Genomic DNA, 143573 nt, shown 5'->3' with positions numbered 1-143573 from the left:
CCCATGTTGTGCTGTCAATATATTGTGAGAGGGTGTGCATACATGTACACAGTGCTACGTGCACATGCATGTGTGTTGTGGCTGGGCATCTGTGTTGTGTGTACATGTGTTATATGTGCTTGTGTGTTGTGTGTACATGTGTATTTTGTGTGCATATATATGGTGATATGTGTTCTGTGTGTGCAGCTGTGCCATGAGGGGACCTGTGTGTTGCATATGATGTGGAAGCAGCGAACCAGAACTGTTCAAGGCAGAACTGAGACTGATTTCCCCTCGCTTAATCCTCCACTCTTCAAAGTTTTTTTTGTTTTGTTTTGGTTTGGGGGCCACATGCAGGGATGACTGGGGCTTACACCTGGCTCTGTGCTCAGGGATCATGCCCGGCAGGCTTTGGGGGATCATATGCAGTGCCAGGGATCAAATCTAGGTCAGCTGTGTACAAGGTAAATGCTCTACCTGCTGTACTATTACTCTGGCCTCCCAAAGGTTTTTTTGCTTGTTTGTTTTAATAGTTGTAGATTGCTACTAAAAGAGGCTGCAAAACTTCCAGAATAATCACATCCTCTCCATGTCAGAGCATAGAAAACTGAGAAGGGTGTGTCTGAGTCTTTAAAGAAAATGCAACTTCACTCCAAAAACTGGACATTTCAATGCAAAATTAGGAGCAAAGGCCACTGCCAAGTGGAAAATGTGACCAGTGCTTTGAGAAACAGAATTTTTCATTTCATTTTTGTATAATCTGAAGTCCAGAAAAGTGAACAATAGTTTCTGCTAAATACTATTATTCTCATTACATATGTTTAACATTAATTAAATCTATCTGATTTTGCCTGTTTCTTTTGCCTTTAAAAAATTCTCCCTTTCTGGGACCCTCCTTCACTACTGGTGGGAATGCCGACTGGTTCAGCCCTTTTGGAAAACAGTATGGACGATTCTCAAAAAATTAGAAATTAAGCTCCCATTAGACCCTGCAATACACTCCTAGGAATATATTCCAGAGAAGCAAAAAAGTATAGTCAAAGTGACATCTGCACTTGTTTGTTCATTGCAGCACTCTTTACAATAGCCAGAATCTGGAAAAAACCTGAGTGCCCGAGAACAGATGACTGATTAAAGAAACTTTGGTACATCTACACAATGGAGTACTATGTAGCCGTTAGAAAAGATGAAGTCATGAAATTTACATACAAGTGGTATTACATGGAAAGTATCATGTTAAACGAAATGAGTCAGAAAGAGAGGGATAGACATAGAAAGATTGCATTCATCTGGGGAACATAAAGTAACAAAATAGGAGACTAACACCCAAGAATGGCCAAGATTAGTACCAGAAATTTTACTCCATGGCTTGGAGGCCAGCCACACATGCTGGGGGAAAAGGCAGCTCAGATAGAGAAGGGAGCACCAAATAAAGGGTGTTGGGAGGATCCTCCCAGGATGGGAGAAGCATGCTGAAAGTAGACTATAGACCAAACATGATTGCCACTCAATGCCTTTTTTGCAAACCACAACACCCAAAAGGAGAAAGAGAACAAAGGTGGGATGGGGGGGATGGGGGGTGGGAGGGATACTGGGATCTGTGGTGGTGGGAAATGGGCACTGGTGGAGGGATGGGTATTTTATCATTGGATAATTAAAACCCAAGCACAAAATTTGTAAGTCTACAACTGTACCTCATGGTGTCTCACTAATAAAAATTAAAAAACAAAACAAAAAAAATGCTCCCTCAAGGACAGACAAAGAATGATGGCACTCATTTGTGGAATATGAAGTAACATAATATGAGATTAACACCCTAAGGACAGTAGAGATAAGGACCAGGAGGATCCCTCCACGGTTTGGAAGCCAGCCTCACATGCTGAGGGTAAAGGCAGTTGAGATGGAGAAGGGACCACTAAATAAATGATGGTTGGAGGGATCACTCAGGATGGAAGATGTGTACTGAAAGTAAACTAAGGACCAACCTCTCAGTATCTGCATTGCAAACCATAAGGCCCAAAATTACAGAGAAAAAAGGAAGGTACCTGCTGCAGAGGCAAGGGGTGGGATGGGGTGGGGGTGGAGGGAGGGATACTGGGAACATTGGTGGTAGAAGTGCACTGGTGGAGGGATGGACGCTCAATCATTGTGTGACTGATAATTAATCATGAAAGTTTGTAACTGTATCTCATGGTGATTCAATAAAAAAGAAAATGCTCCCTTGAGTTATCCAGCCCACACTTCCCTTCCCTTTGAGCTTGTTCCTTTAGACATTCATCTTTTGTCAGTTGATTTTTTTTCTTTCTTTTTGGGTCACACCGGCGATGCACAGGGGATACTCTTGGTTCATGCACTCAGGAATTACTCCTGGCTGTGCTTGGGGGACCATTTAGGATGCAGGGAATGAAATCTGGGTCGGCCGCGTGCAAGGCAAAGGCCCTACCCGCTGTGCTATGGCTCCAGCCCCTTGTCAATTACGTTTTTGACAAGAATTTTTTTCTAGCTTGGGGCTTGTCTGTTTGCCTTTTGTGGAATCTTGATTAGCAAAACATTTTTTTAAGCTTTATGACTTTTAGGTAATAAAAATTTCTTCAAGAAAATCCCCCAAATCACAAATTTCCAAGAAAATATTGATAACATTGACATTATTGGAATGCTATCATATGGCCAGGGAGATGCTTCAGAGGTGGGGTGAAACACAATCTTTGCTCTGCCAAGCATGGTCTTCAGGAAAAGTCTTGGCTATTCTTGGTTTTTAGTGGGGGGTTTTATGTATAAAATTTAAAAGCTGTCAAATTTATTCAAAAAAGAAAACCAGGGTAGTGATAAAAATGTCATTGAAATGACAAATCACCTTGGAGAGAGTTGACATCTTTCTAATTCTGTCTCCCCCCCTCCCCATAATATCTCCTCTGGAGATATTATGTCCCTCTGTTTACTTAGATATATTTATGTCTTTTTTCACATTTTTCCTATTTTCCTACTTAGTCTTGATCTATTTTGCTTGTTCTAGTTGCTTTGCTCCTTTTTGTTGTTGCTGCCTCAGATGTTATGATTTTCTTGCACTGTTGAGATGGAGATGTACAATAAACAGGAATATATTGGATTTCTTTTTTATCTCTTGTATTAAATGCTTGGGTTGCATTTAATTCAAGAACAAGCTGCCAGAAGAACATTCCACAAACTGGTGACTTCAGCAAGAACAGTGATTTGGGGTGGGGATGGGGGTGGAGGTTTGGGTCATACCCAGAAGTGCTCAGCGCTTACTCATGGTTCTACATTCAGGAATCACTCCTGGCAGGGACCAGATGGGATATTGGAGATCAAAAGTGGGTAGGCCATGTGCAACACAAAATCCCTGCCAGCTGTACTATAGCTCTGCCCTTGAACTTGGGATTTTAGAATTGTAAAAATAAATAAACAAGCAAGTAAATCACTTCTCTGAGCCCCTAGTAATACAATGGGTAGGGAGGACGTTTGCCTTGTGCGTGGCCAATCCAGGTTTATTCCCCAGCATCCCATAAGGTTCCCGAGCACCACCAGGAATAATTCCTGAGTGCAGAGCCAGGAGTAACCCCTGTGCATCACCAGGTGTGGCAAAACATACAAAACAAAACAAACTAACAAATCACTCCTCTGTGGCCAAAGAGATAGTATAGTTGGTAGGATGATTGCCTTGCACACAGCCAACTCAGGCTTGATCCCAACCATCCCACATGGTCCCCGGAGCCCTTCTAGGAGTGATCCCTGAGCACCACCGGGTGTGACTCCAAAACCCAAAAAACAATAAACAAAAATGCAAGCTGTGCTTACAGCCTGTCCCTTTTCCTTCAAGGACACCAACCCCATGAGATTATTACTCCACTCTTTCGCCCTCCTTTCCCCTTAATCGCCTCTTAAAGTACTTATTTCCAAATGCCTCTCCCTAGGGACTGGGGCTTTAGTAAAATCGCGCTCAATCTTTGACATCTAGCAAATGTGCTCAACTCCCTAATTCTGAAAGTCCTATTTCCTTCCTTCCTCCTTCCTTTGCAATATTTATAGCCTTTTTTTGTTCTTTTCTGACTTTCTGCATTGACAAAGGCTTCCGGTAAAATGTCAAATAGAAGCAATAAAGCAGATATTTGTCTTCTTCCTGATTTTTAATTTGTTTTGTTTATTAATTTTTTTTTGCATGGAAGTAGGGAACACAGCCAGTTGACCTTGGAGATAATCATATAGTCTGTCTGTTTAGCTGTTTAACCTGGTGAATTGTCCTAATATAGGGTAATTTTGCTTCAGTCTGGAACATATTTAATTTTATCAGCGTACATCTTTCTTAATTTTTCTTTCATACATTTCTGGATGTTGCTTGCTAATATTCTGTTTAGGATATTTACATTTCTATGATGTTGACCTAGCATTGGGAAAGACAAGTTAGGAGAGGCTGCTAAAAATCTCAGGGCTGGGACAAATGGAGACATTACTGGCACCTGCTTGAGTAAATTGGGATGACAGCGATACAGTGACGGTGATATTGACCTATAACTTTCCCAAACTTTAAACTGCTTAAAATAACATGTGGGGCAGGGACATTGGTACAAGTGTGGAGGAGACCTTGGGCCCATCTTTTGTGCCACCTGGCGACGTCTGTGTCTGAGAGTGTCCTCTGACTTGGCACTTTGCCCTGGGCCACCCCCTCCCTGCAGGACAGCCTCCCACTCCTCCCAAGACACAGTGCTGGGTCTTCCAGATGGCAGAGAAGGAGGCTCTGGGGTCATAACGTCCTGGGGAGGAAAGCCGGCCCTGGTCTAGAGGACAAAGAAGCTATCAGACATCAAGGGAAACTGAGTCTGGGCAGCCCCACAGCCTGCGTCTGACCTTCCCTCTTTTCCTGGCTTCGGTGGTGTGAGCAGGCGGGAATGGGGGTGCAGGCGGGCACTGTCTCCCCTCCTTTGTGGCCAAGGCGAGCTGCATGGAGGCATCTTGGGGAACCGAAGGATCCCAGTTTGGAGCCCTAAACCCTGGCGACCCCAGGCTGTGGAAGAGCCGCGGAGGGAGCCTGTGAGAGAGGGCTGATGCAATCAGCATGCTTGGGAACATTCTTGGAACCTCTGTGCCCCACGGAGTCCTCAATTACGGCCACAGGCCTGCTCTGAAGTGGTTCCGGGCATGACTGCCGAGCAATTGCCCCGTTCTATCTTGGGATGCCAATCTGGGGGCCGAGCGCCCAGCCACAAGAGGTTGCAACCAAAGCGATGCTTTTTTTCCGTTAGCACAAAGCCAGTCTGAAATGCACACATTTGGCCTCGGACAGTGAGCGCGGCCAAGAATGTAGTGAGTTCCTAGTTGGAAACCTGCCTCGTGAGCTGGGGGAGAAGGCAGCTGGCATAGAGAAGGGATCACCAAGTCAACGATGGTTGGAGGGATCGTTCGGGATGGGAGATGTGTGCTGGAAGTAGATAAAGGACCAAGCATGATAGCCTCTCAGTATCTGCATTGCAAACCATAATGCCCAAAAGGAGAGAGAGAGAGAGAGAGAGAGAGAGAGAGAGAGAGAGAGAGAGAGAGAGAGAGAGAGAGAGAATGGGAGAAATTGTCTGCCATAGAGGCAGGGGGGGGTTGTGATAGAAGGCGGAAACTGGGGACGTTGGTAGTGGAAAATGAACCATTCTTACCATTGGTGGAGGGATGGGGTTTGATCATTGTATGACTGAAACTCAAACATGAAAGCTTTGTAACTATCTCACGGTGATTCAATAATAATAATAATAATAATAATAATAATAATGTAGTACTGTAGTACTGTCCTCCCATTGTTCATCAATTTACTTGAGCGGGCCCAGTAATGTCTCCATTGTGAGACTTGTTCCTACTGTTTTTGGCATATCAAATTCACCACAGGTAACTTGCCAGGCTCTGCCATGGAGGTGAGAGACTCTAGCTTGCCAGGCTCTCTGAGAGGGGTGGAGGAATTGAACCTGGCCGCCCAGGTCGGCCGCGTGCAAGGCAAAACCCTACCCGCTGTGCTATTGCTCCAGCCCTAAAATATACCACAAGCACATGGAATTTATTTATTTATATTATTTATTTATATAATAATAATGATGTTGGGGAAAAAAGAATTCAGTGAGTCCAAGAGGTCTGGTCATTCAGTGATGCTGGACTCTCGCCCTGCAACCACACACACTGAGGGACAGTGAGTGTCAGAGGCTACAGCCATCCCTCCCCACTTCCCAACCTGCCACCACCATACCCCAGAGGATACCAAGAGCAGATTGATCCTATTTCATCTGCTTCGAGTCCCCACCTGACTATTTTCCTTCCTGCTCTATGTCTTCCAAAGTTTCTGAAGTGGGTGAATCTGAAATCTAGGCGGCATCTCTCCCAGCCTTCCCTGATCCTAGCTCTGAATACAAATTTTTCCCTAGTGGATTTTGGGGCTGGAGCTATAGCACAGTGGTTAGGCGTTTGCCTTGTGTGAGGCCAGCCGGCCGGCCAAGCCAGGTTCGATTCCTCCTTGATTCTTCCACTCCTCTCGGAGAGCCCGGCAAGCAACCAAGAGTATCTCTCCCACAAGGCAAAGCCTGGCAAGCTACCCGTGAAGTATTCGATATGCCAAACACAGTAAAAACGAGTCTCACAATGGAGACATTACTGGGCCCGCTCGAGCAATCAATGAACAACAGGACAGTGGACAGTAGACAGTGGATTTTGATAGAAAACCGAATGAAGGCCTCTGCTAAAGGCTGCCTTTCCCCTTGCAATGGGACTCTTTTACTGAAACCATACATGGGCTCTTCAAACTGCCCGACCTCAGTTTCTCAGGGAGAGAAGAATGGAATCCTTTTCCTGTGGGCTTTGGGACAGGTACCATGGGTGATGAGCCTTCTGCACTCCCCAGATTCACCCTCAGAGATGCACATGATATCCTTGGGACCTGAACAAGGGTGTCTCAAGCTATCAGTCAAAATCCCATGGTGGTGGAAAATGGGCACTGGTGAAGGGGTGGGTACTTGATCATTGTATAACTGAAACCCAAGCACAAAAATTTGTAAGTCTACAACTACCTCATGGTGTTTCACTAATAAAAATTTAAAAAATATATCCCTCACTCCCCCTGAAAATGGGCCATAGTCTGGGGCTCCATCAAGCTCTCTGGACAACACCTCAAGCAACCTTTGACTTCCTTCTTTTCTCCCCACCCAAGCCTGCAGCAAACTCCTGGAAATATTGCTCTGAAGAACCCAACTACAGGGGAGTGTGGCAATACAGCAGGATGGCACTTGTCTTGCATGCAGCAGACCCCAGGTTTGAGCCCTGGCACCACACAGGATCCCCTGAGTTCCAGGAGTGATCTCTGAATTCAGAGCCAGGAGTAACCCCTGAGTACTGTTGAGTGTAGCTTCAGCCAAAAGGCAAAATAAATAATTAAATAAGGGCCCTACTTCCTATAACTTCCTCCTCTGCTTACACCAAGGTCCCCAACTTAGCTCTGTCTCACATTTTTACACCGTCAAGAAAAAATTCTCGGGGGCCAGAGCGGTCGTACAGCAGGTAAGGCATTTGCCTTGCACGTGGCCGACCCAGGGTCAATCCCAGGCATCCCACATGGTCCTCTAAGGAGTAATTCCTGCGTGCAGAGCCAGGAGTAACCCCTGAGCATTGCTGGGTGTGCCCTAAAAAAAAAGAAAAGAAAAAGGAAAAATTCCCAAACTCTCTATCCAATGAAAGTGGACAATCTCATGCATTTCAGCATATCAGTGTTCAGACAACACCATCATCAAACTTCAGGAAGTTTACACACATTGCCAGGGCAGTGGCCCTGCCAGGTTGATTTCTATTTTGGATCTGCCCATCTGGACATTTCTGCTCAACAGGAAGAAGACTGAAGTCCTGGTTACTCGCACAGTCTTTACAAGGGCCACTCCTATGGTCATATTACTCTTCATACCTTGTATTTCACTGCCTGCATACGCGTCTACTGATTCATCCACCAGGAGGTACACAAGTGCTTGCTCCTGCTCTTTCATTTTTATTTTCTTATTTTTGAACCACACCCAGAGGAGCTCAGGGCTTCTACCTGGCTCTGTACTCAGGGGTTCCTATGAGGTGTTGGCATGAACCAGAGTCAGCCGCATGCAAGGGGAACACCTTAATCCCTGAGCCATCTCTGCGGACCCTCGTTAGGAATGGCACCATTGGGAGCATTCACTGACAACCTCAGCCAACACAGACAGAGACAGAAACAAGGAAAAGTGATGGAAATAGGAGAAATTTATTGGGGTGCGCTCCCAGACGGAACACTATGGACTCGGGTGAGGCTGGGGTAGACCCACGCCCTGGGAGAGACTAATGGGACTTTTAAGTTGTCTTGGGTGGGAAAAGGAGACAAGGAAACAGAGATCTGTGGAACCAGTGTTCTTGGTCTGGCCTGTTATCTGGGGGATGGGTGTGAGGAAACTTGGGATGCAGCCTGGTGGCTTCCTGTTGCCAGGTGGGCCATAAGTCCTGTCTTCCACACTGAGGACAGGGTGATCTTTGATTCTGGGAATGTCACTATTTCATCCACCCGCCACCATTTGGTCCCAAGCAAACCTTACAGGGTTGGCAGTTTGATGGAAACAGTGAGTAAGGCGTCAGCTCTGCTCATCATTTGAGAAATCTTTTCCCAAGGCAGTTTTAGCATCTTACAACTCCTGCCCTGACATTGTGGGTGGGGGCTGATTTGTTCCAGTGGGTCTGAGCAATATCTTTTCTTTGTTGATGTACTTTGGGGGGCCACTGCAGAGGAGCTGAGGGACCATGTGTTACCTGGGACCAAACTGGGGCTTCCGCAGGTAATACCGGTGTTCTGGATTTCTGAGCTCTCTCCCAGGACTGGAAGCAACACTTTGCTTGTGGTTTGGATTTGCATGAAGACTGATAGCTACTGAGGATCTTTTCACATGCAGATGACCATTTCTGCATCTTCTTTGAAAGATGTCTCCTGTGACCCTTGGCCCATTTAAAATTGGCTTTTACTTATTTGTTGGTTTTTAACCAGGACTGAGGTGGGCAGGTCTTTTACACAGTCCATATCCATCTGTAAGATATACAGTTTGCAAATACTGTCTCCCATACTGGGTTTGTCTTTTGGTTTTCTTTTTGATGTCCTTGGAAGTACATGTTTTGAAAATTTAACAAAGTTTGATTTTATGTTTTATCCTAGATCACTTGTGCGTTTTTTATCTGCTTGGTTTGGGGCCACACCCAGCAGTGCTCAGGACTTACTCCTGGCTCTGAGTTCAGGGATCCCTCCTGATGGTGCTTTAGGGGACCATCTGGGGTGCCGAGGATTGAACCCTGGTTGACTACATGCAAGGCAAACATCCCACCACTATCCTGTTGCTCAGACCCTCACTTATGTTTTTTATATCATGTTTTTTATAGTGCATATTAATAGCTTCCTGTATTTTCTTCTAGAGTTTTAGTTCTGCTGCTTAGTATTGAGACATTTTGATTTTCTGTGTGTAGAGTGAAGTGTTCTGCCTGTAATTCTATATTCACAATAGGTAGAAAATTAGTCTAGCCCTCTTTTTAAAAATATTATTCTTTCTTACATTACTTTATTTATTTATTTATTTTTGCTTTTTGAGTCACACCCGGTGATGCACAGGAGTTACTCCTGGTTCATGCACTCAGGAATTACTCCTGGCGGTGCTCGGGGGACCACATGGGATGCTGGGAATCGAACCTAGGTTGGCTGTATGCAAGGCAAACGCCCTACCTGCTGTGCTATTGCTCCAGCCCCGCATTACTTTATGTTTTACCAGGGGGATTACTCCATGGCTTTGAGGCCAGCTGCACACGCTAGGGGAAAAGGCAGCTCAGATAGAGAAGGGAGCACCAAATAAAGGATGTTGGGAGGTTCCTCTCAGGATGGGAGATGCGTGATGAGAGTAGACTATAGACCGAACAAGATTGCCACTCAATGTCTCTTTTGCAAACCACAGCACTCAAAAGGAGAGAGATAACAAAAAGGAATTCCCTGCCACAGAGGTAGAGTGAGATGGGGGGATGAGGGGTGGGAGGGATACTGGGACTGGTGGTGGTGGAGAATGGGCACTGGTGGAGTGATGGGTATTCGATCATTGTATAACTGAAACCCAAGCACAAAAATTTGTAAGTCTACAACTGTACCTCATGGTGTTTCACTAATAAAAATTTAAGGAAAAAAAATATATATACTTTTCAGTCCTCCTAACCCCTGTTGAGGGAACCTGGGGACACTGGTGCTGGGAAATGTACACTGATGGTGGGATGGATGTTGGAATACTGTATAACTAAAATCCAATCATGACAGCTTTGTAATGATCTATCATAATGATTCAATTAAGAAGTTAAAATATATATTTTTCTTAAAACACCATGATTTATAAGTTGTTCATAATATAGTTGCTTCAGGCATGTAATATTCCAACACTACCAGTGTGGCCTTCCCTCCACCCATGTCCTCAGTTTCCCTCCCAACCCCAGCCTTCCCCTAAGGCACATAACAAATTTATTTTATATTGCTTATTTAAGCAAACCTTAAAGAAATGGCAAGTAGAATGCTTGGGAAATAAATCAGTAAAAGCAAATTTTAAAAAGCTATGCTATTTTCTGAACTGCGTGGGGACTGCCCTGGTTCCCAGGTAACCTCTGATTCCAGAAGTCACGCCCACAACCCGCCCCCAGCGCCATCTTACAGCACACAGCAGTGAAGAAAATCGACTGATGGGCTCCACAACTCCCAGAGAATTCTCCGGGCCCAGTACTGAGCCGATATCACCGGGAGGTCCCAGATGGGGTAGGTGCTGTCTCCTCGCCTTCTCCCGATGGAATCCTGGTGACCATGAGCTTCGACCAGCATGGCTCTGGTATGCGGGCACCAGGACTATGAACCACGCAGCTGCACAACATTTCCTGATTTGCAAAGTGATCAATGGAAAGTAAATGATCTAGTGTTTGTCCCTGAAAAACAGACTTGAATGGTGGTGGGAAAATCTGAGCAAAATATAATGCCCAACCAAAATGCATCTGGACTGTGCATTTAACTATAGTACGATTCCGCCCTGGGAGGGGAAGGATGTCTGTCCATCCGCCAGTCCCCCCTTGTGGCGGCCACACGGTAGCCTCCATCTTTTGGAGCCTAATGAACAGCCAGGTATGAGACTGCATTGTCTGGGTTGCCACTCTCAAAAGCCTCCTCCAGCTTCTGAACGACCATGATCTCAGAGGCACACAAACCAATCTTGGAACCCAGGGACTTTTGGCAATAATCCCTCTAGGCTTATTACTAAAATATTAGAAATCCAAATCCGCATGGCTGCTATTGTGGCCACACAACATCATATGCTCTTCATAATCAGCAATAGAAAACAAAATATCTAATGTCTTTTTAACAGGTCTGAATGTTGGGAAAAGTTCCAAATAATAATGTTGGGTCTTTTGTTGTAATATTTAATGTGATCAACGTAGACTCAGAGACTATAAAACCCAGCTCCCGGAAGAGAACAGCGCAGAGTCTCCTGCCCCTGTGCCTGGCTGTCCTTACCGGGCCCCCTTGAAGGGGAGCGGGTTGAGTTTCTCTCCCTGCCCCGACCAGGGCTCGGGCAGCTGAAGACCTCCAGAACCAGCCACCACCATGCTGAGACCACTCTCCACACGCATGAAGGTACCAGCAGAGGAACAAAGGCATGCGGGTCCCGGGGCTTAGATCTCCAAGCCTGCTCGGATCGGGACTGAGCATCCTCCACCCAGATCCTCCAAATTCCAGTAGGCAGGGGTCACACCCACCAACTGGCCCCCTGGCACCATGTAGTCCCATCAACGGCCAAGACTCAGAGACTATAAAACCCAGCTTCCGGAAGTGACATCTTATTATCTCATTCCTACTTTGGACAAACTGGCAGGCTACCGAATGTAACCTGCCCACACGGCAGAGTCTGGCAAACTCCCCGTGGCGTACCCAATATGCCAAATACCAGTAACAATGATGGGTCTCATTCTCCTAACCCTGAAAGAGCCTTGAATATGGTACTTTAAAAAAAAAAAAATCTCAGGGCTAGGACGAAGGAGACGTTACTGGGGCCTGCTTGAGGCAATTGACAAACAACAAGATGGTCATGATCATGATCGTGATCGTGATCAACGTAGAGATAGAGAATAAAGTGGAAATCTGCCACACAGGCGGGAGGTGGGGTGGGAGGGGGGTATACTGGGGTTCTTGGTGGTGGAAAATGTGCACTGGTGAAGGGACGGGTGTTTGATCATTGTTTGACCGACCGAGACTTGAACTGAAAGACTTTGTGACTGTTCTTATGGTGATTCAATAAATAAATTTTTTTAAAAAAGAAAGAAAGAGAGAGAAAGAAAGAAAGAAAGAAAGAAAGAAAGAGAAAGAAAGAAAGAAAGAAAGAAAGAAAGAAAGAAAGAAAGAAAGAAAGAAAGAAAGAAAGAAAAAAGCTATGCTATTATATTTTGGAGTTTACATGAAGTAGGTCAGGCCTACATATGTAAAATATTTCCCCCACGCTTTATTTAAACACTATGGTTTATAAAGCTGCTCATGATGACTTGTTACAGGCATTTAATATTCCAACCCCAATCCCACCACCACTGTCACCTTCCCTCCACCACTGTCTCCATTTTCCCAACTACCCCTCAAACCTACCCCTGTTGCAGGCCCACAATATTTTATATTGCTTGCCACCAATAAATTGCCAACAGGATGATCAAAAAATACTTCCTTAGAAGAAAATTAGTGAAAACAGTTGTTTCTCACCATGGAGAAGTTAAGTTCTTGCTGAGGATTTACTAAGATGTTACAAGTTAAGCCATAAATTAGTTGGCTTCTGTGTTAAATTCCATCCAATCTGGTGTTCTACTACAGGATTTTAGAGTTTGGAGATGTCACCTGGCTGCAGAATTTTCAACTGGGAAGTCCAGCTGTTAAATTTTGGGTTGAATTTTTGGATGTGGGTGCAACTGCCAGATCTTCCAAAAGAACAGGGAGGTGGGCATGGTAGTCCATCCTGACTCCGAGAAGGCCTGAAGTTTTCAGTCACAGTTTTAAGCCGTGACTGTGCGGCTTACTCCCGAGACAATGGAGTCCAGCTCGGGGCATGGCAGCAACTCTGGATTGTGGGAGCAAGCAGTTCCCAAGCCTTTATTTGATTGGGAGTTGGCCTGCTCTCCTCTGAGATGGACCAGGATGTCTCAAGCCAAAACGGATGTCCAAGACATTTTTGTGGCTAGTTGATCTCTTTCAAGATTTATTTATGAGGGTCTGGAGAAAGGCTGATAGATGAGCTTACATGGTGGTGGAGGTGTGTCGTGGCTGTTGGTTTATTTTGAAATCTCAATTCACTCCTTTCATTTATAACTTACCCTATGCCAATCCCTCACTATTTTGATTGCTTTATCTTCAGGGTAAGTTTTGACATCGGAATGAGTGTGCCTTAGAACCCTTGATAGGAATGTGGAATTTATACTTTATTTGGCAGGGATAGGGGGACATTGGCCTACACCTAGTGGTGTTCAGGGCACTCTTAGCTCTGCCCTCAGCGATCACTCCTCATGGAGCTTGAGAGACAATATGTGATGCCAAGGAATCAGGGTTGGCCATGGGCAAGGCAAGCGCCTTAACCTTTGTACTATTTCTCTGGTCCTGAATGTATGTTCTAAACCTATGCAGCATTGTTGAGAAATTAAGGAAGAATAAATATAGATAAGAAGGAATATCTGTTCATGGGTCAGTAGACCAAACACTATTAATATGGTAATATTACATAAATTGGTCTACAAATTCCTTGCAATTCCTGTAAAAATCCCAGTTGATATTTTTGTAAGAAATTGGCAAAATATATTATAAAATTCTACTGGACATTCAAGGAACCAGAAAGAGCCAAAATCAGATTGAAATGGAAGTCCAAAGTAAAAGACTCTTGCATCTAATTTTACTAGATGAAGAAGCCATATAGATTTTTGGCCTTTGTTCTGTTGTTGCATTGTCCTTCCTTAATCAGTTTTGAACATTGAACCAAATGTCCACTGAAACAGAGCCAGGAGTAATCATTAAACCAGTTTTGCATTTCTGGAATAAATTCCAGGTGCTTGTGATATATTTTTGGTTTTGTTATTACTTTATTACTAGCTTTTCTTATTTATTATTTTGTTGAAAATAAAAACAAAGTATTCATATTCACGATCACGATCACAATCATCCCGTTGTTCGTCAAGTGCCTCGAGTGGGCACCAGTAACGCCTCCTTCGTCCTAGCCCTGAGATTATAAAGTGCCATATTCAAGGCTCTTTCAGGGTTAGGAGAATGTCCATATTGACAAGAGATATTAGTAGTTTGTAATATCTTGGTTTTGATCATCAGGATGAACTTAAGAGGATGAATTGGGAAGTGTTCCACCTCTTTTTTGGGGGAAAACTTTACCAAGAATTTGGTATGAGTCCTTGAAATGTTTAGTCGAATTCACCATCTGGGTGTGAGGTTCCTCTTGAGGTTGTTTTAACAATAATTTGAATTATTGTTAATTCCATCCGTTTGCTATAGAAACATTAGCTGCATTTTTTATTTCTCTACTTGACTTTGTGTATTTTGTGTTCCTAGAAATGTGTTCCATCGTGTTAACTACTTTGCAGGAGAAATGATTAAATGATTCCCTAGTAATTCTATTTATCTCTGTAAGGTCTGTTGTGATGTTTCCTTTCATTCCTGATTTTAGTAACTTGAGTCTGCACTTTTGTTCTTGGCCAGCCTAGTGAAAGATTTGTCAGTTTTGTTTATCTTTCCAAAGACTGAACTTTTGGGGCTGGAGAACTAATACACCAATTAGGATGTGTGCTTTGGAGGCTGACAACTTCAACTCAATGCCTTGCACTCCATATTGTTCCCCTTGAGTCCTGTCAGGAGTGATCCCTGAGCACAGAACCAGGAGTAATCCTTGAGCACTGCCAGATGTGGCCCCTAAACAAAATAAAACCCAAGTCAAAGACTGAACTTTTGATTGTCTGCTTGCTTTCCTCCCTCTCTCCCTTCCTCCCTCCCTCCTTCCTCCTTCCTTCCTTCCCTCTCTCTTTTTCTCTCTCCTTCCTTCCTCCCTCCCTTCCTTCCTTCCTTCCTTTCTCTCTCCTTCCTTCCTTCCTTCCTTCCTTCCTCTCTCTTTTTCCTTCCTCCCTCCCTTCCTTCCTTCCTTCCTTCCTTCCTTCCTTTCTTTCTCTCTCCCCTTCCTTCCTTCCTTCCTTCCTTCCTTCCTTCCTTCCTCTCTCTCCCCTTCCTTCCTTCCTTCCTTCCTTCCTTCCTTCCTTCCCTCCTTTCTTCCTTTGTCCTTCCTTCCTTTCTTGGTCCTTCCTGCCTATTTGAGGGTCTCCTAAGTGATGCCAAGGACACCACCAGTGGTCCTCATGATGCAGAGTATCCCAAGCCATCCTAGAGATGCTAGGGGGCTTCCCAGGTTGCACCCAGCCATGCTCTGGGGACCTGTATTATATGCTATTCCATCTCCTGACCCTTGCATTGATTCTTTTGTACTGTCAGTGTATTCTCTATTTTGCTATTTTCTTGCCAATATTTATTTTCTTCTTTCTTATTGCTTGAGGTTTTGTTTGCTTTTCTTGTTTCAGTGTCTTAAGTTAGAAGGATAGGCTATTGACTTGAGACTTTTATTCTTCTATAAACATACATTTATGCCTATAAATTTCCATCTAAGCACGGCTTTGACTGTGTCATGAGTCTGGTATCTCTGTTTGCATTGGTCTCCAGGTAGTCCTAATTTCCCTTGTGATCTGTTCTTTGACTCATTGGTTACTTAGGAATATGTTGTTTAATTCCCACATACTTATGGATTTCCCTAATGTCCTTCTGTTATTGATTTCTAATGACATTCCACTGTGGTTGGGGAACATTCTTTGTATTATTCCAACCGCTTTTAAACTCACTGATGCTTGTTTTAATGGCTTAGCATTTGATTTATTCTAGAGAGAACGTTCCACAGACTCAGGAAAGAATGTGTATTCTGCTGTTGTTGGGTGGAGCGTCTTGTGGGTGTATGTTCAATTGAAGTGATTTATAGTGCTGTTTAAGCTTCATTTTTTTAAATTGCACATTCTATCTACTGGAACGTCTACCTTTTGAGTGAGCTGACACTCAGGGATCCCAGTCATCTTGACCTCCTTCAGCTGGGGCCCCGAGTTACACTGGGGGTGAGTTAGCTCTGGGGCTGGGTGGCGGGCTCAGTGCTCTCAGCCTTCCCCTTTCTCCCCACCCCCACCCCTGGCCTGGAGTCAGCCCCTGGAGCCCTGGAGGATCAGCAGCATGGATGGCTCCAAGCTCTTGGATGTGCCGAGCATGCTCTGGGAACTGAGGTCGAGAGAGCTGAGCTCCTGACTACCCTTGCCCAGAGCAGCATTCCTGCCCAGCTGCAGTGGGGAAGGGCAGGCTGGCACCACTGACCTAATAGATTTTCTTGAACACACACCGCTTCATTGGCTCTGTGATCTTAGAAAACGTCCCGGGTTTCCCACAGTGGGTTGATCTGCATGTGACCATGTTCCGGTGTTTGCATGGAATAGGATTCACAAATGCCTCCCAGAACCCTCCCAGAAGCCACCTCCTCGCCCTTGTCCCCTCCTCCCTCTCTTCGCCATTTTTAGCAACTGCCTGCTACTCCTTGTTCCCCCACACCCATGCCTTCCCCCATCTCCAGAATGACTCTCCAAAACCGTAAGGCCCATGTAGTCTCTCCCCCCACATAACTTCCCAGTGCCCCCCCCCCCCCCCGGCAGCTTCAGAGGCAACATTAGTGCCTTCCCGACTCCTAAGGGTCCTGGTCCCAGGACTTTAATTTTTTTTTTAATGTTTTTAGGTTTGGGGGCCTAGCACAGTGGGTAGGGCGTTTGCCTTACACACGGCCGACCTGGGTTCGATTCCTTTGCCCCTCTCGGAGAATCCGGCAAGCTACTGAGAGTATCCTGCCCACACAGCAAAGCCTGGCAAGCTAGCTGTGACATATTCGATATGCCCAAAACAGTAACAACAAGCCTCACAATGGAGATGTTACTGGTGTCTGATCGAGCAAAACAATAAACAACGGGAGGACAGTGCTACAGTGCTACAGTTTGGGGGCCACTTGCAGCAGTGCTCAGTGCTTACTCCTGGCTCTGTGCTCAGGGATCACTCCTGGCGGGGTTCAGAGGACCACATGGGCTGTGGGCGATGAAACCCAGGTCAGCTATATGCAAGGCAAGCGCCCTCCCGGCTGTGCTACGGCTCTCGCCTAGGACTTTAGATACATCACATGGATGATGGTACATGTGTGCAACCAAGCCCAGCTCAGTTCCAACACTGCATAGTCTTCCAAGCACACACACATACACACACACACACACACACACACACACACACACCCATGGTCGCTGGCCATGTCACAGGCTCCTACAGGCTATGCAGATCTCGTGAGAGAAGGGCCGTTCTCTGTATCCTGGCTGCCTGTCCAGCATCTTGCCCTACTTCCCGTCGCCCTTGCTCATCCACCCCTAGCCTGACCTGGCTCTCGGGTCTGTGCCCTGACATGTGCCAGCAGGGTCAAGCAGCTCATCAGTCCACTGTCCCCTTGTTCCAAAACTTGGCATGTCATTGAGCATATGAAGGGCAGGACAGCCAGGATGACGCCACAGTGGATTCTACATGCCTTGTCCCACTATTGGATACATACAGTGGCTAATTTATCTATCAATTACTACTGATAATATATCACTGTGACTGGTTCCCAGTTTTTTAAACATTAACCCTGATATCGCTGGAACAGTACTTTTAGGGTGACACTAATAGTTAAGCGGTAGATGATGAGTAAAGGAGATTAATATGCCTGCCCCTTGTTATTTCTCAGGTATTATTTAATCAGTTGAAGGCCTAGGAAGCAAAGAGATTTATTTGATTTTATTTGGGGCTGGAGCGATAGCACAGTGGTAGGGCGTTTGCCTTGCACACAACCAACATGGCTGACCTGAGTTTGATTCCTCCACCCCTCTCAGAGAGCCCGGCAAGCTACCGAGAGTGTCTCGCCAACATGGCAGAGCCTGGCAAGCTACCCGTGATGTATTCAATATGCCAAATACAGTAACAACAAAGTCTCCAGTGGAGACGTTACTGGGCCCGCTCAAGCAAATCGATGAACAACCAATTTCCACAGATTTTCACAGATTTGGGGCTTGGGGCCACACCTGGCTGTGCTCAGGGGTTACTCTTGGCTCTGCACTCAGGGGATCACTCCTGGCAGGCTGGGGATTGAGGCCGAGTCAGCCTCATGCAAGACAAACCCCTTAACCGCTGGATTATCATTCCGGCCTCAAGACTGATGCTTCTTCATGAGGAAGGAACTCTTCTAGACTTGCCTTAGACACAAGTCTGTGTTCTTGTCTCCTTCTGGAATTCCCAGCTTGCTGCCCTGTCCTGTGGATTTGGAGATTCCAAGCCCCCATAGCCACATGAACTTAAAATACATCTCTTAAAATAAATAAATAAATCATTTCTTACAAGTCTCACAATGGAGATGTTACTGGTGCCCGCTCGAGCAAATCGATGAACAACGGACGACAGTGCTACAGACATTGCTACTAGGGACATAGAGAGACAGCTAGGTGGCAGATGATAAATGACAGAAGATGGTGGCAGAGGGGGGAGATAACAGATAAGCACTAATGGAAAGTCTATGAGAGAGACAGACACACACACACATGTACACCTAGTTACACACATGCATATTATCAGCTCTTCTCTCTGCAGACCCCAGTACCTAAAGCCAGGCTTGCTGCATGGGGTGTAGGGGGTCCTTGAAGGCTGGATCACGGTGTACACAACTCCATCCACTTTTCTGTGTCCCTCCCCAAGCCCCAAACCTAGAATAAGGGTCACCCAGGAGGCCTTGGCTCACCCCTCCACAAGCCCCTCCCAGTCCCCTCACTTGACCTCTCTCGGCTGCTCGAGAAAGGCAGGGGGTGGGGTGGGGTGGGGTGGGGAGACCCAAGCCTGGCTGCACCCCGGGTTTCCACTCTGGTTCCTTTAAAACCAAGCGAGTCTGCATTGTATGGGAGCCTCCGACAGAGAGCCGGCTGGATCCCACGAAAACCGAGTCTGTAAATGTAAAACATTAAAACAAATAACGAATTGGTATTTGATATTCCTATATTTCAATATCCCTTTGATATTCCAAGATGAAACCAAAGCTGCTGGGGTTTTATGCATTCTTCGTCTTCCCTTTGATTTGGCGCAGCGCGCTGCTTTGAATATGTTTGCTTTAATCACTGGACCATGGAGCAGGAGGGACAGGCATCGTGTTTGGGAAGGGGCTGGGGGCGCAGCCATCTGGACCCGGAAAATGACTGCCTTGTGTAAAGGCTGTTTCTCCCTGCTGGGACGGGCTGGGGAGGGGGGCTGCCAGGCCCGCGGGGAGGGGTGGGCTCCCCTGGCCTTGCTCCGAGGGGGACACTTGAGCCTCTACCTTAGAGTTCAAAGGCGGAAGAGCAGAAGGAACAGCTGCGGCAGCCCCCTGGCAGGTGCCAGGAGCGGGACAGGTTGCCGGGACATCTGAGTGGCCGCTGATTTGGAACAGGAAGCATCTACCCCCGGGGATTCTGTGCAGGGGAGTGGGACAGAGGGGAATGGGGGTGAAGTCACCCCTGCATCAGTTAGGCAGCCCGGTGGGCAGGACCTGGCACGTGTGAGGCCGTGGGTCTGTATCCACCGTGGCTGAAACAGAGCACAGACAGGGCTGACATCCAGCTGTGACACGGTTTCTGACATACTTTTCCATCACAGATGGTGCCGGTGTGCAAAGCCCAACCTCAAGATCTATTTACTTGTTTATTTATTGGCTTTTGGGGTCATACCTGGCAATGCTCAGGGGTGACTCCTGGCTCTGCACTCAGGAATCACTCCTGGTGGTGTCAGGGGGCCGTTGAGGATGCCAGAGATCGAACCTGGGTCGGCTGCGTGCAATACCTACCCCGCTGTCCTATCGCTTCAGTCCCTCCAGCCCCATGTATGAGGCATTTTCTCCCATCACAAACGGTGCTAATGCGCCATGCCCAACCTTGACACCCGTTTATGATGCACTTTCCCACACTGGAGATAGCCCTGAGCACCCCCAACTCTCCCCGCAAAGCAGAGGGTCACAGCATTTGTATTTGCGTCCCCCAAGAGCATTCCTGAGGCCGGGACCTGGGGAGACAGAGCTTATCTGTGGGGTGTCCCAGGAAGAGGAGGAAAGGGCTGAGGAGTTTGACCCTCCCTGGCTGGGGCCCTCTTGGAGCATCCCATTGGGGAGAGGGAGCTGATGCAGTTCCTCTACCCTTCTGGGGGCAGGTTTTGGGGGCACTCTCTCCTATGTACCTCGCCCTGAGGGGTGCATGGTCCAGTACACAGTCAGGGTCCTGGGGAAGGACTGACCCCTGCTGGACGCTGCCCTGTAGGGAGGGGAGGTGGCTGGGGCCGAGTGGTGGTGGGTCTCTTGATAGACCCGGTGCCCCCCGACGCAGCAGGCTTGTATTACACAGGCCAGGTGGGCCCCAGGCCCAGGCTAGGCCACTTCAGGGAAGAAGCCTGTCCTCCCTGCCAGCACTTGCCTGTCCTCAGGGCGCATGCGCCACTTACCACCTGTTCTCTCGCTAAAAGCCCCCAGTTACAGACACTCACTTTTGCCCCCTCTAAGACTACCTGCTTCATCCCAGGACAAAGGAATTCTGCATCTTGGGAAGGAATATGGTCCAGGGTGTAGGAAGAGTTTCTGAACCTCCCATTCCCCCGAGTTAGGAACAAGGGGTGGGCCCAGTAGGGAAGCCGAGTTCCCAGGGAGTGTCCAAGCTCTTGTGTCCGGGGGGGAGGGAGGAGTTGTGTATAGTTCTGGGAGGATTGTATTGTGGACTGTGTGTGATGATGATGAGAGAATTGCGTGTGCCTGTTTATGTATGATAATGGTTGTGTGTATAACTGTGTAGGTTATGTATAAAATTGTGTGTGGTTGTGTGGCACCATTTATGTATAACTATGGGAGGGAGTTTGTGGAGATTCTGTGTATGCTATGGTGTGTGGTTAGGGGGACTCTGTATGGTTGTATAAGTTTGTGGAGAGGGCGTATGTGTACATGCGTGTGCTAGTGGGTGAAATTTTGTGTGTGATTTGGGTGGGGTACAGGATTTTGCTTGTGTGTTATATGTTTGCTATGTGTGTATGAGTGTGTGTGTGTGTGTGTGTATCTGTGATTGGAGTGATAGAGTATGCATGAAAGATTGAATATGTAGGACTATACCCGTGTGTTGTGTTTGTCATGTTCACATAAGCATGACTGTGTGTGTGTGTATGTGTGTATTGGTTTGAGGGGGTTGTGTGAGTATACACACCATGTATGACTATGTGTGGCTGTACATGTGTTCATGTGCACGCATGGCTGTGTGTGTGAGGGTTGGGGTGTGAGTTGGGTTGTGGAAGTGTGGAAGGAGGGGTCCTGGGGGATGGTCTCTGCCCTCACCTCTGAGTCCACCCTGACCTGCTCCTCAGCACCCTGGATCCCATCTGAGGGTGGCCAAGGCCATGAGACCCGGGGTCCCTCACTTCAGACAGTGGGGCCGGGGAGCAGACAGGCAGACAGCCATGGACAGACGGGCTAGGCTCTGCCTGTAGATGGCAGGTGGGCCGGCACCTTCCAGAACCACCTTCCTCAGAAGCTGTTTCTCCCCATGTGGAAGGCAGATGGACGCCAGGCTCCGGGGCCCCCTGGAGCCCAGCCCCTCCCTCTGTCCCCCACCCACAGCTGCCGCGCTGTCCTCAGCCCCCAGACTCCGCAGCTTTCTCCACGCCTGGGGCTCTCATGGGGGGCTCTCAGCAAGTCCTGTGGGGTAGCGGAACCCCCACATGTGCCTGAGGCTGAAGCCAAGGAGAAATGGCCCCTCAGCCCCCCAAGACCTGCTGCCGGTTGCCAAACTGTCCCCCAACAACAGAGACACGGCTTTTTTGGCCGCATCCATTCCCCGGGCCCCCCCGCCCTCCCACACCAAGGGCCAGCGGTCACCCCTGGGGTCCTCACCAGCCTCTGGAGGTCTGTCCCACCAGGGTATCAGAGACAGCCAGCAGGCCTGGGGGTTCCTGTCCCCCGGAGACCAGAACCATCCGCCTGCCTTCACCCCACCTCCCCTGCACCCTCATCCTGGGAACCGGGTGTCAGTGGCGATGGTGCTTGGTCAGCCTCCTCCGACCTGCCCTGTGCTAGACTCCTCAGGCGCGTTGGAAGTGGGACTGGTGGAGGGGTGGGCTCCCCTCTGCAGCAGCCCCGTCCCACCATCGCACCCGCCCCAAGGACCCTCTTCTCCTTCAGCGCTTTGTGTTGTCAGAGGGCAACTGTGATGCGGAGCAAATGCCTCTGCGCCCGGCGGTAACGGCCCCCCGGAGAGCCCGCTGAGGAAGTTGTATGCTACCAAATAATAAAGCATCGCCCTCTCCGCGCCAAAGCTGCCGACAGCAGCAGGGGCCGCTGGGGGACCCCTGACGCTTCAGACAGGATCCGTCTGGCCCGTCCGGCCTGATTCACCGGGACTTAATCCATCACCGGGAATGAAGGCAAGGCCAGGAAGCCAGGTCGGGCCAGATTTCCTCCACGTCAAGCACCATCCATGGAGCCTCAGCGACAAATCTTGGGGGAGGGAGGCTTAAGCCCACGCCGCTGAGTCTGAACAGAGGCCAGAGGCCCACGCCTCACAAATGCTGGACATGCGGAAGAGAAAGGGTGATGGCCACTTTGCTTCAAAGGCAGGAAACGAAAAGGAAGCATGCCCTCACCCCCGCAGTGAGGGGGTGGTGCCATTCACCTTCCCCTGGGCCAGTCTTCAAAAGCCTCAGCGGGACTCACATGAGGGAGGACGAATCACCCTAAAACCCAGACAGTGAGAGTCGAGAAACAGTATTTTGTGAAGTGCTTTGCAGGTAGATGGCCCAGGTTCCCTCCTGAGACCCATCTGGTCCTCCGAACACTGCCCAGAATGATCCCTGAGCACCAAGCCAGGAGGAAGGCCTGAGCACAGGCAGGTAGTGTGGTTTGAAAACCAAAAACTAAAATAAGAACCTCCAAAGGAGCTGGAGCGATAGCACAGTGGGTAGGGCGTTTGCCTTGCACATGGCCAACCTGGTTTCGACTCCCAGCATCCCATAGGGTCTCCTGAGCACCGCCAGGAGTAATTCCTGAGCCAGGAGTAACCTGAGCATCACTGGGTGTGACCCAAAAAGCAAAAAATAAAAGGGGAGGGGACTTACAAAGGCTCCTAGCCATCCCTTGAGCCTTTGTACACTGCCCCTGCAGTCTCAGTGCTCCCGAACCTCAGTGGCTCTCCAGGAAATTCCAGCCAAGGCAAGATATGAAGCACCTCATGGGCCACATCCCCCTTGGTGCTTCTGGAGGCTGGTGAGCGCCCAGGGCCTGGAGACAGGGACGTTGGTGACGTGCCGTGTCTCTGCTGCACTGAGTCGCGTGCTGGGAAGGGTACACACACTGCCCCGCCTTGGTGTCTGCCACAGCCCCACTGGGTGACGATGATCCCCATGTACAGAGGAGGGAGCAGGCCATGAGGTCACAAGCAGGCAGCCAATCAAGGGGGAGCCCAAGTCTGAAGACAGCCTCCCCCTCCCCCCTGGAGCCCCGGCCCCATACATGGAAGCCATCACAGCCTGGGGCCTGTCACGGGTCACCTCCTTCACACCCAGGCCCAGCAGACAGCCGCCTCCCTCCACCTCCCCACTTCTCTTCATTTTTCCAGTGGAGGTCCAGGCCGAGCCAAGCTGCTGGTCAGGCATATCCACAGCTGCCAAGGGTCCTCGCAAGTCCCTTCTCACCATCATGATCCCACAGCAACACAGTAGTCCAATAAGTCACAAAACGCCACTCCCTCTCTCTAGGAGCTCAAGTGTGGGGGCCACATCTGGCAGTGCTTGGGGTCACCGCAGCTCTGTGCTTAGAGATCACCTCTGGCAGTGCTCAGGGGATCAGGAAGTACTGGGAATGGAACTAGGTGTGTCACTTGCGAGACTAGTGTCTTAGCTTCTGTGCTATCTCTCCAGTTCTTAGTGTGCAAAAGGCTTCCTTAGGCCTAGAGATAAAAATGCTCCCTCTGAAGAGCACCAAATAAAGGGTGTTGGGAGGATCCTCCCAGGATGGGAGATGCATGCTGAAAGTAGACTATAGACCAAACATGATCGCCACTCATTGCCTCTTTTGCAAATCATAACACACAAAAGGAGAGAGAGAGAACAAAAGGGAATGCCCTGCCACAGAGGCAGGGTGGGATGGGGGGAATAGGGGTGGGAGGGATACTGGGATCATTGGTGGTGGAGAATGGGCACTGGTGGAGGGATGGGTACTCAATCATTATATAACTGAAATCCAAGCACAAAAATTTGTAAGTCTACAACTGTACCTCATGGTGTTTCACTAATAAAAATTAAAATAAAAAATGCCCCCTCTGCAGAGGCCCACCCTGCAAGGACCTTGGTCCCCATGTCTGCCTGTGTCCACCTTCCAACCACACATCCTTCCAGCATCAGAGCAACCCCGTGGGCTGGTCCCTGTCCAGGAATGTTATTCCCGTTCATGAAGTAACCATTCTTCATCTTCCTCCTTGAAACTGGCACAGCCCCAAGGCCCTGTGCCCCCAGTCCGCTGTTCCTTCCCTCACAGCCCTCACTCACCTCCTGGGCTGTGTCTCTCCCACTGAACATCTGGCCCGCAGCATGGGAACTAGCCAGCAGGATACCCACAGAGACACCACCTCGGGGTGTCAGGGTCTCGCCTGGCCCCTGCCACCATTTACCAGCCAAGGGGACAACTTTGATGCATTTCAGGTCAAACAAAATTCAGCCCAGGACTACCCCTTGGCATTGAAAAGGAGCAAGTTAGAAAACAACACGTGGGTGTCACCAGCCTGATTGGAAAGAGCCTGAGGTGGCATCTAGTGTGGTTCCTGATAAACTGTATGAAACATGAAAGAGAAAGTGCAGCGATGGGCATTTGGCTTGCAAGCAACCGACCCAGGTTTGATCCCCAGCACCCCATATGGTACCCCAACACTGCCAGGAGTGATCCCAGAGCCAGGAGTCAGGCCTGAGCACCGCTGGGTGTGGCCCCCAAACCAAAAACATTAAGTGGATTAAACAAAATAGAAAAGATGCCTGGTGCCATCCCGGTGAAGGAAAAACCCACAGCCAGAAGGCTGCTGAGAGTCAGACCCAGGCATGGCCAGATGCATCAGAAGCGGATAAATGAGACTTGGCAGTGGAGAGCAAATCTGACCAATCACCACGGAAGAGTTCTCAACCAATCAGAAGCTCACAGGCTCATTTACATAAAAGGGCCAGAAGTGGACATGAGCCCTGCCTCTTTTGCCTATAGAAACACATGCCACCACCCCTCCCCCCACCCCCCAGAACTCTACCTGGGCCCCTGCAACTTCAGCTCCAGGTCACTCCTGTCCCCGGCTCACAGGCTGCAGTTCAGAAGCCCCAGATAAATGTGGGCTGTGACATACATGAGCATTTATGAGCTGCAACACACAATCTCTAACACGAATGAACGATAACACTTCAGAGGTAATGTATGATCTTTCACGCATGATCCGTGTTAGAACACACGTGAGCTGCAATGAGTTGAGCTATGATGTGAGCAATCTAAAACACGTGAGCTGTGTGTCTTACCCCAGCTGGGACACACATGAGCCATACATGTTTGCAGGAAGACCCCAGAAATGTAAGTTTGTGGAAACTTCTCTGAGCGTGTGTTACTTGCCTGATGTGATTAAACTAAAGAGACCAAGAGATGGGGTCTGGAGAGGGCAGGACACTTACATATGTCTGACCTGGGTTCAATCCCCAGCATCCCATATGGTCCCCCCCCCCCAACCCCTGCGTCACGAGTGATTTCTGAGGGTAGAGCCAGGAGTATGTCCTGAGCACTGATAGGTGTGGCCAAAACAAAACAAAACAAAACAAGAGACCTAGAGAAGGTCAGTGGAAGCCAGAGAAGGGCCTGAGGGAGTGTCCAGAGAGCCAAGAAGCATCTTGGATGAGCTGACTGTACTCTGAGGTTGGTTGCCATAACACAATCGATGTGGAATAGAATGTCTCACACAAAAATAAAACTGCAGTGGCATATGAGAAGCAAGAGACCCGGAGTCTGGTTCCCAGTGGCTGTGCGGAGCACCTGTAAGGAGCGACAGTCCTTACAGAGTATGGCCTTGGAGGGGGGAGGGGCACTGCAGGAAGGTGCACACAACTTCCTGGTGCTTTTGTGCTCCTTCTATAATTATTTTGAAATAGGACCAGAGCAATAGGACAGTGGGTAGGCCATTTGCCTTGCAGGCACCCTACCTGTGTTCCATCCGCTCCATCCCTGAGCACTGCCAGGAGTAATCCCAGAGTGCAGAGCCAGGAGTAAGCCCTGAGCATTGTTGGGTGTCACCCAAAAGCCCCAAGTGGGGGACAAAGATTCTTCCATTGAGTCATTTGTCCCAGACACCAAATCTTTTTTTTTTTTTTTGAGCTGGGCTCAAGGCCATGGGCAGCCAAGCTGCTGCTTTTTGTTAAGGGATGGGGGAGATGTTGGCAGCCCCTCCCACATCCGTCCCTGAGATCCAGGCACCACGGGGCCTGCAGGGCTTTGAGGCTCAGGACGAGATGGCAGTTCTGGCCAGAGTTCAGCCCAGATCCCCCCCCCAGGGGAAAGTGACAAAAAGAAAGTTCCCATCTTGTGGCCACACAACAAGCAGGGCCAAGAGCTACCAAAACCCAACTAGGCACCAGGGACATCTTAAGCCTCGGCTAGATCTGAGCTCCAACTGACCCCACAGGAGAACTGGGGATGCCCAGGTGATGCGGGTAACTGGACTGGCCTGGGGAAGGGGAGTTAGACCCAGAAGAGCAGGAGATGGTGGGACACTTGGCTCTGTCCTTTGCAACCCTCAGGAAGACCTCCCCTGCCTGGGCCTCAGTTTCCCCAAAGTACCTGGATCCCTGAGACCCTACTCATCTGGCAGCCTGGCCCATGGGGAAGCACTAAACATCTCCACTGCACCCAGATGGGGAGAGAGTTTGGGGGTCACCCCGGCGGTGCTCTGTGCTCGGGGATCATGTGGTGGCTAACACACAGGCAAGTGTGTTCACCGCTGTCCTGCCCCTCTGGTTCCTCAGCTCCATCTGCCTCAACCTGGGGCAGCAGGTCGTGTTGCAGGGACTGAAACGGGGTACAGGGAAGTGTTTGCAGCATCTGTGGCCTCTGACCCTGAAAACCTGGGGCAGCCTCTCCTCACCCAGCACATGATCATCAAATACGCCTGTGGACATGGCCAGGTCAAAGTTCCGGGGGAGGCCCCTTGCTGCCTTAGACCCAGGAGTGAGAGGCTAAGCCCCACTCACCCCTGCACTCCCACCTCTGCTCCCTGTCCGCTAGGGCAGGAAAAGGCCCTTCCCCCAGCTGCAGTGCTCAGGGCCCTTTGGAAGCAATCAACACTCGGTGTTTCCCCGTAGGCCAAGTGTGAGCTATCTGTAGAGAATCCTAACTCCCCTACTCTTCTCTAAGTCTGCCTGTTTGGGGGTGTGGGTGGGGGCAGGTGCGTCACAGTGGGAAGACGGAAGTGGAGGAGAAGCAGGTGACCCTCTGGGTCTCGAGGGCAAGTCCCCCCTTGCACTGCTCCAGAATTTGAACCAGAAATGCAATGATTATGGGAGAGACATCTGTGAGTGTCTGGCCAAGCAGAGCCCCAAGACTTTCCCTGGTGCCACGTACCCACTCCCATCTTCTGCATGGGCCCAGGTGAGGCCCCAGAAATGATTTATTTAAAAAAAAACAGGAAATAGTAAAGAGAAATAGTGGGGTGACGGTGCTTATCTTGCATGCAACTGACAAAGGTTCAATCCTGGAACCCCATGTGGTTCACTGAACCCCACCAGGAGAGATCCCTGGGAGGAAGCCCTGAACACCACTGGTGTGGCCCCAATCAAGACAAAAGGGTGTAAGTCTTTAGGGGTTCCCTTGGGCTTTTGCTACCCCTGAAGTCTCTGATCTTGCCCAGATCTGGACTCTTCCTCCCCTGCCAGTGTCCAGGAAGTGCTGAGCATGGCAGGAAGGACCCTCATCAGAGGGATCCTCCAAGCCTCACTCCTCTCTCGGATGCTTACTACAGGGCTGTAGCCCACCTTCATGTCTGACTCCTCATTTAGTCACTGCCTCCTTCAGCTTCCCCCAGGAACTCCACGGGCAACCCAAGATAGATGCAGAAACACAAACATGTCTTCCCTAAGAGAAGTGACCTCACAAGGGAAAGTGACCTCACAGGGGGAAGTAACTTCACATGAGGAAGTGGCCTCACATGGGGAAGTGACCTCACTGAGGGAAGTAGCTTCACTGGGGGGAAGCAGCCTCACTAAAGGAAGTTACCAGATTGGTAGAAATGTCCTCACCACAGGAAGAGGCCTCACACAAGGAAGTGGCTTCATATGGGAAAGTGGCCTTACTAAAGGAAGTGGCCTCACTGGGGGAAATGGCCTCACTACAGGAATTGGCCTCACTGGGGGAAGTGACTTTACCACAGAAAGTGGCCTCACTGCGGGAAGTGACCTCACTGGAAGATGTGACTTTACCACAGAAAGTGGTCTCACTGGAGGAAATGGTCTCACTGAGGGAAGTGGCCTCACTGGGGGAAGAGACTTCACTGAAAGATGTGACTTTACCACAGAAAGTGGCCTCACTGGGGGAAGTGACTTTACCACAGAAAGTAGTCTCACTGGAGGAAATGGTCTCACTGAGGGAAGTGGCCTCACTGGGGGAAGAGACTTCACTGGAAGACGTGACTTTACCACAGAAAGTGGCCTCACTGGGGGAAGTGACTTTACCACAGAAAGTGGTCTCACTGGAGGAAATGGACTCATTGAGGGAAGTGGCCTCACTGGAAGAAATGGCCTCACTGGGGGAAGTGACCTCACTGGAAAATGTGACTTTACCACAGAAAGTGGCCTCACTGGGGGGAGCGGCCTCACTGGGGGAAGTGACCTCACTGGAAGATGTGACTTTACCACAGAAAGTGGCCTCACTGGGGGAAGTGACTTTACCACAGAAAATGGTCTTACTAGGGAAAGTGGCCTCACTGGGGGAAGTGGCTTCACCACAGAAAGTGGCTTCACTGGGTGAAATGTCCTCACTAGGGGAAGTGGCTTCACTGGGGGAAGTGACTTCACTGGAAGATGTGACTTTAACACAGAAAGTGGCCTCACTGGAGGATATGGCCTCACTTGGGGAAGTGACTTTACCACAGAAAATGGTCTCACTGGGGGAAATGACTTTACCACAGAAAGTTTCCTCACTGGAGGAAATGGCCTCACTGGGAAAAGTGGTCTCACTGGGGGAAGTGACTTTACCACAGAAAATGGTCTTTCTGGGGAAAGTGGCCTCACTGGGGGAAGTGATTTCACTGGAAGATGTGACTTTACCACAGAAAGTGGCATCCCTGAGGGAAGTGGCCTCACTTGGGGAAGTGACTTTACCACAGAAAATGGCCTCACTGGGGGAAGTGACTTTACCACAGAAAGTTTCCTCACTGGAAACTTTTACTGGGGAAATTGGCCTCACTAGGGGAAGTGACTTTGCCACAGAAAATGACCTTACTGGGGAAAGTGGCCTCACTGGGAGAAGTGGCTTCACCACAGAAAGTATCTTCACTAGGAGAAATGGCCTCACTGAGGAAGGGGCCTCACTGGAGGAAGTGACTTTACCAGAGAAAATGGTTCACAGTGGGAAGTGGCTTCATTGCAGGAAAAGGCCCATAGAACATGGCAAAGTGAAGACAGAACTAGAAAGACTGACCAACCCAGATAACAGATGTGCAAGGCCTGAGCAAATACCACAGACATCTCCATGCTCCGTCCAGGCTCCCCGAGAAAATTAGTGTTCACTAATTTTCTCGGGGGCAGAAAATTAGTGAACACTAGCATGGCCGTACCCTGGAGACTCATCTGCCACCTCAATCTAGATGTAATCCATCTGTGGGCTCTTATGGGGACAGACATTATATAACCACTGGCGTTAGACATGTTTGTGTCGACTGCGTTATTTGCATGTGTGCAGATCAGACCAATGATGTTGAGGGTAGCAGAAACAGGTGCCAGGATGCCAGGCAGATGTCACCTCAGGTGAGTCTTAGACAGGGCTGTGCTTGCCAGCACCTAGTCCTATCCAAGCGACGCGGGTGCAGACACTTGCTACCCCAGTTGGTGCAGGCTCCTCTCATGAGCCACCCAGACCTGGGCTCAGACAACACACATACCTCTCACTCTCCCCAGGGGCCCAGACTCAGGTCACGGTGCAGTGGGCCAGGCTCCTGCTAAGGGCTCTCTTTCCACTCAGGTATGGCAGCTCATGTCTGAGAGCCTTTCTATGTCTGTGCGTGCATGTGTTTGTGCGTATGTGCATACATACATGTTTGAATCTGTGTTCCTGTGTGTCTCTGTGCACATATGTGTTGGTGTAAGCACATATATCTCAATGTATGCACATGTGCCTATATGGGTCTCTTAGTGTCTGTGTGTGCAGGTGTGTGTATCTATGTGTTTCTGTGTGTGTGTGTGTCTCTGTGCAAGTGTATCTATGTGTGTATCTCTGTATGTACTTTTGTATGTGTCTGTCTCTGTTTGCATGTGTGTGCACATGTGTGTCTGTTTGTGCATGTACACGTGCATGTCTCTGCGTGTGTGAGTGTACACACATCCCATGTCCATGTAGAAAAACTCAAGGGGTCTCTTCTCCTCCGGGGATACTGACCCCTCCGGCAGCATCGCCTGTGCAGCCCCATCCAATCCCCTCACAAACCCTCCTTCTGCCATCTTGGGGGCCATGATGATGGGGTGAGAGTTTCAGACAGGAGTTGAGGGGGCACACACACACACAGTGGCTCATACTGGCAGCAACTATCCATCTGGGGCACCTGGTGCCCAGCAGGTGGCCGCAATGTCACACACCCTTCCTGCTTGCAGCCCCAGGGTCCTGCTGTGTCTTTGGCCATACCATGAGCCTCTTCCTCCCACTCTGTCCATGTGGGGATTCCAGCTGCTGGGCTCTGGGGCACGAGGAGCACGGCTGCAGGGAGCTGACACCTCGGCCTTGAGCTAGCATGGCCCCAGGCTGAGGATGCCGGGCCAGGCCCTGCACCGTGTCGCTGCCCGTCCAAGCTGTCGCCTCCCATCAGCACAGCCCTTCTGACGTACACAAGCCAGGCCCGCGCGGGGCTGCTCTCCGGTTTCTCGGCGCAGTAAACCCGTGTTTTTATTCCTCCATCTGTAAACATCTCTCCGTCTAATACGGTAACTGCTGTTTATACAGAGCTATAAAAACAGAGGTCAGAGCACAATAAGATTATAGTCTTACTTCAATGCATCCAATCCATAATAAAATAAAATCTTACAAACGAGCCAGAGGACCCGCTGAGGGTTTCTCTAAGAATTAATGTCTGTCGTATGTACGGATCCTATTCGAGCATAATATTTTCCACAGCTGTCAGGTCCGATTTTAAAGGCAAAATCCCTGCGCTGGCATTTGTGTTAGGTTCTGTCTACACCACAGGCAGGCTTGCTCCCTCTGTGACATCTGACTCAGGGGTGTTTGATTACTCCAAGGCCACGGCCATGGGGACCGTGATGCCTGATGTGGTGTGAGGTTGGGGCGCGGGGCTGCGTGGCCCAGATCCCTTCTTGATGAGGTGTGCTTGTGGAGAATGGGCCCCAGCAGTAGGGAAACTGGGACTTCCTGCTCCCTCGGGGACATGGGCTGGGCCAGCCAGGTTGGGGCCCTGTAGTGTGCAGTGAACAGTCCCTGGGCTGTCTTGGAGACTCAGTTTTCCAATTAATAAGAAAGGAGTCTCAGGGCTGGAGTGACATACAGCAGGTAGGGCACTTGCCTTGCACATGACTGACCCAGATTCAATCCCCGGTATCCTGTATTGTCCCCTGAGCACTGCCAGGTATGATTCCTGAGTAAAGAGACAGGAATAACCCCTGAGCTTCATTGAATGTGACCCCTAAAAATAAAAGAAAAGGATGGAGCTTTAAAAGGTATAATGAACACCCAATAAGAGAGAGAGAGAACAAAAGGGAATGCTCTGGGGCTGGAGCAATAGCACAGCAGGTAGGGTGTTTGCCTTGCACGCAGCCGACCCAGGTTCGATTCCCAGCATCCCATATGGTCCCCTGAGCGCTGCCAGGAGTAATTCCTGAGTGCAGAGCCAGGAATAACCCCTGTGCATTGCCGGGTGTGACCCAAAAGGCAAAAAAAAAAAAAAAAGGAAATGCCCTGCCACAGAGGTAGGGTGGGATGGGGGGGATGGGGGGTGGGGGGGATACTGGGATCCGTGGTGGTGGGAAATGGGCACTGGTGGAGGGATGGGTATTTGATCATTGTATAATTGAAATCCAAGCACAAAAATTTGTAAGTCTACAACTGTACCTCATGATGTCTCACTAATAAAAATTTTAAAAAATAATAAAATAAAAAATAAAAAAATAAAAGGTATGATGAGTTGAATTGTGACGTGCCCCAAATTTATATGTTAAGGTCCTTCTGCCCATTATCTTCATCCCCATCAGGACGGGATCATGTTTGGGGGCCTGTAAGAAGTGATGAAGGTAAAATGTGGTCCCCAGGGTGGGTCCTAGTCAGTATGACTTGTGTCACTATAATAAAAGGCTTATGCAGATACACACAGGGTGAAGACTCAATGGAAGGATGCTGGCAACAAATGAAGAAAAAGGCCACAGGAAAAAGTCTCTAGAAGCTTAACAGTGACTTGAGTGGAGAGCCCATGACCTCATGCCCGAGGCCCTGAGTTTGGTCCCCAGCATGATCGCATGCTCTGCTCCCCAGCCCATCACCACTGGGGGTAGTCATGGGGGCCTCCAGTACTATCAGACTCTGGTACCCTTAAAATCCAAACTATAATTTAAAGAATAAATTAAAAAGATAGCATCGAATCTTCCCAGGTAGATTGGTCTGGGCTGAGAACTCCAGGGCCTTCTTGAAATGGAGACAGGCAGATTCCCCTTTCTGCCTGCAGATACAGCAGCCCACAGCCACACCTGGCACCCTCCAACTTAGAAACAACCCTGCGCCACAATGAAACCTTAGCAAGCTGCCAAGCCACCAAATTGTCCCATGCCTATAGCCCCTGAACCAACACCTCCAAATTTTACAGCACTGTCAACCCAGTAGGATCACAGCAAATCTGATGGGAAAGTCTCATAGAAGACCTCCAAAACTCAATGAGTAAAAACACCAGCCAGCACAGCAGATCCTCAGACAATGACTTTGGTAACATCACTGCAGGATATAACAGTTATCACAAATTAACTCTCAATGGTCTTAGTTTTGATAATTCCATTTGCCTTTGTGTTGTAACAGACAATATGAAGTAAGTTTGTTTGTGCCTGCAAAGGGGGTAGCTGAGTGGTGGGTGGGAATCTGGGAACATCGGTAGAGGGAAGGTACCACCGGTGATGGGTTTGGGGTTGCAACCTGAAAACCTGAAATAACTGTATTATAAACAACTTGGTAAATTTATGATAATTTAAATTAAATTTACCAAGTTAAGTTATATATTTAAATGATAATTTAAATATCACTTAAAATATCTTTTGTTTTTGTTTTTGTTTTTGTTTTTTGGGTCACACCCAACAATGTACGGGGTTATTCCTGGCTCTGCACTCAAGAATTACTCCTGGTGGTGCTCAGGGGACCATATGGGATGCTGGGAATCAAACCCGGGTCGGCCGCATGCAAGGCAAACGCCCAACCCGCTGTGCTATCACTCCAACCCCTTAAAATATCATTTAAATAACATTTAAATTATAATTTTAAAACATTAATTAAAAATTTAAAACTATTAATCTGCTTTTCTAGTATTATCTGCAGTCCCAGATCCGCCCAGATGCAGATTAAAAACAATTCTTTACTCTCGGACAGTTCTGGAGCTCACTGTCCAAAGTGAGGCTGAGAATCAGGAACAATGAGGGGGCACACCTGGAGGATCCAGGGTGACCTCCGGCGTTGCCTGTTTCTGCGTGATGCAGCTGGCTTGTGTGGAGGACCCCCTCCTGGCATGGCCTCCCCCTCAGGCTGCCTCCCTTTCCTCTGGTTCAGCTCCTTTCTCAACAGTCTCTCTGCATTAACAGTCCTGGGGAATCCTTTCAATGTGCGTATCACAACCGGTGCCTCCATACTCAGGGTCTGATGCAACAGATCAATTCCCACAGGCCCTGCATTTCTGCCCCAGCCCCTTCCGGTCTCTCTCTGCCTTCACCCCTCCTGACTGTGATCACATTGGCCTTTTTTTTCTGGACTATTCCAAGCATGTTCCAGCTCAGTGATTTTGTTCTCTCTGGGATCTCCACACCTTCCACCCCACCCTGACCATACCAGCTGATGTGATCCATCCCTCTGCTCTCTCCTTTCCACTAAATCTCCCTGCCCTTCCCTGGATGGTGCTTCAGCATGAGGACCAACAGTGGCTGGAACACAGCTGTTTGCTTATCATCTGTCTTCCCATAGGTGAAAGAGCACTGGAGCTAGGATATGGTGTGACTGCATTCCCAGTACCTGTGAGCTTGCTGGTCCAATAATCATTGAGTAATGAGTAATTGAGTAATCTGTGGTTGTGGCTGAAACCTGGGAAAAGTCTCTTAAAGTGGCTTTGAAGCCCATAATGTCTGAGTTGGAAGGCCCTTCTGGATCCCCCTGTCCCTTATTGCCTATGCAGGGGTCCCCTGGGCCCAGAAGATAGTTCTCTTGCCCTCCGGTTTCCTATAGTCAGCTACAGGCTTCCTGTAATGCTTTTCTGTAGTCTTCCTGTGGCAACAATTTCATATTCCTCTTTGAATTCTAGGATTCCAGCAAAGATTGATTAGTGTCTTGGTACATGTTTGGGGGATAGTTGGATAGTTGAGTAGGTGGCAGAATGAATAGATAGAATAATACATGTCTAGGCAAAGGAGTGAACAGAAGGATGCTTAGATGAGAATAGATTCGTGCATGACGGATGGTCATAGGAGGAATGGATGAATGGACAGAAGGAGACATGAATGGGTTGGTGGGAGAATGTTACAGAGAAATGGTGCTTAGATGACTGAGTGATTGTATGTATGGGTAGTTGTGTAGGGGGACAGTAAGGGGGGGGATAGTAAGGGAGGAAGGGATGGTTGGATAGATGAATAGGTGGGTGAGTGGATAAATAGATGGTGAATAGATGGTGGGTTACCTGGATGAATGGATACAAGTATTTATAGATGGTGGATGGGTAGTGGTAGGAGGGACCAGGGAAGTAATCTGGGTGAGTAAATGAAAATATGGGTGCTTACCTTGATGAATGACTTCAGGCATGGACAAGTGGGTGGGTGGTGGAAGGATGCATGAAAGGAAATGACATGGAGCATATCCCTCCAAAAGGGCTGTTTTCATTACAGAGAACTGATCTCAAAGTCTTCTTTGAGTAATAATGGAGTTCTGGGATCACAATCTCTATTTTCCCAGCACACTCTTCTCATTTCCCATCTATTTGAAACAGAAGGAGAGATAATGTTTGTTCTTCCTCTTGCACTCCTTACTGATACTCTGACAAGGCACCATGTGCTGGGTGGTAGCCCATGGGAATGTTTCTCTCCACAACACTGCGGTTCCCAGCAAGTGCCACAAACTTGGGGATACTGGTCTGTGGTCAAGAAGGAGAGCAAGATCCCAACACACAGGACGGCTCCCCATCTGCTCGGTAGGGTCAGTGATCCTGGGTAACTCATTTCCAAAAGAGACTTCCTAGGAAGGATTGTGGAGCAATGGAGCTTGTGAACCCTTCAGATGAAAGGCAAGATCATATGCATTGTGTCTGCCCCATTCAGCAAGAATCACTCAGTATATTCTCAAAAAATAGTGCATTCGAAGGCCTCAGCACCCACACAATGGTCCAGGTTCACAGCTTTACCACTAATCTCAGAAGCGATGCAAGCCAATTCAAGTACTGAAACTCATTGGCCCAGTTTTATAGCTCCCAGAGCAGCTGGAGTGCATGGCCACATACCTCCAAATTCCATGATACTGACATCTCAGTAGCAACACACCAAATTGGATGGAAAAGTGCACAGAAGCGAACTAAACTCAATAAAAACAATAACACAGAAGGCTCAACTAGCAACAAACAGCTTAATAAGCCCTCATACAATAACTATAAAAACCCATTGTGAGATATAAACACTTTTCACAAAATTTCTTTTACTGAAGTATTTTTTCAATAACTCTGTTAGCCATTTTGTTATAACAAGCAGTATAAACTATTTTGTGCCTGTTAAGGAGACAGGCTTGGGGAACACATACTAACCTGGGGAAAGTGATGGAGGGACGTTTACACTGGTGGTGGGATTGGTGCTGGAGCAATGAATGCCTGAAACAATTGTCTCATGAAAAGCTTTGTCACTTAATTACTTGACATCCCATTACTCATTGATTTGCTCAAGCGGGCACCAGTAACGTCTCCATTCATCCTGTCATATGCTAGTGTAGCCCAATGGCATCTGCTCTTTCTAGAAGCATGAACAGCCTCAAACATCAGGGTCTTGATGAAGAAGTCTGACCATCTCATAGGTGGGTGGCCACATGATCTTTTGACGTCCTGTGGAATCCAGTTGGTAATGGCTCTAGTCCAGCGATCGTCTCCAAATCTCATTACGTGACCAGCCATCTGATTTTCAATGCCTTGGCAAATGAGACAGCGTCCCTGATTCTTGACCGTTGACAGAGGTCGGAACTCCAGATTCTTTCTCTCATTTGAATGAAACGTGATACTCCAAACATAGCTCTTTCGAGTCCTCTTTGGGAGATCCAAATAGCGTTCTCATCCTGTTTGCGTAGGGCCCAGGTCTCTGAGATGTATGTTAATGCAGGAAGAACAGTGGAATCTAAGAGATGTGCCTGGAGTTGGAGGTTCTTCTTCCTCTAGCTATTTCTTCAACACTCTTGAAGGCATTCCAAGCTGCTCTCTTCATCCTACACAACTCAGGTGCCAGGTCATTCGTCATGTTGACTTCTTGACCTAGATACACATAACTGTTGCATTCAGGATATTTGTTCCATTGAGAGTGAATGGAACATAAGCAACAAGACTGTTTCTCATAAACATTGTCTTCATGAGATTCAGCTGTAGTCCGATTTTTCCACACTCACAGTTGAAGTCGGCCAGCATTTGTGCCGCTTGGCTGATGTTTGGTGTTATTAGAACGATGTCATCAGCAAAACGGAGGTGGTGTAGTTGCCAACCATCTATCTTTACTCCCATTCCTTCCCATTCCAGCCATCACATGATGTTCTCAAGGGTGGCACTGAAGAGTTTTGGTGAAATGGTATTACCCTGCCAAACGCTTCTCTTGACATAAATGATCACCTCCCTGTAGAATGGTGAGACCCTAGTAGTGAATCTGCAATACAGCTCACGGAGGATCCTGATGTATTGAGTTTGAATGCCCTTTTTGGCTAGGGCCTCGATGACCGCTTCAGTCTCAACAGAATCAAAGGCCTTCTTTAAATCAATGAACATTAGACAGAGCGACATCTGGAACTCCCGAGAAACCTCAATAAGCTTGGTTATCGTGTGTATATGGTCGACTGTGCTGAATCCTTTTCAGAAACCGGCTTGCTCACATGGTTGTCCTTCATCTAATGTTCTGCCAATCCTATTCAAGATGACTCCAGTGAACAGCTTGTAGACGACAAAAAATAGGCAGATCGGGTGATAGCTGCCAATGTCATGGATGTCTCCCTTCTTGTACAGTAGTACAGTCCTGCTGGCTTTCCACTGGGATGGAACCTTACATTCAGACACATAGCATGTGAAGAGCCGAGCCAGTATATTGATAAGTACTGATGGAAGGTTCTTCAGGTGTTCGGGTCTGACCTTGTCTGGGCTGGGTGCTGTTCACTTCTTTACCGACAAAATGACGTGTCAGATTTCGGAAGGGAGAATGTTGGGAACGATATATCCATCCTGCAGAATTTGGTATGTGGGCAGGTGGACACGGCTATCGAAGAGATCCGAGTAGAAGTCGTGGATAATCTTCTCCATTGCCCTTCTGGAAGATGTGATAGATCCATCAGGACGTCGGAGGGCAGTCATCTTGGTCTTGTAGTTGGCGAAAGACAGGCGGGAATTGTGAATGCTTTTCCCAGCTTCTGCCACATCTGCCAGCACTGCTGCTCTTCTCTCTTTGGGGTCTTCCTTTATTGCTTCTCTGCACTGCTTTGCGAGCTCGGACATTCTCTTGTGGTTGCCTGCGGCTTGCACCAAGCCACGTTGGCGAGTGAGCTCAAGAGTTTCAAAGACAGGCATCTTTTTGTGGCTATCTCTCTCTCTCTCAGCATTCTTCACACAATCTTGAAGGTGCTGAACCAGTATTCATGTCCCTTGTCAATGTTATCAATGAGGCATCTTCCCATGTTGCTGCAATAGTGCCAAAGAGCTCCCAGTTGGTGGTCGTTCTGGGAGTTCTCTTCTTAAACTTTGCAGCCCTTTCTCCCCGCTCTGTGAAGTAGAATTTTGCACGAAGGAGATGGTGTCCAATCCTGTTTGGAATTTTGGGACAACAGCACATCGGTCAGGCAAGGCTGTTGATTGAATATGTGGTCAATTTTGTTGTGGAACCATCCACTGGGAGACTCCCATGTCCAACGTTTAGATTCGGCCTTCTGGAATTGTGAGTTACCATGGATGGTCTTGGTGGACATGATGAACTCAGACAGTCTCTCACCCTGTTTGTTCCATTCTAGGAGTTCTTCGACTGGTCTTCTCAGTCCTATCTTGGCATTAAAATCACCGAAAATGATCTTGTAGAAGGTGTGGGTATGGTCTTCTTTATAGAACTTCTCCAGCTCCATGTAGAACTTCTCAATTTCTCCTTCATCACAATTGGATATTGGTGCATAGACAACGAAGATAGAAATAGCCAGCAGTGAGCCACATCTATTCAAGTGTAATCATCCGATTAGGGTTGTTAAGCATTCTAATAAATCAATGTTTATGGCCACGTTCGTGTTGACAAGGACACTGACACCACTGATGCCTCTTTTGTCGCATGTTCCAAGGAACAGTTCTTCCCCAGTTTCGAAAACGGCGTGATGTGATTGATGCCTTCTCGTCTCAGTCAGACCAATGATGTCGTACTTGATCTTTTGTGCTTGCACCATCAGGTCCTTGATGGATGCATCCGATGCCAGCATACGTGCATTGAAAGTACAGACAGTCATTTTTGTCCTTTGTTTTGGCAGCCTAGTTCGACCCTGAGATTTTATCAGCCTCTCCTTCCTCATCCTTCTTAACTCTGCCATATTAGTGGCTCTTTCAGGGTCAGGGGAATGAGACCCATTGTATTTACTGGTTTTGGCATATCGAATACACCACTGATAGCTTGCCAGGCTCTGCCATGCAGGTGGGACACTATCGGTAGCCTGCCAGGCTCTCTGAGAGGAACAGAAGCTTTGTAAAGTTGTTTTGAAAAGCTTTGTAAAGTTGTTTAAATAATTTTTTAAATTATGTATTCTGGTTTTACTGTATTTACTGGGGATCCTCCATGAGCTGTATTACAGATTCACTACCAGGATCTCACCATTGTACAAGGAAGTGATCATTGACCTAAAGAGAGGGTATGGCAGGGTGATAGCATTTCACTGAAATTCTTCAGTGCCACCCTCAAGAACATCATGCGATGACTGGAATTGGAAGGAATGGGAGTGAAGATAGATGGTCAGCAACTACACCACCTTTGTTTTGCTGATGACATTGTTCTAATAACACCAAACATTAGCCAAGTGGCACAAATGCTGGCTGACTTCGACCGTGAGTGTGGAAAGGTTGGACTGCTGCTGAATCTCACAAAGATAATGTTCATGAGAAACGAACTCATTCCTGATGTTCCATTTGCTCTCAGCAGAATGAACATCTCTGAATGCAGCAGTTGTGTGTACCTAGGTCAAGAAGTCAATATAACAAATGACATGGCACCTGAGTTGCACAGGAGGAAGAGAGTGGCATGGAACGCCTTCAAGAGCATTGAAGAAATAGCTAAGAAGATGAAGAACCTCTGGTTCTGGGCACACCTCTTTGACTCCACCATTCTTCCTGCATTAACATACTCCTCAGAGATCTGGGCCTACGAAAACAGGATGAGAATGCTATTCGGGTCTCCCAAAGAGGAATCGAAGAGCTATGCTTGGAGTATCATGCTTCACTTAAGTGAGAGAAAGAATCTGGAGTTCTGACCTCCATCGACGATCGAGAATCAGGGACGCTGTCTCATTTACCATTTCATTTCATTTCATCATCCTGTTATTCGTCGATTGCCTCGAGCAGGCCCCAGTAACGTCTCTTTCATCCTAGCCCTGAGATTATATTCAAGGCTCTTTAGGAGAATGAGACCCATCATTGTTACTGGTATTTGGCATATTTGGTACACCACAGGGAGTTTGCCGGACTCTGCCCTGTGGGCAGGCTACATTCGATAGCCTGCAAGTTTGTCCAAAGTAGGAATGAGATAATAAGATGTCATAAAAAAGATGTCCTGATAAGATGTCGCGCGGCCGCGTCTCATTTACCAAGACATCAAAAATCAGATAGGTTGGACACATAATGGATTGGGAGATGACTGCTGAACTAGAGCTGTTACCAACTGGATTCCACGGGGCGTCAAAAGATCACGTGGCCGCCCACCTACGAGATGGTCAGACTTCTTTGTCAAGACCCTGAATGAATGGTTTGAGGCTCTTCGTGTTCCTGAAGCGAGCAGATGCCTTTGAGCTACACTAGCACACGACAGGGACAAATGGAGACGTTACTGGGGTTTGCTTGAGCAAATCGATGAGTAACGGGATGTCAAGTGATCAAGTGATCAAGTGATGTATTCTAGTGATGGAATATTGTGAGAAAAAATCAATTATGAATAACTTTGTAACACAGTGCTTTAATAAAATAAAATTGGGGGTTGCTTTAATAAAATAAAATTGGGGGTATTAGAAATTATGCATTAACTACTGGGCCCACATTCTAAACTACTTAACCCTTAGAAGTCAGCTTCATCACATCACCAATCCATTCTATCCAGCAAAGAAATGGACCATGTGTTCAAACTGGGCTGCTCAGGACCCACCTCTGGAGCAGATGAAGAATTACTATCGTGCTCTGCTTACACTTCCACACCTCTCCACACTGACATAAGGAGGAGGCAGACTCCCAGTCCAGTGGGCACCTGAGCCAAAGTGGGGTTTGAGGGTTACTGACTGTTCCCAGAGACCATCAAGTACACAGAGACACCTGTTCAGAGAGGGAAACTGGATATGTAAGAGAAGTGGCTGGGCTATGGTCTCAGAGAGGACAGAGCAGAAGCAGGCCTGGTCTTGGTATAATATACATATCCACACAACCCTACTTTGTTCTCCTGCTCTGCTTTGGAATCCACTTCACCACTTTATCTCTCATGGCTTCCTGACCTGACCCTTTCTGGGTGATGTCAGATGCTGGAAAAGCTCCATGCAAGTCCTTGCCAGGTTGACCTAATCCCAGATGCTGACCCCTATTGATGTCAACATCAGTGAAGCTGTGCGTCAGTATTCTCCAGAGAAACCCAATTAGTGGAGTAGATCAATAACTGATGAGTGGCTAGAGAGAAATAGATCTATCTTAATCCTTACAGCTATGAAGACTGGCAGGTTCCAAATCCATGGGATGGGCTGGCTATCTAAAGCAGAACGTCCGCACATCAATTCAAGTCCTTCTGCTTTGAAACTCACTCCCTCCTGCCAGGGGAAGATTGGCCTTTCATTCTGTTCAGGTTGCAAAGGATTAGATAAGGCCCACCCCCATGAGTGGGGGTAGGGGATTGACTTGCTTTGCTTGCAGTTCTCTAGTTTAAATGTCCATCTTATTCAACAGTACTCTGATAGAAACATCTACAGTGACATTTGACCACATAGCTGGACTCTGTGGCCCAGCCAGGTTGACGTATACAATGAAGTATCACAGTAAATAAACACTCAGCAAGATTTCCCTGGGCCCTCACACAACAGAGTGGTGAATCTCTGCCTCCTACCAGCTGCAGGACCTCAGGAAGCTCTCAATTCTAAATACAGTGTGCAGAGCCTGCACCTTGGTGAGGAGAATGGGGTGGTGGCCTTAAGAGCTCAGCAGGAGCGTCCAGGACACACTGATGTTGGTGATGGCACCAACAACAGTTGACTGCTGAGCCAAGGTCCTGTTCCCCACATTCCACGCCCTGTCCCCCGACAGCTAGTCCTCACTTGTAGCAGTACCGGTGTTCCCTGAGCTGCTCACGGATGAGCCCTTGGAAATCTGCTTCTCCCTCCCCTCCCTGCTCAATTTGAGGTGCTCCAGACACTGGGCCCTGACTCGTCCCAGCCCTTTGGAGCCTTCTCTAGTGTATGTCCATTAAAGGCCACCAGTATAGGCCATCCTGGAGCTGAGCTCCATTTCCTCCCCACATACCACATACGTGCCTCCAACACTGAAGAACACACACACATGCACTCCAACACAGACACTGAGAGCTGCACTCAACACACACATGTTCCCATACAACGCACCCCTCATACACATATCCCAACACATAAACAAATGCACCTTAACATTCCTTGCATATAGGCACACCAGATAGACATATGCACCCCAGTACACTTCAGCACATAGATCCTCAATACACACACACACACACACACACACACACACACACACACACACTTACTCCAGGATGCCCTTATTTACAGGAGAGAATAACAATTGTGTGATTCTGGCAGAAGCCACCTTCAGACCACTTAAAAGCCATCATCCTGAATTAAATGGAGCTAAATATTATAGCTGTGTTGGAAACGCTTACAGAGACCTCCCGTGTGCTGGCAGCATGCTGCATTCTGGGCACCCAAGGACCAAACTGGGAAGGAGTGACGTATTCTTCCAATACCCAGGCATCACCCGGGGGAGGGGGTGCTGCAGTGCACCTGGCAACAGAAGGGGCAGACATCCAAGGCCTATTGATACTGCACTGACCCGCCCCTGAGGACAGTGGCCATGCTGGCCTGAAAGCTTCCAGCAGAGGCTGTTACTGTCCCTGCAGGTGTGAGCTGGCCTGGCCCAGAGAGGAGAGAACCCCGAGAGGGACCTCCATGCCTCTGAGGGCAGTGGAGGCTAACTGTGCACCCTTCATCCAAGCCAGGCTGGGGACCCCCAGAGGGGCACATGGCCAGGTCTGTGGAGGGCAGTCTCATATGCAGTGAGGACACATTCCTGTACCAGGTGCCCTGCCTCATCATGAAGGGCCCTTCTTGTCCCTTCCAACAGATATATCTCCACTTGTTGGCCACCATGGTGGCTGGGAATGGGACCAAGTGAAGGAGAAAGATGTTAGTTCCCAGGAGCTGGGCAGGGGGAAGTACAGAAACTGTCTGGGATGTCCTGGACCCAGCTTCCTGCTTCCTGCCCCCCTTGGGCCTGGACAGTCAGACAGGGGGACTCTACTGAGCCCCAGTGTCCAGTTCAGAGGGAGGTATTGGGGCCCTTGTGCGATTCTGTGATGCCATGTGTGAATGTTGCACATTTATAGCTTCTGCGGGTGAAGGGGCTCCATCACTGTAAAGTGTCTGGTCTCCCCAATCCCACAGCCAGGAGCCCCAGGGATCAGGGGGCCAGCATGTCCCCCCTCTGCTTCCTGCTGGGTGGGGGTGGCAGGTCACTTTCCTGTCTGTATGTGTGCGAGGATTGAGGAGTGCGGCCAGCTGCAGCCTCTTGCTCTGCACACCTAAGGGCTGCATCTCCCTACAGGGACAGGAAGCTGCTGCCTCAACTGCTTCCTGGGTCACTTCCTTTGGGATGTATCTTTGACACATTACACATTGCTAGGAGAACCCAGAGGCCCACCCCAGCTTGAATTAAGGTCTGGGTGGGGAAGTCGGCACAGTGGGTAAGAACGCACACTCAGGTCACACGGATGCCGCTTCCCACCCTGGCTGTGTGAGCTTGGGCCACTCGCTCACCCTCTCTTGGTCTCATGTTTATCTTCCACAAAATGAAGCCAACGACTATGGCCAATGACTATGGGATCGGTGCTGGCAGAAACAGATCAGTCAAAGAAAGAGACAAGTGCTAGACAAGTGGTAGACTAGTGCTGCCCACGTGTGCTGCTCATGTATGTTGTGCATCATGCCCATGTGTGTTGCCCTAAGTGTTGCTCTGTTTACTGCCCCTATGTACTGCCCATGTGAACTGCCCTGTGTACTGCCCTGAGTACTGCCTGTATGTACTTTCCTGTGTACTGCCCTTGTGTACTGCCCTGTGTACTGCTCTGTGTACTGTTCTGTGTATTGCCCCATGTGCTGCCCTGTGTACTGCCCTGTGTACTGCTCGTATGTTCTGCCCTGTGTACTTTCCCATGTACTGCCCATATGTTCTGCCCTGTCTACTTCCTTGTATACTGCCCACGTGTCCAGCCCATGTGTGCAGCCCAGGTGTGCTATTAGTGTGTACTGTCCATTTGTACCTGTGCAAACAGTGCCATTTTCTAATCCACAGAATTACTGTCATAATGACCAGGCATGGCTGGCACCCTCATGCCCAGACTTGACAACTTATTTCACATCTTGAGAGGCAAAAGTGATTCCACGGACAGCACTGGCAACCCCAGAATGTGCCTGCCCACTCACCAGCATGGGCGGGCCTTACACCAGGTCACCCCACCATCAGGGTGCCTGACGGACCCAGAGAACAGAAATGCTGGGGAGCGTGGCCACTCCTGCCTGAGAAAGGGACCAACGGGACACCTGGACCCGGGGATCACTCTGGCAGAGCTGGGAGACCATATGGGGTGCTGGGGATTGACACTATGTGCAAGGAAAACACCCTCCCTGTCCTATCACTCCTATGGCTAGCTTCAACCTTCCTGCTCCTCTGCACACAGAGGCCCTGCTTAAAGGAAGTGGAGCCTTTGTGCATTGAGGGGTGGGAGGACGAGGGTGTCAGGCCCTGTTGCAACCCGTCCAACTCTTCCCCTGCCAAAGTCTCTGCCCTGCTCTCATTTCCTGTCCAAAGATGTCACTTGATCACTTGATCACTTGACATCCCGTTAACCATGGATTTGCTCGAGCAGGCGCCAGTAACATCTCCATTCGCCCCTGTCTTGTGCTAGTGTAGCCCAATGGCGTCTGCTTGTTCTAGGAACGCAAAGAGCCTCAAACCGATCGTTCAGGGTCTTGACAAAAAAGTCTGACCATCTTGTAGTTGGGCGGCCACGAGGTCTTTTGACGTCCTGGGTAATCCAGTCGGTAATGGCTCTAGTCCAGCAGTTGTCTTCAAATCGCACTATGTGTCCAGCTCATCTGATTTCCGACGCCTTGGCAAACGAGACAGTGTACCTGATTCTTGACCATCGACGGAGGTCAGAACTCCGGATTCTTTCTCTCATTTGAGTGAAACGTGATACTCCAAGCATAGCTCTTTTGATTCCTCTTTGGCAGACCTGAATACAGTTCAGATCCTGTTTTCGTAGGGCCCAATTATCTGAGGCATATGTTAATGCAGGAAGAACAGTGGAATCAAAGAGATGTGCCCGGAGCCGGAGGTTCTTTGTCCTCTTAGCTATTTCTTCGACACTCTTGAAGGCATTCCAAGCTGCTCTCTTGCTCCTGTGCAACTCAGGTGCCAGGTCATTCGTCATGTTGACTTCTCGATCTAGGTACACATAACTGTTGCATTTGGAGATGGTCGTTCTGTTGAGAGTGAATGGAACGTCAGGAATGAGACTGTTTCTCATAAACATTGTCTTCGTGAGTTTCAGCTGGAGTCCAACCTTTCCACACTCACAGTCAAAGTCAGCCAGCATTTGTGCTGCTTGGCTGATGTTTGGTGATATTAGAACGATGTCATCAGCAAAGTGGAGGTGGTGTAGTTGCCGAACATCTATCTTTACTCCCATTTCTTCCCATTCCAGTCATCACATGACATTCTCGAGGGTGACACTGAAGAGTTTCTGTGAAATGGTATCACCCTACCGAACCCCTCTCTTGACATCAATGATCACTTCTTTGTAGAATGGTGAGATCCTTGTAGTGAATCCATAATACAGCTCACAGAGGATCCTGATGTATTGAGTTTGAATGTCCTGATTGGCTAGGGCTTCGATGACCACTTCTGTCTCAACAGAATCAAAGGCCTTCTTTAAATCATGAACATTAAACAGAGCGGCATCTTGAACTCCCGAGATACCTCAATGAGCTTGGTTATCCAGGGATTGGATTACACACAGAAGATCCACCCTACTGGTACCAGATAAATACCTCACCAGCAGACCTACACTACCTCCACTACCTCCACTACCCAGCCGCCGCCATGCTCCAGGACACTTTCTAGACATCACAATCATCCTGTTGTTCATCGATTGCCTCGAGCATGCCCCAGTAACCTCTCCTTTGTCCTAGCCCTGAGATTTTCAAAAGTGCCATATTCAAGGCTCTTTCAGGAGTAGGAGAATGAGACCCATCATTGTTACTGGTATTTAGCATATTGGGTATGCCACGGGGAGTTTGCCAGACTCTGCTGTGAGGGCAGGTTACATTCAGTAGCCTGCCAGGTTGTCCAAAGTAAGAATGAGATAATAAGATGTTGCTTCCAGGAGCTGGGTTATATAGTCTCTGGGTCTTGGCCATTGATGGGATTACATGGCACCAGGCGGCTAGTTGGTGGGTGTGAACCCTGCCTACTGGAATATGGAGGATCTGGGTGGAGGATGCTCAGCCCTGATCCGAGCAGGCTTGGAGATCTCAGCCCCGGGACCCGCATGCCTTTGTTCCTCTGCTGGTACCTTCATGCGTGTGGAGAGTGGTCTCAGCATGGTTGTGGCTGGTTCTGGAGGTCTTTGGCTGCCGGAGCTCTGCTCAGGGCGGGGAGGGAAACTCAACCCGCCCTCCTCCAAGGGGCCCTGGTAAGGACAGCCAGGTGCGGGGTCAGGAGACTCAGACATCATAAGACACTTAATACCCATCTTCCAGGATTGCTGTACCATATTTAATAGGGTTCAAATATGGTTTGAACCATGGAAACACCTACAAGGGCGATTAGAGGCCACCCCAAAAGCCTCTATCCCTCTCAGAGAGCCTGGCAAGCTACCATGAGTATTACGCCCACACAGCAGAACCTGGAAAGCTATCTATTTTGTATTCAATATGCCAAAACCAGTCATTACAATGGGTCTCATTCCCCTGACCCTGAAGGAGTCACCAATATGGCAGCCCAAAGATAGTGGTAAGTTTAAAAAAAAGGGGAGGGCTCAAATTTGGCTGTAAAACAGGGTGCCAGTATCCCCAGATGTTTCAGATGCACTCTCAGATCTCTCCATCCAACCCCCAGGCCAGGTGTTGGCAGTGGGCTCTGCATGCCAGAAAGGGGTGCCCCGTACCCACTTGCACCCTCCTCCCAGCCAGGAAACCGGGCCTCTCCCATGGAGTAGCAGGGTAGCACCCTCGGCACCTGCAGCTTCTGGGCCGTTCTCAGTAATGTCTGCACCCCCCTCCCATGTACTTCTCTCTGGGCACCCCTGTCCTCACGGGGCACAACCACTCACTGGCCGCCAGCACCAGCTCATCCTGATATACAGGGAGCCAGCTCCAAGCACCATCCTGGTCTCTGGCTTTCGAGGGTCAGTATGTACTTCTGAGGGGACACAATCCAAGTCCCAGGCCCGGCAGTCCAGGAGAGGGTGTGAAAGGGAGCCTCTGTGGGCCCTCTGGGAAACCCACGAGGGGCCGCCTCTGGGGTCTGAACGTGGGGGGGGGGGGGGGCTGTGCCGGCCAGATGCACAGCGCAGGCAGAGTCAAGACCTGACTGTGAGGGAGGGCAGCTGTAAACTGTTTGCAAGGTTTGAAATAAACACCACCGCCCTCTGAGCTCTGCTCCCTGCCCACCAGACCTTTGGCAGTTGTCAGCAAACTGCACAGCCCAGGCCCTGAAAACAGTGCCACCCACAGAGGCCACCGAGGGGTCCCCCGCCCCCGACACCCTCCCGGGGCTGGTGGGGAGTGCAGGTTCCTCCTGGAGCCAGACACAGCCTGGAGCGTGGGAGCCCAGCAAGACCCCAATACTGCCAGCCTCAGTTTCCCCACACTGTGCAGGAAGGTTTTTTAAGGGACTCCCCCACTACACTCCCTCTTCTACCTCAACAGAAGTAGGGGCAACCTCAGTTTCCAGCCAGAAGGACAGGTCTGGCGGAGCTGCTGGCCGATCTGCCCTTCCAGTGCCCTGGTGTGTTGAAAACCGCCTGCCCACCCGCGTACAGGATGGAGCAGGACAGAGAGATCGGCGACAGCGGGGATGTGTCCAGGAGCTTTGAGACCTGCTGGTGGTGGGTGGACACCCTGTGGGCAGCTGCCCGCCAACAGGGTCCACCAGGAAACCTGTCTGGGGGAATCGGTCAGTGGAGTCCCCAGGCTGCTGTGGACCTGCCTCGCTGAGCTGAAAAGTGGCCCATGCAAAGGATGGAGCATCTTGGGGGACACAGGGGACGAGGGCATATGTCCCAGCCATGGCCCCTGGGGCTTTCTGGCTGTTGCTGCCAGTTCAAGTGGGAGGCTCAGAAATTTCTAGAAACTGGCCATGGTCATGCAGCTTATTCAGGTGGGGGACGGGGGACAGGGGTCCCAGGACAGCCAAGGGGATGCTCCTTTCTATGGTGGATACCTGCACCCCCATCCCTCTGGGGGGGCTCCTTTTGTCCCAACCACCCATCCCTTCTAGGAGCCAGGTCTGACGCCACCCATGGGTGCCGGCAGTGGTCGGGGGAGTCGTGTTTCCCTCGTGCTGTAGTGCCGTGGAGGAGGCCTTGCTCGGCCCAGCTGGGCGCAGAGGCACAGAGGCTGGCTAGCCGGGGCCCCAGCTGCTAGGTGGAGCGAGAGAGCCAGCAAGGAGGTTTCCAAACCTCCCCAGCAGGCCACAGCCAGCCCAGCCCTGGCTCCCCACCACTGCTTGGCCCTGAGGGCAGCTAATTAGTGCCCTGGGGTTAAGCACTTTCCCAGAGCCCCCCTCACACTAGCCTTCTCCAGCACCTCACCCCTGAACCCAGCCTGGCTGCTGGCACCAGCTGATTGGCTTTTGACAAATCCAGCCTGGCCTCTTTTTAGCACCTACTCACCCCCTGGGGCTGGAAACCTGATTCCTTTAATGATTTGCTCCAGACCCTTGGGGGCGGGCCAGGGCGGGTGGAATTCCTGGAGGAGGTGGCGGATAGATGTATTTAGCAGGTGAGAAGTGGGGGAGAGGGGCTGGTCCCCACCCTGTCCCCACATAGGCAAGTCTCTGCTAACCCAACCCAGGCACCTCTCAGCCCCCCAGGGAAGGACAGAGACCCAGCAGGATGGGCCCTCCCACACCAGCACCTGCTCCCTGCTCTTATGGTGGGGTCCCTGCTCACCCCCACCCCCACCCTGCACCTTTCTTTCTTTTCCACTTCCTTCCCATCCTTTCTTTGAGTCACAGAATCTCAGTAGGAAAGGACTGAAGGCTTGAATTCTACCTTTATTTTCTAAGTGGAGAAATGAAGATCCCATGAGAATAAAAGGCACCAAGAGAGAAATAGCACCAGCACCACGATTGCCCTTATCACCATCAACATCACCACCATCACTATTGCATTACCAACATCCCCACCATCATCACCATTAGGATGATAGCTGCCACCATCATCAACATCATCAGCACCCTCACCATCAGCACCACCATCAGCATCACTATCAGCAGCATCACCATCAGCATCACCATCTGCAGCAGCACCATCATCACCCCCATCAGCACCATCACCATCACCACCATCACTGGCACCACTGACCCCACCACTGTCACCAACATCACCCCAGCACCATCAGTTCCACCCCAGCACTGGCATCATTTGTTTCCACCAAACAATCCCTGAAGATTTCGGGCATCTCAGCCACCCTACATCTTGGGTGCACAGACCCCTTCTTTAGGGGGTTCTCCATGCCCCCCTAAAGGGTTTCCTTGCCCCCTTTCCTACAGGTCTCCTTGCTCAAACCCCTTCCCTATACCAGGAAACAGCTCCGTGTCACCCCATCTTGTCCATCCACACCAGGACCCCATCCCACCTGTCGTCTTCGCTTCTTCCCTTGGATGGAAACAGGAGGGTCCAGAGGATGAACGCGGGCCCTTGAGGGGAAGCGTGAAGGCAGAGGAACAAGTGGTACCTGGGGAGGAGCAGCCCCTGGCCAGCCACAGGACCAGAGAGGGCACAGGAACAAGTCTATGTTCTGTGTGCCTGCACCTTGTGGGGGTTGGAGCAAGGCCAGGGGGGCACTGCACCCCCTGCCCATGTCATCCTTTCAAGAGAGTGAGGAAGAGGGAGCCCCAGGTCCTGGATTGCCCGGAGAGGACAAATGGTACCTGCCAGCCCTGAGGGACTGTCCAGCCGCTTCTGGCTCTCCCTGTGCTGGTCATTTCTCACTGGCACCCCCATGGGGAGGCCCAGAGGCTCCCTTGGTGAGCCTAGTGCCCTGACAGGTCTGGGAACAGGGCCCCAGGTGGTGACACTCCCACCGTGCCCTCCTGGGTGTAGAACACACGGTCCCACTCTCCCACTCTCCCGCCAATCCCGCCTCACCCCTGCCCTGCCCGCTCCGCATCCTCTTCCTGCCCCCTTCATTGCTGCAGTCACAGGAGTCCAGCACTTGAGAATTGAAGCCCTCCCCCTCCCCCGGGGCCCTCCCTGGAGGCACAGCCCCTCACAGACAGGGGAAGGGGAGCACAAGACCTTGAAGCCACCTCGGGGTCCCCAGGAGTCCCAGGCAAGGCTGACCTTTGGGGGGGTGCTCCCCCAGGACTACCGGATAAAAAGTCTTTCTGGAAAGTTACTGGGAGACATGAGGCCCCCAGGACACTGACATTCAGGAACTCACTGAGTCTCCGTGTCCCAAGGAAGGCCATGGACCAGCATTCCAGCCCAGAGTTCTGGGTGCTTTGGGAGGTCCCCTTAAGGACTGCTTAAGGCGGTCCCCCAAATAAAAGGGGGTGTAAACCAGAGCAGCATGCCTTCCCCTCTTGCAGCTGGGTCGGGCTGGTGGGGTGTGATGGCACCACAGGGCACAGAATGTGAGCTGGCCCCTGGCACGCTCCGACCCATTTGTGAGCATATGACATTGTGCCAAGCACTGCGGCAGCCTGGCATGGTGCCAGGTGGCCACCAGGGCCCAGTGACATCTGCGTGGAGATGCTGTCCAGGTTCAGCCCTCTGCCCCTCTCACCCCGCCCACCCAAGATCTCAGCTTAGGGGAACCATTGGGCAAGGGGTTGAACCTAGGCTGTGTGGGGCAGGGGTACAGGGAGAAGGAGCTGAGGCAGGACAGGAGAACTTGGTGTGTTTGTCTGCACCCCACCCTCCACGGGAAGGTGCCTAGCGGTTGTCTAAATGTCTAGTCGGTCAGGCAAGGGAAGAACTGGAAAGCTTCCTGGAGGAGGTGACCTGGTGGTTTTGAAGGGCCAGTAGGAGTTTGCAAGAGGAGGCCAATGCGGCCAGGGGACGAGACAGCTGATGGATGTGGAGGGGCGCCAACCTTTACCAGGGGTAGAGGAAGGAGAGGAAGCGCCTGGCACAGTCGGAGATGGAGGGTGAGAGAGCAGGAGGACATGGCGCCGTGCCCAGGAAGGCCGGGCTGGGGCACAGAGGGCCCAGCCGCAGCCTCTGCACACGCGCTCCTTCCACACAAGCACCACAAAGGGTCCTCTCTGGGGCTCTGGACCAAAGCAAGGGAGACAAAAGCAATTCAGCCATGGATCCCTCACTGCAGGAGCACAGCCAGGAGAGAAAGACCCCGTCCCCCTGTCTAGGGACAAGCTCCAGAAGGGCCCTCCACAGCCACCATGCCTGGCACCCCATGTCTCACAACCCCTCCTGAGCATCCCTGCTCCCTCCCATTACCCCTTCTCCCATCCATCACCCCATCCCCCATCCCCATCCCCATCTCCCCATCCACTCCATCCCCACCCCCATCCCCAAACTACTCCACCCAACCCCATTCCCCATCCACTCTATCCAATCCCATCCCCCATCCACTCCATCCCCATCCCATCCCTCATCCACTCCATCCCCATCCCATCCCTCATCCACTCCATCCCACCCCACCCCCATCCACTCCATCCCCACCCACATCCCCCCATCCCCATCCATCCCCCATCCTCATCACACCCTCTCCCACCCACCTCAGCTCCACCTACTTGGTCCTGGATTCAGACTCTTCCCACCCGTCCTGCCTTGGAGCCTCCTCTGCCCAACTGGACCAGGGTCACCCCCATGGCACAGCACCTCGGCCTCCACCAACCTCCCCCATTGTTCATCATGCCTCTCTCCTCTGGCCTCATTTCCTTGGACTGCAAATTGTGTCTGGTTGGTTGATTCCAGTATTCATACGTGTTCACGCCACTCTATAGGTGACAGGATAGCCTAGCGGGTGTCTAAATGTCTAGTGGGTAAGGCAAGGGAAGAACTGGAAAGCTTCCTAGAGGAGGTGACCTGGCAGTTTTGACAGGCCAGTAGGAGTTTGCAAGAGGAAGTAGGAGGAATGGGAAATTCAGGCAGAGAAAGCAGCACAGGCAAAGATTGGGGACTTGAGAATTATTAGCAGGAGACACACAGAATCAGATACTTGGGGGTGCAGTGGGGTGGCTCAGGCTGTCAAGGAGTTCCTAGGAGTTGGACCAAGAGCCTGAAGAGTCTCAGAAGGGGGCCCCAATCCCCCTCAGCCCCTGAAACTGAGCTCACAGATGTGGGCTACCCAGACTCCCAGGGGCACAACACCATAAACAAGCTCAACACCCCCCAAAAAAATAAGCCATCCCCCATTTCTCCCACCAGTCAGCCCAGTCTCCACCCCTCCGTCCCCACGGCTCTGAGCCTGTGACCCTATCAGCTGTCACTTCTTTTTTCCCCATTCATTCCCTCACTGATCATTATCCTCCACCCTCCTGACGCTTCAGACAGGCCGGCCACTTAATTTGGTAAAACTAAACAGCATGCTTCGCCCTTTCAGGACGCACTCTGTTCTGGGGAATGTTTTTCAGAGCAGTGAAAAATTTAATTTTTTTCCCCCCAGCATCAAGATGTGTCAAATGTAATTTATGCCTGGACATAATTCATCCTTAAAGATAAATATTGAAACCCAAGGGAGGAGAGACGGCGGCAGGATTTCCAGGGGGCAGGAAGGGGGGGGGTCTGGTAGGAAAAGGGGTTCTCCCTTCCCAATCCCACCAGGGGAGGGGTGAAAAAAGTGTAAACCAAATGTGAAGAAAGTAGCTAAGCTCGTGGGGTCTGGTCCCAGACTCCCCTCTAGAAAGGGCTGCAGACTTTTTTTTTTTTTACAGGCCTCTTTTGTGTCTGTTGAACTGTTGCTCTGTCTTGCATAAAATCGCCCGCAATACAAGTCCTCAATTAAAGTCACCTGCTGGTCTTCGTCAGCTGAGCCTGACACGGTCGAATCAGGCCTCGCGCCGTAAGCCAATACAAGTCATTAAGGAGCCGGGGACCCAGAGATGGGGAGAGGCGGACAGGAGCCATCCATAATCAATTGATATCTTCCTCTGCTGGGGGGGGTGGTGGTCTCGGGGACCCCCCACCCCCACCCCACCCCACCCGCCTTGTCCACGGGGGCCTCGAGCCCTGGATCTAATTAGGCTGAGGCACGGCAGGGCCACGGCTGTGCTGAAAGGCCATCAGTAGGCGGACCCATTAATAACTCGCCGGTGCCCTGTGTATTGTAATTGTCAGGCTGCAATTTACAGTAATCCCGCGATGCAACCGCCGAAGAGCTGCAGCTGAGTGGAAATTCATACAGCCATTTGAAAGAGAAAACCCCAAGTCGCGGGGGTTAAAAGGCCAGCGCAGGCAAGTGTGTGCACTGAGTGACAGACATTTTAGTACTAGCCTGGGACTATATTTTAAAAGGTCACTGCAAACGCTTGGCTTGGGCCCTCTGACAAACAATGAACGTCCCCTCTATTTTTCCGCCATCTCTTTGTTTTTACAGCAAGCAGAATAAATGAGTTAAATGACGTTGTGCGGGCCTGCATATTGTCAGCACAAGTTATAAGTCATTATTAAACTCCATCAAATCAAACCGAACCCGGTCAAGGCAATGAGACTCAAAGTTATTTGCATTCCTGCTGTCATAAAAAATCATATCCCCTTACTCAAGACTTTCGTTTCTTTATTAAATGCAGCCACGAGAGTATTCCGGTCTGGCAGGGGAAGCTCAGGAAAGCTTCTCAGCAGAAGCCAGCCGCTCCGACTCGCCCCGGCTCCCAAGTCTCAGTTGTACGTATCTGGGCACTCAATCAAGACATACATATTACTTTTAAATAAGATTAGTCTTTCTATTTTGCTGCTTAAGTTAAAACTTTTCATGTCATTCCCCACTTTTATGTAAACTCCAACGTAATTCTGTTTTAGCAAAATACTTCAAACAAATTAAAAACCTCAAGTCGAACGTGTCCTTCACGAAAACTTGCCTAATGGCATTGCCGCGGCTTCGCTGACACTAAAACACTTTTAAAGAAGATGGATTTCCTCGTCTCCCTGCCCTGGTACCCGCGGCTGTGTGGGCCGCGCCTTCGGTTCCCATGGCCAAAGCATATCTGTGCTGGAGAGAAGAACCCCAAGACTTACCGGCCATCCGAGCCACTGGGCAGAACCCCGGGCTTCCCTCTCTTCGTCCAGTGGGGTTCTGTGATCATTCTAGATCATTCCACCACGCATTGTGAGACTCAGAGCTATGGGCAGGGACTGTTTGCGGAAGTGGGTTATGGGAAACCAGTGGGATCGGAGTAGGTGGGATGGGCACTCGTAGGCTTGGTCACCACCCCGGGCTGCCCACAGCCTCTCTCTCATCTTGATGCCCCGTTAATTCGGTATTTCCCCAAACTGGGTGAGACCCCCCCCCCAACCCCCGCAGAGAGCCTGCTAGAATAATGATGGGATGTGTGTGTGGTGTGTGTGTGTGTGTGGCGGGGGAGGGGAGGCAGTAATTTTAGGGGCCAGTGGAGGGCCACTTTGGGTTTGTTCCCTGAACACGTTGATTCCTGCGCTGCATTAAACCACAGCATGTCTGCTAAACCACAGTTAACTGTTGGGCCACTAGTGGTCTAGTGGGTGCGGGCCAGCATTGGCCATCAGAAGGTTGATTTCCAGGTGGGGCGCTGAGGGATTCTTTGTTTCTGGAAAGACCAACTCGGTCTGGGAGCCTGTGTACTCTCAGAGGGGGATTCAGACCAGCAAAGGGCCCCGACTTCCACCCTCAGGGCTTACACAGAGGCTGGGAGCCACGGCGGAGAGTGTGGGCAGGAGAAGGCGTTGTCTGGGCACAGGAGCTAAGAGGACTTCCGAGTCCTATGGGAACAGATGGGGGACTTGCCAAGGCATCTCCAGGGTTTCCGCACCCCACCACACAGGTGAGAGCTGTGGCAAAGGAGGGTTCAGAGGGGAAAAGACAGGCCAAGTCCAGCCTTGGTGTGGGATGTGGAGTTCTCAGAGCATCCCTGGAAGCCAGAAGGGGGACACCGGCAGTGCCAGGGGAGGTCCCTGCCATGGTCAGAGTCAATTATAGAGATAGATCAGAGGGGTCATTCAGACACCCAGTCAGTGACCTCAGGTCATTGAAATAGATGGAGCCCATGGTGGGCCTGGCCTCATCAGGAGCATCCTGGAGCTGTGGGATCCAGTTTTCTCTGCAGAGAGATTTCTGGAGTGGGGAAGCTGCCCTCCCACCCCCAGCACTGCAGCCAAGAAGACAGAAACTCTTGCATCGAAGAGATACAAAAAGGAGAGTGCTTGACTTATACTCCAGCTGACCCAGGTTCGATCCCCAGGACTACACAGGGTCCCCAAACCCTGCCAGGAGTGGTCCCTGAGCACAGAGCCAAGAGTGTTCCCCAAATTTTTTTTAAGAAAGAAACTAATTCTTTTGGAGGGGAGGGAGGTGTCATACCCGGTGATGCTCAGGGGTTACTCTTAGCTCTGCATTCAGGAATTAGTCCTGGTGGTGCTCAGGGACACTGTGTGGTGCCAGGGATCGAATCTGGGTGGGCTGTGTGCAAGGCAAGTGCCCAACTTGCTGTCCTATTGCTCTGGCTCCAGAAACTAATTGTATCAATAAGCCTTGAGCTCAGAAGCCCCAAGAAGACACTGGTTCCAACACGTCCCTATCCCTTGGACCATAGCCCTGAGGATCAGCAGATCCTAAGAGACGCTGGGACCACACGGGTGGGCACCAGGAAGGAGCAGACATAAGGGCTGCAATGAGCTAGAGCCAGTGGATTCCCACGCTGCAGACTGTCCCCGCATCTACCCACCCACCCACCCACGGGTGCCTGTGACGGTCTCACTACTTCCCCACAGGCTGCCACTGTGAACAGTATCCAAGAGCATTCTTTGTGTGTGTGTGTGTGTGTGTGTGTGTGTGTGTGTGTGTGTGTGTGTTTGTGATTTGGGGAGGCCACATCCAGTTGTGCTCAGGGGTTATTCCTGGTTCTGCACTCAGCAATCACTCCTGACAGTGCTTGAGGACCTATAGGATGACAGGGATCAAACCCAGTCAGCTGCATGCAAGGCACATGCCTTCCCTGCTGTCCTATCACTCCAGGTCCTAAGAGGTTTGGTTTTACTCTTTATTTTTCTCTTCCCCTCTTTCATTTCTTGGGGAGCCTTCCAAGAAGTGTTCAGGGGGTCTGGGGTCTACTGGTGATTCTTGGCCAACCAGGCTATGGGTTCAGAAATGGAAGAAGTGGTACTACAATGACGGGCTTCCCCCAAGACTCCCCAGCAGAGCTGGGGCCTCCTGGTCAGAACCCAGTGATGCTCGGGAACCAGGTGGTGCTAGGGATTGGCCCTGGCCAGGGGTCCCTCACCACTGTACTATCTCCCAACCCCTCTAGAACATTCTTATCCAGGAAGGAAGGGAGAAAAACTGTGTGGCCAAAAGCGGCTTCTTGGACACCAGGATTCAATGAACCCCATAAAAATGAGGAGGTGAGGAACAAGTCCCGACTCCTGGAGTGTTTGTGATGGTGCCCCTGTGGCGCCATCAGTGCTGCATTTATGGCCTTAATCATAACACACACACACACACACACACACACACACACACACACACACACACACGCACACACACAGCCCTTCATGCTCATCACCTATGAGACAGTCTCGTTTCCACATATCTCGTGTCTGGTTCCACAGGGTCAAGTACCTCACAGGCTCCTAAAGAGGTGAGTGGAACCCTCCTGGCAGCCACCGGGCTGCATGTGGGGTCACCCCAGCGACCCAGGACAGGGAGCTAAGCTGGCCCAGGACTATGCTGAGCACCAGATCTGGCAGAGCACGGCAGGGAGCCCCCAGAGAGGTTGAGCAGAAGGGTCCCCCACAAGCCTCCATCCCAGGGGTTCCCACACATTTGTTTGAAGCAGGACAGCACTTTATCTCTACACCATGTTCCTGGAAGCCTCGATAACTGAGAGAAGAAAAAAGGAAAGGACTCTTGGTACCAGAAGAGGCTCAGAGACCTGAGCATGGCTCTGCCTGCAGGAGCCTGAAGGTCTAACCCTGGCATCTGCAGCAGAAATTCTGAATGATGTTTAAAAAAAAAAAAAAAGGAAGGGACAGGGAGCTTTCCCTGGGGGGGTGGGGTTGTGTGTTTCGCACGTGGGGACCCTTGTGTAACCCCCTGCACCTCAGCCCTCCCTTGCATCAGCAGATGTACCCTGGGCAGCCCCCAGTAATGAGCCATGGTGTGCTTGACCATCACTTGCTATGACCCCAACCCCCTGAGGACTACTTGGGAGCACCCCCAGGTAAAAGGACTCTGATGGGAGGAAGAAACAAGACCCCAGCCCACTGCCCCTCCTCCTCCCTGTCCCCTCGGCCTTTGGACATACAGTGGGACATGATGTGTGCCCCCCACCCCCGTAGGACTCCCTCCTGGGACCTTCCTTTGGTCTCTCCTAGCTTCTTGTGAGTCTGAGATCTGGGTCTGGTCCAACTCCCCATGTGCGTGTGGGGGAGCCAAGGCCGAGCAAGGCGGCTGCAGAGCAGAGTCAAAACCGGAGCCCAGGAAACACAGGACCCTGGCAGGGAGGGCCAGAATCCTCCACGCTCAAACCATCAATGGGTTGTAGTGTGAGTCAACTTGGAAGGATGATGGTTGGTTGCCTAACATCATCCCTGGCCTGAACATTCAAGGCCTCAGAGTAGCATGGCCAACATCTTGGCCACTCTTTGAACCTAACATTTGAAGAGGAATGTGCTTTGTCAAGTGGTCACGGGTGTTCATGGCCCCATGTGCCGTAATGGTCTGTGTGAACTTCTACTCATCCCTCTAAATCCCACTCAAGTATTACCCCTTCAGTAAACATGCCCCAAATCCTCCAGCCTCCAAGAGGACATTGGATTGAAATCACTTGGTTCTATGCAACTGTACCCTATTATAAGTTGCACCCTGAATTCAAAATCTGTGTATCTTGATCACTTGATCACTTGACATCCCGTTACTCATCGATTTGCTTGAGTGAGCGCCAGTAACGTCTCTTAGAGATGTGTATCTTAGAGATGCTAAAGATATTCTTTTAGGGGCATCACTGTCACTGTCTGTCCTCCTGTTGTTCATCGATTTTCTTGAGCGGGCCCAGTAACATCTCCATTGTGAGACTTGGTTGTTACTGTGTTTGGCATATTGAATACGTCACGGGGAGCTTGCCAGGCTTTGCTGTGCGGGCGAGATACTCTCGGTAGCTTGCCAGGCTCTCCAAGAGGGACAGAGGAATCAAACTCAGGTCGGCCATGTTGGCTGCGTGCAAGGTAAATACCCTACCCGCTGTGCTATCACTCCAGCCCTTTTAGGGGCATAGTTTTAAATATCTCTTTTTCTACACATATGTTTTGGGCGGAGAGGTTGGGTCACACCTGGCAGTGCTCCAGGGCTACTCCTAACTCTGTGCTCAGGGGTCACTCCTAGTGGGGTTTGGAACCTTATGTGATGCCAGGGATCGAACCTGAGTCCCCTACCTCTCATACTGTCCACCCACCTTTTCTCAATAGATTCACCTACAAACCAGAAGCAGCACCCACAAGTGTGAGAAGCAGGACGGGTGCTCAGAGCTGCAGGACCAAGGACCATTCTCCACCCTGTTTGATGTGGCCCTGTCCCTTCCCGTCACTCTCATCCCCCACACACCTTGTCTGCTGTCCCAATCTCCAAAGCCAAAGCTATGATACTGCCTCACTCCATCCCATCCACTCCCAAGAGCCCAAGGGCCTGGGCATACCACGTGGACTGAATCTGTAGGTGAGGAAAGGGCCACGGGTGGAGTAGACAGCGAGCATGTGGCCTCAGATCCGAGGAATTCAAATTTCCATCCTCCCAAGAACAATTAACAGCTTTCAGCCAAGTGGGGGTCTCATGAGCCTGGAGGGTTGTGAAACGTGGCCATGAAGGTTTTGGTGGTGCCAAAACCAAAAGCTAATCACAACCCACCCACGTCACAAATTCGAGGTGTATGGAACGCACCCGATAGATAGCACAGCGGGTAGGGCGTTTGCCTTGAACGCAGCCAACATGGCCAACCCGAGTTCGATTCCTCCGCTCCTCTCGGAGAGCCCGGCAGGCTACCGAGTGTATCTCGCCCACACGGCAGAGCCTGGCAAGCTACCCGTGATGTATTCGATATGCCAAACACAGTAACAAGTCTCACAATGTTACTGGGCCTGCTCGAGCAAAATTGATGAACAACAGGAGGGCAGTGACAATGACAGGGGAACAGCGCCCACCAGGACTGCATTTCTCCAGTGAGGAGGGGTCACCAGCAGGAAGGGCTCAAGCAGCCCCGGATTAGAGCACTGGCAACCGATGGCACATCCATGCCAACCCCTTCACTGTCACAAACCAGGAGCAGCCGGAAGTGAGTGACCAGCAGGGGGCAGCGGCAGATTTGGGCTCCCCAGTGCTGGCCTAGACCCCAGCTGGCGGGCCCCTTTTGGCATCGTGGGTTCTGGAGAGTTAGAGGCGGACGGCCTGGCCCTTGTCTGGGATGCAGGAATGCTAGACGCCCAGAACCTCGCCACCGCGGGCTGACTGCGCCCTCCCCTTTGTCAACAAGCTTGGTTTCCATCAGCCCCATTGCGAATCGTCCAAGGCTTCTATTTATAAACAGAACCTCAAGTTGGAATTCTGGCTGGTGGGAAGGACTGATTCAGCCTTTCGTTCCCAAATAGGTAAATAAGAGTAAAAACACCCGACCACCACACAGAGCCCAAAGTGGCCGAGGCCTCGAAGAGAATGTAAAGCTCCAACTCGCTCTCCCACAAGCTGTTGGGGACCGCACTGAGCTGGCCTGGGGGTGGGGAGGGAGTGTGTGGGGCCCTGGCATGGGGCCCGCGGGGGCTGGGAACAGCCGCTGCACCCACTTACACTGCTGGCTCCCAGAGTCAGTGCCTAAGGCCTGCCTGGCCAGACAGGCTTGAGAGCCTGACTTTGTCGTACTTCCGGACAACTCCTCTTGGCCGCTTAACACAGCTGCTGGTGGTGGTGTGATCTGTATTCATGAAGCCATGCCCACGCATGAGTCATATGAGCCTCCTCCACATGTGAGCCACACCTATGTGCGAGTCACATCCTCACATGAGCCAATTCTCATATGGGCCACATCCTTATGTGAGCCACATCCTCGTGTGAGCCACATCCACATGTGAGCCACATCCACATGTGAGTCACATCTATACGTGAGTCACATCCTCACGTGAACCACATTCTCACGTAAGCCACATCCATGGGTGAGCTGCATCTTCATGTATCCTCATGTGAGCCACACCCTCGTATGAGCCACATCTACATGTGAGCCATATCCACACGTGAACCACATCCTCATGTGAGCCACATCCTCACGTGAGCCACATCCACGTGTGAGCCACATCCACATGTGAGCCACATTCTCACACGAGTCACATCCTTGTGTGAGCCACATCCTCGTATGAACCACATCCACACGTGAGCCACATCCACATGAGAGCCACATCTACACGTGAGTCACAGCCTCACCTGAACCACATTCTCATGTAAGCCACATCCATGGATGGTGACCTGCATCTTCACGAATCCTCATGTGAGCTACATCCTCGTATGAGCCACATCTACATGTGAGCCACATCTACATGTGAGCCACATCCACATGTGAGCCACATCTACATGTGAGCCACATTCTCACACGAGTCACATCTTTATGTGAGCCACATCCTCGTATGAGCCACATCCACATGTGAGCCACATCTACACGTGAGTCACAGCCTCACCTGAACCACATTCTCACGTAAGCCACATCCATGGGTGACCTGCATCTTCATGTATCCTCATGTGAGCCACATCTACATGTGAGCCGCATTCTCACACGAGTCACATCCTTGTGTGAGCCACATCCTCATGTGAGGCACATCCACATGTGAGACATCCTCACATGAGCCACATCCACGTGTGAGCCAATCCACATGGTGTGCAGTGGGACACCAATGCTGAGTGACCCGAGGCGCCGGTCCAGGGAGCACCATCGTGTTGCTCGTCTCTCCTGAAGGAGGATGAATACAGTGATAGGGGCCGCCACAGGCACAGTCGCAGGCAGGACAGAGAACAGGGGCCACAGGGATGAGGTAGTGAGCAGTGCAACATGCCCATGCAACATGGCCCTGGTTCAGAACAACCTGCCACTGTCCAGCGAGGGCCAGGCCTGAACATGGATCCTCCGCCAGGGTGGAAGTGCCTGGAAGCGGGGGAAGGATCTTCTCAAGGCGGAGCCCTGGGCCAGCCAGGGAGGCACACATGTGGTACCTACTAAGTGTGTCAGGGGTCAGACAAGCCAGGATTGCTAGAGGGACAGTGGCACCTTGGCCCCGCAGGCTGCGATTCTGGGCCATGGAAGGGGGCGGCACTGCTGAACATGTGCTAGTATGTCGAGGCAACTGCAGGTCACTGTGTTGGTTGTGTGTGGGCAGCAGGCCCCAGCCCCTGCGCAGCGAAGAGCTCCCGGCCTCACTGACCCATCACCCGAGGGTCGGTTTCTCCCAGTTGAGGGTCTCAGGCCCCCCTCCCCCCGTGCCCCTTTGTATCTAAGGCAGAGTCTGGCTCTGAAAGGGCGGGGTGCATCTGCTTTCATCTTCCAGACCTGGCAAATCCTGGGTGGGGGTTGGCAGCTCGTAAAAGACATTTCCCAAGGGCTGGAGAGAAAACTTCGCCCTCTGGCAGCCCCCAGCACCGCAAGGAAGCCGGGAGTGGCCATGCGCTGGCTCACTGGGTGTGGCAGTGTAAAAACATGTGAGATGGTAATGTGTTGCACGTGTGTGTGAGTGTATGATGCATGCAGGTAGGAGTGTGCGGGTACGTGTGTGTGCATGAGCATGTGTGTAGTGCTCATGAACACGTGTATGTGTGTACCTATGTATAGGTACATGCATGTGTGCATTTCTGCATAGTAGGTACATGCATGTATGTGAGCATGCGTAAGCATTCATGCATATGAATACCTGTGTGTGTGTGGTATAAACATACATGAGTGTGTGAGCAGAAGTGTGTGCTCTGTATATGTGCACATGGGGGGGTGCATGCGTGTACGTGATTGTGTGCATATGGTGTGTATATGTGAGCATGAGTGCACAAGTACGTGCACATTTGTGTGCGTGGGGTGCCCACTTTGGAGCAGAGCCCTGACTTCCCACACGGGGCACCTCACGGTAGCCGCCATCCGTGCCTGGGGTGGGGGCTTTCCTGTCCCTCCCGCAGGATGGATGTGAGGCAGATCAGGGGCCTCAGGGGGGCCCAGAACCTTCTCGGAGCCATGCTGGTTGTACCCGGCGACTCCAGGTTTTCCGGCTGACGAGACTCGGGGAGAAGAGTGACCACAGGCTGGTTCTCAGCTCGGTCTCTCGGGGACCACGAATCTCCTTCCTTTGTGAAAAGAAAATCCAGGGCTCATGGGACAGATCAAAAGCAGCAACAGATCCGGGAGGAGCACCCGTCACACCCATCTGGCTCCGTCACTCTGGGGAGCCTGGCCCGGCCGCTCATGGGGTGGGGCGCTCCCCCCTCCCCCAGCTGGTCTCTCCCATCCCGGGCTCTGCCTGCCAGTCCTAGGAGCCCTGATGGGAAGACGCTGCAGAACGGGAGAGATCAGACTCTGCAAGGCAGGACCTACTCAGACTCAATGGCAAAACCACGATCCCACTTACAACCGGGCAAGGAGGTGAGGGCCCGAGAGTGCAGCGGCACAGAGGGGAGTGAGCACAAGCTAGAGAGCCCCACTGCACACTGAGTCTGGCCCCAGGTTCCAGGCGGCTCATAACCCCCCGGGACACCACTCGGAGAATGAGAGCCTCCGGGCACCCGCCGGGGGTCAGACCCACTTGTCAGCAGCATCATCGTCCCGTGTCCAAGGTGCCCCTCAGCCCACAGTGGGAGGATGTCCCCCAGCAGCCCCCCGAGAAGTCCTGCTTCATGAGGGATATGGAAAGAGCCAGACAGGTGCCAAGGGACAGTGTCTGGCTCCACCTTGGACATGGCCCTCAAGGAATTGGACTCAGAGTAGAAGGGCTGGGGTGGGGGAAGGAGCGAAAGGGGAGCTGGTGTGCAGACGGTAGTTTTAGTTTGGGGTGAAGAATGTTCTGGAGATGGGTGGCGGTGATGACGTCACAGTCAAGGGAAAGGATGTGATGCCCTGAAGAGTCATCCACAAGTGGCTAAGACGAGACAAGCCCTCTTCCCCCACAAGGGAGAGAACAGACCCTGCACGGCCTTCAGATAGCTGGGACGTGTGTGCCCGGCCCTCAACATGCCTCATGCCTCATGTGACAATCCTCAGAGGCTCCGGGGATGCTCATGAGCTCTGGGGAGCCTCACTCATATCTGGGGACCCTCAATTAGCTCTGGTGACCCTTTCAGGCTCCAGGGACCCTCTCAGCTCTGAGGACCCTCACAGGCTCTAGGGATGCTCACTGAGCTCTGGGGACCCTCACAGGCTCTGGGGAGTCTTACTCATCTCTGAGGACCCTCAATTAGCTCTGGAGACCCTCACAGGCTCCAGGAACCCTCTCAGCTCTGGGGACCCTCACAGGCTCTAGGGACCCTCACTGAGCTCTGGGGATGCTCACTGAGCTCTGGGGACCCTCACAGGCTCTGGGGAGCCTTACTAATCTCTGGGGACCCTCAGTTAGCTCTGGGGACCCTCACAGGCTCTAGAGATGCTCACTGAGCTCTGGGGACCCTCACAGGCTCTGGGAGATGCTGAGTTCTGGGGACCCTCACAGGCTCTGGGGAGTCTTACTCATCTCTGGGGACCTCAATTAGCTCTGGGGACCCTCACAGGCTTCAGGGACCCTCTCAGCTCTGGGGACCCTCCCAAGCTCTGGGGATCCCCACAGACTGCAGGGAGCCTCACTCAGCTCCAAGGACTCAACTTGGTGAAGTCACTGAACACATAAAACCATAAATGTGAGGACTGAAGCTCTGAGGAGTGGGAAGGAGGGAAGCGGCAGGGACTCGTTCGAACTCTCCCAGGACTCACCACCCATTGGTGAGGCACCTGTGAGAGCAGGAGGTGCCAGTGGACCAAGCTTGAAGCCACAGAGTGACTCCTTATCGGCCCCAGGAACGCGTCTGAAACACCTGCACAGTGGCCGAGCTCCCTTCAGGAGTGTCACCGGCATCATCAACAGTCCCGCCCTGAGACATGCCCATCTGCAGCCCCTCTGCTGCCCCAGGACTCAGAGTGCACAGGGCCTCATGGAAATCCCCACAAGGAAAAGACCACTGTGACCGGGGAACAGCGAGGAGACCAAGCGAGGGTTGGTGAGCAAATTTTTACCGTATTTATCCTTTCAAGTGACCCTGGAATAAAAGTTTGTTTTCTGTGTTTGTTTGGGGGCCACATCCAGCAGTGCTCAGGGATCACTCCTGGTGGTACTCGGGGGACCCTATGGGATGAGGGAAATTGGACCCAGGTGAGCCGCGTGCCAGGCAAGCTCCCTTCCACTGTGCCATTGCTCTGGCCCCTGGTATGAGAACAATTCAAGCTCATTTCTACCAGAGCTGTTTTTGTGTGACTAACCAAAAGGAAAAGATGAACAGACACCGACTAGACAGACGTGATTTTATTGGAGATTCACTTGGCTACAATCATCCCCCTCAAAAAAGTACCTGGGGGTGGGGAGGAACACACACACACACAAAAAAAAAAACAAACCAACAACGGAAGGTAGTTGTGAGCCAGCAGGTGCCGGCCGCATGGCCACTCATTACATCAGCTTCCTTACACACGGCTGCAGTGTGACAGCAAGGGGTCAGCACCAATGTACCCAGGTTAGTTTTACTTGATTTCACTCATCTTCCTTCACTCATTTACAGCGGGAGAGTCAGACACTTCACTTCCTCTTCACCTGGGCATTTGGGGGCTATGTAACCCACTGCTGAGGGGAGTCCTGAGAGCATCTATAAAATTTAAATTGTGGTTGGTGTCTCCAAACCAAAGTAGGCTAGGATTAAAATATATTTACAAGGTAGTTGCACAGGATTGTGCTCACGGCTTGTAAAAATGACAAGTCAAGCAGAGTCCCCGGATGTTGCTCCTCTCACCAACCGCTTAAATGGTCTTGATCTCAATCATCGTAACTTTTCATGCACAATACAAAATCAAGAAATTTTATTTGGAAGCCATTCAACTCCTGGAAAGTAACCAGCAGCTGGGGAAAACTAGGCCTGAATGCGGTCACAGTGACCGTGCAGGCAATGAATGTGCCAGTCTCGGCTCCCACACGCCTCAGAGGCTGTTGGCGTAAGTCACTGGGCTCTCAGTCCGGGGCCCAGTTGTGGAGGACAAAGAGATACCTTAAACACAGCATCACATCGCACTGTCATCAGTTGCGCCCAGCTGGACCCCGAAGTCAGAGCGAGTTGCAGGCACAGAGGCACAGACCAGCAGGGCTGAGGGTGCCGCATCTCTGGTGCTCTGAGCCCGGGGCCTGACTCTCTGAAAGCTCAGAGTGAACATCCTCCTCTACTTGGAGAGAAGCACCAGGGAGCTCTAAGCTAGGCACTTCCCATAAAAAGAAGGGGGGGGGGGGGGCAGAGAGTGAGAGAAGGGAGCAAGAGAAGAGAGAGAGGAGAGGGGGGGGGGAGAGGGGAGAGGAGAGATAGAAAGCAAGAAAAAGAGAGAGGAAGAAAAAAAGGGAGGAAGAGAGAGAGGGAGAGGGAGAGAGAGAGAAAGAGAGAGAGAGAGCAATAAACACGTGGAAATGTCGCTGCAGGCTCAGTCCTGATCCTGAATTCCGCAAAGCCACAGGCTGTGATTCCATCCTTCTTCTCCTGGTGCTTCCCCAGTAGGGAGGAAGCAGCTGGTGCAGAGCGCGGCTCCCGGGGCCACAGGGACAGAACAGAGGGGACGTCTGGGCCTGGTAGTGCCAGCCTGCCGCTGAGTGGCTGCCGAGAACGGGACACCGGGGCAGCCCAGGCCCCACCACCAGCTCCCCCACCGTGGCCCTCGGCAGGATGGGGTCGGGTAGCCTCACCACGCACAGGACCCGCTGCAGGGTCAGCGGGAGGAGTGGCAGGCTTGGGAGGGGGCGCAGAAAGGGGTCACTCTCCTGTGCAGATGCCGCTAACCGGGCAGCCCTCACGGCCCTCACAGCTCAGCACAAACGCCTAAGCCAGGGTCTCTGAAGGCTGGCACGGCGTGTTCGGGCTCCAACTTCGCTAACGAGAGGTCAGAGAGCAAATGCACCCGAGTGAGAGCTGCCAAGTAACCTGGGCTACTTTTCCTCAGACGTGAACCAAGGGAACGTGTGGAAGCCCGCAGCCAATGGGGCGGCCACAGCGACGCTGAACGCGGCACATCCGAGCTGTTCACATCAACCAAAAGTCAAAGTGTGAAGGTTCCAGATAACCCCCCAAGGCTCCTCCCCCTCCGGGACATCGCGGGTGTGCGACAATCCAGATTGGGGACCGGCACTGGGCTTGGCGTTACAAGCAGGCAGCCCAGAGCGGCTCCGTCCGGTACTTTAGAAATTGTCACCAGACCCGTGACTGAGTGTGTCACCCCACTCACCCTCACAGGAAACTACACAGCAGCCTCCTCCCTGCTGGTAGACAGAATAGGTCTAACCTGCCAGGAGATCTCAAGTCGAGATGTATGGGTTTGTTTTTTTTTTTTTTTTTGCTTTTTAATAAAGAAATAAAAATCCAGGCTCCGATTCCAGAATGAAATCTTTTAAAAATGAGACCACCCACATTTAATTTGCTCAAAAACTCATTTAATCGTTTAGATCCCAATTTCAGATCCGAGACAAGGAACAGTCGGGCAGCTGGACTCTCTCGGCCGGGGCTCCCTGGGAGCTGGACTGCCGGTTTATCTGGGCGCGCGCACACGTGCAGAGGGTGGAGGGAAAGCGAGGGCGCGGCCCGGGCTGCATCGGTCGGGACAGACACAGTCAGGCCCGGCAGGTCTGCAAGACCGACCCGCGGGCTGGAAGGGGGCAAACGAAGAGGTATCAGAGTTACAGTGCAAACAAAATGAGAACTTCAAGCATAACACAGAAACATAGCACCAAACGGGGGAGGGGGGGAGGAAACAACCCGCATGCAAAGGAAAAAAACTGAGGTATTCGAGTGACGGGGGCGGGCAGGCCTAGACAAGCTGGCCGTGGGAGCCTGTACGGGTCTCGTTTCCCCTTCCTGCGGCCCGGGGAGGAGCTGGTCCATCTAAGTGAAGACCGAAATCGCAGCAGGCTGAGAACCGGGGCGGCTTCTCGGCAGTGTCCCGGGCACGGGTGAGGTGAGACACGGCAGGAAGGAGAAGGCAGAGTAGTGTCCTGCTCCGTCTCTCCAATGAGGTGACCCAGTGGCTGCGAGACCACCGCGAGGCCGAACGCAACAGGACTGAGGGTTATCTGGGACGGTGACAAGGTTCAGGGCAAACAACCCACCGCAAATGTGCCCCTGCGCCCCCCACCCCGGGGACCAGCTGACTGGAGGTCTTTAATAAAACTGGGTATTCGGACCAAGATCCTTTTCCTCATGCTGATTTAAAAAAAAAAAATTTTTTTTCCTCTAAATTCCCAGATGACAACCCTGGCTTCAAAGGTGTCTTCGGGACCCACACAGAAACTCCAGCATCCCCCCCGTGTGCAGTTACATTACGGCCGCACTAGTGCAGTGCTGCTCTCTGACACGGCCCCACAGAGTGAAGCTGATGGGGAAAAGAACTTGAAAGAAGCTTGTTCCCGAAGATCAGGAACTAAAAGAATATTTAGGAGGGTTTTACTTTTTTTTTTTTTAAGGCAAGAATCTTCTCTTATGCAAGACTCACAAAAACTAGAATCTGATTCACACGCAACCAAGTGGCGCTCATAAGCTAGCCACCCCGACCACGGGGCACCACCTCGCTGGCCCAGGCAGAAACTCCTCCTGCAAACCAAATTCTTCCTGTGGGCTTCTTAACGTGGGGAGCAAGCGAGGCCGTGCCAGCTGCCGGTGTGGGGAGTAGGCCAAGGAAACCTAAGGGTCACTTGTTCTCCTAACCCTCCGCAAAGCTGACAGAAACAAAACGAAACGAAACAAAAAACGAGAAAACAACACAAACGACAAACAAACCCAAAGCCAATGACTGAACTCTCCGGGACACTGGCAAGAAGGCAGCAAAGCCCTCCTGGGACTCAAACAAAGCAGAAGTGAGGAAAGAAGATTGTGTCTGCGCAAAAAAACTAAAACTACAGTTAGTTCCGATGGTTTTATACATATGTTAGATGTTTTATTCTGTGATCTAGCTCATTATGAAACAAACTTGAAATTCTGCCTCCAATTCATTCGGCTCATTCTCGACTTCAAATCATACTTTTCAATGAATTTAAATATTTTCTTCCCTTAATTCTGCTCTTAAAAAAAAATAATAAAACCCAAAAAAACTGTTTTCCTTCTGGACGGGCTTCAGCTGTTGGAAACCTGAGGTTGATTCGCTTTGAGGTTGCGCAGGGCTCTCCTGGCGGCGGCCGACTTGGCGATGCGGTAGCTGCGGCCCACGCCCTTGAACTTGCCCTTCCCCACCACCTCCACCGTCACGCGCACCTTGCCGTCGTACGTTCTCTCGGCTGGGCTGGAAGAGAGCCCCGGGCAGAGTCAGATCGGAGCCTCCCACTCCCCGTCTCATCACCGCGGGTCACGGCCAGTGTAGGCCGGGGCTGGGCGGGTGGGCAGTCGGGCCCCTGGCTCCCACCGCCCCGCAGTGCCTTTTGGGAGGGGGTCCGACCCATCTCACCCCGGGCCAGGAGGAGCCGCTGGGCCTGGTGTCCCTGAGAACTCTTCCCGCTGGTTTGGGGGATCATACCAGCTGTGCTCAGGTCCCTCCCGACGGGCCTCATACGCAATGCTGGGGCTCGAACCCGGGTCAGCGCCCTCCCTGCTGGTCTATCCTCTCCCTGCCCCCCCCCCACACTGGCTTCCTTCCGTGCTGCCCCCCAGGCTCGTTCTGGGCTTACCTGAACTTGGCGGTCTCTGGTTCCATTTCGAGCAGCTCCCGCACAGGGGAACGGGGCACGTTCGCAGAAAACTTTTCTGTAAGCAGAATGGAAAAGCGGATGTGAGTCCCCTCTGTGAGGTGGGTGGCTCTGAATTCCGACTCGCCGCTTTCGGGGGGTCCCCCCCAGTACCTATGAGTGGCCGCATCATGGGGTAGTACACCTGCCATACGGTCTCCAGCGACATCCCGCTGTCCATGTAGATGGCACCGGCCAGTGACTCGAAAATGTCCCCCATGGCCTTGGGGACCTCGATGTCCTCTTCTTTCTCTTCATCCTCCTCAGATCTCCTGAGCTGTTAAGAGAGAAAAAAAAAAGCAACCAGTGAGCCAAAGGGCCGTGTGGAGAAGCAGCCGCACCTCCTCGGCCCAGCCCCCTCCACGGGAGGGAGCGGTCGTCCCTCATCTTCTGCCCTGAGAGGGGCAGCGCCGACCACCTGCCCCGAGGGTCTTCACAAACGGCACCTCGTGCAGGGGAAGGAACGGGCTCCCCTCTGACCTGCCCGCTTAGTATTCCCTGCCCAGCCAAAGGAAAAACTAGTTCACAAAATGACACTTAAATACAAAGTTAGAAGTGGTGAAGGTAAGAAACGAGACTATTTTGCAAGTCACTCATGTCCAGGAAATCGAGCAGGTGCTGGCACTTGAGCCCTGGGGACGCTGCCCTCTGGGGGCAGAGAGGGTCTCTGTGGCAGGCGTTTGCCTCAAGGTTCCCCGATGAAACAGCTCCTTCCCCCAGCCCCTCTGCGGGAGAACTAGAGGAGTACTTGATTAAACCGGTGTTCAGACAGAATAATGTTTACCCAAGTTCTTTAGAAGTTCAATCACTCTCGGGCCGGAAAGATAGCTCAGTGGGTAGGGCACTTGCCTTGCACGTGGTGATCCAAGTTCAATTCCCAGCATCCCATAAGGCCCCTCCAAGCACTGCCAGGAGTAACTCCTGAGCACAGAGTCAGAGTCCTAAGTACCAGGTATAGCCCAAATTCACCAATGCCCAACAACCCACCTGCTCCCCCAACCCCCCTCAAAAAAGATCCCAATTCTCAAAGCAATTTCATGCCGAGGAACTCATCAGAGGTGGGACCTGAATACGTAAGTGCTTGTATCATCTGCTAGTTACTACAGTGAAGAGAAAGCTGTCACCCAGCCATAAGGCCTGACTCCACACCCTGCATGGTGATCCTGCAGACCCCCAAGTCTGCCTAGGCATGCCTCCCCACCCTGTGCAGGAAGGCCCTCACACCCCCATCTGCTGGATACGCAGCAGAGGTGAGATCCCCCAAACGTCCACTGTGGGGATGTCCGAGGGAGCGGGTTTGCAGGACTGTTCATTTTCCTTGGTGTTCTTGCGTGTTTTGTTTTTTTGGTTTTTGGTTTTTTGTTTGTTTGTTTTAAATCAACACAAGTTACTTGTGAAAGAAAAACAAGAACAAGTGGGACAGTAATTTCCGCAGCTGGCTGGGTCACAGGGAGTTCTGTCACTGACAGACACCGAGAAAGCCAAGCCCCACTCAGCCAGGGGGCCAGGGTAAGAGGAACACTACAACTCATCAGATCCAATTCTCCCTTTTTCGTGGAGGAGGAAACAGCGGCCCGGAGAGGTGGGGAGCCTTGGGAAGATCAAACGGCGGCACTGGAAAAGGCAGAGTGAGGCACTGCCAGGCAGCTCTTGCGACTTCAATGCCCATGCTTAATAAAGAAAGGGAAGGGAAAGGAGGAACACAAACTAACAGAACCCGTATGTCCCACTGTCATCAAACGAAAACGTAAAATCTAATTGTCGCTAATTCCTCCCGCTCCAAGCGGAAACCTCTGCGGGAGGAGGCTGGAGGCGAGGGTGCCCATGTGGAGCGCTCTCCGCAGCTCGGGAGGGCACAGACACGCGGGCGCAGGCTCTGTCCCGTGCCGTCCCTCCAACACTGCTCCTAGCTTTCCTCACCCGTAGTCGAGGCAACGCCGCAGCTGAGGGTGCAGTTAGGAAAGGAAGCGCCAGAGAAGGAAGGAGCCGGCTAGCCGTGCAGCACAGAGGCTGGCAGCAGAAAGCCAGCAGGCAGGAGCCGGAGGTAGGGGCCAGGGCCACAGCCCTGCCACCACACTTCTGCCCCGGCTCAGATGCCGCCCAGGGGGCCTCTGGTTGAGCTGGGGTGGCGATGCCTCTCAGGGTCCGGTGCTCCCTAATGCCGGGAGGCCTGGCATGGCCACGGGATGTTCCCGGCTCCTGGGAAGCAGACTGGCCGAGCCTGCTTACCCGGGAGACTGGGGACCACCCCGGCTCCGCTCTGGACAAGGAGGAGTTTCCCAGAGGCAGGGCCAGGCACAAGCTAGTGTGAAGGATTAACACGGAGGGCAGGGAAGGGCAGTGTTATCCTACAGGCGCCCACTTCCTTTCCACTGGTCCCCCCCAACCCCTACCTCCCACCCGTGGCCCTTTCCCCACCCCCACACCCACCTCCGAGTCCATGCCCTGCATCTCGTTCTTCTCCAGCTGGAACTGCACGAAGTCATCAATGACGTGGAAGAGCTCCGGGGACACGGCCTTGAAGTACTTGTGGTAGTCGTACTTGACGGCCAGCGACGCGAAGATGGTGTTGTTGACGAGCGCCGAGCGGAGGTCCGTGAGCACCCCCGGGGAGTGCTGCCGGGGGTCCTCGTAAAGGTGCTTGGTTATGAGGTAGTCCAGAATCGCATCTCCCAGGAACTCGAGGCGCTGGTAGCAATCTGGCGGGGAGGAGGGTGTAGAGAGGGGCACCACTCAGACAGGAGCAACACAGCTCGCCTGCGCGACTGTTCTGTGTGTGACTTCAGGCTCGACTCCGTCTGGCACCCTGACAGAACGTCACGGATGTTCCTCGAGGCCAGTGGCCGGGAGCATCACCCTGCACCCGAGACCAGGAACTGACACTCTGGCGATGATCCAAGCACTTTATGTTTTGTGTCAGCTGGCCCGTTCCAGAGAAACAGTTCTGGGGCTAGTGGCTTCTGGGGCGTCAGAGCTCCAGTGAGCAAGACCCCCAGAGCCCCGACACTGGGACAGCCCCTCGCCCCTGCCTGCAAGCCAGCACAAGAACACCCCTCTTCATGGAGCAGTGAGATGGGGCCGAGCCCCAGACAGAAAAAGTGAGCTGTGGGCATGGGGCTGCCTATGAGTGCAGCAAGCGAGGGCCAAAAAGCAAGTTTCGCTCCCATAGACCCCCGCCCACCCCCCAAAAAAAGGGTGCACCCCCCCCACCGCCCGTCTCTGCAACACAGGCATCAATGTTTTGGGATGCCGACTTGCAGCCTCTCACACTCGCATGCAACTGGTGCTCAGGGCGGGCCTGACGCTGACACAGGAGGAGCCCATCAGGGGGGCTCTGGTCCACCCCCCGCCCTGGCCCCCACTTTCCCCAGGAGGAAAAGCCCAGCGGCCAGCCACGGCAGGCTGAACCCGCCAGGGAAACAGCTCCAATCCCGCCCTCCTCTCCCCCGCCCCACCAACCCTGCCCGCTCCCAGGGCCACTTTTGAGTGAAGGAAACACAGGAGTGGGGGGCTGGATGGTGGTGGGCTGGGAAACAAACGGGGAAGGGGCGGGGCGCGGCGGGCCTACCCGTGATGGTGTTGTAGTGGTAGGAGGCGTGGGTGAAGGCCTGCAGCAGGTACGCCTTGTTCTTGAACCGGTAGTTGATCTTCCTCTCGAAGTTGCTGAAGCCCGAGATGAGCTGCAGGAGCGTCCTGTCGGCGTCGGGGTGGTCGAACATGCAGCGCGGGGGGATCTTTAGGCAGCCGTACTCCAGGTCCTTCCAGAGGGCCGGGCGGGGGGCGCCGCCAGCCGCAGGGGCGCGGGGCAGGACGGGCAGCACCTCGAGCCCCAGCGAGCAGAGGAAGAGCTGGGCGGCGCGCTCGCCGCAGCTGGTCAGGTAGCAGCCCAGCAGGGCCTCCACGCAGTCGGCGATGCTCTTGTCGGCGATGCACTGCTCCGTGTGCAGGTCGTACGAGATGCACGGCTTGCCCGCCTCGGCGCCGCAGCTCTCCTCCGACGGGTTCCAGAAGCCCACCACGAAGTCGTCCTCCTCGCCGGCCTTGCTGGGGTCCAGGTAGCACATGGCGTCCCACGAGCTGTAGTCGAAGTCCTCGAAGTCGGACGGGAAGGGCGCGGCCCCCAGCGGCGGCTTCGGGGGCACCTTCCACTCGCCCGCGGCGTCGGGGGCAGCGGCGAAGGCCGAGAGCGAGATCTTCTTGACGAAGGCGCCCGACCCCATCAGCATGTTGTCGATGAACTTGATGTGCTCCTGGTCGTACTCCAGAATGTCGTCCTCGTAGTCGGGGTCCTCCTTGGGCGCCCTCCACGTGAGCTCCTCCTCCTCCTCGTCGTCGTCCTCATCCTCGTCCTCCCCAAAGGCGTCCTCCAGCTTGCCGTTGGCCAGCATGCAGTCTTTTGTCTGCAGCAGAGGGGCACGGGGGGCCAGGCAAGAAGGGGAGACATAAGCTGCTGTTTTTAAAAGGGTTTGAAACTCAATAAAAGCCAGGGTTATGGATAATTTCAAATGACAACCACAAATACTAAAAGGCAACTTTAAAATCATAGCCATTTGTTTTCAATTAACATAAAATAAGTTATTTAATCATATAAACAAAGTAAAGCATGTTCTTTGAATGTTCATTTTCTAAGTTATAAAAATGACCTTTATCCAGGATGAAGCTTTACATGAAGGGTTTTTGTGCAGGGATATAAAGTTAAAATTAATGTCCACAAAGCAAAGCTTCAGCCGGGCACGCCGGCTCTGGAAGGGCGTGCAATCAAAGAATCGCCGGCCAATCACAGAGGGCTCCGGTTCTGCTGACAAAGTTTTTCAATGTTTTGAAAAGGTTTTTCCAATTGACAAAATTTAATTCCAGATGTAGAAGGGAAAAAAGCATTACCTTTGCAATTAAGTAAGAATGTGATATGCAAGCAGATATAATTATTTCTTAGATCTTTATAACTTTAAACATGCACAATAGGGTTTTATGATGGAGATTTTGCCCTGATCCACTTGAAACCAAAGTCCACTCGCTGCTTCGTAAACCCAAATTCCTGTGTGCCTGAAAACTAAAAGTGATCAGCAAACTAAGCTATGAACTTAGAAATTGTGTTTTTCCCCCTCCACTGAGTTACAGTAATCAGAGTAACAGATTATAGCATAACTGACAAAAATAGAAGAAAATTTAGACTAACATGAAACACAGCAATTCCTGTCACAAGATCTTTGCTAATTCCAATTTCTCTGGCCAAAGCTTATTTGTGAATGACAACCTTAATAATGGCTCCGATTTGGTAATGACGTGACTTTCACAATGCTAAGAGAAGGCCCAACTTTCGGTTACCGGAGAAAACAGAAGTTTGCTGGAAGTTTGCTGACTTCAGTTTGGATGGAAGCCTGTGGAAATCTGTCACTGGCGAAAAGGTTCTCAAGCCTGAGATTTCCTTTTAGGTCAAACTCCAAAGAAACTGTGCATTTATTTTAAAAGAAATAAGAGCAGCGAGTCACAGCATGTACCTACCCTATATACGTTTATGCTTTTTTTAATAGCACTGTAGCACTGCCTTCCCGTTGTTCATCGATTTGCTCGAGCGGCGGGACCAGTAATGTCTCTATCATGAGACTTGTTGTTACTGTGTTTGGCATATTGAATACGTCACGGGGAGCTTGCCGTGCGGGCGAGCTACTCTTGGGAGCTTGCCGGGCTCTCCGAGAGGGGTGCAGGAATTGAACCTGGCTCGGCCGGGCTGGCTGCATGCAAGGCAAATGCCCTACCGCTGTAAAAAAGATTGTACAACTTTTTCAAGAGCGAGGACGGCCACCAAATGAAGCCACAGGGGCCAACGACTAGAAACAATTTCCTGGAGAAAGCCAGGCAGTGTCCCTCACTGGTGTTTGTTTCTTTAAGGGGGAAAAAAAAGAGCCAAAGTAGAATTTAGAGAATAAACTTGTCTCTTGAGTCCAAGCTCCCAGAAGCTAAAACAGAGCAGAAAACACAAAGGGCAGAGTCCGGCTACCAACAAGGCCCGGGGCCTGATGCACAGCGCCTGATTTCATGCAGCCGCATTTCACTTCCTTTATTGGCAGGAGATTGTGATTTGGTCTCACAAGATGAGCTGTTTGTTCCTTTGTTTGGTTCCATACGCTGAACTCAGGGATCACTCCTGGTGATGCTCGGGGGTGCCTTGTGGGGTGCTGGGGATTAAATTGGGACTAAGCCTTACCCGCTGTACTATCGCTTCAGTCCCCCTCACTAGAAGATTTTTAAAGCACTTCCAGTTCTCAAACAAGCAAACAAACAAAAACACCAGCGTGCCACTCTTACACAGTTCTAGTGAACTTTCTAGGTGAATTATTACCACCCTCCTTCCCATTTGAATGCAAATATTTCATTAAAACCCAGGCAGGGGGCAGACCAGACCGTCTTTGCAATCCTGCACGGCCCTGCTGCAGCAAAAGAAAACCCTTTAGTGAAAATAGAAACATCTTCAGCCAAGAGCCTAAAGGCCAGCTCCTCAATATAAGAAGGTTGCGCTCTATCTCAAATATATATATTTTTTAAATGAAACGAAAGGATGTGTTAATGTTACCGATGTGTTCACTCTTGATTAAACAGCGTTTTAGAGTAAGGGACTGTCAGGTCATTAGTGACAGCTGCCTCTTCCCTGCAGGGCAACCATTACTGGAACCTTCTTCAAAGAAACACTGTGTCTTTGCTAAAGTTCTCCAAGTCTACACCTTTCCCTCTAAATTAAGTAAATTAAGTCACAAGTGTAATTTTCCTGAATATATGTTTCAAAATGCTCTATGGGGAGCATTAGTGTTTAGGAAATAGAACCTGCCAGGGAAATTCTCCTTGTTATGAGCCCACACTGAGCTTGGAACGCGAAGGTGAAGGAACTGAGAAGGGAAATGGCCTCAGGTGACCAGTGACCGGGAGGGCTGCCCACACCCAGACAGGACAGGAGGGGTGGGCAGGGCAAATTCAGGACTCCCAGGCCCCCAAGGTGCCCTCTGGTGGCCTTCGGGGTGACATAAATGAGCTGGAGGAACACGTGTTGCTGATTTTTAGTCAGGGGCAGGTTAAATAGCACTATTTTCAAAGCACACTGCGTCTGGAGATTAAAAAAAATTTTAAAAAATCGATCACTTGAGGGAAAAAAAAAATCACCCTGAAAAATCCCTAACCTGCAAACACAGCTTTGATTGCAATTATTTCACAAATAGACACAAAATGCTCGACTGAGAAGTCACTCCACAGTTTGGAGTCGAGGGAGCACCAAGGGGGCGGGCGTGGGCTTCTGCTTCTCCGAGTCACCCCCTCGGATGGACTCTCTGCCTCTGGGAAAGGAATAGAAAAATCACAGACACACACACACACAGATACACAAAGACAGACGCACAGACACAGACACACACACAAAGACACACACCACCTTTGTCTGGATTCAACAGAAAGACGGTCTATGGAGAGAAGTCACAGAAGGTGGAAAATAGCCCACTCTCCTATTATAGTCGCAGCAGGGAAAAGAAACAAGCCCGAGAACATTGAAAAGGAGGCAACAGGATTCTCCCTCCCCTCCCTGGGGCTTACCAGGTCATCTTTTCCCCACTTATCCGAGTGGCTTTTGTCTTGATTGACCACGTAGCCGGGAGGAAGCCAGTTCACCGGGGGGTCAAATATGGACACCACCATGCGGCTGGGCAGCCCCTTCTTCTTCCCCAGCCGGTACAGGTTACAGTTGCTGACCTTCGGCAGAAACAAAGGCACAGGGCGCTTATCCAAAAGGGTTCCCGGCTAGAGTTCGCGCAAGCCGGAAGCCAAGCGCTGTCCTGACCGCTGGGACTGTCTGTCACCAGCGGGGAGAACTGCGTGGTCTTGAGTTGCAAAAGGAGAAACAAATCCCCCAAAACAAATGAGAGCCGTCAGGTAAGAAGACGATAACAGCTCTAACAGATAACAGACAATATAACGGATATAGAAATATGTAAATTCCCATGAAGGTCGACACAGTTAGGATCGTATCAGCCTTTCCAAGCACATTAGGTTACCGGATGCTAATTATTACCGGGGACTCTCGGAGGATAAAAGGGTCCCCGGGAAAGGAGCAGGCTGCCACAGTTCCCAGTACAGGGAAGCCTAGTCGGTTTCTGTTCTTCTCTCAAACAACAGCTCGAGGAGTTTAAGCTCGGCCATTTCCCCTCCACACCCAGTGCAGCTCCTGGCAACTGCTGGGGGGACCCCGTGGGAACAGGAACAGGCACCTCGCACATAATGCGCCCACCACGCTAGTCCATGAGGTGGCCTCCCTGGGCCCTGTTGAACCATTTCAAACCACAGCAAAGGGAACAAAGGGGGCCCCTGCTCATCCCTCCAGCTTTGCGGTTGGCTGTCCCCCACCTCCCCCTACCCCTGCACTGCGGAGCTCTTCGTTTGCACCTGGGATACAGGGCGCTTCACTTTTTTTAAAAAAATTTTTTTATAGAATCACCATGAATCACAGTTACAGAACTTTCATGTTTGGGTTTTAGTCACACAATGATCGAACACCCATCCCTCCACCAGTGCACATTTTCCACCACCAATGTCCCCAGTATCCCCTCATCCCCCACCTCCTCCTGCCTTTATGGCAGGCAATTTCCCCCATACTCTCTACTTTGGGGCATTGTGGTCTGCAGATACTGAGAGGTTATCATGTTTGGTCCTTTACCTACTTTCAGCACACAGCTCCCATCCCAAACGATCCCTCCAACCATCATTGACTTAACGATCCCCTCTCTATTCCAGCTGCCTTCTCCCCAGCTCCTGAGGCAGGCTTCCAACCATGGAGCAATCTTCCTGGCCCTTGTGTCTACTGTCCTTGGGTGTCAGTCTCCTATTATGTTACTTTATATTCCACAAATGAGTGCAGTCCTCCTATGTCTGTCCCTCTCTTTCTGACTCATTTCCCTTAGCACGATACCCTTCATCACCATCCACTTATAAGCAAATTTCCTGACTTCATCTCTCTTAACAGCCGCATAGTATTCCATTGAGGGCACTTCACTCTTTAAACAGAAACCCCCCTTTTCCCTCCAATGCTTCCTTGGCTGTGGAACTCGCCTCCCTGAGCTGCCCGGCTGGTTCCCCGGCGTGAGCACTTTTCCTATGTGGCCCCCAACTGAAAAGTCTCAAGAAACGCCCGCTTCCTTTCGGGGGAGCTGAGAAGGCAACAGGAGAGGCTAAACCAAGGGGCCCGGAGGCCGCCACATTCCAAGTGGAAGGACATGGGTGGTGGAGGGAGAAGGAAAAAAGAACTCAGGGGGGCTCAGGAGACACAAGACCCAGGGAGCACAAAGGGGCCCTTGGAGAAGGAGCCTGGCGTGCGGGCGGAGGCGGATGCACGTGGGGGGAGACAGCACTGGCGGTGCCTTCCTCGGGGCTGAGGGCAGAGACTGAGCAGGTGCAAGGCTGCAGTGGGGAGGGCGCTGCCACTCAGGCACCATCCTGGGGAAAGCTTCAGGGAGCTCTCGCGGGAAGACTGCCCCCACCATCTTCCTCTATGCAGCCATCCTGCCCAAGCTGCCAAAAGCTGCTTTCTCGTGCTCAATGGAACCTGAAGCTTCTCACCCCCCACTTCTGATGTCTCTGCACACCTCCCCCGGTACCGTTTCCCCGGCCACTGCTGTCATCTACACACTTCCTGCATCTGCAGCAGCCTGAAGAGTGGAAGGGTCGGTGTGTAGTGTCACTCCCGAGCCCGGCACTCGCTGGACCAGAGCTTCACTGTGTTCAGGAGCCACTCCTGGTGGGGAACGGGGTACCCCAGGAGGGTCCAGGATGGAGCAGGGGCTGGCCACGAGCAAGGCAGGTGCTTTCCCCTTTCCCTCTCTCTGCGGCCCTCCCAGTGCTTCTCAACTGAGGGATGCGTGGATGCTCCTAGTGGACCCCAGGGGAAAGCTGTGTAAGTGGGGGCAGCAGAACAGCATGTGGTTCGGGGGTCACAGGGCAGAGTGGAGACACAGAAAGGGAATGTGCTGGGATGACAAGCTGAGAGAAGTTTTGAGGAACAAGCAAGCACGGAGCTTGGTGCCCTCACGCGAGCTCCACCTGCCAGACGGGGTTGAGGCATCTCATGTCCAGGGCTCGGTGGGGCCTCCCCCACCCAAGTGGGGACAGTGATGGAGGAGGGTAAGTGCTCAAGGAGGTCCAGGAGGCACCTACCCGCCGCCCCCCACCATCAGTCCTATTGAGAGAGACCTGCGTGTCGACTTCGGCGGAGTCCGCCAAGGGGCCAGCCTGCTGGGACCTGACAGCCGCCCTTGGCGCAGACCCGCTGTCCCCTCTGGGGCCTATCTCACCTTCAAAAGAGGGGACATGCGGGGGCTGGAGCAATAGCACAGCAGATGGGGCATTTCCCCTGCATGCGGCCAACCCGGGTTCAATTCCCAGCATCCCATATGGTCCCCCGAGCACCGCCAGGAGTAATTCCCTGAGTGCACGAGCCAGGAGGAACCCCTGTGCATCGCCGGGTGTGACCCAAAAAGCAAAAAAAATAAGGGGGACACACCGGAGCCTGGCCAGAGGTCACCCCCAACACAAGTGTGCCCCACCAAACTCTGTCCTCGGGGACCCTGGCGCTGTGCCCCATTGCCACTGCTCCGTCTGTCCATCCCGCTCATGGCAAACACCCCACACCCTGTCTGCGTGGAGCTGCAATGGCACGTGAGCACCTCACCCCTCCACTCCCCCTTAGCACTGCACCAAAGGGGTCACGGCCTTTGCCCTGCATACGGTGGACCCAGGTTCGATCCCCAGCACTTCCCAAGGCCTCCTGTGCCCCTCCAGGAGTGATCCCTGAGCGCAGAGCCAGGAGAAAACCCGGAGCACCCTGGGTGTGGCCCCAAATCCTGCTACCCCCCTTATTATTATACACCTCCCCCCACCCAAAGCTTAATTGCATAACAAGTTTAAGAATGTGCTTTGGGCACCGGGCAGTAGCTATGCCAGGAGAGGGGGGAATCTCCAAACCTCAGAGAAGCCGCCTCTGAGAAAGGCCGGCTCTGCCCCCAGAGAGCACCCCCTAAACACCACGCAGCTCAGCCCAGGGATGTTCCACTACATGGTCTTTGCACCCCGTGGGATCCAGTGGGTGTAAAACACTCACCCAAGTCTTACTTCCATCTGCCTGCTCGAGGCACGTGGCCCGGCCACCTAACCAGCTCCCAGGTTCCCGCCAGCGCCCGGGAAAGCCCCGGCGGCCCGCGGCCCCCTGCCCTGCCCTGCCCCAGGGCCCGCGTCTCACCTTCTTGCTGCGCATGTAGGACAGGCGGCCCTCGTGGGCGTTGGGATAGGTGCAGAACAGGAAGGTGGTGATGGCGTGCTTCAGGAAGGAGTCCCCCAGCATCTCCAGCCGCTCCAGGTTGAAGCCGTCGCTGGCGTTGGACAGGGTGAGTGCCTGCAGGATGAGCCCGGGGTTCGGACCCAGAGTCCTCGGGGAGTGGCCGGGGCAGGGGCTCTGCGGGAGCTCCATCCGGTCCCAGGGTGCGCTGACCGCCGCCTCCGGGGTACCAGGCAGCGGCGCGGCCGCCACGGGACGTCCATCTGAGGTAGATGTGTTAGCGTTTCCGTCAAGGTATTTGTTACTCAGCAGAGTACATTCATCACTGGGCTGGGGCGGGGGCTGGTTCGCAGAGTTGTAGAAATTCTGAATGGAATATGAGGTAGGTTGTTGTTCAGGTATTTCCGGCCTGCAGTAATTCAGCTCGTCTCCTTGGCAAAAGTCTCCGTTCGCTACATCGCAACTGCCGTTGGCTAGGTTTCCGTGGTGGGCCAGGCCGTTGACGGTGGCCGCGGGGGGCGCGGCCCTGCAGCTCCCGGGGGAGGAGGGTGGGTTAGCACCTGGGTGGGCAGCACTGTCAGGGGCTACAGTTGTGCTGTGCTTACAGTGAGGGTCGCTCTCAGCGGAAGAGGAGCTCGTGGCCGAGATGAAAGACTTGCTGTCGATGGATCTCTTCCACCCGAAGTCCAGGTTGGGGTACCTATGGGGACAATTTGGGGTGGCTTGTTATCAGGAGAGCAGGGAGACTTAATTAGGAAAAAAAAGGAAAGACACACAAAAATCCCTTTTAAGTGATTCTTCTACATCGGGACACAGACTTGGGTAAGTCAGGAAACCTGGGGGCAGCCACAGAACCCCTAGATTGGCACCCCACTAGCTCGCTGGCTAACTCCAGGCCCTGCCCACGGCCCTCCACACCTCAGCTTCTCCCAATGGCAACCCCAACCTTACAGGAGTGTGGGCACAATGAAAGGGCCTCCAACAGTCAAAGCAGTTAACTCCACAAAGACCACTGCGGTGAGAACTCAGTATCTGGCCTGCCTCAACTCCTCCTCCCCCTGGCCCTCTAGGTCTGGCCAAGAGGCTCAACCAGAATCAGCGTCGATGGTTAAACCGATCATTTCCTTAGAGTCATTTCTTGAGACTTTACTGGTGGGCAGAAAAGAGCACGGGGAGAAAAACACAAAATATACAGAAGACACTTAAGTGCTCTGAGCAGCCCGTGACGGGGCAGGGACAACTGTCCTCATTCCAGCTGTCGTGTGAAGGGACCCATGACTTCACCCCTCATGGCTGCCTGAGAGCAGACCTCAGGGCTGGGGAACAGATGTCAATCCACCACTTAACAGACAGATAACGGCTGGCAGAGAAGGTGAAAAACGGGTTTTCACTTAGGAGACAGACACACACTTATTCCATCTAGGAGACGTGACCTCTCCCTTCTCGAGCCTTTGGAGAATTTTATATCAGGGTGATAGCATTGGATCTTCATGCGGTTCATCGCCCCTCCGGGACCCGGCCCGTGCTCAATGCAGCAGCCAACAAGACACACCTGAAGTCCACGGGGAGGGACCGGACCCCCACGCCGGCCTCGCTGGCCGTCTGGGCTCTCAGCTCCTCTGCGGTCAGAAGGCAGTGAAGGCGATAGAGGATGCTGGGGAGACAAACAGCCTTTCTCCACAGTGATGCTGGGATTGGATGGATCGCACAGAGCTCCGGAACCAGGATCTTTGCGTGAGGGGAAAGAGGGAGAGAGGTAAGAGAAAGCGAGCAAAATAGAAGGCCACCAGAAAGGAGGGAAGAAATCCAAGCAGCCATTCCAGGTCAGCTTCACTGACAGAGCAAGGCAAGAATTCTAAATAAGGGCTCGAAGATAGCTCAAAGGGTGGAGCACAGGCCTGGCGTGCACCGGGCATCCAGTTCGACCCCGGGTTACCCGCCCCCCCCCAAGCCCCCGCCCCAAGCACTGCTAGGGACAGCCCTAGTGGGCTCCAGCACCCCTGAGACCCGCCACTGAATCATCAAGAGTGAACCCCAGACCTCATGAGCGCAGGCTGGGAAGCCCCCTTCAAAGTCCTAACTACTGACAAATGTTCGACTTTGCAGTCACGACCTAATAGTGGCTGGGGAACCCTGAGGTGCCAAGGATGGAACCTGGGCCCCCACATACACAGTTTGTGCTCCAAGCCTTGGAGCCAACTCCCAACCCTACAATATTTTCTCTTAAAATACAATTTAAAGGGGCTGGAGAGATAGCACAGCGGGTACAGCATTTGCCTTGCACGCGGCCGACCTGGGTTTAATTCCCAGCATTCCAAATGGTCCCCTGCGCACCGCCAGGAGTAACTCCTGAGTGCAGAGCCAGGAGGAACCCCTGTGCATCGCCGGGTGTGACCCAAAAAGCAAAAAAAAAAAAAAAAAAAAAACCCCAAAAATTTAAAAATACAATCCACTGAGGCAAAATACAATTTATGAAATATTCACACAGATGTTATAATATTATCAACGTACCAAGTATAAAATTCCACCTCTCATACTTATCAAAACACATCCACATGAAAGTGGTCAGCTCATATTAGTTAAAACAAGACAAGGGGCAGGAGCAATCGTGCAGTGGGCAGAGCACTTGCCTTGCAGGTGGCCAACCCAGCTTTGATGCCTGTCACCACATATGGTCCCCTGAGCACAGGCAAGAATGAGCCTGGAGCACTATCTGGGATGACCTCCAACCCCAGAACAAAGAGGACAAAACAAGATCAAAGGGCTGGGTGATGCCCCCCCCCCCCAATCCCAGTGACTCAGAACGGAAGTCGGGCAGGCGGCGGAGCCTCACCTGTTTATTCTGCAGACTCTCCCACTTGGCTTTCCTCTTCTCGGCACTGCTCAGAGGAAGTGCTTTTCCCTTCTGATTCAAATGGCGAGGTGTCAAAAGATTGAGTCTGTGGAAAAGTCACAACGACTCTCAGACAAAAACCAAGCCCGCCCCCGCAGTGGTTCTCTGCAGGGTGCTCCCAAGTCACCCAGGGCGCTGGTTCTGCTGCCGCCCTCAGCCCCCGGGGAACCCTGGGGGCAGGGTCTCTCTGGATGTAGGAGTATTGGGGATGGGCAGGGGGCAGGGGGATGGGGCAGACGCGAGCTGACCTCGGGATGCAGCCATGCGAGGGACAGAGAATGCAACATCCCGAGCAGCCTACCTTGATGACGTGTGGTCAACGTCCAGCAGGGGCTGGTTGAGATTGGTCAGGTCAAGGTTGTACTTGGTTTTATAATATTCTGCAAACGTTTCATACTCGGGGGAAGGAAATTTACTCAGTGGGGTAAGATCAGTGTATACATCAGCAACATAAAATCGATGGGGCTGATCAAAATTGCGATATCTAAAAAAATAAAATGAAAAATCAATGTGGGAGATAAAGAAACATCGTAGGAGGGTGACAAATGCCCAAAGGCAACAGAACCTGAGAGCTGGTCTTCAGCAGGAAGCTGACCCGGTGGGGGAGGGAAGCGTGGGGTGCTAGAGGGTCTTAGGCATGAAACCCTACCATTAAATCACACTGCCTGAAACCAAATTTAAATTCCAACAGTGAATTTTTTAAAAATGAAACCTTTTCGAGAGCTCAAAAGGTTAACAATAAATAACACTAATGAAAACATCCACGCCAAATCAAGTTATTTCAAGCAGACTTGAGATAAGAACTATACACCCAATAAAACAGGATCCTCCTACTGGACTATTCCTCTCATTCTAAGTACACTTTGATAGCATATGAAAATTAAATGGCACCACTTGAAGTGCTTCATTTCATCAATATAAGCACCGTAGAAAATTTCCTATATCAAATTATTTTGTACATGATTAACCCAAAAGACACTTGCCATAAAGAAATGGATTACTATAGTCTGTGTGATAAAGAGTTTGATGACACTGACACTTGAAATATGGTCTATCAATTGGAGGAAAAATAGCAGAACCACCACCAATGACCATGGTAGTGAGATGTAGGGCGGAGGAGGGTGCTGGGCGGGGGAGGGGTGAGTAGGGGGGAGGGGGACCCTGAGCCATGATTGGAGGGGGAACGGACACTCGGGGACTTGAGGGCTGGAATGCTGTACACATGAAACCCCACAACTGACAGCAGTGGAAATCACGGTGACTACAATAATAAATCAAATTTTAAATTTTATCTAGGAAAACAAAAAATTACAAATAATGCTTTCCTTCAGGTGTCTGCATTTACCTGGATGGCTCTAAATCTCTCTCCTCTACATTTTTACGAAATCGGGGGTGAAGGGGGGGGGAGCAGATTTCCTATGTTCACATCACTTTAATAACATTATCAGAACAATTTTAAAAATTGAAAGAGACATGATTTATGACCAAGAGTTTTAGAGTATGGCTGCTGAGAATGGAAAGAAAGGAGATCTCGAGGAGAAAAGTTGGCAATCCTGAAACCCCAAGAGAATCTGAAGATCCATCTGTACGGTTCCTTTGGAAGAGAAGTTAGTCCCACTGTGAGCGAGAACAGACACCCGGGCCTTCCACTGATGCCATCGGGGGCCGCCCTCCCGGGGCTAACACCACAGCCCACCATGACTGCTTGGGAACAGGCAAACTTTGGAACCAAGCACCAGCAGCCCGTTGTCACCTCCCCTCAGATACCAACCTTGGAATGATAACTGCATCCTGGTAGTCTTCTAATTTGAAAACAAACGGTGATTCTTTTGAGTACTTTGTGTTGGGAATGCCTATGCGAGCTTCAGACTTCTCAATGTCTTCCATGAATTGAAAGTCAATGTCCAAAGTGCTGGAGTGATTAACTGTGGGGAAGAAAAGCCCTTTTCAGTGAGTAAGAAAATGCAGTGCCACCCCATCGACGCCACACTCAGGGGAATTAGTTTTAATTGACTTGAGGCAAACAGAGATTTTGGTAGCGTGCGTGGCCACATCCCCTATCAAGAGGACGCTCCCTGGGCAGCTGGTCTCGGGGAACAGCACGGGGCATCATGCTTACCAACGTTAAGAGGTAGGACACAGTACGCGGAGTCGGCGTCGGTGGGCTTGAATTCTAGTGCAGGCTTTTCAAGCCGAAGAATGTGCGAGAAGATATACTGGTGAAGCCGTGTGATCAGCTCCAGCTTCTGCAGCGACAGTGTGAACCCGGACTTCTTCAGCTCGATGGATATGGTGACCTCCCCGGAGCGCGTGTACACGGGGAAGTGCGGAATCTGAAAGGGAGAGAGAGGGCGCCCGCGGGGGTCAGGGGGCATCTCTCTGCCGAGCGCAGACGTGTTCAGGAGAGGGGTGACGCTGTCCCTGTCGGCAGGCTACAGAGATGCCCCGGCTCCCCAACAGTGAACAACTGTAGGGGGACTACGGGCAGATGGGGCGGACACAGCGTGACACTCCGACGGACCCAGACCCGGGGCCGGCAGCGCACCTGAGGTATGGGTTTGGCGGTCAGGATCCCGAAGCAGCGGGCAGTGTCTTCGGGAGGGTAGAGCTTCCGCCGTCGGAAGTTGAGCTCGTCGGGGAGCGGCGTGGTGAGGACCATCCCGATCACGTACAGGTAGCAGGGCTGGCCGGGCTGCGGGTAGCTCTCCCGCAGGCATTCCGGGATCTGGAATCGGATCGGGAAAAGGACAAATGAAGCTCGACTGCCTCTTGCGTGGACGGGGGCAAGAAAACAGGTTTATTCCCGGCATGCCTGTGAGCTGCTGAGGAAGTCAAGAAAAGGCGCCCGGCCCCTGAGTAGGCCCGTGACCTTCGGGAAAGTGTTCTCACTGGGGTCAGCGTTTCCCACACCCCACAGGGCCCCATGGCCCCACACAGCACCCCATGAGCCCTGGACATCAGTGTCAAACTTTCAGGGGCTATTTTAAAAAGGACGAATCACTTCATCTACTTGTTTTACTCTACAAATGCCCTTCTCCCGGGATCTGTCTACTCACTACACAACACAGGAATTAAATGCAAGGAATTTTTTTTTTTTTTACTCCCACATAATCCTGTTGCTCAAAGATAACCCTCTTTCTTTGTTTTAGGGCCACACTCAGCTATGTTCAGGGGTTACTCCTGGCTCTTGGCTCTGAACTCAGGAATCACTCCTGGTGGTACTCAAGGGGTTGCCAGGGATCGAAACCTACATGCAAGGCAGGTGCCCTACTCGCTGCACTATCTCTCTGGCCCCAATCACCCCTTTTCTTAATTCTTCGATATTTTGTCTTGACATATACACATGCACGTTTTCATTCAAGGTGAATCACACTGCAAAAACTGTGAGATAGCCTGGTCTCCTGTCCGAGCAATGAAAATACTCTTCAGGTAATTCAGAACTCCAGCAGCATGGTTTATAAGAGCTCTATTCGGTGAGGAAATCACACCTTGGAGACTGTGGCTGAACTCTAATTTTCCTCTAACCCTACCTAACAGTCTTTAGAGTTTCTATAGCTCCGTGACACAAATGCCCACACCTGTAGCGGGAAGCTCAGAAACGCTGGCTAAGAGATAGCAGAGGTACTAGAATGTCAAATAATCCAGAATCTTTAAGAAACAGGATACAGAGCAATTCTATTCTTCTCAAAATTGTTATCGATCAATACTTGTCATACACAACCAACCCAGGGATCTTTATCACGGGAAGTGACCGAGGAGACAAAAGGCACTTCAGGAAGATGAGTAGCATTTATGGTTTCTGGGTTTGGGGGCCACACCTGGTGATGCTCAGGGCTTATTCCTTGCTTTGCGCTCAGGTATCAGTCCTGGATGTGCTCAGGGGACCATACAGGGAACCAGGGATCGAACCCAGGTCAGCCACATGCAAGGCCAGTGCACTACCTGCTGTGCTATCTCTCTGGCCCCCCATGAGTGCTTTTAAAAAACTAGACATGATTTTTAAAATGGCGTTTGGCTGGACACAATGCTATTTCAAGTAAAAACTTGCTCAAAGGTGAAAAATAAAACTAAAGACGCCCATTTTCAGTCTAAGATAAAGTACGGTGCAGAAGTCTGCTGCTGTCTGGGCTTCTTAGGATGGAGACATCCACAAATGTCTAAAATTGGGGGTGGTGATTGCAGGTGACACCAAGCAGCACTGTGGGTGGTCTGGCCAGTTCAGAAAGTCTCTTTAAATAAAACCGGCTCATCCGGGCAAGAATCTGAGAGATGAGTCTATGAATCTTGGAGAAGTAAAATCTAAGCGATTCCTGAAGTAGGGGGCAAGCGCAGGGTGGAGAAAGGGGCAGGGCCGTGAGCGAGACACACTCAGGACCAGTAACAAGGACCACGGATGTCATGCAGAAGATCCGCTTCATGCCGGAACCAGAACCTCAGAACTGGAGAGAGACCAGGTGGTGACTCTGTCCTGACCAATACTAACTGCTTTCGGGTAGCACTGTCTTCGCTTTGTGGAACCTGGTCTTCCGGGAACACTGGTCTCTTCTTCATCGTGTAAGTCAAGCTCTTCTTCATACTTGACCGTCTCTTTCCCAACGGGCATCAAGTGGTCATCCAGTTCGCCTACGGAACGGAGAGAGAACACCTGCCATCCAGATTTGCCTCTAAGTACGAGCTCCAGCACGGCGCTAGTTCAGGCAGCGACAGGCCAAGTCATGGAGACTCAAGCATCTTTGCCTCTATGAACGCGGGCGGTCGTGTCGCACCCTGTGCTGGCATCCAGGAGCCAGGTTATAATTCTGTTCGGAAATTCAAAAAGACCAAACACCAAGGGGCAGGAGAGACGGGACAGGGGCTGAGGCGTCTGCCTCGCATACAGCCCAACCCCAGCGGGATCGCCGGCACCACCTGGGCCCCTGAGCACTGCTGGGTACAATTCTGGAGGGCCCCAGCCACCACTGGGGTGGGCCCGGATAACCCCGGGCACTGGCCCCGCAGGTGGGCTGGGAATTTCCGGGCCTTCCAAACACCGCCTGGGAAGTCCCCCCAAATAATTAACGTGGAAACAAAAATATAAACAAAAACACCTGAACACAGGCAAACAACACACGTCCCCTTCAAAGGCTGCGGGATGTGAGTCTTTTGGTCCTGTGTGATTGTTCAGGAATCCCAAGTAATGAAGCGCAGGACAGGCCCACAGCAGAGTGTGGCCCTGAGGGGCCCTTGGGCCTCACCGGCTAGGGCACCAGAGGGGCATCCCGAGGGAGTGGCCCCAACCCCATGGGATGGCAGGGGTCAGTGGCCTCGAGTCACATGGGCGGGCTGAATCAGAGGCGTGCTGGCATTCTGAGACGGCCTGGGAGGCTGAGAAGCCTCAGGCAGGTGGAGTGCGGCAGCTCCCGAGGCTGGTGGCTCGTGGGGTCCCTGCCGCTGCCCGGACCTGGCCAGGGCCCCAGTGCAGGGGCGAGGCCTGCTGAGGCTCCTGAGGTGCAGGGGTGCAGCTGGCCGAGCGAGCCCTGCCTATGTTCGTGTCACGAAGCTGAGGATTATTTTTGGCAGGTTTGGCACGTGCCCCTCAAACCCTCTTACCGATTTTGTGCAGTTTTTCACAGCAGATGAGTGCCACGGCTCTCTCGGCCCGTCGGACGCAATCCATGGGCGGGCCCTGAGGGTGACAGAGACATCTTCAGTGGGTCTGCGGGGGTCAGAGCCATCAGAGAACCACGCCGCTCTGCCGCCATACCCCTAAGTCAACCAGAACAAGGTGCTTTGTTTTCAAAAGCATCAGCAACTTAAAAAACAAACCAAAAAAAAAAAAAAAAAAAACGATTGGGGCCAGAGAGATAGGACAGTGTATAGGGCACTTGCCCAGCACCCCCTGGGGTCCCCTGAGCCCTGCCAAGAGCTCTTCCTGAGCACAGAGCTAGGAGTAAGCCCTGAGTACCACCGAGTATGGCTCCAAATAAAAAAAAAAAATGCAAAACAAAAACACAACAAAACTGATCTCTGCCTGTGAAACGGCCATCTTAAAAATGCAGCTAGTAAAATGTTCACAGTGATCAAGAGTTAACAAGTTGGACCCGTTTTACTTTCAGGAAGATTCGCATGGATTGGACTTTCCCGTAAGCTACATACTTATATAATGAGAAGGGGGTGGATCGGACGTGATCGTGAACACATGGGGTAGAGGTGCTGAACAAATGCCCAGGGGCAGCAGGGCCCCGTGTCCTGAACAGCCAGGACACAGCGGCAGGGGCTCGAGAGAAGCCAGTCAACCCTCCAGAATGAGCAAGCAGGGGAGCCACGGAGGCTAGAGCGAGAGCACAGCGGGGACGGCACATGCCTTGCACACCGCTGCCCTGGGTTCGATCCCCAGGAGCCCAAGCACCACCACGAGTGAGACCTGAGCACAGAGCCAGGTAGTTTTGTTGGGTGTAGCTCAAATAAACAAAAAATTTAAAAAAAAAAAAAGAAAGAAAGGAGGAGGAGAAAAGAAGCAGGGGTTCTACCGCTTGCCCCTGGTGCTGGAAATATCTCTATGAATAAAATCAGATCTTTGAGGAAAATCCAGCTGGAAATCTGTAAGTTATGCCATTTGCAGCGTTGGGAAAGAGGAGTGAGGAGAGGCTGCTAAAATCTCAGGGCTGGGACGAATGGAGACGTTACTGGCACCCGCTCGAGTAAATCGATGAACAACGGGATGACAGTGATACAGTGACACAGTGACGCCATTTGCTGGAGACAGCATGAGAGTTACAAACTGACTTATTTCAAGTCCATTGGCAAGCCAAACTGACCGATCACACTTGCCAAAATTTGCAGAGATGGATTTTAAAAAGCACTTTAAAGGCAAAATTCATTTCTTTTTCTAAACTTACAACAATGGAGTCTCGAAGAGGCGAGTTGATTGGCAGGTAAAGAGTTGAATAAAATGTACCATCGGGCAACTTCTGGGTTCTACATTTCGGAGCTAGATGAGTAAACGGGTCGCTGGGTAACCTCGCACAGTATCTGTGAAGAGCAAGAAATTCAGGTGCTCAACCTACCAGAGAGACTGAGACAGCGGTGCTGAGAGTCACCTCTCGTCCTTCTTCCCCTCCACCTGGACCTGGACAGCACAGTCCCAGCGAAGAGGACAGTGGGCACAGGCACCAGGGAGGGCAGCCACCATTGACCTCCTCCAAGTGAGCACTGGGCCCAGAGTCTACAGGGGTCTGTGGTCTTGGACCATCACTGCGGAGCCCTGAACCCACAGCAGAGACACAGCACTCGCGTCCGCTCCTGCATCTCACACTCACAGGCTGGCACATGGGGACAGCGTGAGGCATTGCCAAGGGCCGGCAAGGTGGCACAGCCTGGCTCAAAGGCACAGTCAGAGCAGGAACACGGGGGGGGGGGGGGGGAGAGAAGGGGGAGTGGGGGTGCGGGCTGACCCCAGCTGGGTTGGTTTCAGCAGCATGGTTTTTTGTTTCATCTTTCCCCTGGCACCCTGTAGGGTTCCCCAAGCCCTGCCTGGAGTGATTCTGGGACACAGCCCTGAGCACCACCGAGCATGATCAACCCCCTCACCCCAAATGAAGTCTTAGAGGGGTAAGAGCAGGGCAGAGGGGTGGGCGGGTGCTGAGGCCCACAGGCACGCAAGGAGGGTGGCAGCTGCCCCAGGGGAGCGGGGCAGGGGTGGGCCTGAGGCCATCAGGGCAGTCCGAGAGCATGAAGAGGAGGTGGACAGAGGGTCTGGGGTCCCGGGGCTGAAGGATGAAGGAGGAGAGTAGGAGAGGGGAGAGCAGCGGGGGGCTCTGCATACGAAGACGGCCACAGGGACCAGGCTGGGACATACTTGGGTATCAGCATGGGCCAGCAGGGTGTGGGGGTATCCTAGCCAGGCTCCATCTCAGACACGAGTGATAGGAGCAGAGAGAGAGAGCAGGGCTGCCTGGGACTGCGGTTTACCCAGCACTGCAGAGCGTGCCCTGAGCACAGCCAAACGGGCCCTGCCAGGCGTGTCCCCACAGCAAGATAATGGAACGACAACAGCAACAACAAACTTGATAGAAGTCAAACCTCCCGAGAGCTGCAGGAGGAGGACGTGCTCAAAAAGACACGGACGCGAGCCTGAAGGAGCCAAAAGCAAACAACGGCAGCGCCCAGTTGGTCAGGGGAGACCCGGCCCGTCACACCAGCCTGGGAAATACAAGGACGACGGGGAGCAGGGAGAAGGCTGTTCTGGGGCTCAGGGCAGCCTTCCACACCCGCACAGCGTCCTGCAGTTCAGTGAGGCCGCCACAGACACAGAAAGGATGGGAGGGAGGTCGGGAGGGGGCGGGGGGAGGACCAGAAAAATATCATGTCCCCAACACCAGGACAGCGGGAGCAGCCCAGGAGCCCAGGGCAGGAGGTAGGTGAACCTGGGACCCGCTGGCTGGTCAGCTGGGCCCGCAGCTGACCAAGGCTCAAATGGACACAGCAAGGGGCAGCCGGCTGTGAGTCCCAGAGGGTCGGTCACGCGGGTCCGGGGATCTGAAGCGCTTCAGCCAGAGGAGACAGAGAGCAGAGGGAAGTGAGCACTGCCCAGGGATCCAGGGAACCATGAACCTGGATCTCTGGGCAGGGCCTGCGGGAGCTCTTTAGAGAACTCGTGCAACGTGTAAAGGTGGAAATGATTTTCAGTTGAGAAGCTAAAGAGAAAGGGAGCAACTGCCTATATTTTGCCTCTGCACAGCCGGTTCCTGGGGCAGAATCTAGAAATGTGTCCTTGGCTTAGTTCTTAGAAATACCATTTCCAACTGAGGATACATTAGCACCTTCTCAAAGATACAAATTAGCAGAACGTGACCTTACACTGTTGCTATGAATCCAACACCTACTGCACAGCACAGCAACATTCAGGACTTAGAAAGAAACACTGTAAAAAGTGAACTAGTGAACATTGTAAAAAGTGTCCTCTCATGCAAATAAACACATCTTCAATATGCCTATGGTGATCTCTTCATGATAATATTTTTGCCTTTTCAAAACAAAGAGAAATAAAGGGGGGGGCACAACTTCTTTCTCACCCAAATATTACAAGCCACGAATGAAAAGACTCACAGTGGTCTGCAACAGGCAAAACATGGTACAACACTTGTAAACAGAAGAGAAGATGGGAGAGAAGAGAGACAAGAGGGGAGGGGAGTGGAGAGGAGGGGAAGGGGAAGGAAGAGTAGGACAAAGGAGGGGAAGAGAGAGGAAGGAAGGAAGGAAGGAAGGAAGGAAGGAAGGAAGGGAGGGAGGGAGGGAGGGACAGAGGAAGGGAGGGAGGGAAAGAGGAAGGAAGGAAGGAAGGAAGGAAGGAAGGAAGGAAGGAAGGAAGGAAGGGAGGGAGGGAGGGAGGGAGGGAGGGGGGGAGGGGGGAGGGAGGGAAGGAAGGAAGGAAGGAAGGGAGGGAGGGAGGGAGGGAGGGAGGGAGGAGGGAGGGAGGGAGGGAGGGAAGGAAGGAAGGAAGGAAGGAAGGGAGGAAGGGAGGGAGGGAGGGAGGGAGGGAGGGAGGGAGGGAGGGATGGAGGGAGGGAGGGAAGGAAGGAGGCCTGCAGTTGCTTGTTTTCCACGCAGACACTCTGGCACGCACCTGTTGATGTGTCCAATGGCCGTGTTGATGGTGACCTGGGGGCCGTCCGGCCTCAGCACGTACGGCGGGAATGTGTCCTCATCGTCCACCACGGGCTCGACGTCAGCCTCACCACTCTCGACTGACTTGGAACATTTATTTCTCAAGATCTGGACATTTGAAACCCAGATTTTAGGGTGAGGAGGAGACCCACTCTGCCGCCTGCTCTCTGGCCCGTGTCCCCAGGGAAGGCCCAGCTCGGACACGGGACGCCACGTGTCACTGCTCCAGAAGAATCGCGGGTTGCTCAACCCCCACCCCCCCCACGCCCACCCTCCCCCAGCTCTGGTGCGGAGAGAGACACTCGCCCCACGCCAGAACACACCACTGCGAGAAGTCACGGGCCGGGAGAGAACCCTCCCTGCTGTCTTCCCAGCAACCCAACATAACGTTTCCACTCATTCCTAACTCTTTCCACTCTCTGAACATGTCCACATTCCTCTACCCCATCGAGATCATTCTTGGTGATTGCAAAAAAAAAAAAAAAGAGTTTTAATCTATTCTGATACATATCCAACACTCAAAAGATACATTAACTTTCAGTTCCTACCTTCTCAATAGCTTTGTACGTTTTCAGGTCTTCTTCAAAACTTTTGATTTTGTCGGTATCTGCTAACATTATGTAATTAGAGATGGGGGCCCTGGCTCTCCCCTTGGACTGAACATAGGATCGATACTCTGTGGGCAAATCAAAACGAACCACCAAGTTGCATTTTGGAATATCAACACCCTCTTCCACAATACTTGTTGCAATAAGCAGGTTGGTCTCATGTGCCCGAAATTTTCTAAGTACCTAAAAAACAAATTCACCAAAAAAAAAAAAAAAAGAAGAAGAAAAAGAAGCAATTCTAAGAAATTTTCCAAGGAAAACATCATGGTACAAGTCAGTGCCAACAATCATGCCCAGCACCGCATCTCCGGCCACCCTGAATCTTTAAGGCTACAACGAAGAGGAGGTTCTCGTTTCTGAAAACTGAGACCAGGATCACACTGGTGAGCTCTGATTTAAGGGCAGTTCATGATTTTAAGAGCATTTAAAGAGGCTTTTGACCTTACATAAATACCCACATGCAAATCACAGAACCCCTTCACATCAAAGAATACAGCTCCTTTCAAAGAATACAGTTCCCTTGAGAGGGAACTAAGGAACAAAGTGGGTGAACACATGCACTCTGGGGCCGAGCTACATGTCCCAACCCCTCGGTAACAGCCTGTGAGGTAATTCTGTGCCAACCACCCCCACCACCCCCCAAAAGATGTCCAAGCCCTTTCACTGGGATCCCTCATCACTTGGAATTAAAATCACAAAAAATCACAAGCTTTTTTCCCTGACATCTTAGGACGTATGCAATGTTGGGGCATCGGAGCCTATTAAAAATAAACCAAAACCTTGTTTCATAGTAGATTTAAAACATCATTCCCCATGTCCCAGTACTACGGTGAGTTGGTTTTTAGGCAAATCTATCAGATTCTGACTCTTACACTTGGAATATTATCAAACAGCTCTAACACAGAAAAAGGCTTCAGCATGAATTACTCTGCCACTTTTAAGTTAAATAACTTTTAAAAGTTTTTGTTTGGGAGCCAGATATTATATTGGGTTTTAGCTTTAGCATCTTTTACAAAGTTATTTCCTGTAAGAAATCCCCACCCCATTTTTTAATTAAAAAAAAAAAGCATAGAACAAAATAAAGCCAAAATCTTTAAAAGAAAGTGCTGTTTTCTGAAATATTCATCCAAGGTAGCACTTTATATTTTATTTTTTATTATTATTATTTTGGGGGGGTGGTCACACCTGGCGATGCACAGGGGTTACTCCTGGTTCTGCACTCAGGAATCACCCCTGGCGGTGCTCAGGGTACCATATGGGATGCTGGGAATCGAACCCGGGTCGGCCGCGTGCAAGGCAAACGCCCTACCTGCTGTGCTATTGCTCCAGCCCCCAAGCACTTTACATTTTAAAAATATAAAGGAGGAAGGCGTGACGAGATAGTATAGGTCTTGCCTCACATGCAGCAGACCCAGGTTTGATCCCTGGCATCCCATATGGTCCCCTGAGCATGGAGCCAAGAGTAAGCCCTGAGCACTGTCAGGTATGACCCAAAAACAGGGAGGGAGGGAGGGAGGGAGGGAGGGAAGGTTCCTGCTGGGCATTGAGGCCGGCCAGCAGCCTTGGACCCTCTGGAGCCACTTACTCTTTTTCTGTGCAAGCAGTTTGGTGTCATCAGTCCAAATAAAGGAGCTGAAAAGGGTGATGACAATTTGGCAGAAAACTGGTGTATCCGATAGCTATTCTAATCCCAAACATCTGAGAGGCAAGAGAGCGGCCTCACAGCAGACGGGCCCTGCCCGAGACACGTCTTGGCGATTACCAGAGCAGGCGGAGGGGCCGCGACGAGGGGGGCGCCCCTCTGGGCAGCGCGTGTCTGGGTTCGGAAAATGGTTATTGCTCCATTACGCTAAGTTACCTCTTCCTGCTTGCGGAATTCGGCTTCCATCTGTTTGTTCCGAGGCTGGTTCTTTCCGATGCCGTGTCCGGTTATGAAGTTGCTGCTGATGTAGGCCAGCTCGGGGTCTTGCTTGCCGGCCTCCTTTATCAACCTGGGAAAATTACACGCGCGCAGAAGTCAAGCAGAGCGGAGGGGAGAAGCTTCAAGTTTTGTGCGTGGAGCCTTCCCTAAAATAAAAATCCACGACTCTTTTGTTTTTGGTTTTGCTGGCATACTTCACAGTCTTGGGTTTTGGTTTTGTGTGTGTTGTTAGGGGAGCGGGGTTGTTGGTTTTTTCCAGACTGCCTTCACCAGAACTCACTTCTACTCTTCATATATAAAGCTGTGGCCCAAACACTGGCACCAGCAAACAGACGGCAGGGGCGGGGCCGGGGGGGGGGGGGTTGCAGTGGGGAACAGGCCCAGGAGGGGACAGAGTTGGGCACCAAGAAGCAGGGACCCTGTCTGGTTTGGCTTCAGACCACGCGTGTGCGCACACACGCCGACACACAGGTATCTCTAAACACGCAGACAGCTTCCAGCGGAGCTGGGAACACACCAAACTCCCAGCCTGAAGTGTTTCTCCAGTCACGGAATCCCCAGGTGCCCGTCTGGGCAGTAAGAGCCGGGACTCTGGCTGAGCCTGAACAGCTGCAGGGCTATTCCCGGAAAGCTCAGCCGCATCCCTGTGCTGCTCAGTTCCTCCCAGCACGCTCCCTGGCCCTGGACCTGGACCTCTGGCCACAGAAGAGAGGCTGGCCCGGGGCCCTCTTCCTGCCACCTCTCCTGTGTTAAGGAGTGTCCGTCCGCTTCAGGTGGCCTTCGGCAGAGGAGCAGCCACGGCCCGCGGCACGGCATCGTGTTACAGGGTACAGAGGGCCCGTCAGCACTGCCATTGCGGCCCCTCTGGAAATAGCCGCCTTGAACAACTCAGCACACAGGATAAATGGTTGGTTCCACACCTGATGTAAGTGATCCCAGATGGCTCCTCTGAAGTCATTCGACCTAGGATAAATTCCTAATAGAAAATTGCATTTTTAAGTCAAACCATTCTTTTTCGTTGTTGTTGTTAATACCCGAGACAGACGAATATCAAAGAGCAAGAAGGACCTTGGGCAGCCAGCTAGAGTATCTCCCTGCGTCCTTGTCAGTGAGACACTGGCACTGTCTGGTGTCAGTTTGAACGTCTACTTGGCAGCTCAGGTACTTAAAATATATCCAGAACCTGAAACTTCCTACATCCCGGCTCTACTAGGCTTCATACTAAACTCTGACCGAATCCGAAAGCAGCGTCAGATGCAACCAAACGGCATCTCCAGAAAGCTACAGAGCCAAATGCAGCCCGCTTCGATGGATGCCTGGGAATTTGAACTTATGTAAATAGGCAGCAATATGATGTAATAAAGCCCCCCCCCCACCCCAAATTGCATTCCAGGTTACCCCTAATTAGGCAACGAGTGTGTTTACTCTGGCACGAGCATTGACGTGGGTGACTTTCATTAGCTGAGAAGTGAAGGCTTGGAGCGAGCGAGCAATTTCTTGTCATAAACCCGCCTCGGGGCTGCAGGGAGGGACCCAAAGCAGCTGCGAATGAATGAAGCAGGGACCACATGCTGACCGTCCCTGTGACAGGGCTTAGCGGGAGACAATTCTCTGTCACGTCCCTAATGTGAGCTGAGGCCAAGCAAGAGGCTTCCGGCAAAGTAGAGTGAGGGTGGCGGCCGGCAGGGACCGTCCAGGCTGGTGTGTCTGACCTAATGTCCACCTGACTTCTTGCCCCCATGCCCCGGCACGCTGTCCCCATCCTCTCAGCCCTTCCTGTCCACGAAGCTGCCGCGGACAACTCCCTGCTCTTTTGGTCATTGCAAATCCATCCAAGACCCCTGTGTGGCTCACAACCCCATACACACGGACCACTAAGATATCCGGAAAGCATGAGTCCCCCCCACCTCGCACGGTCTTGGGGGTCTCCAGCTGCTCACTCCAATCTCCGCATCTCATTCACCCAGCTGACTCCGCGCATGCCCACGTCCGGGTTAGAAAACCAGCCAATGTGTGGAAGAACTCACTTATGCAAGAAACAATCTAAGGGGGGGGGAGGGGAGGGATTCAAAGACGAGCCCTCAGTCCTGCCAAGGGCCACGCGGCCGGCAAAGGCCCTCAGTGATGCCCCCTCCTGGAGCTCAGTCCCTGAGATGGTCCGACATAATTCCTCAAGGGTCTCACCATGACACAACCCCCATGTTGCACAAAGAATGTGAGATGCCTGTCCCCTGCAGAACCCTAGGAAAGGTCCTTTTCCTCTATGCTGTCTCTCTTATTTGGGGTTTATTTTTGGGGGGGGGGGGGAAGTCCCTTGATGGTGGACTCTGGGGCCATTCTGGATTCAGAAGTAGCGCTGGCCATCATGACCTGCAGTGCCGGCGGAGGGGGTGGGGGGTGGGAATCCATGTGGTGTGAGGGATTGAACCCGGGTCTCCACATGTAGAGCCAGTTCTCAGCCCACTGAGCCCGCTCCCTGTGTCATCTCTCCTACATAGCCCAGCGAGAGAAAAGTCGCACTGCCAGGATCCCGTGGCCAGGGACTGGAGAGACAGTACAGCAGGTGGGGCGCCTGCCTTGCACGCCACCAACCCAGACATCCCGTATGGTCCCCCTCAACATCACCAGGAGTGACACCTGAGTGCAGAGCCAGGAGCAACTCCAGAGCCCCACTGGGTGTGGCCCCAAGACAAAACAAACTAAGACGACCCTGAGGCTTTGATAAGCTCAGCAGCTGCTAGTGCCGGAGAGCCAGTACAAGGGTGAAGGCTGCAGCGAGTTCGAGCCCTAGCCCTGCAGAGTCCCTGACGCCTGCCAGGAGCAAGCCCTGAGCAGGACCCGGTGTGGCCCCAAAACAAGACCCCACAACCAAACATGACTGCCACTCAATGCCTCTTTTGCAGACTACAACACCCAAAAGGAGAGAGAGAACAAAAGGGAATGCCCTGCCACAGAGGCAGGATGGGATGGGGGGGATAGGGGGTGGGAGGGACACTGGGATCCCTGGTGGTGGGAAATGGGCACTGGTGGAGGGATGGGTACTTGATTGTTGTATAACTGAAACCCAAGCACAAAAATTTGTAAGTCTATAACTGTACCTCATGGTGTTTCACTAATAAAAATTTAAAAAAAAAAGAAGTAACTTCCACAAAATGCTGATTTCACTAGTGGGTGGAAAGAAGGACTGGGTCCTAAGGGCGGAAACAGAAGGAACGGCAAGATGTACAGGAGGACAGCGCGAAGAGGCAAGAGTGGGGGAGGGGCAGGACACACGGACCTCAGGGCAGCCCCAGCATGGAGGGAGACCTGAGTCCCCGGCCTGACGCCTCCAGCCCAGCGAGGGAGCCCCTCTCCCCCAGGTCACAATGAGGGTATGACCGAGGGACACAGGACTGTACCTCGGGGGCTCCTAGCAGTCCATGGGGGCAGGAGAGGCAGAGCGGGAACAACCGAAGCAGAAAAACCAGGCAGCATTAGACTTGATTCCAAAGCACAAAACGCGTGAGCCCACTGTAGCACTGTCCTCCCATTGTTCATCGATTTACTTGAGTGGGTACCAGGAACGTCTCCATTGTGAGACTTGTTACTTTGCTTGGCATATCGAATACGTCACGGGGAGCTTGCCAGGCTCTGCCGTGCGGGCGGGATACTCTCAGTAGCTTGCTGGGCTCTCCAAGAGGGCCGCGTGCAAGGCAAACGCCCGCTGTGCTATGATAAAAATGATAACTAGGATGAAAAGACAAGTTTTCCTTAGGGAAGATTCTGAAAATAGGCCTCAAACCCTCCCCTACGCTGAGAGCAGCAGGACTTGGCAACAGCGGCTATACCATTGAAAAGGTCAAAGGGCAAGCCGGGCCTCTACCCAAGTGGTGACCTTAGACCTAGGCTGCCACAGTGACGCTTCCCGCTAAACGTGACCCCGAGGGATGAGACAGGCACTTCAGTTCCATGCTGTTTCCTAAAGGCTGCGCCCCCCCCAACCCTGCACCCTGAGACACACAGGTGCCAACCCCCACTCGCGCAGCGGGGGCTGGGGCTGCCACCCCGAACGGCATCCCCGGCCCTCGGGCTCCATCTCTCCACGCTCGGGGCCGCCTCACTGAGACAAGCCCTCCGTTGTGTCCGCAATTAGCAGCCCGCAGAGCCTGCCGCAAACCTCTCGCTTCCGCGTCATCGAGCGGGAATTCCAGGCACTTTTTATGAAAATTGATCACAATTAATCTGATCCTCCGAGTCCAGAGGAAGCCACTGATTGTTGGCTCGGCCATGAGAGCTGGCACGACTCCACATACGAAGGGGAAACTGCAGCGAAAAGGGGAAGGAAAGACAATCACCCCTGCCCCCACCCTTGCTACCCTCCGGGCTTCAGAAAACACAGTTCTCGCACTGTCCTCTCAGGACCAGGGAAAACGTCCACCACGGAGAACTCCGCCAACGCTAACCCTGGACCCCATGCCTGGGCCTCCAATCTAGGCTGCCCGTGGCCAGCCCGGGCGCTCCTGGCAGGCTTTCCACCAGCAAAGAGCTGGGGAGAGAGAGAAACAGAGTTGGGGAGAAAGAGAGAGGGAGGGAGAGAGAAGTGGATGGAGAAAGAAAGAGAGGAGAGAGAGAGGGAGAGAGAGAGAGAAAGAGAGAGGGGGAGAGAGAGGAGAAAAACAGAGAGAGGGGGAAAGAGAGAGGGAGGGAGAGAGGGGGTGGATGGAGAAAGCAAGGGAAGGAGAGAGGGAGGGAGTAAGAAAGAAAGGGGGGAGGGAGGGAGAGAGAGAGAGAGAGAGAGAGTACGAGCTCACTGTGTGCTGCCTGGGGCATGAGCATGAAGAAAGAGCCGAACACTCAGCTAACAGGACCCCAGAACCATCTCGGCAACCAACCAGCAATTCACCTCCAAACAAACCACTTTTCCTCCCAGGGTCCTTCCTATTTTTAATAAAAAAATAAGTGGGTTGGATTAGAGGCTCAGAGAAGCCCGCTTCCAGCCTGCAGCTCCTGATTTCTGTGGGATTCACTACCTAGAGTTCTTTGTGGCTCCATCAGAAGGATCAGGCCTGATGACGATGGAAATTACCAGGCTGCAAACTGCCAGGGGGCTACCCCAGAGTCCAATTTTGAGTTACTCGGGTACGTTTTGCAAAGCCCCCAGTCAGTCAGAAGCAATTGAGGGATGGGGGTGGGGGGGTGGAAATCCCCAATTACTGCAGGAAACCAAGAGTGATTTTTCCTCGGAGATTGTGCTTGCTCTTGGAATTCAAGTTTGGCCAATTAGTGGATGCTGGGGGCGGGGGGGGGGGGAGCGGATGGTCTGAAGCATCAAATAAGGAACCAATTGGGGGCCCGTCTATCATGTGATACACCGGTCGACTTGAGCAAGGGCCGTAGGGGAAGGGACTGTTTACACGGAGGAAGTGCAGACGCACAGCTGGATCGGGAGAGAGAGAGAGAGAGAGAGACTGCTGGGGGAGGGGCGGGGAGCCCCCTCAGTGCGAGCCGCCATCCTTGGCGTGCTCACTCGCGCGCCCCCCCCCCCCCCCCCCCCCCACCGCCCAGTGAATGGATCCAAAAGGAAAATTCTGACTGTCTTAGCCTCCAGCCCTGCAGAGTGGTGAAGAGGTACCTCCGCTTCCACGGAAGCAAAACGCCCAGGAAAGGGCAAGCATACTCGGCCCCACGGTGCTTTAGAGGGGAAGCCGCATCTGACTTGGTCACAGATTAAAGGATGATGCGTGGAACTGAGCGATTCCAGGGGGACGAGGGGCGAGCCCGCACTCCCGCTGAGAGTGCTCAGAAGAGGCAGTCCCTCTGGGAGCACCCCCGGGTGGCAGGGGCCCTTGGGGACCGCTGCTCAATGCGCAAGCACCGTGCTCCCCACCCAGCATGACTCGTTGTGTGTGTCGCGATGGCACCAGCACCCCCTCTCGGCGGGGCACGTACCTGTTTAAGACGACTGCCGTGTATCTCCGCTCCACAAAAATAATCCCGCACAAAATGTTGGTAAACGGAGAAGGGAAATTGGTCTCTGGCTTCTCTTTCTCTTCAATTTCTTCGTCGTCGTCATCCACCTCGGAATCACTCCAAGACACGTAATTATCCTGATTCCTGTTATTGTACCACTCGACGCTCTCGAACTGCTGGCGCTCGTAAGGTTTGTATTTGCGCAAGATCTCGAGCAGTTTGATCACTTTCGGAGTCACGAACCTCAGGTCGAGCGAGGCAGGCGAGAAGTGCTGCTCGCACAGCGCGTGCACCTTCCGCAGGAAGGTGTCTGCGAACAGCAGGAACTTCCTGTGCAGCCCCTCCTGCTCCTGCTTGATGTACTTCTGCAGCTCCCGGACCATCATGCCGGCCACCTTGTCCGCACACCACGGCCCCAGGACGACCAAGACCTCACGGCAGTCCGACAGTATCTACGAACAAGATGCCAAGAGTCAAAAGGCCAAGTGGTGACCGCCTGCCATGTTCATGGGCGGCCGAACTGGGACAGGGCTCCATTGCAAATGAATGAATCTGGTGTCAATGAATTCGCCCTGTCAAACGAATCTGGCGTCACCAACAGAAATCCTGGGGCTGATCGCCCAAGGCCACGGAGGGGCCACTGATCTGTTCAAGCCCCACTTCTCCCAATGCTTATTATTCACGTATACGTCTCAGGTCATCCTTGCCCCGCCCCCCCCCCCCCCATGGGAAGGGCAATAATCTAATAGAAATTTGGACTGATGCAATAGGACAGCAGGTGACCTGGGTTTGGTCTCCAGCATCCCATATGGTTCCCCAAGCACTGCCAGGAGTAATTCCTGAGTGCAAAGCCATGAGCATCACCAAGTATGACCTGGCCGGGGGGACGGGGGAGAAAAAGGAAAGGAAAAAAAGAGTAAAAGATGCAACTGTTGAAAGTTAATAATAAAAGAGAGATTGAACTCTGTGATGGGTTAGAGGGACAGATGAGTCCCATCTCTAGACATCATGTGAGGAATTATATCAAGCAGGGTGATTTTATTTTAGAAATAAAAGACAGTTGAATGCTACCCCCTTCAACTTTCAGTTCAGCAGACCAAGGTGGGGAGAGGAAGAGGGGGGATTGGGGGGATAACTTGCACTTCTAGCAAGTTCCAGGGGAGATGCTGACTCTACCAGTTGGGGCCCACACTTCAAGCAGCACTGTTCTGAGGGGTCTCCTCTCAAAAACCGCACCACTCAGAGGGTAGATAAGATAGAGAAGAGACGGCTATGACAATAATAGCTGGGAATGATCACTCAGGAGGAGAGCTGAGGGTCAAAAGTAGGTAAAGGGTATTTTTGATAACCTTTCAGTATCAATATTGCAAACCACAATGCCCAAAAGGAGAAAGAGAGAGAGAGAGAGAGAGATAAAGGAGAGTCAAAGATGCAACTGTTGAAAGTTAATAATAGAGATATTATATATAATAATGAGAGGATAGACACACACACACACCTCCCATAGAGGAAAGGGGCAGGCAGGGGGTGGGGGGTGTTGGGAGGGAACCTGGGGACTCTGGTGCTGGGAAATGCACACTGGAAGGATGGGTGGTGGAACACTGTATGACTGAAACCCAATCATGAATAGCTTTGTAATGGCCTAAATCACAGTGAAAAAAAAAAAAAAAACACTGCAACACTCAGGACTGAGTTACAGGGAATTACAGGGAGAGGAGACCATGGAGGAATTTGTTTAGCCTGAGGATGTATGTGGATGTGAACTCCTTTGACCAAGAGGAAGAATTAGGCTTACTCCTTCTCTGTGAATCACTGTGAATCACCTAACCCATCTCATAAAACCAAAGCAGTCTGCACTGCCTGATGTAAAGCTCTGTCACTATTAATTAACTCCATTCAATAAGTATTTATGAAAAATGCTGAGAGATAAGGAGGTGAAGCCTTTGAACTAAAATGAACAGGAAACAGAAAAAAAAACACCCCTTTGGAAGTGTATTTTCATTTAAACGTCACAAATAAAGGGAAGCCCTCTCTGATACTTCCTGTACTTGCTTTGTTCCGGCTTACCTGTTTAGAAATTAAAGTAGAATCTCTTTCTTTTGAATGTACAGATATGTTACAGTCATTGATAAAATTAAGTGCATCTTCTAACTCCATCAGCAGTCTCTCGTACAGCCCACTCCGGTCAGCAAATGGTCCGCAATCCACCACCATCTCACAGGGCTGAGAAGTGCATCTTTGGGACCAGAGGTGACAGTTATCAGTTACACAGTGAACCCATGACAGCTTTATGATCCATTACATCCCTGAAACAAAAATGAAACTTCCTGCTTCCAGTATGTATTCCAACTCAGGGTTTAGGAAAGCTCAAAACAAGCCCCCCTAAAATGGTATTCACTTGAGTCTGAGTATTTTTGCCCTAGGTTTTAATGAACGATGCATAAGGCTCAGAGCCAAGGATTTTGTGATTTTTTTATGACTATTGCAGCCTTTCGGGTGTGGTTTTTGGTATTGGTGTTTTAAGTTTTAATTTTCATCTCTTGCTCCTTTAGGCATCAACAAAAATGAGAAACAATGTTCATTTAAATATAAAAAATATCACCATGATTACTTCCTCAGAAGCAGAAACAGGAAAGGGGCCAGGGTAGCGTCATATCATAGGGGTTAAGTTTTATCTCCAGAGATGCCTACTATATGAAAGATTTCCCTACTATATGAAAGGCTTAGCATTTGCAAATGTCAATTTTATTTTAAAGGGATTTTGTGTTTGCTTGGGGGCCACACCTGTTGGTGCTTGGGGCTTACTCCTGGCTCAGCACTCAGGGGTCTCTCCTGGTGGGGCTCCAGGAACCAGGTCAAAATACTGGGGATTGAACCAGGGTTGGTTGCATGAAAGGCAAATACCCTAACTCGGCCCCTTAAATACATTTTTAATGTGCCATCGAAAGAAATCATTCAGAAATACTGAACCCTAGATCTTTCATGCCTTTCATAAAATTTAGCCACCATAAATACACATACTATTTTTTTTAAAGCACAAATAATAGTGACTTAAGAAAATGAGCAATGGGGGTTGGAGAGATAATCGAGTAGACAGGACTCTTGCCTTGAAAGCAGCTGACCCAAGTTTGACCCCCCAGCATCCTTATGGCTCCTGGAGTCCTGCCAGGAGTGGCCAGGAGCAGCGCCAGGTGTGGGCCCAAAAACAAGAAAAAAAAAATGAGGGGCCAGAGCAATAGCACAGTGGGTAGCGTGTTTGCCTTACATGCAGCTGACCCAGGTTTGATCCCCGGCATCCCATATGGTCTTCCACGCACCACCAAGAGTAATTGCTCAGTGCAGAGCCAAGAGTAACCCCTGAGCAAATCTGGGTGTAACCCAAAAAGAAAGTGAAAAATAGCAGTAACATCTTTAGATGCCAGGTTTCTGCTGTTTCAACCCAAATCAAAATTTAGATTTAACTAAAGACTCCCATTTAGGAGTGGGTACTGATCCATTCCAAACACGTGCTCTACTCCTCAGGGTTCCCCCCCACCCTCGTCCAAGGACTGGGGACGGTCTGCAGGTAGAAAAGGGTTGAAACCCACTCTCTGATCCTCTGCTTCTGGAGGCTCCAAACTGTGCAGGCCTAACAATCTAATTCAGCCCAGACAAACACACTAGTCAGGTTTCTTCTCCCTTTATGTATTTTTAATCAGGAAAATGGAGAGACAGCATATTTTCTGGTTTGGCGTCTTGGGGTTTTTATTTTGTTTGGTGGAGGGGGTTGGGAGTTTTGATTTTTTTTGTTTGTTTTGCATTTGGAAACCTAGGGCTCCTATGGATCTGAAACATTACTTGTTTTTTTATCTTCACAAAGAAAACCTCCCCCACACTCCCACTAAATGCCAGGATACACTGCAAGGTGTTTTCCATTTGTCAGTGTAACGGATCATCCGAAATGCCAGAACTCAACGTTAAGACCATCACACCGGTTCGTGGACTCACACGGCTCACAGCAAGTAAGGCGGAGCAAGACCGGCAGTCCCAGCCCACGTGGATTTCATCCCATCCCTTGTCTGGGTGCGAGTGTCCTCCCAACACAGTGACTGTCCTAAGAAACGCCACTGACATTAAGGACTACCACGCATGCAGGATACCTGTGGAGGATTTGGTTACATCACACAGTCCCCTTCCAACCAATTTGTTGTGTAAGTGCCCTTCTGCCCATTTAAACAAATCATAAAAGGTTTGTTTTCATGAAATTCCAAACAGCCTCCTCAAACAAGCAAGCCTATAAGTAATAAACAACTTTTTTTTTTTTGGAGATTCACACCAATTTTCCAAGCGGGGGTGGGGGAGCATTTATTTTAAAAATTATTATAAGTTGGGGAGGGAAAGGGGAGTACATGGGTGGTGGGTGTGGTGTCGGGATCATGTAGGCATGAAACCGTCAGAAACAGGATTGTATACCATGGTGCCTCAATCGAGAAGGATTTTAATTTAATTAAAATATAAATGTGTTAAGCCCAGGACTAGTGGTGAGACTGACAGAAACACTCGATAATGCAAAAGCAGGAGTTTTATTCCAGTAGACTGAGGTCAACTCTCTCACCCACAGAAGGGTCTCTTGGTAGCGACCTCGACTTCAGGCAGCAAGCAGTTTCTATAGGGTTTGATTACACAAGCAGTACATGCCTTATTGTTTCAGAAAAGAATCTCAGTTACCAAACAAAGGTGTTTTGGCAAGTATCTAGGGTAACAGTGGACAGGCAACAGTTAAACAATAATTTCCAGTAACAGTACCAATTTTATAATTACATAGGCTTCTCATTCTTTTTTTTTTTCTTTTTTTTTGGGTCACACCTGGCGATGCACAGGGGTTACTCCTGGCTCTGTACTCAGGAATTACCTCTGGCGGTGCTCAGTGGACCATATGGGATGCTGGAAATTGAACTCGGGTCGGCCGCATGCAAGGCAAACCCCGCTACCCCCTATCCGCTGTGCTATTGCTCCAGCCCCAGACTTCTCATTCTTTTAGGATTAACAAAAAGCAACTTCTGGGGCATTGTGAGAATTGATTGAGCCCACTTGCTGAGCCCGGGAACTTTCCCAGGTGGGTTCAGGTTGGCTAGTTACACGTTGCTTCGTTGCTGGGAAACCGAGACGGTTTCAGTTCCTGTAACTGCACCCGAGGCCTAGCTGATTTGGCTGATTCCTGCCACCTGTCATGGCTGCACTCTGGCTTGTTCTGAGTCTCAGGTGTGAAATATTCAATTCTCTAAGTAAACAGAAGAAAGCGAAGGTACCGTCTCCAACACCCTGGGCCAAGAGGAAGGGCAACGCTCTTCACCTGGGTGAGAAGCCCAGGTGCCTGTTCGTTCCCGTGGGAGACAGGGAAGGTCCTGGCGGCGCGCAGATGAGTGTCCAGGTGGGAATCCTCTGTCTGGCCCTTTCCCTCTGCCTGGTGCCCTGCACGGGACCCGAGGCCTGTCACTGGGACTGCTGGTCCCGGGAAAGCCCAGGCAGCCACAAGCACACCTACCTGTCTAAGACCACCAAGTCCGTGGCAGTTTCGGCGTTACTCTTAAGGATTTTCTCCAGTTTCTGAATTTTTTCTCCCAGTTCCTCTGGATCACATTTCCCATTTAAAATGGAAGCAGTGAGTCCCAAAATCCGAGGACAGAGTGGGTAGTTTTCGCAGAGCTAGCATTAATAGAAGATGTCCACAGTGAGCACCGCACATTGCAAGGCCATTAACAAAAGAGACAGCACATATTAAAATTGTCAAAGCCATAAACGCACACTAAAAATCTTACTTATGGAGCTATTGTAGCTCGCTTAAAAGAGCTGCTTCAATAAGCAAAATATCAGAAATCCAAAGACATATGGCTCTCATAATCAGCTGTAGAAAACAAATTATTTCACAATGCCTTTTCAGCAGTTCTGACTGTTGGGTGTAATCTCTAAATAATAATGGTGCATCTTTTGTCGAAATAATGTAATCAAAGTTAATAGAGCGCTAAGTAGAAAAAAGGCACAGAAAACTAGCATTTGTATTCCAATTCTTGTTAAACTGCACTGAAAAATTCAGGTACTGTCAGGTATTTGGTTGAGAGCCTAATAAAACTCAAGATATTTTACTTATGAAAAAAAAAAAGCTGCTTCGCCAAAAGGCACATTTAAAACACTATGATAGATTACATATTTCATTTATTCAGATAATGCTTGAATTGCACTGTAGAAGTTTAGATTATATATTTACTATACAATATTTATCACACATTCAGTAGTATATTTATATGAACATTAGTTCAATATTAATTCATTCATCTGCTGGAACCAAGGTTCTAAAATTGATAACAAGCATTGTTTTTAATATAAAAGAACACTGCCCATACTCCACAATTTGACCAAATTATTCAAACTAAGAAAAATCAAAAAATTTACCTTCATAATTTCTCGGTAGGGATGGTCTAAGATTGCAAGATGGCACTCATCAAACACCAAAAGATTAATGTCTGAGAGTGAAAAGTAACCATTTTTCAAAGCATTCAAGGCGACATAACAAGTCATAACAAGAACCTGAAATAAAATCAACATCAGACACAAACAAGCCGTTCAACCCGCCTCGACTCAGATGAATTCCACATGAACGGACGGACGAATGGAAACCCATACTTGGGAGAACAAGAGTGGAACTGGAAAACACGGAGACAGACTGAGAAAGAAAACCTCAATAACAGGCCAGAGAGAACTCAACAAGTTGGAGAGCAAACCGTGCTAAGCACCGCCCCCCTCCCCCCACCCCACTCCCAAAACACAACAATCTCAACAATGAAAGCCCACGTTGCATGGCCAAATCTACTCAATTTACTCCATCTGGGTTTTCAGGTTTCTACTGATCTATTTGGACTGCTGGGCCATTCACCAAACCAATGGAAGTTATCAGTTATCATAAGAGAATTTGTGGTGCTTGCCTCTTTTGTTGAACTGAGATGGTTTTCCAGAAAAAGACCCACTGAATGTCCTTTTGATAGTCCTCTGGGCATGTAAGGAGTTTGTCTCTGAAAACTCAGCCCTCGAAGGCGCTGCATTTCTGGGTGTGTGCGTGTGTGTGTGTCAGTTAGGAGGCATCGTGTGTGTGTGTGTGTGTGTGTGTGTGTGTGTGTGTGTGTGTGTGTGTGTGTGTGTGTGTGTGTGTGTGTGTCTCGGGTCAGTTAGGAGGCATCAGAACCTGCCAGATTCCCCAGTGCCAACATGCAAAAGGCCTTCCACATGGAAGGGTAAGTTAAAGGAAGTCAAAGACCCAGAGCCCTCAACCAAGGAAATCCTTAAGTTTTAAGACCATTTAACTCAACAGAAAATTTTCTGAACGTGGGTTACCTGCAGGTCGGAAACGTCATGGGAATTGGTTTTCAAGCAAGTAAAGTATACTACAAAGCTCTTTCTTTTCTATGAAGAGTAAAACAAATCAAATCAGTACTGTATTTGGATCTATATAAAATTTTAAAGGGGGGGGGAGTCTCTTTTTAGAGAGAGAGAATCCAAAAGGGCTCGCATCTAGCTTCTAGGTATAAGGTAGTTGAGTCTTTAAGCCAAGCAGACAACAAAAGGCTACGGGCCGTTTTAGAAGCCAAACTGAGGGATCTGTAGGGATGTCTCCAGAGACACCTCAGGTCTTACCTGGTGCTTAGTGAACTCTTGGCTCCATTTCTCCTTTGTACAAGAAGCACTTCCTTCGAGGCTCGCGTATTCCCCCACCTTGAGATCCGAGTGGGTCCGGACAGCTGACGCCTGCTGCGTGACCTGGTTCGCTGATCACAAAGATAACGCACCACGTGAGGAGGGGCGAGCAGGAGAGATCACTCACAGCTGCCCGCGGGATTAGGGATCATTAGGACCATGAAAGAAATCTGCCGTGGAAAATCAGCAGCCCTGAGGCTCCGCCCTGCTTCCTGTTACTCCAGAGAGGCTCCTAGACCTCCTCCCTCAGCTCGTTTCCTCCAACCCGAGAAGTTAGCTTCTAGGCGGGAACCCAGCCCCACACTCCTGGGTTGTCTTTTGTTGCTGTAAAAAAGAGGACGGTGCATAAGCCCGTGTTTTCGGCACGTGCCCGAGAGGGAGGGCGCAGGGGAAAGAAACAAGAGAAAACAAGAAAACCATTCTTGCTGTTTGAGATTATGGGACAGGAGATTACGTTCCAAAAGGATGAGATTGTTCCAGGAGGAATTCACTCCCAGTAACCGCAGAGCCACAATGAAAAGCAATTGTGTCGATGAGAAAAAAAAGTGAAGCTTAAGGCCTGTGGGAATGAGCTGATGAAGGCTTGGGAGCAACACTAACAAGAAATGCAACCAAAGGACATTTCTGCTAGTGGAGCTCTAGCAAGCAAGCTCTTTCCACGTTCAATGATTTCACGTATTTAGCACCCGCTGAGAAAAATCTGCTTAATCACACGTATCGTATCCCATTTCCTCCAGAGTCGGTCCAAGTGTTTGGCATTACCAGAGTTGACCAAGAACACCGTCCTCTTCCCATTGTCCTGGCAGTCCCCGCGGATCTGGTAGGACAGCTCCTTCATGAGTAGCACTGCAATGAACGTCTTCCCTGAGCCAGTGTTTAAGCAGACTATGGTGTTATGGTCCAGAGCTGCCTCCAGCAGTTCGACCTAGAAACAAGGGGGAGGGGTGAGAGGGAGGGGGCGTTATAGACACCTCTTTATCCAAGAAGAAAACTTAGAAAACTGGAACTGTCACATTTTCCTAAAAATAGTCCGCAAATAAATTTATCTTTTTACGTCTCTGAGAATAATCAGCAACACAAAAATGCCTCTTATGGGGCTAGAGAGATGCTACAGACAGAGCCAGGTTTGGTCCCCAGCACCACATATGTTCCCCTGAGCACCACCAGGAGTGAACCCTGAGCACAGAGCCAGGAGTAAGTCCTGAGCATTGCTTGGGAGTGGGGGGGGGGGGGGGGGGGGGATCAGGGCAAACAAAACACAAATAATTTTTTTATATTTTTATTTTTGTTATTTTGTGGGGTTATACATCCAGTGGTGCTCAGGACTTATTTCTGGCTCTGCACTCAAGGATCACTCCTGGCAGGCTTCAGGACTATGTGGGATGCCAGGGATCAAACCTGGGTCAGCTGCGTGCAAGGCAAGCACGCTACCTGCTGTATTTATTATAGCTCTGGCCCCAAATCAAAAAAAAAATTGCAAAAATTAAAATGTCTGTTTATATAGAGCTATGTGCACAATCCTATGTTGAAACAACAGTTACAAATTCTTTAAGAATTATTTTTGCACAGATAGGAAACATGTCTAGAATAAAATAAGTAAGTAAGTAAAGTAAGTAAAGGCCCTCCCGTTGATCGTCGATTTGCTCGAGCGGGCCCAGTAACGTCTCCATTGGAGACTTTCCTGTTACTGTGTCTGGCATATCGAATACTCTCGGTAGCTTGCCGGGCTCTCCGAGAGGGGCGGAGGAATCGAACTCGGGTCGGCCATGTTGGCCGCTTGTAAGGCGAACGCCCTACCCGCTGTGCTATTTACAGGCACAGTGGCTCTGGCAGTTCAGGGCCAAACAACCCAATCTCAAGTTCCCACCTAGCTCATGAGGACAGACACTCATATGGGAAAAAATTAAACATTTCAGACACACACACACACACACACACACATCAACTCAATTCCCCTGGAGATGTTAGAAAAGAAAAGTTCTATTAAGAACAAGTGTTTGGGCAAAAATTTCTTGGCTGAGACCTCCGGGGTGATCTAAGGAGGGCAGGCAGGACAGCCCCCGCCCTAACCAAGCCCCGGCAGCTGCTCCCACACCCCAAAGCCACTGCCACACCTACAGCCGGACCCCACCACCTCGGGTGTGACACCGTAGAGAACCTCATCATCTGGAAACAAAGACGTGAGTCTCTGTGGCTGGACACTCCAGGCCTCCTCAGACCCAAGATGGGCAACCTCCCCCACCTCCCTGTACTTCCAGGGGAACCAACTGCCACACCCACATCCCCCCATCAGTGCTGATGGAGGTCAGCTGCCGGCCTTGTTGCAGAGACTCAGAAATAAATCTTAACAGAGATCAACTAGCCACAAAAATGTCCGTTCCTGACTGAGCCCTCTGAGATGATCTCGGAGGTGGGCAGGCCAGCCCTCACCCTGACAAGGCCCCGGCAGCGGCTCCCACACCCACCAGTTGGTACCATGCCCCTGGCCCGACTGCCCAGGTAAGAACCGTCTGGACCGCATGGCTGCATTTGCAGCCCGTGACTTCTCCAAACTCCACCACACTGGCATCCCAGTGGGAGCACGCCAGGCTGGATGGGATATAACGGGGCAGCCAATCCATCCCATTAACACAGAAGGCAAAATTTGCAACAACAGCCTAACAAGCCCTCAGACAAGGACTTAAAGTCCCCACGGTGAGATACAAACAGTTTCCACAAATTTTCTTCTGTGGAATTTTTTTTTTTGGATCATTCCGTTATCCCTTTAGTTGGTAACAAGCAATATAAAATAAAGTACGGTGGACCTGCTACAGGGGCAGGCTTGAGGTGTGGTTGGGAAAATGGAGACAGTGGTAGAGGGAAGGTGATGATGGGATTGGGGTGGTGGGGTTGGGGTTGGAATATTGAGTGCCTGGAACAAATCATCAGGAACAACCTCGTAAACCACGGTGTTTACGTCAAGTGGGAAAGAAGAAGAACAAGAGTTCGGAATGAGAAAAAATTAACCAGAAGAGAAAAGCTTCAAAAGGTAGATGAGTTTTCTATCAGTCATGTCACCTCTATGCTAATTTATTCCACTTTAGTGCAGATGCTCCGGTATTAGTGTTCTCATTAGTACCTGATATTTTCTTGGCGTATAAATGTTATCGGGAATAGCTTCTTGTTGCCATGGCAATCCAAAGAAAGGACCCATTGGTGAGGAAGCAGGGGTCAGGAGCTGCAGAGCCGCCATGCTGAGGGGTCGCAAAGCAGAGCTTTTCACCCATCCAGTGTTTCTCTCACTGCATTTCTGCTCTAGCACAGCTTACTACAAAAGGGAAAAAGAAGACCATTACATGACCATGCAGGGCTAAGGCAAAGGAAAGCACAGACACAGGAGAGACGTCAGGACAATCCTTCCCACAGGCCTTGCAAACTCCTGTGCTTGCTTTTCTTTCTTTTCTTTTTCCTTTTAAATCATAGGGATCATTTCAAAAGTCAGACATTCTGTACACTTCAACCCAGCAGGTCTACATGCAGAAACCCAGTGAAAAGAGTTAGACACCTGCACACAGAGGTAGAAAGCCCACAAGTACTTAATCCTGCATCACTGCTGAAGATTCCAAAATAGCTTTAACATGTACTGATAAAAAAAAATCAACTAAATGAGTTAGGGTACTGATATATAACAGGACACTCTGAATCCATTAAGAGCCATATCTATATTAACTGACATCACCGTATCCATAACATACCTTTAAAAGAAATTAAACATGATATGTCTTTTAAAATATACACGTGTGTAATGTGTGAATGAGTATATGAGTATCACGATCACAATCATCCTGTTGTTCCTCGATTGCCTCAAGGAGGCACCAGTAACGTCTCCTTCGCCCTAGCCCTGAGATTTTAAAAAGTGCCATATTCAAGGCTCTTTCGGGGCTAGGAAAATGAGACCCATCATTGTTACTGGTATTTGGCATATTGGGTACACCACGGGGAGTTTGCCAGACTCTGCCGTGTGGGCAGGTTACATTCGGTAGCCTGCCAGGTTGTCCAAAGTAATATGAATATACTTATGTAAATAAACACACAGAAACATATTTCAACTGCTTTTTAACTCCTATAATCAGATAATCAGAAAAGTGCTCTTGTTCAGACAATTAGCAAATGTAGGAAAGGCATGAGGCGTGGTGCTTGTTCATAAGAAAGATTCAAACCCCCCAGATATTATGTCATTTTATCCGACTATAAAACACAGGCCTTCCCTCCATAGATGGCCTGCCAGCTCACAGCTGGATGACCAAAACGCATTTCTGGAAAGGTTCATGGGTCCTGGCAGAATGGACATGGGGCCTGGCCATGGTCTCGAAGCCCCATCTGTATGTCACATGGCCTTTCGCAAGGAGAGAGTGCAAAACATCAGCTGATGGGAAGACCATGAAATAAAAACCAAGCCTTCTCGCATTCCTCACTGCGCAGAGGGACGGGTTCTCTGGGCCATCAGCGGAACAGCTGGTCCCGCCCAGCTTCCGAGCACCCACACTGAACGGAAAGAATCGCATTCTTTGTTCCATCACAAAAGCCCGTCTCTCCTGACAGGTTCCATTTATATGCGCAGGGGTGGCCGATATTTAAGCTGCTGCACCTAATCCAGTAAGAAGTCTCAAGTGTAGACTGTGCTGCACAGAGCCACATGGCAGATTCTGCCGTCAGAGTCGGCCCACCTCATGCCCAGGGCATCCTGGCACCTGGCTGCAGGGCTCAGAGCTGAGGGCCGCTGTGGGCCGGGCAGCTGCAGTGGCCGCCTGGGCAAGAGAGAGGGAGGAGGGCATCAGCAGGGCATTCCAGAGCAAGGCAGCTCGTCCTGCGGGTCAGACACAGCTCCAGCCTTCCTGAAACCCGACTCCTCCGGATCACAGCCTCCAAGGAGCCCGCTCAGACTCTGCCCTCCCAGTGTCTGCTGGGCTCCACGCCTGTGGCCTCTCTGGCCTGTCCCTGAGCCTGGCCCCAGTGTGACCCCGACACCCATCACAGCGGAGGGCTCAGGAAACAGGTGGCCAAAATCCTGGTGGGCGGACGGAGGTTCCAAAGGAAGGAGGTGGCAGGACTGAGTGTGAACCCCCAAACACCAGGACCCCGCCACAGGCCCTCCTCCTACCATGGCCCCCATTTCATCCTAAGGGGAAAAAAAAAAAACAGGATGATGATACATGGGGGAGGCTAAACGTTAAGAAAAGACGTTCCAGCTTTTAAGAAAGGGGAGCCAATAGCCTCCGAAACAATCAGCATCATGAGATAGAAATGACACAAACATCCCATGGTAAAGAAGACACTTGACAGGGCCACCTGCCTCTCGGGGTGCGAGGGGACCGCACCTGGGGATGGGGGAGCCACACCTGAGCACAGAGCAGTCACACCTGGGCACGGACAAGCCAAACGTGTGCATTGACGAACCACACCTGGGCATGGACGAGTCACACGTGGGCACGGACAAGCCACACCTGGGTACAGAGGTGCCACACCTGGGCACGGAGCCGCTGAGTCCGTGCTTAGGGAAACAGGCGCCATTGGTGCACGAGAGAAACTGCCCTAAGCACCGTTTGGGGACAGGGAGAGCCCCACAGGCTCGTCTGTCCTCGCTCTTGCAACAATTCTATACTTGGAATTTCCAAATAAGGAGTTTTTAAAAAGCAACTAAGCGAAACAGTAGCAATTAGACTGGGGTCTCCAGAGCCAGGTGGTGGCACACTTATGCAACACCCACGGGCTGGAGCCATGAAGGTGCGGCCACAAGCCAGCAGGTCTGCACCCTGAGACCCCAAGCAGCCCCGACAGCCTAGCCCACGCGCCTGCGTCGCACATGTTCACGCCGGCGCGCGGATGGACACAGCTTCCTCCTTCCCGGGGCACTAGCGCTCCCAGAGCCAGCCAGGTGCCTTGCTCCCTACTGCGACCGCACTAGCGGTGACCACACACCGTGCCACTCAGCTATTGACGGGCACCGGGCGTGCGTGGAAGTCTGCACGGGAACACGCAGAGAAGAGGCCTGAGGACCGTTTCAACGCGTTTCCACCTCGCTGGGAAGTGACCGCTGACCCCCTCCCCTGGCCCATCAAGGTGACCGCAGGAGGGGAGACGCGGCCTGTCCAGTTACCCTTCCATAGGCTCCTTTTCACTCATTTCATAAACAGCTGCTGGCCACAGTGACACGCTTTCTCTTTAGGGAAAGCAGATATGAGTAAAAATTCGACATGTAATGCAATAATGTGAGCAGGGAAAGACCTTTTTCACCAGTATTTACACTCTGTGGCCTGTTGAAATCGCTGCCCCCGCCCCCACCCCCACCAACTTGGCCTTAGTCAAGCACTGAGTCCCAGCTAGAGCAAGTGTCAGCGTTTCACAGATGAACTGACCCGTTAGCTGCCCCGACAGAGCCAGTAATTGGTCAGACACGGGACACAACAGGAGACTGCTGAGGCTGTCCACCGCTCCCACGCACGGCTCGCTGGGATGTGACTTGGTCAAACGTGTCAGCCCACCCTCGCTACCTCTTAGGCACAGACATAGTCACAGATTTACCGTTTCAATGTTCGCGAGCTCTGCTCTGCTGTTGTCGGAACTGCATTTTGACATTGTGATAGCAGTTTACTGGAAAACCACAGCAAGCCCCGCTCTGAAAAACAAATGCAAAATAGCCAGGGTTGGGATCTCGGGATTTAAAGGGAATACAAAGACAACTGCAAGACAGCCCTGTGCGCACGAAGGGCTGAATAAAAGGCCATTATTTCCCAGTACATCGTGAACAAAAGGACACTGAGTTATTTTAGGTACTAAGTCTTACTCTAAAACAAAGAACAAGAGTTTACACTCAGACAATCACAAGCCTAACCCCCTGAGAGCTGGGGGCAAGAAAAAGTTAGAGAAAAGGTCGTGAGGATTTCAAAGTGCATACAAGGAAATCAAACAAAGTAAATAAATCCAAAGTTAGTGACTAAAGATAAATTTAAAAAAATAATAAAATACAGGGGGCTAAAAGTGTGTTGTTTCCTATATCCACATACAAAAACTCTTGTACAAAAATCATTTATGGACAAGAACATTCATCAACCAATTGACAATGTCAATGAAGTAAAGAAAGTTGAACCGGGCAGGGGGTCGGGGGGCTTCTCCTAGAATCGATTATAAATCAAAAACCAAGATGAATCTTTGAGGAAGATCTTGATTTGATCACAAATGTTGAACTTGGACAGACCTAACTCTGGGTTCCCGCCCCCTCCCTTTCTGGGACCATGCCCAAGGGTGCGGGTGGAGGCCCCTGAAGCACCCTCCCGGTCCAGGGCTTCCTCTCTGCCTCTGACCCGGGCGGGCGCTGCCAGGCCAGGCTCCACTTCACCTTTCCCTACACACTGAGTTCTTCTAAAAGCAAAAGACGGAGAAGCCCTACCACTAAGATGTTCGTCATGGACATATTTACCTCAAAATGCTGATTCTAAGTTCTTTCAGTTGCCAAGTCTGTATTAATTCATACCCTAGGTAACCTAAAAAGAAAAAAAAATCAGAGAGAAGAGTTTAGAACACAAAAACTCATTTTTATTTATTTATTTTAAATTTTATTGAATCACCGTGAGATAGTTACGAGCTTTCATGTTTGGGTTACAAACACACAATGATCCAACACCCATCCCTCCACCAGTGCACATGCCTCACCACCAATCTTCCCAGGATAACCCCCTTTCCCACCCTCCCACTGCCTCCATGGCACACAATATTACCGTATTCTCTACTTTTGGAAAAACTCACTTTTTTAAACAAATCAACTTTAAGAAAATTAGACACTTTCATATTTATGGGGTCAGAGAAACAGAACGGCGGGCAGGGCACTTGCCTTGCATGCGGCTGACCCGGTTGAGATTCCCTGAGCCGACACCCCATGAGATTCCCTGAGCCCCACCAGGAGTAAGTGATCCCAGAGCACCGAGCCAGGAGTAAGCCCTGAGCACCACCCCAAACCATGCCCCGACCCCCATTGTTTAAAAAATTTCTCGTATCAGACTAAGAGCCCTGGCGAACCATTTATCTCCTGCAAGGTGAAAGAACGCTGTCTGAAAGCGCTGGCCTTAAACTCTGCCTTTGTTATGTTCTACCGCAAGGAGTCTTTGAAAAAGCTCTGAGTACAAACCAACGAGGTGGGAGTGAGAACAATTGGTCTTAAATGAGTATTTTCACCCAGGAAGGTCTCCGTGAGCAGCCTGTGAACAGCCCAGAGCCCACCCTCCTGCCCACCTACTGCCCTGAGCTGCCCCCACATGGACGGACTTGCGTTTCCATTCTCCACTGCTGACGTGGCAGACGCAGATTCAATACACCCAGTGCAACGCACCGAGAGGCCACGCACCACGTCTTTCCTGGATGCCCTCTGCTCTAGGAGTATCATCACCAACATAATAAACTGACAGTCACTGAAAATTCAGTGGGGAGGTGTGGGGGGGAGGGGCAGGGCAAAAGTACAGCAGGGAGGGTGCTGGCCTTGCATGCAGCCATCCCGGGTTTGACCTCTGACACCCCATATGGTCCCCTGAGCGTCACTGGGTGTGACCCAAAAGCAAATAATTAAAATTCAGTGTGATTCCACTATGACAAAATGATTGCAGGCCTCCAGATGATTTCCCCTGGACAACTCAATAACAGGATGCACTGGCGAGCACGATGGCTGATTTCACCCGGGAATGCACAAGCAGGAAGCCAGGCACTCTTGACCATCACCACCACGTCCAGTCAAACACGCAAACTCCTGTTTCATCGGCCCACCGAAGACATGCCACAGACCAAACACTTGGTCCGTTTCAGTACAAACCCTCACACTTAAGCTCACTCACACGCACCAGCTAAATGCAGTGGGCTGTGCCCTTCTACACAGAGGCTCGTAACAACAGAGAACTAGGGCTCCGGTCTGAGTCTAAAGGCAGCCTGGAGCAGCCTGGTACGCATGTTCAGAATGGAGACCCAAAGTCTCCCAACTGGCCAGGCACCAACAGCCCCAGAGTTCCACGCTACAGAGTCTCACTGTAGAGTCACACAGTTCCACACTATAGACTGAGACTCACTGTAGAGTCACACAGCTCCACGCTACAGACTGACTGAGTCTCACTGCAGGGTCACATGGCTCCACGCTACAGACTGGGTCTCACTGTAGGCTCACACAACTCCACACTATGGACTGACTGAGTCTCACTGTCCAGATTTCATCACTGTTCTCAGGAAGCCCAAAATACACAGCTACCATCAAGTCCCACAGTGATCAGAAGGAACTGCACAGTGTGAACAGCTGACACTGGGGCACTGTCCAAAGCACTTCTGTCGGCCAGCAGGGAGAAATGAAGCACACCTGAAGTGCAGATCTGCACGGGAGAGCCACGGCACCAGCCTCACCGCACCAGCCTCCATGGTGACAGGCGTCCTTGGCCATGTGCTGGAAATAACTGACGGAAGGACAGTACTGCCGGGGCAGGGGCAGATACCAAAGAACAAGACTTCGTCCCTTCCCTTACACCCAGCAAGGCTCAAGGGCCTCCCCCTGCCTCTGAGCTCAGGGATCAACTCCCAGCAGAGGTCTAAGGGCTGGAACCTAGGGTGTCGGCATCTGGCATCCAGGCCAAGCATCCAGCCCGAGTCACAGTGCTATCACTCTGGCCCATCAAGAATTTCTTTTACAAATGTCTCTGAAACTTAAGCAGTAAGAAACATCAGGCCCAATCATGCAGTTTCCTAAGAGATGGATTTCACCTGTCTCCTGACTCCAAACTGTGAACCCGACCATCAGTCAGTGAGAATGCAAGAACATCAGCCACTCTGTCTTGAAACAGCGATGCAGTGCATTGTCGCTGTGGCCGGGCACCAGGCAGCCTCGTGCATCTGACTGGTTTCTTTCAAATCTTACCCACTAAAGAAGTCGCCAGTTTAATGAGGACTGAACACTGAAAGAAGGTACAGTCACATGCATGATACCCTATCAGTAACGCTACTGTAAACCACAGAATGGGGGGATAAAGGAGGAACAAAAAGTACCTGCCGTAGAGGCAGACAGCAGGAGTGGAGCTGGGGACACTGGTGCTAGGATTGGTGCTGGAGCATTGCACAGCTGAAATTCAATCGTGAATAACATTACGCCTTTGTAATTAATGGTGATTCCTTTTTTTTTATGGAAATTTCATTTTATTTACAAGACATATTTTTTTTGGCTTTTTTCTGGGTCACATCTGGCGATGCACAGGGGTTCTTCCTGACTCTGCACTCAGCAATTACCCCTGGCGGTGCTCAGGGGACCATATGGGATGCTGGGGATCGAACCCAGGTTGGCCACGTGCAAGGCAAACGCCCTACCCACTGTGCTATTGCTCCATCCCCTGCAAAACATAGTTTTTAATATTTTTAATGAATCACCCTGATATACAATTACAGACTTACAAAATTTCATGATTATATTTCAGTCATACCATGATCAAGTATGCATCCCTCCACCGGTGCCCCTTCTCCACCACCAATGTTCCCAGTATCCCTCCTGCCAACCCCACTCCTCCCCACCCCTGTTTCCCTGTCCCTGCCACTAATCATCAGGGAAATGCAGATCAAAACACAATGAGAGGGGCTGGAGCAATAGCACAGCTGGTAGGGTGTTTTCCTTGCACGCAGCTGACCCAGGTTTTATGCCCAGCATCCCATATGGTCCCCCGGGCACCACCAGGAGTAATTCCTGAGTGCATGAGCCAGGAGTAAACCCTGTGCATCATGGGGTATGACTCAAAAAAAAAAAAAATGAGATATCATCTCACACCACATAGACTGGCCCATATCCAAAAGAACAAAAACAACCAGTGCTGGTGTGGATGTGGGTAGAAGGGGACTCTTCCTTCACTGCTGGTAGGAATGACAACTGGTTCATTTTTTTGGAAAACAATATCGACATTTCTCAAAAAACTAGAAATTGAGCTCCCATTTGAGTCAGCCATACCACTTCTGGAGATTCAAAAAAAATATGGTAGAAATGACATCTGCACTAGTATGTTTATTTGCAGCACTATTTACAATAGCCAGAATCTGAGAAAAAACCTGAGTGCCCAAGAACAGATGACTGGTTAAAGGAACTTTAGTACATATACACAATGGAATACTATGCAGCTGTTAGAAAAGATAAAATCATGAAATTTGCATATAAGTGGATCAAAATAGAGTATCATGCTAAGTGAAATGAGCCGAGAGAGAGGGACAGACATAGAATGACTGCACTCATTTGTGCAGTAACAGTAAAGTAACAGAACGGGAAACGAACACACAAGGATAATAGAGATAAGGGTCAGGAGGATCGCTCCATGGCTTGGAAGCCAGTTTCACATGCTGGGGGAAAAGGCAGCTGGGATAGAGAAGGGACCACTAATGATGCTTGGAGGGCCTGCTTAGGATAGGAGATGTGTGCTGAAAGTAGATTATGGACCAAACATGATGGCCACTTACTACCTGTATTACAAACCATAACACCCAAAAGGAGAGAGAGAGAGCGAAAGGGAATGTGCCTGCCACAGATTCAATTTTTTTTTAGATGTTTTTGAAAGTTAAAAAGTAGCCAATTAAATAAGTAATGTAAACGGAGCAGAGTTCTGGCCAGATAACCAACCCAACTTCCGGTTTGACCCTCGTCGGTACTGGGTGACACAGGGAGACTGACGGGCACTCAGATGGCAGAGGTTCTCACCAACGTGCATGTGGCTGTGCCTGGAGAAACAAAGACCAAAGGGACAGGGAGCCACTGGGCTAGAGCCTCGGAGAGGTCTAATGACAAAGCACAGAGGGGTGAGGTCCCACCAGGGGCCGAGACCAGCACAGGGACAAGACCAGGCAGACACGCATGGGTGGCATGAGGGGCAGGACATCGTGATCTGGACCAGAATAAGTGACAACGTTCACCAGTGAAGAGAGGACCGGTCATTGGGGAGGGGCCTGGACCTCTCCCCCCACCCCCACCTCAACTGTCCAATAAACTCACTTCACACACACCTAGAGCTGTGCATACAGACTCTCCCTACAGTGCTCAAGAACCACCGAGTTCAAGAACAGCTGCACTTTTGGGGTCATAGTTACACCTCTGAAGCTTGCCGCAAGCAGCCTGCTGGAGGGAAGGGGGATGTCTGGCCCACTCAGGGCGAACGCTCACTTGGTGACGAAACCACTACTTCCCCTTCTACCTCTGTGCAGAGATTCTCTAGATTGGGAGATTTTGTTTTCAATTATATTTCATGAACAGTGGGGGAAAAAAAAAGAGGGCAGAGGGGGGGTGGAAAAAAAAACACCGAAAAACCACAGTTCAAGTCTCAAATAGCATTCATAATAAATAACAAAATTCCACCTCGTGGAGCCGAAAGACTAGAGAAACCTTACACGCTGTGGCCCACTGATAGCGGAAAGAGGAGTTTAAAGAAGTGAAGATGAGGCAAACCAGGTCCAAGGGAGCTGTACTAAACGGAATCTGCAGCGGAAAGGGTTCTGATTGTGTGAAACCGGTGGACCCGCAGCGGCCTTCCCCTCTAAAGTCCAGTGTGGGGCTGGGACCGGGGAGAGCTGCCCCTTCCCCTCTGGGGCCTCTGAGGGCTGCAAAAAGGGGCAGGGGGAGTGCAGGAGGGGGAAGCGGCTTTGCTGAGCAAATCTTTCACTTAGAATCATCTAAAGGGGTGCCGGGGACCCAGGGCCCAGAAGCCCAAGGCCCATCACTTCTTTTGTTTGTTTGTTTTGCTTTGCTTTTTGGGTCACACCTGGCGATGCACAGGGGTTACTCCTGGCTCTGCACTCAGGAATTACTCCTGGCGGTGTTTGGGAGACCATATTGGATGCCAGGAATCGAACCTGGGTCTGCCGCGTGCAAAGAAAACGCCCTACCCGCAGTGCTATTGCTCCAGTGCCGGCCCATCACTTCTGCTCCCTAACACAATCACTTTGCTTCTGAAAAGGGGAGCAGCTACCTGTCACGCTCGGTAAGCTGAAGAGCCAAAAATTTGATTGAAATTGAGAAAATGGTAATTGAGAAGAAACCAACACCAACATACTTTTCAAACAATTCTTAAAGACTCTAAGGGACTCTTTAAAACTATAACTTCTTCACCCTAAAATTCAGCATGAAGGGGGCTGGAGCCATAGTACAGTTAGTAAGGTATTTGCCTAGCACAGAGCCGGCCTGGGTTATATCCCCGGCATCCCACGTGGTCCCCCAAGTACCACCAGGAGTTACTCCTGAGCACCGAGCCAGGAGTATTGCCAGATGGGGCCCAAAAGCCAATAAAATAAAATTCAGGATAAAAAAAAGAAAGAAAGAAAGAAAGAAAGAAAGAAAGAAATCAAGAAAAGGTGTTTGCACAAAGCCTGGCAAGCTCTCCGTGACATATTCAATATGCCAAACATAGTAACAAGAAGTCTCACAACAGAGACGTTACTGGGCCCCCTCGAGCAAAATAGATGAACAATGGGAGGACAGTGCTACAGTGCTACTTGCACATAAACTTGAACTCTACCAGGACTGTCTGTAGCATTTCTAACCCAATGAACTGGAACTGCACTGCAGGAGGCAAAGGTGTAGCTGGAGGGAAAAGAAACATTTCAATCACAAAGTGTATTTTGCACCAGGAAACAGCAATGAAACTCCTTTCTCCTTTCCACAGGATCTCTTGAGAAAGGCAAAACCCAAACAGCAGGATAACCCTCTGGCTCTAGAAAGGCGGTCCCTTCTTGTTCCCCGGGCAGTGAAACGGGCACATATACAGGCAAGAAACCATCATCCTCCACATGGAATGGACGAGCTTCATAAGTATGTACGATAAGAAAAAAACAAGAGGAGAGGAAATGCTCACATTGTCCACCGTCAGTAAGTCTGTCAAGGATTTGTCAGTTTCTAAGTGGTGACTAGATCATTAAAAGGTCCGACCAGAGACGGAGGAAACCCAAGAGAAAAGATAAGGGACGAGGAACTTCTTAAAGGGTCCCTGGGCAAACTTTGCACATGGGGAGCCCAGCCTTGAGTCCCAGTACGGGTGGCTCCTGGGCACAGTTGGGTGTGCGTGCCCCACATCTCAGGAAACAGAATTTTAAGAATCTAAGAGATGATCTCCTTAGATATGCCGTGACGCTACACACAAGAGACACAGATCCACTCTGATGTGCTGAGTTTGGTGTTATTATTGTCAGAGTGAGACAGACGGACTCTCACGCACTTGGCCTCACACAGTTGAAACAGAAAGCAAGGGGACCAGGTTGAATTCAGAAAGATTTGATTTACTGAAGGGAAAAGATGGGGAAAGAAAAGAAGGCAGAGAAGTTTCCAGATTACGAAAGGGGTCCTCGCCTTGAAGAAAACCCTGGAGAAAGCCTGAAATCTCCCCCCACTTTGTAGCCTTTTTTTTTTTTTACAAAGGGAGATGAGCACTTTTCACTGAGTGAAAGCAAGTGGGCCGGTAAAATGGATGAGGATATTGAGATGATTAGCTTCTGCTGCCCCGTCATGGGGGTTACTCCTGGTATCAGGCACATCGTCACCAGTCACCAGAGTGATGACCATCCACCATCACCATCCACCCCAGTAATCGATTCATCTCGACCAGCTTCCTGACCTTGCCTGTCCATTCACCTCTGTCTCTAGAATTATTCACTGAAAGGTCTGCGGGTACAGCATGTAGGGCAATTGCCTTGCATGTGACCGACCTGGGCTTGACTCTCATCCTCCAAGCCTTAGGAGGAGTCCTGAGGAGTGAGCTGTCAGAGTGAGCTCTGCACATAGCCAGGAATTAGCCCCCCTCCACCCCTCTAAAAAAATAAGTATCACTGTCCTCCCGTTGTTCATCGATTTGCTCGAGCGGGCCCAGTAACATCTCCATTTTGAGACTTGTTGTTACTGTGTTTGACATATTGAATACATCACGGGAAGCTTGCCAGGCTTTGCCGTGAGGGCGAGATACTCTCGGTAGCTTGCTGGGCTCTCCAAGAGGGGCAGGGGAATCGAACCTGGCTCGGCCGGGCTGACTGTGCGTAAGGCAAATGCCCTACCGCTGTGCTATCACTCCAGCCCCCCCCCCAAAAAATAAGTAAAATCTGCATATGTATCTAGCTCATAACATTAACACAAAAATCTTCATATATAAATGTTCTAGTTGCACTACCATTTACAATAGCAAAAAAAAAAAATCAAATGCCCTTGACCCCCAAAAGATAAACATCTAACAATAAATAAGGCAATGGTTTGATAAAACTGAGGTTCATTTTACATGATGTCATTTAACTGGGGCCAATTAAAAAAGGTGACAATAATCAACAAAAAATGGGGCCAATTAAAAAAGGTGACAATAATCAACAAAAAATGTTACATTATCGCATTAATGCAAAAAAAAGGATATTTTAAAATTTAGAATTAAAGTTATAGTGTGCACTCAAGTATAAAACTTGAGTTTTAAGAAATTCAGACAGGATGGGAGGTACGGAAAGAGAAAATGCTCCCCAAAATTGATGATAGTTTCTAATTAAGAAGTGTTTTTCTCAAAGATGAAGTCATGAAATTTGTTTATAAGTGGATGGAGACGGAGAGTATCATGCTAACTGAAATGAGTCAGAAAGAGAGGGACAGACATAGGACTGCACTCATTTGTGAAATATAAAATAACATAATATGAGACTGACACCCAAGGACAGTAGACACAAGAGCCAGGAAGATTGCTCCATAGTTGGAAGCCTGCCTCATGAGTCGGGGAGAAGGCAGCTGGGATAGAGAAGGGATCACTAAGTCAATGATGGCTGGAGGGATCGGTCGGGATGGGAGATGTGTGCTGAAAGCAGATAAAGGACCAAACATGATCGCCCCTCTGTATGTGTATTGCAAACCATAATGCCCAAAAGGAGAAAGTATGGGGGCAATTGCCATAGAAGCAGGGGGAGGACTGGGATGGAGGGAGGGGGAAACTGGGGACATTGATGGTGGAGAATGTGTACTGGTGGAGGGATGGATGTTCGGTCATTTTATGACTAACCCTCAAACATGAAAGCTTTAACTGTATCTCACAGTGATTCAATTTTTTTTAAGTGTCTTTCTCAAAAATCTTCTGAATCATGGCATTCCTTATTAATTTGATCCCCTCTTTTTTTTTAACTAGAAAACAAACTAAGAATGAATTGTATAAAGACAACATTTAGAGTTATGTGATTCTGTTTTAGGGACTCAGAAAAAAAATAAATAAAACCAAAAACACCCTCCTCCTTTCACAAAACCATTCAACGTGGTGAAATTTAGCCTCTTCTCTAACTTAAACCACAAACTCACTCACCTTCTTTTCTTACACTGCTCTAGGAACCAAACAAATTTCTGGGTTTTTCTAAATCTGTAACATAAACATATTATGTTTACATTTCAATGTAATTGTGCCTAAAATTAGATTTATTCAAAACTGAAGTTGAATGCAGGTCAAATACCACTTTAACAAATACCATCCATCAAAATCTCCATTTGGAAAAAAAAAAAAAGTATCTCTAGGCTGCAAGCCAGTGATCTGCTTATTTGAAATACTTCTTCAAAAGACAACATTCCAACACGTTAAAGAAGCACCGATACCCACGCTCCTCCTCCAGTTAACTAATATGACACTTCCCTTGCAGTTCTTTTTTCTGAAGGGGGGAGGGAGTGGAGTGGGGGGAAGGCTGGTGTTGGGCGACACCCAGCGGTGCTCAGGGGCTATTCCTGGGCCCAGGAGTGACCCCCGGCAGTGCTCAGAGCACTGTATGCTGTACTTGGGATGGAAGGGCAGGCATGTGCCCTAACCCCTGGATTATCTCTCTGGCCCTTCCCCAGCAGTTTTGTTACAAGAAAGGCAAATCCTGGGGCTGGAGCCATAGCACAGTGGGTAGGGCATTTGCCTTGCACGCAGCCAACCTGGGTTCAATTCCCAGCATCCCATATAGTCCCCTGAGCACCGCCAGGGGTAACTCCTAAGTGCAGAGCCAGGAGTAACCCAAAAAGCAAAAAAGAAAAAAAAGAAGAAAAGAAAGGGAAACCCATTTGCTTTCAATGCAAGTTTAAGTCTAATGTTTGATCCCAAGCTTCAGTACTTGACTCAATAAACAAACATCGCCCAGCAAGCGCTAGCATTTCCTCATCGCCCAGCAAGCGCTAGCAGTTTCCACTTTTCTGCTTTTTTTTCCCAGACATTGTGGGATCACGGCACCACATGTCACACTTGGTTCTGTCTGGGGGCCACACCCGGCGGTGCTCAGGACTTACTCCTGGCTCGGCACTCAGGGATCACCCCTGGCAGGACTTGGGAGACCAAAGGTGGTGCCAGGAACGGTGAGCGCCCTCCCCACTGCACTCTCTCTCCAGCCCTGCATGTTACACTTTCTTGGGGGATAAAATGACTACTTTAGTACAAACATTCCAACACTAAGAAGAGCTCAGGTGTCTGCTCAGCAGTGGATGTGGGGACAGGAAGAGCCGGGGAGCCGACAGGGGCAGGGCCCCTGCCAGCCCGCCACAACAGAGAAGCAGTGACCAGGCCTTTTTCCTCAAGCTTCTCCCCAACTCCCACTGCCCCTGACTTAACACCCCCTGACGAGCACTAACTATATCCTCAGATGCTTCTACTGCCCCCCCCCACCATGAAACACTGCAGCATCTTTCCAAGGAGAGAAAAACTTCATCTCGATTGGCACAGATTTTGAGGAACGCTAAACACATTCACGAACACATTATCGTGTTCCCCAGTGACTTTATTTCTAAGAATTACTTTCATTCTGTGCGGAGAAAAAGCTTTACCAAGGGACTTCAGTGGGCCCGAGGGAGAACCTAGTAACTGGGGCAGGTAAACGGGCCCTGGGGCCTGAGCTCAGCCCAGCCTCACACAGTCCTCCTCAAGCACTGCTGGGAGGTACTGGTGGCCCCAGCACTGCCAGACCCAAGCAGCCTCACATCCCCTGGCTCTAGAACTGGCCAAGTGACCGCCGAGAGTGACCCTGGCACCCACTAAGTACTGACAGAAGGCTCAGAAGGCTCCCATCACATACACACACACACACACACACACACACACACACACACACACACATACACGATTAACATGCATTGTTTCAGAGGCGGCTTTAAGTAACCCATAAATAACCCCAGAAAAGAGAGTTCAGGATTGAGCACTCGAGCGGGCCCCTGACCCCATCCACTCCACCCTCCTTCTCACCGATCCCTCTGCTGCCACTGCCAAGCACGTGAGAACCTCTCCCCGGGAGGGGCCAGCGGCTCACTCCCCAACCTTCACAACATTGCAGGGGCAACTTTCCAAAGTTAGACGCACGACTTGGGAACCCCCAAGCTTCCAACGCCACTTCCCATCCCATTCTCACTGTAGAAACTGGCCTGTTGCTAGGGTCAGAATCCCGCCGCCTGGGCAGGGCGTGGTGTGCGAGGGAGACCCTGGGGGTTTACAGCTTAAGAGGGAGAAAGTATCATTCAGATAAATTGTTTCTTCTCTATTCAGTGACAGGAGTGACAGAAAAAAAAATCAGCATTTTAAGCATCAGGGTGGTAACCGAAGGAGTGAATCATCAGCACTGGACATTAACATGACGGGGGAGGGGAAGGCACACAAGTGAGCTTACAAGGGCCCCAGTGCCTCTGCGGTGGCCAGAATCCCACGGGAAGGAGACGCTCTTCCACTGGAAAGCCTGATCTAAAGCCGAGCGGCCAAGACGCCAACCCTGCACGGGGCCACACTAACAGCAGCCGGCTGGGACCGCGTCCTCCTGCCCACGTGCAAAGCCGGAACATATCGGCAGGGAAGCCGGGGACGGATCTGGGGTTCATTCGGCAGAACCGGCTCGGACGTGCCACGCCAGCCTCAGCAGCAGATGCCAGGAGAGCCGCAAGAGAAGCCCAGGCTGAAAGGGAACAAGCCTCAACCACAGACCCTGGGCCCCACCCCACCCCAGAGGGGGACGGGAAACAAACACTGCGGGCAGGAGAGAGACCAACCGGTCCTTCCCGGTCCTTCCGGGTCCTTCCCGGTCCTTCCCTCCTTCCCGAGGGGTAGGAAGAGCAAACAGCAGACTCAGGAATTCTCAGTCAGTCCCTGCCTGCCCTAAGGTGGGGGATTCATCTCCCTCTCTGGCATAGGAAGAACATGGCTCTTCCGGGGACCCCCGGCTTAGACTGCATAAATTTATTTTACTAAAGTCACCTTATCTGCCCTTTGTCCCCTCCTAGGCCCACCTCGCCAGGATCTGCCACTCCAAGAACCCCCAAACTCCTTTCCCTTTGTCACCTGTCAACAATCGACAACCCCCACGCACTCCCCACCCCCCCGCAGAGTCTGAATTCTCCGGACTGTCACTAGTTCTTGTGGCCCTCTCGGGAGCCATATGGCACAGGATGAACCTCATTTTTTTTTTTTTTTGCTTTTTGGGTCACACCCAGCAATGCACAGGGGTTACTCCTGGTTCATGCATGCACTTAGGAATTACTCCTGGCCATGCTCGAGGGACCATATGGGATGCTGGGAATCGAACCCGGGTCAGGCCGCCTGCAAGGCAAACACCCTAACCGCTGTGCTATCACTCTAGCCCCTAACCTCATCGTTTAATCTATTAAATTGCCAGGACCTGGCTACTATACCCAAGTGTACTCCAGGCGCACTCAAGAGAATCCGACATCGTGGCTGGGGTTGATTTTCCTGAACTCAACAGCTCTGCCATGGCTGTGTAAGGAAATATATCCTGAACATTAAGGGAAAGGGGAATGCCTGTGACACGTCCTGAAACACTTCAGGGGGAAAAGGGATGAAATCAGGAAGAAAGGGAAGCCAGGGAAACGCGTCAGTCACTGGAAACGTGGCTGGCAGGATGGGAATTCTCTCCAGTGCCCTTGTGACCCACAAATCCGGAAATGTTTCAAAATGTGAAAGTTCAAGACGAAACGATTAAATACCGATACGTATGTCTGGCTATCAGAAGAACAAAGAGAAACAGGACCTCTCCCACTTGATTTCAGTGTAACCTAAAAGGGAACATTCAAAGTGGTTTTTCCCCACTTTAAAAAAAAACATTTTGGGGGGAGGCTTTACCTCCTGCCTCTGAAATTATTCATCCATCCTGACTGACAAAGATGTACCCCGCGTGAGTCTGCACCGGAAGTGGGTCAGAGCTTTGCTGGGGGGTAGTGACAGTGGCAGGGAGGTCCTGAGGGTGGTAAGGAGACACTTGAGGGAGTATTGAAGCAGAGTCCATATGCACAACAGGGGGCCGGGACTCCGGCCCCCAGAGGGCAGAGAATGAAGCCACACAGCTGGCAGCATAAGCCCCCACCGAGCACCCGGGGCCCCCGACCCTGCACCCTCAGGCCTCGGCCTTGATTTCCTCTCCTCTCCCCTAGCTCGTCTCCATCCAAGGCCCTAAGGGGCACTTCCGCTTCCCTCTTCCTGGCTGCACGCACACTGGTGTCCCGGGCACTGTCCCCGAGTGCAGTCCACCGAGGGTCTCTCCTCCCAGAGACCTCCCTCCCCCTCCTCCAGCCCCCCAGGAACATGAGTCACGCCTGCTCAGCTCCAGCTCTGCCTCCCACGCGCTGCCACCGCAGAGCAGCGCTGAGCTGTCGCCGGAGGACCTCCCGGCTCCTCCGAACTGTGCATCAACCTCAAAAGAGGATGACGAGTCGTTACTAGCTAAATCCAGTTTCTCCTGAAACCCCCAGGAACAGGAATTCCAAAAGGACAACCCACCGCAGAAAGGAGCCTCTTAAAATCACACGTGTTTCCCTCCACGGCTCCAAAGAAGCACAGCACGCAGAGATTCCTGGGGGGCGGGGGGGGGCGGGGTAATGCAGGAGAAAGGAGGTGGGCAGGAAGCCAGGCTGTTAGGGGAATCCACTTGCAGGCTCCAACAGCTCAGAGGCAGGAGCGCCTCCCTCAGGTCTAGCCGTATTTCTGCGATGGGAAGCACCAAGCCGGGTTCCTAATTCCTGTCCATAATCCACCACGGGCACGTTTCGTTCATTGTCCAAGTCAAATGTGCACAGTACGAAAAGCACCGGGCAAGGTTCTATATGGAAGAGAGAGAGAGAGAGAGAGAGAGAGAGAGAGAGAGAGAGAGAGAGAGAGTATGTGTGTGCATGCATGTGTGAGCATGTCTGTGTGTGTGTGCATGTCCGTGTGTGCGCCCACAAGTCTAGAGGACAAGGCTGGGGGCACCTGCAGGGACACGTGGAAGAACACCCCCAGCCCCGAAAGAGAGGGAGAAAACCAAAACTGTACCTCAGGAACTCAGCCTTCAGATGAATCAAATCATAATAGACAAAATATTTGTTAGAAAGAGGAAAATGAAAGGGCCAGAATCCATTCTGGACAGAAGGATGACATGGCAGCTCCCACAGCTGAGATCTGGCCCTGAGGCCTTGAGTAAGTATTCCTGAATCTTCCACGCCGGCTCACACCTGACTCTGAAGACATGAGACGGACTGAACACAGGAACTGGTCAGCCAACAATAAGGCACCCTCTGCCCTCCAAAAAAACGAAGGTAATCCCCAAATAAGTAACCAACAAAGCTCAAACCACCACATAACAGTGTGTGTGAGGAAAAGGAGAAGAGATCAGGAAAGACCTTCAATGGCAGGCACATCCTCCCCCAAGCCTCAAGCTGGTCCTGCACACTCTCACACACACACACACACACACACACACACCTCTGTGTGTGTGATTATATGTGTGTATATACATATAGAGAGATATAAATATATGCACACACGGCAGAGCCTGGCAAGCTACCCGTGGTGTATTCAATATGCCAAAAACAGTAACAATAATGGGTCTCATTCCCCTGACCATGAAAGAGCCACCAATATGGTCATTGGGAAGGATGAGTAAGGAGAGTCTGCTAAAATCTCAGGGCTGGGACAAATGGAGACATTACTGGCACCCACTCGAGTAAATCAATGAACGGGATGACAGTGATACAGTAATATGCACGCAAACACACAGGTATACAGTGTATCATCAATATGGAAGCTCTCACTACGGCCTGACTGCCCTGCCCCCCAAATGCTAACATCAGATGTCCAGTTCCATGTTTCATATGACTTAGAAACAATCCTTCAAAGGATGATTCAATGGGCTAATGCACTTGCTTTGCGTGAGAGAGGCCCAGGATTAGTTCCCAGAACCACATGGTCCTTTAAGCACCACTGGGAGCAACTCCACGCACCCTGCATTATCCTTCAAGTACCACTGGATGAGCCCCAAAAGCAAAACTCAAGTCAAAAATAAGTGGGATGAGAGAAAGAGAAAGAGAGAGAGAGAGAGAGAGAGAAAGAGAGAGAGAGAGAGAGAGAGAGAGAGAGAGAAGAAAAGCGCCTGCCATAGAGGCAGGCAGGGGGTGGGGGGTGGGGGGATGGGAGGGAACCTGAGGACACTGGTGCTGGGAAATGTGCACTGGTGGAGGGATGGGTGTTGGAACACTGTATGACTGAAATCCAAAATCCAATCATGAACAGCTTTGTAAGTGTCCAGCTCACAGTCATTCAATAAAAGAGTTAAGAAAATAAATAAATAAAATAAAAGAAGAAAATTCAGGTTAAATCGAGGTTAAAAAAAAAAAGAAGTGGGATGGGGGCTGGAGTGACTCAGCAGGAAGGGCACCTGCCTTCCACGCAGTGACCTGGATTCAATCCCCTGCACCACGTTCGGTCCCCTGAGCCCCACCAGGAATGATCCCTGAACAAAGAGCCAAGGATAAGCCCTGAGCAATGCTCACTATGATCCCCTATCCTTTAAAACAGCAACAAAAATTTAGGCCCAGGGACGGCACAGTGTATACCTCAAACATCTGAGAGGTGCCAAGTGCAACTGCCAAAACACTGATAGCATCTAAGTTACCTTCATTCCATACCCAGGTGGAAAAGTAAAACCTCTCTCACACTAGCCCAGACACAAATGCCACTTTTACTGCAGATCTAAGTGCACAAAACAAAACAAAACAAAAACAGTTATCAGAAGAAGAAGAAAATAACCTCATGCCCTGGGGGTAAGCAGAAACATCTTAAACAAGATACAAAAAATAAAACATTCATCAGAATGGGGGTGGGGGAACACACACAGGAGAGGCGGACTGCGATTAAAGGCAGGACTGTCCACCCAGTGATCTGACCGAGAGGGCAAAGGGAAGAGCAAGCCAGAGTGGAACTGGAACACAGCTTCTCCAGACCAGGAAGGAAAAGGCAGAGGTGCAAACTGGTAATGGGCGAAAGCCCTCCCAGTCCAGGTTTCAAAATGGCCAGTCAACTACAAGGAGCAGTTAGAGCAACGCAAACCCCCCCCCCCACACACACACACACCCCCCACAGTGGACCGCACCCCCGACAGCAGAGCTGCAGTGAAGACAGCGCAGCCAAACCGGGGGAGAGAACGAGCTGCTCGGAGCGCCTGCCTGCCCCACTGGCAACTACAGACTTAAGCTGAAACCACACGTGTCCACACACATCTTTCCATAACGTACAGATGTTTGCTGACAGGTACACCGGAGAATGCCCAGACCTGCAAAGGTCATTTAGGCCCAGAGCTGAAAAAAAATTGTCCTTAATCGTGCCCGAGACCTTTCCAGGGGTTACTTGCTCTTTATCAAAATCAGAACCTTCCAGGAGGCTCTCTCAATCTCCAAACATTCACTGACTGCACAAGAGCAGAGATAGAACGTGAAAAGATTGAACTGTCTCTGCCATCACCCGGGTCCCGCCTGACTTTATCGTGTTCTCAAGGCTTATTTCCCAGGGTTCTCTGCTCACATTCCCTCTTCAGAACTCTCCCGAGCATAGGACCTATCTTCTTTTCCTGTGGCCACTCAATACAGACCCTAGTGGTCAGTGAACGCTCTTCTCCACATCTACAGAGTTGAGATTTCCCAGCTGAATTTGGAGAAGCTCTGAATTACCTGGCAGCTATTAAGAGAAGCAGAGAGAGAGAGAGTCCTGGGGTTAAGGCACATGCCTTGCAAAAGGCCAACTAGTTCCATCCTTGGCACCACACGGTGCCCCAAGCACTGCCAGGTGCAGCCCCGTAGACTCCTAAGCACCATCTAGAGTGACCAGAGCACCCCTGGGGTGCTCCTGGCTCTCCCACCACTGCAGAGCACGAGCAACAGCGTTCTCTTCAGGCCCTTGTGTGGAACTACCTGTCCGGTTGTCCAAGACTCGCTGGGAGGGGCTCCCAGGCCTCCTGAGTAATACTTAGGGCACACCAAAAATTAATTAAAATGTTTTAAGATATCTTGGAGATGTGTCCCCATTCTCACGGGCGAGAAAATTAAAACAAGGTCTAGAAAGGTGCCCAGAACAGTTATTTAGAGATAAAGCCAAATTGTCACACAGATTGCTTTTCCTTTTTTTTTTTTTTCTTTTGGTTTTGGGGCCGTGATCAATTGTAAACACCACTGCACTCGGGCTGGAGCGATAGCACAGCAGTAGGGCTTTTGCTTTGCGCGCAGCCAGCGTGGCCGAGCTGGGTCGAGTTCGATTCCTCTGGCCCTCTCAGAGAGGCAAGCTACCAAGAGTATCTTGCCTGCACGGCAAAGCCTGGCAAGCTCCCCGTGATGTATTCAATATGCCAAACACAGTAACAACAGGTCTCAAAATGGAGACTTACTGGGCCCGCTCAAGCAAATCGATGAACAACAGGAGGACCGTGTTTCTTTGTTCTTTTGTTTTGGTTTTGGGGCCACACCTCACGATGCTCGCCTTAGGGCCTGGGGAATGGCTCTCCAACCCAGAACACACTCATTATTTGACACTGTTTAATCCGTGGTTTCACCAGTCGTGTCTGCCTCAACGATGCAGGATAGTCACCCTCACAACCCCAAGAGGCCGATGTCCCCTTCCCAGCTGAGCCCCCGAGAGTGCTCAGTGATCAAAGAGGGAGGAATTGGAGCTGGAGCAATATCACAGCGGGCAGGGTGTTTGCCTTGCATGCAGCCAACCCGGGTTCAACTCCCAGCATCCCACATGGTCCCCCCCAAGCACCGCCAGGAGTAATTCTGAGTGCAAAGCCAGGAGTAACCCCTGAGAATTGCTGGGTGTGACCCAAAAAGAAAAAAAAAAAAGATGGAGGAATCAGACCCTGACCAATACTTGTCCTTCATCAGTTTCGAAACACTACATCAAGAACTACCGTTCATCAGTTGTGCCGAGCCAAAAAAGCTTGAAATTGCGGGAATCCCAGCTGCCCTTGAGTAGCAGCTGTGCACCAGGACAGGTTCAGGGGAGGGGCAGTTTGAATGTGGAGCTCATCAATCACGTTAGTCCTGCCCCCCACACACACACACCCAGTGCTGCCAACAGACAGAGGGCAGAGACCCCAGGCCCCCAAATATCCCAAAGCATCAGAGAAGCCCTTCCCCATCTCCCCTCCACACGGAAGGAGCGCCAACACCACCCAAGGCCTTTCTTCCTTCCGTCTTTTAACCCCTCGGTTGTACATTAGAAATCTTCCTCTAATTATTCACCTATTTTTGCTTTTGTTTTCAACGGGTTTGCTGAGATTTTTCCAACTCCCTGAACAATTCCCAGATGTTTCAAACATCCTCCCCCCTTCCCCTCTCCCCCCCATACAAACACAAACACATACTTTATTGTCACCACTGGCCAGGCTCGTCCACAAGAACAACAAGGAAGCTTCTACCCATCACGGTCCCGGCGGTTCTGCAGTGCCCGACCAGTAAGTTCTCGCCCATCCCTCATGCTGCAGGATTCTCATGATGAGATCAGATGCCTCACAAAGAGAATGGATGGAGGCAGCATGGCTGGCCCCATGAGTAATGATCTTTGTAGCCCCCTAAATAAACAGTCATTGGCTCCACAAGACAGTCAGCATCTACGCACTTGGCAAACGTGAGCAATTTCTTGTAAGCTCTGAATTCAAACATTCAAGACGAAAGCAACCAATATCTCAGCCCTTCGTATCACCCTTCCATGCGCAGGGCCCGGGTCCTCCCCTGCCTTTGCATTTTATAAACCGTAACAGCCAAGGCACTACTGTCTCCTGAGCCTCAAAATTCAAACGGCTCAAGCCAAAACTGACGTCACTCGTGTCTTAGTTCTAGTAAGCACCGTAGTAACACCCTGGAGTGTACTTCTGCAGCGTCTTATGTAAAAGGTGTCGGCACTCTGCATATTAGAGACCAAACCAGCTAGAGAGATGGCTCGAAGGACTGAGTGCAAGCTTTGGGAGGTTCAGGGTTTGGGGGTTCGATCCTCAGTACTGCCAGAAGTGACACACATCACCTGCCCAACACACACACACACACACACACACACACACACACACAAAAGCACAGAGCAAGGAGTAGCTCCCAGGCACAGCCAGGTATAACCCGAAAACAAAAGAACGAAATAGGGTGCATGTCAACAATTCACTGACAAGTTCAAACAGGAAAGCTGTTCTGTACCTTAAAATCTGTTTTGCTTTGTTTTTTTTTGTTTTGGGGTCAGACCTGGTGGTGGTGCACAGGGCTTACTCCTGGCTCTGTGCTCAGGGATCACTCCTGGCCAACTCGGGGGGGGACAACTCGGGGGACCATCTGGGGGGGTCGGGGATCAAACCCATGTCAGTGGTATGCAAGGCAAACATCTTACCCACTGTATTATCACTCTGATCCCTATACCCTAAATTCAGCAATCTAGCAAAGGCCTTCCTATAAAACTGAAAATGCCATCAGCAAGATATAAGAAGTCACACTTCACTCTCTAGGCACACACTTCTGCACGAACAGTTCCACCTCTGAGATCCACATGCCTTTCCAGAGACGGGCAGAGAGCCCTGGGCCAGTGCGGGCTCTTACACTGCGCAGGAGAGTTCGTTTTCGAATGGGTTCTTAGGCAGCCCTGGTCAAAAGCCTGACTGGGCTATCAGATGCTTGAGACAGCACTGGCAAGATAAATGCACGATCCTCCAAGAATCGGACCTCCAGGATGACACGTACCCGCAACGGAGAGAACTTTGCCTCACATGCCCCAGGCTCTTCTCTGCCTGTTCCTATACGGCCTTGTGAAAACTGTTTCCCCATCACTTGTGACATGCAAATCATTTTCTCCTTCTAGGTGTCATTTTATGGAAGACTCCCAATGGTTAATTATTCTTCGGCCAGGAGGAAAGCCCACTTCTCCTGATTAATTGGTACACTTCCCTTCATTAATCAACGCCAACTATAATTAGCCCCACTTCCGCTTCTGCTCTGGCTAATAAAAACATTTTGCATGGCAGATGCTGGCCTTCAGTTTCTCATCCGAGTCCCCCGGCCGTCCCCTTCGCATGGCGCCGCTCGGAGCCTCTGCTTGGAGCCTTTGCCTTCCCGGGTGTCCTGAGCACCTGTCTAGTCACTGCAAGCTCTTTCCCAGCATAACCACTGCATTGTCACCTGTGGTTCTCTCCAGAGACGCTTCCCTCTCAGCAGGAAGGAGACCAACTAGCTTGCCGACCGTCCACAGGACCTGGGGCACATCAAGGAACCAGCAACAAAAGCACGGAAAGATCCAAGCTCACAGGATAAGGAGGCAGAGAACCAAGTCCACGAAGCTGCCTCAGCAAATCAGTCTTCCATGGCAAGCCAGAAGCGAAGAAGGACATAGGAAATGATGCGAAGAAATCTCTTGGGAGGAGCAGAGCAAACTTGACCGGTGAGGCACTTACATGCATTCGAACTAACCTCTTAAATACCCCAAAAGGAGAGGTCAAGGGCCTCCAGCTAAATCTCTGCCCCTGCTACCAACCTCTACCCATTCTAGGCAGGCCCTGATGCCACTTCCTCCAGGGGACCCTGGCGTGTGGAAGAGCTGGTTTGTGAGGACTTAAACATGTTTGTGCTGGGCCAGGCCCAAGAGAACCGAAGCAGGTCCTGGCTTTTGGGGAGCTTCAAGTCTCTCACTGGTACCAGGGAGCCATCTGTGAGAAAAACGAGTGTCTAGTAACCCCCCGAGAAAGCTCAGAGAATGCAATCAAGACTTGTGATGACAAGAGAAACACGTGGCATCCCTACTGATCCACCAAAGAAGTGAAAGACAAAGGTCCCTGCATACTGTGAGAGCTGTGACTGGCGTCCCACCAGGGAGTGCGGAAGGGGACGGACGGAGTGAGCCGTGGGGCCAGTCCCCGCAGACAGTGAGAGCGCCTTTACCCTCACAGGGGAAGGAAGTCCCTGCACAGGCCAGACTGCCGAGACAGGAGAGAGGGTGCAAGCAGGACGCCCGGGAGGGCCGGTATCAACAGACACAGACTCAGCTGGGAAAGAATGGGAAGATCCAGAGAGCTTCTGGGATAGACTCATTTCCTGCGGGGCCAGAAATGGAACTCGGGTGCTCGGTGGGCAAAGCAGGCACCCAGCCCTCGGAGCAATCTCCCCAGCCAGGTCGCATCTGTTTACCAGGCAAAAAGGGAAGGTCTGAACCTGAAGAATCAGAGGCCACCCACACATGTCTTCGGGGTTCACTATAGGCTAAAGTAGTTCTCCCTAAAAGCCACTGGGGACAGCCATGCAACACAAGAAGAGCGTGTGGGACATGGGACATGGGACATGAGATCAACCACCTCAGAGCTGTCCCACCACTCTGGACTGTCCCTTGGGTCTCTGACCTGCATCCGGGAGCCCCTGAGGATAAAATAAGGAAGGACCGGATGGACGGTGTCTGAGACATGGTGAGGACTCAAGCAGAGGAGTAGGAAAGCACCGGAAACATCTGGACCACGTAAGCGTCTTAGTGATAAACAGTTCCCTTCTCCCTGGGGCCACGAGTAATGACCACAGGCGGTTAAGGTCACCGGTGAGAGAATGTCTATGAAATACCTGCTTCACTCCACAAAACAAGCAGCTTGCAGGTCAGATCTGGACAGGGAGTAAGGATCTCAACACCACAAAGTCACCTCTCCTCTAAGGCAACACTTCTTACTGCATCCCACCATGAAAATCACGACTCACAAGCCCCACTTTGGAAAACACCCTCAAAAACTCAAGACAACAGGAGCCAGAGCAACAGGAGTACAGCAAGAGGGTGTTTGCCTTGCAGGTGGCTGACCCGGGCTCGATCCCAATATCTGTTATGGTCCTCCAAGCACCGCCAGGAGTAATTCCTGAGTGCAGAGGCAGAAGTAACCCCTGAGCATCACCAGGTGTGGCCCAAAAACAAAAACCAAAAAACCTCAAATGATAAAACTCAGCTAGGGCACAGCCACTGGGCTATGCAACTCCTGCTAAGCCTTAGGCGGTGGCAAGGGCCAGAACTCAGCCTTGGAGAAGAGCTGGTCACAACAAGGAGAAGTGAGAGGCCCTGGGGGCAGCTCAGGGACAACGGCATGGAACCCCAAGAGTCTGGGGTCTTGAGGTCCACAACCACACATGCACGTGCGACTCCCGTCACAGCAACACCAGTGACTCAGGGATGTCTAAAATGTGCATTTGTTTTAAAAGGGGGGAAAAATGTAGAAACACCCCTTACTAAAATAATTGCAAAAGGTTTGTTTCCCAAAAAATTTAATTTGATTAACACCCATCTTTAAAACAGATTTGGAGCCACAAGTCACTCCATTAACCCATGTCACCTCTTAAATGTTTACTGGGACCTATCTGCGGGGGCCACGACCAACAGAGCTGGTGGGGGCGGGGCTTCTAGGAGGTGTACAGAGGGACCATGCCGTGCTGGAATTGGGGGGGGATCAAAGCCATTTCCTTGGCCCTATAGTGACCATCATTAAAGCTGTATTTACTCCTTCTCCATGAACCAGGTGTATCAATACAGCACCTAGCATTCTACATATGTGCCACTGGTCACGAGCTTTAAAGACCACACCTTGCCAAGTAAACCGATTATTCCAGAATCCAGTTCTCCAAACCAGGACTACTCCTCAAATTATCCTACTGTCCAGAGTGCCCTTCAATACTGTCCTCAGCATCCCTCCAGCAAGGGTCCCCAGGACTGACCAAGGGGAGCCATGAGTGACAACTGCAGAAAAAAGGGGCAATGAGAGGGGGGAGGGGCAACTGGTAAGACAGGGAGGCCACAAGAAGTTAGGTCAGCAGGGGTGACCGTGGGGAAAAGGCTGAGAAACTCTGCTCTCTGCTGAGGACCAGAGCGCGTCCCACGCACCGCCAATAGTAAATCCCAAAGGCAGAACCAGGCGTAACCCCTGAGCATCGCCAGGAGTGGCTCAAAAGGGAGAGTGGGAAAGAAAAAGGAAGAAACTCCAGGGCTCATACCAACCCAATTTCAATTTCCTCAATCTTTTTGGGGGGCACATTAAAAAGTGGGGTTTCCGCCCCACCCGACCACTAAACTCGTTCTCCGTACTGGCTGGCACTTGAGAGGCAACAGCCGAAGGGGCCAAGGTGCAGCTTCCCCACCCGGAGCCTCGTCCCCGCGGGGCCCTAACTCCCCTCGGGAAAGTGGCAACCCGCGGTGCGGAGTACGGACGGGGCCTGCGGGCAGGACAGCATGGGATGAGCCCTGGGTAACATCTGCGGCTCGGAGACAGAGGCGCGGGAGCGCGGGGGGCAGCAACGCAGGCAAATCCAACGCGTTCAAGACCGACACGGATTGCCCCCACCCCGCCGCCTCGCACGCCGCATGCACAACTCCTCCCGGGAGGGCTCCGTGGGGGGCTGGCCTGGCACCCGAACGTCGACTGGACGGACGGGCGGAGACACGGCCTCGGTCCCCCAGGCCCCCGAGGCTGATCACCGGCCGATCCACGCGAGCCACCCCGGGCACCCCGCCCGGGCCCCCGAAGGCTGCACCCGCAGCCCCGCGGGGTGGCCCCCGCCGCCGCAGGTCCCCCCCACCACCACCCCGGGGGATGTCCCCGAGCGCCGGGCCCGACCTGTCAGCCCCGCGGGCTCCCCGCGCGCCCCGCTACGTGCCGGGGCGGACGGAGGCGCCGATCGGGGCCCCGGGAGGTGGGCGGGGGGGAACCGGGGCCCCGCAGGCCGCGCGCCCGGGCCCCGGGAGGCCGCGCCGGCTGCGCGCTCGGACCCCGGCCGGGCGGCGGCGGCAGCAGCGGCGGCGGCGACGGCGGCGGCGAGCGCGGGGCCCCGGCGGCGCCGGCTCCCGCCCGGGACACAAAGCGGCGCCGCGGGAGCCCGCCTCACCTGCAGCCCGGGGCGCCGCGGCCTTCGAGAACCATCGGAGCGCGCTCCGGCCGCGCGCGCGTCACAGCCCGGGCCTCCCGCCGCCGCCCCGCGCCGCCGCCGCCGCCGCCGCCGCCATTTCCTCGCGCTCGCCGCCGCCGCCGCCGCCTGGTCCCCGCTGTCAGGTTACTCCATTCACCTGGGCCCGGAGCCGCCCGCGCCGCGCCGCGCCGCGCCTCGACCCCTCCCGCCCGCGCCTGCGGAGACTGCGCAGCGCCCGGCCCGCCCGCCGCCCGCGCGCCGCCCGCGGCACCGGCGTAGCGCCGCTCCGAGAATGCCACCCGCGCCCGCGCGCCCCCGCCGCGCGCCCGCATGAGAGCGCGCCGCTGATTGGCCGCGGCGCGCCGGTGAAAGGTTAAGCCCGGCGCCCCAGCCACTCAGGAGCCGGGAGACAGCGGGCGCCGGCCGCGGGGGCGGCGTCGGAGGCCCGGCCGCCGGCCGGGACCCCGCGCGCCTCGGCCTGCGTTGCGGCCCGGCGCCTGCACGGCCCCCGCGGGGTCGCGGCCGGCGCGCTCGCGCGGAGCTGGGGCAGCCCCGGGTTCCAGGCGTCGTGCCCGCTAGCAGCGTTGCCCCCTCGGGCGCTCCTTACCTCCCCCTCCCCTCTGTCGGTCCCTTGCAAGTGGTCCCCGGCTCTGGCGCTGACCACCACCCGACCCTCCGCACCCCAGAACTGGAATCGCTCCTGCCCCGGGAGGCAGTGGCCCCGTTTATGGAAATCGGTCATTTGAGTAGGTCGCAGCTGTGCACGCAGCCTTGTGACCGTGACTGAACAGCAGGGATGGAAGTGCAGTCAGCGCCAGCCCAGACTCCCTGCCCTGAGCCCAGGACAGGCCTTGCTTCCAGATGATTCCCCACCAGTTCTCTGCGTTCACCTAACGACGCGCAGGACAGCACCGTCCGTCCCCGCTGGCCTTGTGCCACCCTGCCCTGCGGGCCCTTCTCAGAAATCAGAAAGTCAGATGTCGGTTTTCTGTACCCCCGAATATTCCTAACGATTTCAGTGACGACCGGCCGCAGTAATACAGTAACTTTTGGATACGTTGTGGTCAATATGTTTCATTTCATTTCTTTTGATTTTGTTTCAATGTGATCGTTTGAATCTCCCAGGACTGACAATACCCTTCGTGTTGCACTTTGAAGTTTGGTGACTTAGAGACCTAGGGATCTTTTCCCGGACTCTGAGAGGTGTAACTGCCCGGGTGGAGTGGGTTGACGGATACATAGTTGCAATCATGTTACTGTCTATGGTATACAAAGTTTTCCTAAAGAAACAGTAACACCAGCAACAAAGCCGCTACTAAGTGAACAATGGGAAAGTGAATCGAGGTCGTCTAGCTTCCGCCTGGTGTGTTCTACCAGGAACTACCGTGCTCACATCCGGTCATGTATTCTGTGACAAATTGGCATGAAGTTTCACCTAAACAGAGACTGGACTTAGACTGCTCCTGGCAGGCCTCCAGGAAAGTCGTGTTTCTTCTAAATGTGAAGCTTTGTAGTCAACAGCACTGCTCAGATGAATGTGAATGTTTGAAGATAATCCTTCCGTGGAAGGATGACTTGGGGAGGGAGAAGGGGAGCACTGGAAGTGGGGTCCAGTTCATGGAAGAAGTGTGTGGATAGGTAAACGTTCAACTCCTCTCCTGCTGCCAAAAAGTAGCTGGATTTGCTCCCAGTTTGCCAATTTCTTTCATTCTCAACAAAATTTTTAATTTCTGATTGTTGGAGTTTTTTGTTTTTAGGTGTGTGCTTGTGTTTTTTGGGGCTGGAGCAATAGCACAGTGGGTAGGGCGTTTGCCTTGCATGCAGCTGACATGAGTTGATTCTTCCATCTCTCTCCAAGAGCCCAGCAAGCTACCAAGAGTATCCCACCCACATGACAGAGCCTGGCAAGCTCCCCGTGGTGTATTCGATATGCCAGAAACAGTAACAAGTCTCATTACTGGGCCCGCTCAAGCAAATCGGCAAACAACAGGAGGACAGTGCTTCAGTTATTTTTTTTTTCGGCCACACCCAGCTCAGGACTTGCTCCTGACTGTGTTCAAGGATCACTCCTGGCAGGCTTGGGAATCCAATATGGTGGTATCAGGGATCTAACCCAGGTAGGCCTCCTGCAAGGCAAGCACCCTATCCACTGTACTACCGCTCCTGCCAATTTAGTTTTTACTTATTTTTTATTAAATCACCATGAGATACACATTTACAAAGTTTTCTGTGATTGTGTTTCATTCATACAATGTTCCAACACCTGTCCCTTCACCTGTGTACATTTCTTTTTTTTTTTCTTTTTGGGTCGCACCCGGCGATGCACAGGGGTTACTCCTGGCTCTGCAGGAGAGGAGAATTACCCCTGGCAGTGCTCAGGGGACCATATGGGATGCTGGGAATTGAACCCAAGTTGGTGGCATACAAGGCAAATGCCCTACCCTCTGTGCTATTGCTCCAGCCCCACCAGTGTACATTTCTTATCCCCAGTGTCCCCAATTTCCCTTCTTCCACCCCCTACCCCACTATGACAATGGCAGTTGGATATGATCACTCTGGACAAGAATTGAGTGGTAAAAGTAGACAAAGGAATATACATGATAATCTTATGGTACCTGTA

General features: G+C 51.2%; 1 protein-coding gene across 3 annotated transcripts; it reads right to left on the bottom strand.

Annotated features, from left to right (window-relative positions):
* Positions 1-68931: 68931 nt before the first annotated feature.
* On the bottom strand, positions 68932-141071 carry DICER1 (dicer 1, ribonuclease III). Of its 3 annotated transcripts, XM_056133330.1 has the most exons (29): positions 140933-141071; positions 117239-117302; positions 116344-116437; positions 112901-113089; positions 110545-110707; positions 109723-109853; positions 108487-108621; positions 107582-107742; positions 104125-104293; positions 102037-102509; positions 96046-96178; positions 94128-94370; positions 93539-93687; positions 90813-90945; positions 89524-89599; positions 88418-88557; positions 86480-86659; positions 86054-86267; positions 85706-85859; positions 84236-84418; positions 83875-83980; positions 82594-82769; positions 81006-81741; positions 77315-77470; positions 73308-74139; positions 72170-72438; positions 69854-70016; positions 69683-69758; positions 68932-69300 (listed from the first exon to the last, which is right to left on the bottom strand). In XM_056133330.1, the coding sequence occupies exons 4-29, from the start codon at positions 113012-113014 to the stop codon at positions 69135-69137; spliced, it is 5631 nt and encodes a 1876-aa protein (XP_055989305.1). In that variant the 5' UTR covers positions 113015-113089; positions 116344-116437; positions 117239-117302; positions 140933-141071; the 3' UTR covers positions 68932-69134. The 3 variants fall into 3 exon arrangements, with proteins under 3 accessions (XP_055989305.1, XP_055989306.1, XP_055989307.1); XM_056133332.1 differs by lacking the exons at positions 68932-69300; positions 69683-69758; positions 69854-70016; ... (1 more) ...; positions 73308-74139; positions 77315-77470 and having other exon boundaries at positions 81366-81567; positions 81647-81741; XM_056133331.1 differs by lacking the exons at positions 102037-102509; positions 104125-104293; positions 107582-107742; ... (5 more) ...; positions 117239-117302; positions 140933-141071 and having other exon boundaries at positions 94128-94255; positions 96046-96156.
* Positions 141072-143573: the final 2502 nt, after the last annotated feature.

Source organism: Sorex fumeus, unplaced genomic scaffold (genome assembly GCF_029834395.1).
Source record: "Sorex fumeus unplaced genomic scaffold, SorFum_2.1 ptg000098l, whole genome shotgun sequence".
NCBI classification, from domain to species: domain Eukaryota; kingdom Metazoa; phylum Chordata; class Mammalia; order Eulipotyphla; family Soricidae; genus Sorex; species Sorex fumeus.
This window is presented reverse-complemented; position numbering and strand designations above follow the sequence as displayed.

Coding starts and splice junctions, on each gene's coding strand:
- DICER1 (XM_056133330.1), bottom strand. CDS start 113,014: ATGGCGGCTCTGCAGCTCCTGACCCCTGCTTCCTCACCAATGGGTCCT. Junction 110,708..112,900: donor ATACGCCAAGAAAATATCAG/GTACTAATGAGA, acceptor CCTTGTTTCTAG/GTCGAACTGCTGGAGGCAGC. Junction 93,688..94,127: donor CGTACAAAGCTATTGAGAAG/GTAGGAACTGAA, acceptor TCAAATGTCCAG/ATCTTGAGAAATAAATGTTC.